This window comes from Dreissena polymorpha, chromosome 9 (assembly GCF_020536995.1).
Source record: "Dreissena polymorpha isolate Duluth1 chromosome 9, UMN_Dpol_1.0, whole genome shotgun sequence".
NCBI lineage: Eukaryota > Metazoa > Mollusca > Bivalvia > Myida > Dreissenidae > Dreissena > Dreissena polymorpha.
The window spans coordinates 260,211-393,366 of NC_068363.1; the positions used below are offsets into that span (position 1 = coordinate 260,211).

Here is a 133,156-nt window from a genome sequence, read left to right on the forward strand (position 1 = left end):
CTGTGTGCACTGCTTATTCTCATATGTATGTTAAAGAGATAACTTAGACAAAATAACAACAATATGTTTCTTTTTTCACAATTGGTTGCTGCACTGGCAACCATCTTTAGTATTTTGGTTGCCTTGCTAAAGAATAACAAGCCTATAATCATGTACATGTTGTGTTATGTGTATCTAATACTTTATGTTTTTTCTTTAAATTGTTGAGCAACAATATTGCTCACATGACAGACTTTTAATGCAGCATTAAACCCCGTTTTCCCTGAAAGCAGGTAATATGTACAGATTTAAATGATAAAACTAGCCGATGTCGTCACACAAGCTGTTATAAACACTGGACTGGCAAATATCATCACACAAGCTCTTAAATCTATTGTTTACATACATGATGTCTGCTGCAGTGTACCAGTGAAGTATAAACAGCAGGGCTTACTGTTCCTAGCATAGTTAACAGCAAACTGACTTGAAGTTATCGTTCCTAGCGTAACTAAAGCAGACTGACTTGCAAAAATGCCTCTCTAAATAAGTTGTGAGCTAACGCTCACAACTTAATAAGCGCCTAAATAGCGTAAGGACGATTGTATGTGGAAACCGATTCCGGTCATCCTTTTACATACCACATTACACCAATAGACCTTTTTCACAATAGGCCTAAATCGCAGAACTCCAGAACGAGGCTGAACGTGTAGCCATTCCCAATAGTGCCGCACAACGCCGCATAGATATGATTTCAACCTTTCACTCTTTTGAACATTCGGCGATGTAACGATTTAGAAATAGAGAATAATAGGTTAGTGTTGATTATAGATCAGGTTTATCATGCGAGGCTTAGAAAACAAAAAGCACGAGCCTTGGCGAGTGCTTTATCGTTTTCGTGCCGAGCATGATAAACCTGATCTATAATCAACACTGACCTATTATTCTATTTATCCCACTTTTTATTAAGTAAACTTTTTTTTATTTAAACAAAATAAGTTTTCATGAGTGTTTGTCGTACTTTGATAATGACTGTAGTGTAACCAAGGTCAGTGTATTACTCCGCGTTCCAAAAATAACCGCTGATCAAATAATCATTTTTTTTAAATCAGAATATCGTTCTGTAACAAAGTGTCGAGCGTTATTAATTACAAGTTTAATCATATTGAATTGCAAATCTTTCAGTTTTATGATATCAATATGACATTAAGTTGTTATATACAAGGAACTACATTTGTTTACAACGTAGCCTAACACCACACACAATTCACTTTCGATATCAAACTATAGAGTCGATCACGAGGTGCACAATATTTGCTTCTTTGTTATAATATGTGGTTATTTCGTGACGAAATAACAAAGATTACTTGGATTTAAGCTAATTATATACTTTAACATTTTGAATGTTGAAAGTGAAACCAAAGAATTGTGAGGCAAAGTTGTTCGAACTAGAGAAAGACATTTGCTGGTGAAGTGACTGGGTGGGGCGAACATCAAGATCAACTTGTTCGACGGTAGACAGTGGTTGTCTAGGCTGCATTTCGGCCATAGTTTCGGTGCGTGAAGGTGAACAAGAGGAATCTGTTGGATTGTTACATTAACTGTACTGAGCAAGAATGAACACTTTTGCTGCTGTTCAACAGATATGTTGGAATAATTGGTTATGGACAGGACATTTTTGTGCCCTGTTATGGCCATGGTTTCAGTGGGTGGAATGTTTGCATTTCGAAGTTTTTGGACCAGGAATTTGCGAACTGAGTGGTTCGTTATTCTCTTGTGCTTGAGAAAGCCGGCGTCTTTTGCCATGGCCTTCAGCATCTGACCTAACTTGTTGACACCCAATTGTTGACGCAAGAATCACCGGGATGCAGTGTCATTTGTGCGTATTGCCAGGTAGAAAAGATGCTTTGAAGAAAAATCAGATGGACGCATATCCGAGTACAGCTTGTAAATTAACACAGGATTTCTTGGTCCAGACGATTGTTTTCTACGGTCAAAGGGGAGCAACTCGAACTGACTTCTTCAAAGGGGAGAAACAACAACAGAACCTATTTGCATAGTGTTAAATTTACCTAATACTAGGTTTTAAAGACAATAGATGACACAAAACAGGTTTTTGTGCTACTTTCCTTTGTTTTAAGGTCATTAAGATTGACAAACATTTGAGATTGTCTTTATTATTGATGCACATGGCACATACAGGTGACGAGGTGCGTGGGAAAAAGTAGTCCTGGTTCGGCAGTTGATGACGTCATTTCGTGCCATTGATTATAGCCTTGCCGTTGATTATAGATGAAATTTAATAAACGGGGCTTTAATCAACCGATTTCGCTGTAAAAGTGGGATAAAACACAATATGACATTGTCAGAATAAGTAATACATATGTACTAAATTTTAAGTGGTAATACATTAAATAAATTTTCTTTATTAAAGTACTTGTTTTTCTTCATGTTTTGCACACATTTGACACTCTTAGTTAAAGCTTTTTTTATCGCGCTGTTTGAATAAAGATATAAAAAAATTGATCTTGTTTATTGATACATCTGTGGTTGAATAGCCCCTGTGTTCAGCACAAACCCATTATCTAGTTATGATAAGATACTGTGCCGACAAATACTAAATAGCAGCATGGTGTCATAAACCACCCGTGGTAGATGGTTGCTCATTGTACATCATTTATGATACCCCAATGTCTTATCGTGGTAGTAGTAATACGTAGTCATTTGTAAGACTAATGTAACGCGAAATACCCAAGCTAAATACTGTACAGTTATTAGCAAGTTTATTTCTAATAATACAATGAATGTCGGACATTCTTCCTAGCCAATTTTTCACACAGGTGGACATTCGTTCCTATGTTTTTTGACAACCTGAACATTCGTGCCTTCGTTATTTTGACAATGCGGATAATGGTTCCTACATAATTTTGACAGTTCCTTCGTTATTTTGACAGCCCGGAGATTCGGTCCTTCGTTATTTTGACAGCCCGGACATTCGTTCCTTCGTTATTTTTACAGTCCGACATTCGTTCCTGAATAATTGCTATCCCGGTCATTATTAACACATTTTTTCAAAATAACATGAAACGCTGGGCATTTTATCCGGTAAATTTATATATATATATATATATATATATATATATATATATATATATATATAATTATATATTGTGTTAAACTTTATACTGTTGTAAGACTTTATCGTGATCAAGAAAATGATAACGTTAAACAAAAATTCGAATATATCGACTTGCACTGAAATCTGTAATTTGCGAAACCTTGCAGAAATCGGGACGTGAAAACTGTGTAAGAGTGAATATCCGCTCTGTCAAAATTATGTTGGAACAATTGTCCGGGATGTCAAAATAGCGTGGGAATTAATGTCCGGGTAGTTCAAACAACGTATGAACGAATGTCCACCTTGTCAAAATTAGCGTAGGAACGATTGTTCGTGTTATGTATTGTTTAGTACAAAATAATGTGCTTAATACCTATTCATTTGAAATGTTTATAAAATTTAATGCTGAACACGAAACCTATTTAGCGGGTACCGGTAAAATTAAACTCCGTCATTTCGTAGTCTTATAAAGAGTGTTCGTTTGTGTATGGAAGAACACAATTTAAACAAGCATGTTCGTTGACCACAACGGGGTTAAATAATGTTTCCAAAAATACAGACTAAAGATATTTATGACATAAAGTGACATATGTGTATCACTCATAATCACGTTTAAAGAGAAATAAATATGCATGCATACACAGGTCAGTTTGCTCCACGTTCGTTTTATTCACCTATATAAAAGAATTCTTCAATATTGTCTTTCACTGTAAAAAAATTAATTAAAGTTAAAAGAAAAATGTGTCTTGTGATTTGCAATGTATATTGCTTTTTCTTATGATTGAGTCAACACACTTCTTACACGTTTGATCGTTCATGAAAAATATTACAGACCAACAAAAATACCTTTGGGAATTTACGTTATATAATAACGTTTTGTATTGTACGACGTATGTATAGCTTTGTTTTGTGCAATTATCAATGATTATTCTTCAAACCACATTTGCTCTGATGATCCTGGGTAACTTGAATTTTAATAAAGATGAAATAAAATGTATATACACGTATACACTAAAGTTTCTAAATAATATGGCTTTGAAATATTACTTAGGTGTAAGAATGTTTATTTTATAAATTTATAACCCATCATCAATTTATTGACTAAACAACACATGAATGTGTATGTATATATATATATATATATATATATATATATATATATATATATATATATATATATATATATATATATGCGCATATGTTTGCCGTTATTGTAACCAGTGCCAGTGCTCATGAAATTTCGAATACAATAAATAAAAATCAACTGGTAATAATCATCGATATTCTCCGCCAAAGATCTATACACGTTCAGCCTCGTTGTGCAATTCTACGCATCACGTGATATCTAAAATAGCAACAGCGGTAGAATTATAAAACTGGTATATTGTCCAAATCAAAAGTAATCGTAAATGACATTAATGTATAAAAATCCACATTGGGGGAAAACTCGAAGATATATTTGAAACCTTAAAGTATATGATTTATTTCAATGATCGATATACACAAATGTAGTACTTAAATTTAAAAACAAATAAAATGTGTTTTCATATCTTATATTTAATTGTATTTCATTCTTACTTGAATTTTCACACAATTGACATGACGCCTTATCAGTGATCGCTCCGCCCACTCAATCACGTGGCTCAGCGGGAAGAAAACCTAGACAAGCTAACACCAAAATGGCTTCTTTGCCTATAGACTGCATATAGATTTACGCGATATTCCGGATGATTTTATGGACTTGTTTAACACCATATTACACTTGTAAAGGGGTTGATGCCATTTAGTTTTTCTGCAAATGCAAAAAATATACGATTAAAGAGAACATCAGCTATTTATAACGGGTAGTCGGTACATTAAACACGCTCTCAACGCTTGCGCGCTTACCGAAATCGAACCCGTTATTACGTGTAATGGTGGTATTTGCAATAAATTAACACTTCACCGGTATTTACCCGTGTTATTAACAAAATTATGACCGAAACATTCCCCCCTACCCGTGTATTTGACACGAAATAGCGCTTTATAACTGGGAATTCGGTGAAGTTTTACGCGCTTTCTGACGCCGGGTGGATACCTCAATCCCACATGTTATTGCGTATAAAAGTGATATTAATCATATTAAACATTGCTTATGGGACATTTATCAACCACTATAATTTAAAGCGCAAAAACAAAACAGTAAGTTTGGACATTGTCTGATATAAAATTAGCGTTGTACGAAATGGAATACGGTCAGGCTATTATAAATTAATAAGGCTACCAATATCAGACGCTCGCGCAGGTACCGACTTCCCCGAAGTTACCGCATTTATTGGTTAACTAATATCAGTAATAATATTTCTTTTACAATAGCATTTATCGATACGACTTTATTAAAATAATAACAACATGGTTTTCACTTGTTTCTGACACACACAGAAACGCGATTTTTAACGGGGATTTCGTAAAGTTACACGAATTGGGTACCAAAATTCTCAATTATTTTACATGCACACGTGACATAATACATACTTAATGATGCTTAGTTATTGCTTATATGACATTTCAAGTTTGTGAAATAAATTAATGTTCTATAAAGGGGATCTCGGTAATTCTTGAAGCTTCCACTCGCTCTTGTTAATCTTTTTTCGGCTTTGGAAACGAAATAAATTCAATGTCACTAACTAATCTGTCAGGATATCGATTGTCCGAGTTACATAATCCCCATTGACACCGTTTAACCATTTTTAATCGTTTTTTAAAGAGGAAAACAAAAGAAACTCGTTGGAATAAAAGTGAACCTAAACATGTAGCTTGTCTAGAAAATGGCGGACAGGTCGTTGCTAACGAGTGCGCCCGATTAATCGATCGCTGATTGGTGGATCAATTCTAGTGAACGGAGCGATCATAGATAAGGCGTCATGTCAATTGAATGTTGTTACGGTTTTCTGTTAATCTAGTTGATAAGCATAAGTACATTGTTTATTTTTTAACACCTGAAAATAATTGAATGTTGCGAACATTTGCTCTGTAATCGGGTTTGTAAGTCATTGAGTCATTTATTTATATTTGCAAACAAATATTTTTATCTGCAGTTATATTTTCATATGTGTTCTTCACAACCGATGTGGTCACAGCTTCATACCGAGGATGTAAGTACGCTAAAATTTGAAATATTTAATTGTATTATCAAAATGTTGCTCTAGACATACAAAAATTACCAATTATTTATAAATAAAACCCAGCAGTGTAAACAATTTGAAGAGATTTAGTTTTTACAATGAAATATGGTTGTCTTTCGAATGCAGATAACTTTACCGACAAAGATATCCGACTGGTTGGTGGTTACAGCGCATTGGAAGGACGAGTTGAGATCAGAAAACATGGCGTCTGGGGAACCGTGTGTTCTGACGTGTATTTTGATTTGAATGCCGCAAATGTACTGTGTAGAATGCTGCACAAGGACCTACGGTAAATGACAAACTACACTTCAATACAAGATATGAACACAAATAATAATTTCATTGTCTTCTCTTATACGCATTTTGACAAATGAAGTGTTATCTTTATCTCTGATTTTTACATTAGGACACGTTGAAAGTGTGAAGTAAAATTTTGCGCAATCACATAATGCAATTAATATTCAAGAGTAGTTCATGTTCAAATCCGTTTACTTAGTTGTTCTACTGCATACCTAATTATCAACAGCCTTGTATTAACACTTACAAATTCAGTCTTTACAAATGTTGAAATGTACGAATTAATGTGAATATGGCATCCTGACGATTTTTTAAGTTATGTCGGAGTCAAAGATGTAGGCACTTTGAGAATTCGTACATTAGTGTATAATTTAATGAAGATATGCCTTTAGTAATGCTTTCAACACTCATTATATACAGATAAGCATGTACTTATTGCACCACATGTATGTTATTGTACCACTCATACACCATTCAAGTAGCTTTCTTTGTATGCTATTGTATTTTGTTTCTTTGAAACAAAGTTCTTTAGAATATTACACCGACGGACGATATGGGCTTGGACGTGGACCTATATTTTTTAAAAATCTGCATTGCTCGGGTTCGGAGGAATCAATATACAACTGTTTCCAATACAGTTCGTTGGCATGCACAGCCAAAGATATTGGCCTAATGTGCGTTGGTATGTTTATTTGATTGGAAATACTAATAACATATAATTATTAGAGATAATAGTTGTTTTGCAACACACGTGTTATCTATCCAATATGAAATAGTCGTCATTAAGGAGTATGACCACTCTTATTTCATAAACATTATTTAATCAGGTTGTCAAAATGCAACACTAGAAACGCCCCATGGTCTACTTGAGCACGTGAACATAACCAACTTCGGTGATGTATACAGCGGCTCGTTTATTCACGGACTGCCTTCACAAGAGTTTATGTTTACATGCACCCCATTAGGCGGATGGATTGAACTTATGAATCAGTGTACAAATACAGGTAATGCATCAGTAGTTTTTCTCCAACATTTAACGTCCTTTTACGAGTGAGAAAACCAGTTATTTGGTATTCTAGTTTATCGTTTTAATATCGTTTTTGCTGTTCGATAGTCATAAGCAATATTCGCCTCACGGGTAGAAGCTACTACTACATGGAAGGGTTTGTGGATGTCTTGGTAGGAGACACGTGGTTCCCAGTTTGTGGTTCAGCGGAAATCAATCGGGAATTATATACCATGGACAGTTCAACGGCCAACATTCTTTGTTCTATGATTGGGAAGAGGTGAGAAACAAATTGCATATACATTTTAAATTTATTTAATCAATCCGATTTATCTTGCTTTTGGTCACTTTAGAAATAATAGTTTTCTATCATTGTTTGTTGTAGAATATAAGACGATCAGGATAACGCACATCTATATTACATGTTGAGTCGGGACATGTAAATGTTACAAATAGATCGTTTACAGACATAAAAAAATTAATTGCATACGGATATCTATTCTTGAATAAAACTTTTTTCTGTTTTCTGTTTGATAAACAATTCGATTTTCCTTCTTGCACTGAGTGTATGTTTTGCAATTTAACAGGTATGAAACATTCATTTGGAACAAGAAACTTCTAGAAGAACCAGGTGTCACTATAACCAGTTGTATCGGTAATGAAACCAGCATAAGCCGCTGTAGGCATTTAAAAGGGCACGAATGCCGTTATCAGGCGTGGATTGTATGCAAAGGTAACACTAAAAATTACAAACTCGCACACTATTAGCAACGTACACAATACTATTCAGTAGATTGAAAACAAAGAATGTATAACGGAATGAATAATTGTAAACTAATAGCCTCCCGTAGGTGTACTTTCATCAATAACAATATTGGTAGCGATGATCATTTAATTAATAAGCAAATTGTTAGTCGTCCTTTACTATTTGAAAACTCGCCCTAAATATTGAGGACAAGTATTATATACAAAGTATTTTCATATATATTTTAATATCGTACGTTACGTTTAATATCAGCAAACTGTAAATTAAAATGAATGTGTTGACACAAATATAGTACTGACAAATTTATGCCTGCTTTTATATCCTTAATCGCCCTAAATCGCAGAAAAACACATTTTTTTCCATAATTTGTGTTCCTTTGCAGATGATAGTAAATACAACATTAAAACCCTCCAATTAGAAAACGGATCAAGTCCATACGAAGGTCGCATTGCAATATACGTGGATAATACAATTGGTACAGTGTGTTTCGACGGATTTGACTATGAAGATGCCAAAGTCGTTTGCAGAATGTTAGGATTCAGGTGATGAAATGCTTGCTTATTTGATCTTAAATAATTATGCCGGTTTACAGCGTATTCAAAACATTTCCTCAAATTAAAATGGCACTTAAATATAAACGATCGCGAGTGTAGATTTAAATGCACATATTGTTGCGCCTAAATTTTATTGGTGAGGGTAAAATGACTGTACTTATTGAAACTCAAGCAATTGAAGAGTGTCTACTATTGAACTCAGTTAAATAGTATAATATTAGGGCAAAAGCAGCTCAAAATTGATTAAGTATTTACACAAAAATAGCCATCTTAAAATAATGTGAATTTATATTCTAGTGCTTCATCGTATTACGTCGATGCCTACGCAGTAGCGGAAGAACGATATGCAATGATAAAAAACCTTGCATGTAGTGGAAACGAAAATCATCTCAATAACTGTTCGTATAGTGTGCCGAGTTCTTTAGATACATGTCAGTTTAAATCGACGCGGGTTCTCTGTGTTGGTAGGTACAAGATCTTCATTGAAATAATCTGAAAATGATTGTATTATTAAATATCTCGTAATATCAAAAGTGAATACGCTTTAAGTCTACTTTGGTACGTTATTAATAAAACGAGGTTGTTTTTTGTTAACTACACATCAACTACACATCAAAGAAATGAACGCTTTCACACCATTCAAATACTGATATATTAAAAAAACGGGTCCTAATTAAAATTACACAATTAAATGAATTTACTTTTTATATTTTAAAAGAATGTGGCGGTCTGATTGTTTCAAATGGTTACGTACAGTCATACGACTACAAGACAACTACTGCAACAGTTCGATGTCATTCTGACAATCCACGTACAGTTCAGTACATCTGCAATAGAACCGGGTCATGGACAAGCACTATATCATGTTTGTACAATTTGGATTTTTTTATTTTATAATAGTGAACACCACAATAGTCTTCAATAAAAGGAATAAAAAATATAGATTTGGGGAGGTTGGATAAAATGTTTTATTTCACGAATTTAAACGGTTTATTGTTATGATCACGTTAAGCTAAAATAAATAATGCTAATCTACCTGTTAACGTAGTAATGGTATACTTTTTTATTACAGGTAGACCAATTCAAATTCAGGGCGTACGACTCGTTGGCATAAATAGTACTTTACTGGGAGGAACGGTGGAGCTCAAGATAAACAACGTGTGGGGAACTATTTGTGATCTTGGTTTGAGACATGCGGAAAGACAAGTTTTATGTAGAATGATGAATTACAGGTATGGTCAAACAGCGCGTCGTTAAAATGTTTTTCAGACATTTGGTATGTTTACAAATTACATTCATAATCTAATACAATTATTTTGTATTAGATTCACGTTTTTTGTATTTAGTTTTTTACAATTTGTTTCACAGGTATGACGGACGTTATTATGATTTATATGATTATAACGCCGATAGTAGTGTCGGATTCGGCCCTGGTTCCGGACCGATACACATGGAATCGTTGCGGTGCAGTGGTTCAGAAAAGGACATAAGTGAATGTGCATTTTCTACAGCGACTACTTGCAGCCATGCAAATGATGCCGGTGTATTATGCGGATGTAAGTTTATGATGAGTTTACTTTCAATATTATACTCATAGACTTGTCATAAATTTACAAAAAAACGATAAATGCATTTACCGAAATACATGCATTAACTAGCGAATAAAGTGTGTATCTATTAAGTTAATGAAATCAGAACATCAGGTTTGAACAGTAAATTATTTTATGAATGGGTGTAAAATTGATTCCCCAGTTGAAGCCACGAGCAATTGTTTACTTCAGCGTTACCAAATGTACTTTTGCCTTCGGGGTGTTTATTTACATTGTAACCCGCTCGATGAAATCCGTGCTTTGTGCAGCTTTAAATACGCTTTACAACAAATGCCTTAACTTGTTTAATAACCATGTATAGAAACAGCAACTTGTGGAAGCAAATGACTTGCAAACGTATTCACCGCACTTCTTGGTAACATGTTTTACACCAACATGGTAACATCGTCGTTTCTTTGTCATAACCAAACAGAACGCGTGCGTGACCCACTTAATATCAACATAATAGTCCCTGTGCATTGAGAATTAAAATGACCAATCGCCAGCCACCATATAACAAGTAGACATTATTATAAACATTAATTAACTTCTTTGCATGAATGCCAAATGTATCAAATGGTTTACATGCTCCTATTGATAGAACAAAAATAAGTAGCATAATGTTTAGCGCACACGAAAGTTTTATTTTTTTTTTAAGTTGGGTAATGTAGTGCCATATAATACATATACAGGAATGTCGGTCATTAGTGATATAATTTATTTTGCACTCTTAACTGAAAAATTGTTTTGCTAAGGCGATGTTGACTGTTTTAAAACACCTAAAACTCTTCTTTCTGTAAAACGGAATCGTGTATAACAAATAGTTTGCGAATGTTAGTTATTAAGTAAGTGAACGAATTACAAATTATTCATGTAAGGTATTTTACATGCAGTATGTTTTTTTTTTAATGTGTGTAGTATACAATTTACCATTGACATATGCTTTTGATTAATGGAAAGTTTTATGTTCTTTAAATTGTGTTTGGTTACGGATTGTATACAAATAACTATGCAATAAATGATTCACGACATAAAAGCCATGTGATGATAATAATGAGAATACTACCATGTTATTAATCGTACATTGGTGCCCCATTCTATTGTTAGAGCCACCAAATTGCCATTGTCGCAACCTCATTAAAGAAAATTAAAAAACAAATCTTATTTGATCGATTACAAGCTATTGGTTTTGTTAAAGGGGCATTTTCACAGATTTTGGCATATATTGAAGTTTGTAATTAAATGCTTTACATTGAGTAATGTAAACATTGGATCTAAAACGCTACAGTAAAAGAAGAACAAGAATATGTAGTTTATACTTTATATAAACAATCCTCGTAGTTTACAAATAATAACGACAACAACAGAACTCTCCAAATTATTCAATCGTTTCTCGTTGCAACGCTTTATAATTTTCAGGTTTTTAAATCGTCAAAAGTTGCATATAATTGGTATTTTAGAGCAAAGTAAAAGTTCAGCATTACTGTTTCCTCAGAAATATCATTACTAAAACGAAAATTGGCGAATCTGAAACAACTCATTTTTAATGATGTCAATTTACCACAACGTGAAAAGGCCTATTTAATGCAGCAAGTTAGATATTGTAAAAGAAAATGTTTTATCCCATCATCAGACGTGCATTGTCGAAATAAACCACTGTGGAATAAATTTTCCTCTATTTCGGCAGTGCTGAAATATAGCTGTCACGCGCGGCGGAGAATGGTCATATTACTCGGAATTAACTATAAAGTAATCATTTTTAGTAAAATCGAATCAGATTCAACAAAACAAACAATTTGATACCAAGATGTATATATTTTTAACACATAATGCAACTCAAAAAGCAAAAAAAAAACATTATTTACAAATATTACGTGCGCGTACTCGTGACGTCATTATTAACACGTCATACAACACAATGCATGTTCTTTCACGCTAAAGCTGCAGTTGTTTAGTGTGTTTTTTTTCATTATTTCTTAAAAATCGGGGACGTAGAGGTATGATAAACAGAAAAACAGGTTAGTTACTGATCTTTTTGTAATGTATAAGGCTCGGCACGATTAAAATAATGAAACAATGTTTGTTTAAAATATCTTTGGGATTTTCCGTGTAGTTCGTTTTTCCTTTTCTATTTTTAAAGAAATAATTTACGACTAAGAAAATTGATGGGATAAATAGAATACTAGGTCGCCAAGGCTCGTGGTTCTGATTTTCTAAGCCTCGCAAAATAAATTTTGCTTTATTCGGCACCGACCTAGTATTCGATTTATTACTGATATAATTTTGAGTATGATTGATCTACATAAAGGCAAAATCATAAGTAACCTGCTTAAAATACCACCATGTCAAAACTTATACTAGTCTTCACGTTTCGAAATATGATGTGATTGTATCTGTGTGTACATTTTGTGGAGAAGTAATTTGTCTTTGATTAGTCAAACATCATATGAAACCTTCTCATATGCTACACACACAAAATCATTTCAAATGACGTCCGTTCATTAGCACCATTGCAGAAGTATCTTGAGCTCGTTTATGAACCAGATGAGGCGTCGGAGATTACCGGTTGCATAATTATTATACCGCATTAATGATCTTCTTTTTAAACAATGGGCATTTCTAACAAGAATTAATGTATCGATTTTGCATAAGCGCATTTAATTACGATTAATATGTCTATTAATATGACGTGTATACCTTTAAATAATCTTAATCAAATAAAGACATATTTTCATTATATAATAAAATCTCTTTATAAGAATTTCTCATTTTAAATTGCGACATCTATTTTCATATGCAGCGGCTAAGAAAGCGGACTACGGTCATTGGTTGTGTTTCGTAAATATCCGTTCCGAGCGATATTAGTAAAACACGTTCTACTTTTTACAACCACAAGACATTTACTTAATTGTGTTCGTCATACGAAGTTTTCATGAACGTCTTTCACAACATGCGATTTTGTTTCTATCTTTTAATTATACCGATTAAAAAATGTTGTTTTCGATTTTAGACCGCGGTGACAGCCAGTATCTTGTGTATAGTCCAAAGAATCATGCCACGAAAAGGGCTCATTCAGGCTTGTTGGCTGAAGCAAATGTACAGTTACTATTAATGGGCCACATGTTCGCTGTGGTCAGACTCTCAGCATGGTAGGGTAATTAGGGGCCATAAAACTGCCATAAAACTGGACAGTGCAGGTGTGGTTTCAAGTTGCTTCCAAGTACTGTTTAACAATGTATTCTAATAATTCTTCTTGTAATAAAACCTTAAACAGTTTTGCATGTTTTCATGATATATGTTTATACCGATTTAAAAGTTAATTAAAATAAGTAAAATTTATAATTTCAAGATATTTAAAATACATGGAATATTTCAAAATTTAGAATTCATAAAAATTGGTACATGTAAGAACAATATGTACTGGAGTAATGACATTTGAGACATTTTGCTACATTATTAATTTACAAATGTATTGTTTGCAATAAAAACAAAACAAAAAAAAATCCAGAAAAAAAAATTCACACAAGATTATTCGCAGATCAATGCAGTGATTAAGCTGACAGTGTGCATTGTTTCGCTAACCATACTAAAATGTCACATTTTAAGATATTTTATTCGAACATAACACTGAAATAACACTAATATATAAGAGTTTACTAAATTTTTGCCAAGGAACTGACAAAATGATGATTATCGACACAGGGCAGATACTTTGATTTTGTTTGCACGAGATTTTAAAAATAAAATCTAATATCTATTAAATTTTAAAATATAAAGTTAAGTGACATGTTGACAATTTCTAAACACTACGAGTACAATAAAATGTACAAGCAAGCAGAGTAAAAATTGTCCTAAATCTTTTATAACTTAAGCTTAAGCTTAAATCTGTTCTACACTCTCCAAAAGTTACAACACTTTTTGAACAACGGAAAGCTCATTGAACGGCTCTTCAATTGTTTCTCAGGTTCTACAACTTTACGTTAATCTTTTCTGATACAGGTATTATCATGTATTTATTTAAATAAGTCCTACGCATATTCTATTCAAGAAATAATTTCCAGGCCAAGTAAACAACTCACAAATTACACTATTACAGAGTTATAGTACTTAGCAAATTTAGTCCTTATGACGTCTTGAACGACTTTTGCAAAAAAAGTATACTTTTATCAGACAGCTCCTACAGGATGTACTTGATTAGTTTAAACTGTGTTTGCTAATGTATGAGCAAAGCACTACAAACATATATGATAGCAAAAAGTATGCTCTCTTTCATTCAATAAGCATTTGTGTTGAGGCAATCAAAAACATTCTTTGAATATTTAAAATCAACTGAGTAAAATGATATTGGATCTGCATTGATAATAATTTCTTATGTTTGTAGTAAATACAACACTGTGCAACTGTGAAATACTAGTAACGCAGAAGGTACCCCTGATTCTGTGAAGTTTGGGCATACCAGCCAACTTTTTATCAACTTTTATGGCCCCTAAATTACCCTTATCATGCTGGGATGCTGACCGCAGCACACATTTCAGGGCATCTTGCCATTATCTCTAACTGTACATATGGTTGGCCCTGAGCCCCTGACCAGCCTGAATGAGCGCTTTTCGTGGCATGATTCTCTGGACTGAATTCATATACTTATGTTTTATCTTTTAAGTTATAGAAGTATTAACAGTTTCATAAGAAATGAAATGTCAGCAATTTCTTACCAATAGATACCTGAATGTGAAACATTATACTTTAGAACTAGTTATCTTGAAAATATATTTTCATTACTTTAATATGAATGTGTTGCAAGCTTCAGTCTTTCGGCACGCAGCGTTTTAATCATCATATTGGAAAAAATATTCATTAGAACGATTTTTTAATGAGTAAATATATTGATATAACCATAAACTGAATGAAGGATTAAGTCGCATATTTTCAACTTTCAACGCTGTTTTATCGTAAGGAGATTTAACATATATTAAAAATAACAAGTCTGTGGTTCAGCTGAATTGTGTTGGCTTTCTGGCTCGTAGAATGCAACCTCGCATATATATACTCATGCCAGTTGACAACCCCCAGAACACGATGTGTATGAACACAGAAGGCAAATAGTAGGGCCAGGTATAATATTTACTATTTACAAGAGTTATGTCAAAACTTACTGATAACAATGCTGCATTCCTGGACAGCCGTTTGATTAGGTTTTAAAGGTTTTATAATTGTGTCAATTAATGCTTATATATATATATATATATATATATATATATATATATATATATATATATATATATATATATATATATAAATATATATTGTTTAATTTACAAAAATATTGATCTATAATATTGTTATATTGCTATAGCCTTCCCTGAGAAAGTTAACATTTCCGGAATCAGGTTGGTAAACGGTTCAAACCAATTTAACGGAATCGTTGAATTGTTAAATGACGGTGTTTGGCGTTCATTGTGTGGGTCTTTTGTCAATCCCAGAAAAATGTGCAGCACAATGAACATGACGTAAGTCAATTTCAATATGGTTGATTTTTAAAAGACATTTCAATATTAAAGATCTATTGATAGCTTTCTGTCTAATAAATATTTTTGGAATGCATGTTCACTTCATGATATAAATGTTTCAGTTATATAAACAACCGTAGCTGTGCTAAAGATGAACATAGAAGTGGTCTGATAGTTGGTTGGAATTTAGATTGTTCTTCAACAGATGCATTCATCGGTCAATGCATGTATCGTAACTCATTTAGGCATTTGAGTTCTCTGAGGGACGGCAACTGTGCCGGGTCCAAGATATTAGTTTGCTCAGGTAAAAGATATTTGAACAACACAAATAACAGAGTTGATGCACTATTAATTACATGACAATTTGCAGTTGAACAGTGCTGTGTTATTTTGGAACGCGTTAAAGTGTTGTTAGTTAGAATGAAATAGTCACAAGAGTTGGATCATAACAATGTTTTAGTATGCACCACGTACGCTCAATTCTACGATAATCAGCTACATGCTACCTGCATATAGTCGAGAATTATGCGGGTGTCATGTCGGTGTTTCTGGACCTTTTCCGCTACCTTGCCAATGTGCCCTGATACAAAAATACCCATTGAACGCTGCGAGATATCCTTGCACAACATCAAAGAATAATAAGACTCAAATCGAAAAACGATGTATGAATACAAATTATTGTACCCAAAAAGGAATAATTCAATTGTGTTAAAAATCAATGTGTTAACTGAGTCATAATGAAGCCGGCAGTTTTCTATATATTGACATATGTGCATATATGCACTTCATCTGGGGTTTTTAAATCATATGTAGTGATTGTGATGTTCCATAAAAATCTTTCAGAATGCCCACAACTAAATGAGTCGAGACTAATTGTGTCGCGAGGTTCTCTTGTTTACTCTGAGGATGGGACAACGGCTAACTTGATATGCAGCGGAGGATACTTTTCAAATATCACATCATTTCGATGCCAAAATGGCAAATGGTCTGCCAACAATGTAGAGTGTGTCTTACGTAAGCAGTATTCTACATTTTCTAAATATGATTGATGTGTACATAAAACTGCATATAAACTTGAATAATGGCAGTAATAGATTACAAAATAGATTAAAGTCATAAAAACTAAACGGTGGAGTATTTATTAGATAAATATATACTTTAGTTTATTGATAAAACATTTGTTTACAGTTAGGTAATGAAGATAAAAAATAATTATTATTATTTGCTGTAGGTCCACCTTTGAACGTAACACACGTTCGGTTAGCTGATGGTCCTAATACAAACGCAGGAAGGTTGGAAATAACAGTCAACAATGTCAATGGCACAATATGCGCCAATGAGTTTAGCTATGAGGACGGTGATATTGCTTGCAAATCTATAAATCGGTACCAAATAAAAACAAATATGTTAATATATGTACTCGTGCATCTGAATCTTACATATGTATACGGATTTATTGTAGTTACGAAGCACTTATCAATTTTCCAAAGTTTGGTGTAACATTAAGATTGCTGATCAATTACCGTTTTTCTAGTGTTGATATCTTTTCCTTGAAATAATACCGCATATAAATTACTGTTTCCCAAGGAAATAATTAATTACATTATGTTTTGTTTTACATTTGATAACACTCAGTTACCGTCTATGTATTCATAGTATTGAAAATACAAAAACATTACTGTACGGTTGGACATTTGCCTATTTGTATATATCTTAACTCGATTGCTTGTTAAGTCATTATACTATTTCATTGAGCAAATATTAACCAATCAGGTATCGTGCTGCTGATGTCTACAATGGCTCGTTTTTCGGACCTGGTACAGGACCCATTTATATCGATCAACTGGATTGTACATTTGATCGTACCAACATTCAGTATTGCCTGTACAGGACAACAGGTGTTTGTAATCACTCTAACGATGTTTCATTGGTTTGCAACGGTAAGTAAATGCTACATGTTTATAATACAAACAACATAAAAAATCCAAACGCCTAAGTGGGAGAAAACTCTAAATATTAGCAACGGTCGATATTTTATGGCAAGTGATAAAATGCTATCATACGACACAGTACAGTACAAAGTCCGAAAAAAAGATGTCACAAGTACCAATTCATGTATTATTTGAATTTGCAATTGAGACTACCTGCCTTCCACATAGATGACAAGCGTTACGTTCTCTTCTTTTACAGCATGCATATAGTACAGTCTATTTTAGCAATATCTTTAAAATTTAAACAGAACTCAACCAATACAAAGCATATTCACAAATAATTGTTTAGTTATTTCTTAATGTTACTATTTGGTGATAGTTAATTTAATGCATATGATATGTATTTTTAATAGTGCAAAAACCTTGTTGCTGTATTAATATTTGTCCTCTATATGTAGCAGCTTCAAACGCACACTGATACTGACGTTTTTTTTTCATAACAATTCACAATGTGGCAAACTTGTCACCAACTTCGATGACAAGATGTTTCTATTCAATGACTCGAACATAGTAATGTACGGCGATTGCTCTTTCTACAAGTCCTACTTTGGTCAGCTGCGCGCGATCTGCGAAAACGGCACTTGGAAAACCATCGGAAACTGCATCGAGTACAGTAAGAAATAATACACGTGAAGAAATAATACACATAATCTACTAAATATATGTACGAATATACCGCTACTTTAAAAAGAAATATTTACGTTTAACATATCTGCAAACAGTAATTTTAAAATAACACTTAAACAGGAACTGTCTTAATACGTTGTGTTTCTTTACAAAATAAATTGATTCTTTGAAAGTACAATGTTGAGTATACAATCTTACATTATCTTTTAAAACTTATAAAAATGTCCGATATTACAACATTTAAATACAAATTGCATTATTTATATAATTATGGTCACATGTGTCTGTATGTTTTATAAGATGTTTGACTTATATGAAATATAACAGTCCGAGTCCGTATGTACGAATTCCGTTTCACTAATACGTCTGCTGCATAGGTAAACCCCTGGAGGTGCAAGGTGTTCGTCTTGTGAATGGAAGCAACCCAGCCGAGGGGCGGGTCGAGATGAAAGTGTTTGACACCTGGGGCACCGTATGTAGTGATGACTTTGGGATGAAAGAAGCGGAGGTGATTTGCAGAATGATGGGATACTTGTACGTATATTCAATCATTTCCTTTGATAATACGCAACATTTATATTCAGTGACAACACACGTTGTTGTATTTTTTATTCTTCAGCATACGTGTGTGTTATTGAAAAAACTGTTTTAATCATAAGACAAATTAAATCTACACTTAAAGCTGAATAATACATGGTTGGTACCGAGATAAAAAAAAGTATCTGACACAAAGAAATAGGTCGCGATAAGAAAATGACTTAACCTCAACAAAATCTACGCCCTTGAATGGACTCTTAGATGTCAACATTCATGGCGGCCGATTAACTTTTTGTTTTCTAGCAGTACATAGTTCCATGTTTAACTATAGTTTCAAGGTTTTATAAGATTCGTTATTAGTTATCTTTAAAAAAAAGAAACGAAGATATACTTATTTTACTGATCGTTTATCACGAAATTGAACATTCAATTATCACAAAACAAGAGTTTTTATATTCAGTAATCAGTTCAGGTCGTTTATTACTACGTCTTTGTTGCACTGTACGGTACTTAAACAGATCAATATAAAAAGAAAATTCAATGAACGTGACATTTTATAAATATTCCTTAAGGGTGTGAGGATATTAACGTTATCCATCGTTTGTACAAAATAATAACACTTCAACAAGTCTTTTAAATTCGTCATTCATTTTGAAAGATATCGACTGCATTAAGCAAACGGTGCTGACCAGAAACATGATTGTTTTTGCAAACAGCCATGACTAGTAAGAACGTTTTATATTCAAACCGATGATCTTTTTGTTTTAAAAACTTGTATTCAACCATTAACACTGCTTTCCGAAAAAAAAAACGCCGATTATAATGGTATCGGAGGCTATATACATAATGCTATACGATCAATTTTAAAATAAACTTACAATACTGTGTAGCGATGCAAACACAGAGTTCAGTGAAAATGTTTTCGTCATTGCTTACATTGTTGTCGCCATTCGTCACCCATGTATCGCTTTGTTCGCTTAAAATATATAACATTCATGTCTACATAATATTTAACCTTTATGTGATGCGAGAAATGTTGTCGTTGTTGTTTATGACTTATAAAAACCAACGAGGTGTAAAACTGTCGATCGAGCACATGCCATCTTGACATGGCATGACCCGCCTTAATATTGATGTGTCTCATTTCGTAACTAACATACAGAAAAGATGATTCTCGCCGTTTTAAGTTAGTTGTTCGCTTGCGAACAACTAAGGTTAGTCGCATACTTTGCAAGTCAGTCTGCTCTTTATTACGCTAAGAACGATAACCACCGCATCTGCCTGTTTATACTTCACCAATTGTACACTGCAGGCTGTGGGTATGTGTATTTTATTCTGAGGCTATTACTAGATGCGGGAGAATAAAACTTCTGCTGATAAAGAAGTATAGTGCGATGTTTCGTAACCTCGTTCATAGTGCATGCTACTACAGCGGGGTTAAATTTGATATGTCTAGGAAACGTTCTTTTGTTTTCAACAGATAGCTGCGATCTTTTGTATTCATGGGTGCTAACAACGCAATAGTAGAAGGTTAAGTTTGTTTATATTAACAGTTCTCAATTTATAAAACGTTGAACATGCGTTCACCAATTACTACAGGTACACTTTAGACAACAAGAAAAATGCTTTTTAATCTCGAAAACCGAATATAAAAAAACAACTAAACATAGCAAGAAATAACTTTTAAAAAGGTATTCGGCGTATATGCTGACTTTGAAATAAAGTTTGCAATTTACGTTTCTAAATAATTAAATTGTAAACAAATATGTGATGGGCGCATTTGGAATAAGACACATTTTCGCATTACGAGTGTCAATAAAAATCTCTTTTGGAATTGTTAATGGTAAATTTTAGCATAATGGTTTTCAATACAAAATTGAATTCAATGTAGCAAAATTGTAAATACGGGCAGCTTTTCCATGCGTTAAGGAACGATTTCTTGACGTGCTGACCGAGTACGGCAAGCATTTGTTGTTTGATAATTAAACGATTAGCCTCTTATCGTGACACTATTTCGGTAAAGTTTGCTTTCTTATATTGAAAGCAAAACTTTGTTTATCGAAAGTCAATAATATATTCCCCGGACGATTGAGTGTAAGAGTACTGACCCTGAAATTCTGCGAGATGGATTTTCACTGGGCCACAATTTGTGTCGCTTGAACATACAGAGGGTAGTCCGGATTCCTTACACTGAACAGTGTTACATCCTTTGCGCTGAGCACAGACACGGTGATGTAGCCAAAGTTCAGAGGTTTTATCTCGAATCAGCCTATCGAATATTCGAATATATTTACGTGTGTCTGCTGGCGTTAAGTAAAAGTCATTTAAGGTGAATAGCAGGGTAAAACAGCTAGGCTGAAAGAGCGCATTAGTGCTCTATGCCCATGTTTAGGTCAGAGTTGTTGACACCGTATGAATTGCTATGGTAACAAGTTATGCATAAACAACAAAGTACGGATCAACAGGGCTATTTTTATGACTACCTAATTCGTGAATAAAAAGTATTGCTCGCAGATTTATTTTTTATTTATTTTCATCAATTTTCTTATTGTACATTTTGAATTTGTAAATGGTGTCAAAAATAAAAAGTTTTGTACAGCGAATTTCCATCATGAAATTATATTCTTAGTGAGATAGGTATTCGATAGTCCAACGATATTCATTTTTATATGATGGTGATTGCAAATTGTCTTTATATACAGTTCTCATGGCCATTTTAATAATACTTTCTATGCTTTCAGAACGTCAAAAATGCCATGTTGTTGTTATTTTGTCTAAGTTATCTCTTTAAAATAAATAGGATGATAAAAAGTGAACACACATCCCGAACCGTGCGTTAAGGCACACTATTTAAACATTTGAATGGCTTGTGCTCATTTCAAACTTGCGATTAATTTTGAAAATGAGTTGTGTCTTAAATTATGCGATAGCGAACAACTTCAGTGCTTTCAGCGCTTTGATTTACTTTAAGTTCGCCTCGGTAGATTTATCATTCTCGGTATAAAATACCTTGCATCAAGAGTGTGGTATTTTTAAATGGATGGGTTGTTTATCACTGCCTGTACGTAGTATTTCCGTTCTGCAAACTACCGTTTAAAACCAAATATGGTAATGATCCTTATCGTAGGAATACACAGGAATACACATACATTGTGTACGGCGCGTCACGCGATCTAATACCGGATGTCAACTAGTTTATACGCTCACTGCTTGATGAGGTCAATGCTTATAAAGGAAGCAGGATGAAGGCAGAAAAGTAGTTAATGCTAAATTATTTTTTAAAACTGATCGTCTTCCTCAGGCATGCCAAGTCCGTTGCTGTCAAAGGAAGTTATGGAATAGGAACCGGTCCCATTTTCATCGACGATCTCAACTGTGGAGACGATGCCTCTCATATCAACGACTGTGAATACACCACGTACCATAACTGTTCTCACGAGCATGATGTGTCTGTGATTTGCACTGGTATCGTTACCTTTATTGAAACTTCGCATATCACGCAATTATTTCCTCAGGTTTTCATGTTATGATATCTTGTCGTATTTATTTTTATACATTTTCGTCCATTGGTTTAATATGACGACTATTCCTCTTTGCTTTTTTTTTGTAAATATAAAATTAATTATATTTGCTATCGATTGTGACAACGTTGAAATACATGAAGGGCGCATACTGACTTATCCAGTCATGACAACAGTCAATGCCTCTTTAACGTTTTCTTGCAATGAAGGATTTGCATTGAGTGGGGCAGATACTATTACCTGCGAACATTCAGGAAAATGGAGCAGTTCACCACCTGAGTGTACGAAGAAATGTATGAATAATTCTCTATTCGAGTTTATCCGTATTAATTCAGTAAAATATAAAGGCATCATGTTTTTATGTGTCGAAAAAAATGTTTTGTATTTATTGTTTTAATCTTCAAAAGTATTTACAAATTCATTTAACATTAGAAAGTATACACATGGAAATATCATGCCATAAAAAATTGCCAGTTGTATTTTTAGCAAATCTGACTCTGATACTCGGTGTATCAATTGGTTCTGGGATCCTGGTCGTTATGGCAATTATAGCTGTTTCCGTGCTTTGCTTCATGCGAAGAAATCTGACGTTGAGCAATAGTAAGGATCATAAAAATGGTTTGACAATCCTGACAGACGTCACACAAATGACTGCACAAATGTTACTGTTTATGCTGGAAGATATTATCATACCTCTTAAATTAAAATAACCTGTAACTAAAAGCACACATGCAATACGTTGAGATTGTCAACCTTGTAATTTACAACAGCTGATTATGAATTTAATTGAATACTATCTTGATGTTATTCAGTTTTCAGAAAATCAAAAGTGTGACGACAATCCCTAATACCTATGTGTAAGTTTAATCAACAATTACAGAATTTCTTAAGCAAACACAATATGTTTAATCACTCTTTCTAAAAGAAATTACTTAAAATATTATTAATCAAGACATATTTATATTTAAAAACTGTGGCAAGTATTCAATAAAATGTTAAACGTTCACAGGTTTGTGTTTGCTTTTTAATATTAAAAGAAACACAAATTCATGTACCATACTATTTTCTTTTATATCTAATGATAAAATATGACATTTCTGCAGTGAAATAACAGCAGTGAAAATAACACAATTGTTATTTTCACCGATGAAAAGAACAAATCTTTGGAATATTTTTAGATAATCATATCAAGATGTACTTCCCTTGTTTATATCCTTGTTTATATTTTTTCTATGATCACGGGTGAAATAAAATCGATGTTCCACCGAACCCAACACATTTTCTTTTAATTGTATGCTTTTTTTACCATTTATTTACATTGTAAAAGAGTTTAACTGAAGAATTTCCTTGGAATTATGACGTAATTTTGTCAACAAAATGACGTCATTTCAATGTATTGAGGCACGCCACGGGAGAGAGGGTCACTTTTCAGTGAAAGGGAAATGAGTATTAATTATTTTCTTGAAAAAGGGGCATAAAAGAAACGCAAAAATTGTTCATGTCAGTGTAAGATTGTTTGTTCTTTCACTCGTGAACATAGAAAAATAATATTTTCACTCGTGGCTGCGCAACTCGTGAAAATATATTTTCTATGATCACTCGTGAAATAACAAACGATCTTACACTGACATGAAAAATATCCTCTATATATTGCGCAATGGTTCTAGAATATACATTTATATTAATCCTAACAATAATGCGTTACTATTTTGTGATTTGTGCAATAAACTTTAATCGATGCCATTTAACATAGGTTATTAAATAATGTTAAACATTTCAGATCATCAGCTCGCAGGGCGGATGCTGGTAAATTCTTAATATGTGTTTGTGTGTGCTTGTTTTGAAACATATATGCAATTTCAACATGTTTACAAAGTCATATTATTTATTTTTTTGAAATATGAACTCAAAATTTCAGCTTAAGTATTGTGTTTTTTTTAAATTTGTAATATTTTAAATAAAGATACTGAAGTTTTGATTTTAAAAATACTACAACTGCTGAACTTGAAATGAATTTGACTAAACTAGTATTGCATGTATATAGCGTGGTTCCACATCAATAATATATGCATGAATTATAATAGGGGCCGTTCGAATGTATGTCAACTCAGGAATGGACAGGTGTGTAAAGTGCATTTATCATTTTTATATTGTAAAATAAACTCAATAGTTTTACTTTGTTCAATGCATTTTCCAATGAAACAGTTGCACTGTAATAATCGGGTTTTCCTCGAGCAATTTCAAATCCACAAGACCTTGTACTTCAAGATATGTTGATGACATTTCTTTCCCACAATATCGAGTTTCCATACATACAAATAAAATATTCTTATATACATCTCTCAGTGGTTAATGCACATCATTTGTTCAATTAATTATGTGCAAAACATCAACAATGTGCAATAAAAATTATGTAATAAAAGATTTTAAAATAAAAAGAATGAATCTTTTGATAAACATAGGCAGATCTATAACTGAATGTTCTTAGTTGTTACTGAATGTTACATGCACCAGTGTTTTGTATTCAATCCACAAATGTATCAGTTTTGTCAAACGTAAATAAATATTTTTAAATTCCAATCAAATACACTTGTTCGTAAACCTTTACGATGCTTAACTTATTTCATTTTTCGTAAGGTCTACGGAAGATTATGTTATGATGGACGATGTTACTCATTCGGACCAAATTCGAGGTTTATTTCTCTTGAATTATTTTTTTTACCATTACATATACATATATTTCATTATATACAATCAAAGCCACTTCTAACGAAACACTTACATATTTGTTTTAATTTCCTGATTATTAATCAATGAATTTGTTAAAAAAAAAATGAAAAAATCAATCCTAATTTAATTTCTTCTCAAAATGTTATGGTAATTAATAGACGATTCGAAAATCAATATTAAAAGAGCAATATTTCATTAAAACAAAATGACGCGATCCAAACATATTTACCTTCAGTGACAAACATTAAATTTTGTATTTCAATCGAACATTTACATCATTCGTATCCATTCATGGCGGTATCATTGCTCAGGTGATATAACTTCACATTTAACTCATAAATAACCCATAATATCAGCTGATAGCTATGAACTATTCGTACCTTTCCGAATGGAATGTTCGTATATTAACGAATACGGATCCGTTCAAGTTTTCGTTGATGTGAAGGCCTTCTCTTTACAACTCAGCCGTCACAACTTTGTCAATACTTTTTGGATGGGTTAATTTTGAGTGAGGTGAAAATGTTCGTTAAGCATGATGTTATACTTGGGGAAATACATGTGTTGCATGCGCGTTATTGTGTTTAATAGCATGGTACACACAATCATTTTAACCAACTAAAACATTAAATATGCTTTTCGTTCATAGCATCCTAACGAAATAATAATATGGAAAAGAATGCCGTCAAAAAGCGTTACGGATACATAATTATAATACAAAATTGTTAAGCACGATCACCAATATATTAAGAGTTTAATGATGAATAAGAATTATAAATGTGTAGAGTAAGAACTGCCTTTGAATTTTTTTGTAATGATAATTGATTATATATATATAGAGAGAAAATAGTAACATTAGTATTATAACTAAACAGAATCGTTAACATAATACATTAATTATATTTGGTATATCAAATGTATTAATATCGATATTTTATCCTTTCAGAAACAGAAAGGTAAATGTTTGCCACTTATAAAAATAATTGTTTTTATTTATAGGCTTTAAAATATTGGCAAGCAAGTGTCGGTGTTCATAAAAAAAATCAATTTTAATGTTTACCATCGGTATATGAGTTCATTTTAGTGTCTAACTATATATAACTATTTATGACAATATGTACACTCAAACACGTTTTTCCGTCAAATACAATTCGTTGGTTTTACTTTCAGGCCAAAATCGGCAAAAACAACTGTCTATGAAACACTTTCTGGTAAGATAATGCAATTTCCCAGAAATATCAAAATAAATGTTAATAAAGTGAAGTTATAATTTTGCATATTTTTGAAGACACTATAATACATATATCATTATAATTTATTGTTGTTTTATTTACTTTCAGACGCAACAAGGACAGTGTAAGTTTTAAAGCAATCGCCAAAATGCTTCAATAGTGTCTTTATCAAAACAAATTTCTTGAGTACATGAACTCCATTGAATTGATACTTGTATTGCTACATAAGGTTCAATGATTTTACATATGGGTAGGGTAACGCATGTATTAATAGCTTAGAAAACGATTTGTAATAACAAACATGTAGTAAATTCTTTATTAAACTATGCGTACAGACGATCCGACGACTACAGTGCTATCGATCATGCCTCAACCAATGAGCATAGTGCAGGTAAAACACATTTAAATTATTTTAGTATTTCATGTTTTTTTTATAAAATTACAATTCAGTCGAATATTTAACGTGATGAATATTTGAAAATAAGAGCAAAATAACACAACAAAAATAACCCAGTTACAATTTTACAGATGTGGGACAAGTGTACAATGTTTGTTCTCTTAATACCTTATGAAATTACAAATTACTGTAACGGTGTTTAATTTCAAAATGATATAATAGTTTCAACCTTGAGTTCATCTTCTTATAAATAAATGCATACCTGTTTTATTCAAATCTTTATCACACCTCAATACCAACTACTTCTCTTTGTTATCGAATAAAGATACCAGCTCCAGAATACCAAAGCCGAAAGGAAATCGAACATTACCGAAGTAATTGTCCGCGAAAAATAAAAATAACTTGTCAAGTGCTCTGGACGATTGTAAATTACCATACAAGATCGAGAATGAAGTGAGTGTCATGCGATGAGTTGACAGAAATAAGTGTGTTTCTATCTGCAGTCATTTGCTTCTTCCATGAAGGTCAAGAAACAGATTATTATACAATATTCTATAGATTTGTGTGTAGTACATACTAGGCAATCACGTATATTATACATTTGTTTTGTTTTTTGTTGTTGTTTTTTCATATTAAGAATTATACGAAAAACAGCACTCATGCATGTCTTTGATATAATATCAATTATTGTACTTATCTATGTTTGGTTGTTTGCGTGTTTTATGCTTCTTTGCAGAGTGTATGTACTATAACGTGTCTAATATGTACTAATGTGGACTACTAATCGGATATGCTTACATATTTTTACATTAATACAAAAATTTCAAACATTAAATGAAAATGCTAATGTGTACATGCATATTAACAGTACAACTCATAGCCATTTTCCGAATCTCGTGTTAGCAGCGTGCGATGTAAATACCTGTAACATTTAAAATGTAATCGTCGTTTGATTAAACATTACACTGATGCATGTTTTGTGTAGGTTTTAATGGTATGTACATCCAAGTGTGTAACAATGGAGACTACTCGTTCATAAAACTTGATTAATTGGATAAATAATAGAATTGTCATGACTAAGGTCTGGGACGGGCGCTAAGACATATTCCCATATTCTAGACAAAGTAGAAATCTCTCGAGAAATAACCAAAAAAGTACACTAACGTGTCAAATTGTGTACTTATATCAAGAAAAACGTACGAATTATTGTAGAAAGTAGAAATAAGATTAAAATGTCTGACAATGTTTGAAATGGTTATAGTGACAACGAGTCATTTTTCCACAGAATGTTGTAGAAATGCTCGACGCTGCACACTTAGTTATGTATGTTGATATTTCTCTATGATATAGAAGTGTATCACAATCGTCGAGACGACAAAAAGAACTACTTTCATGTAACATCAATGATAACAACTCTAACCAGCACGTCAGTAGCTTAATTTATTTAAATAACCTACCGTCAAACAACAAGCTGTTCAGGAAGATGAATACAAATTTTATCTTCGTCCACAACACCACGAGACGCACGCTCGAGACTATACCAATATATCGTACACCTTACGAAGGATTTTCATGAACCATGGCTAAATGTTTAGTTCACCAAGAGGTTGCGCAAAAGCCATGTGATGCTTATAACATTTAACACTGTATACAATTCCTATTGTCGGATTATGAAACTTCCTTTTACTCAAAAATCATACTTAGGATTTGCGATTGTCTTGTTTGTAATAGCAGACAGAAAGACCATGTTCATATGTGTCGATTTTCAACTAACATGTTTGAGTTTTCGTCATATATGGTGGGAAGTTTTATCGTCATTATTTTTCGCGATTTTGTCCATGCGATGATGTTGTCACAGTGAACGGCTGTCGCATGCTCGAGACTATCTCATTAAAGAGAATGGTAGAGATAGACCATAAAGTCCATGAACTCCAGTGTCTGTCCGCTGTTTAAAAACCACCGATTGTAATTTGCCGCGAATAGCTTGACTGTCTAAAATGTTACTGGTAAGTATCCATATTTTTATATTTAGAAAATATCTTGAAAACATGAACAAAATACAACTCTGTTAATTTCACATTTGTTTGTGTTTTTTTGTGTGGACATATCCAGGCAATTACCTTCTGCACCTTATTACCTTATTTAGTAGCTTTGTTTCATTAGAACGCCATACACTGTAGTAATGACATGAACAAATTCTGTAAATACACTTTGTCACCAATATTTGTGAATGCAAAAGAAGATTTTATGTTGGCAGAGAATTTTCAAACACAACTTCTTATACTGTGTTGTCCCGTTTAAATTCATTCAGCGATCAGACTTAAACGTCTAAAAGAATGGGAGAGCACTAGGGATGACTTGTGATGTGAGTTCGGAACAGCTGCGCAACTTGACGTGATATGGTTTAACTCTACTAAACATGAGGAGTGTAAATGAAAAAATGGCATATTTTATCCACTTATTACCGTTGCTTATGTGCCATTAGACTAAATAAGTCATAGGTCAATTTGTAGTTATGAGCTTGTAATAAAACTATGAAAGGAAAGCGAGCGCAAGGACAAATTCATATGTATATCTAGTTATTTAATGAATTCATATTCATCGTTACATATCAATAAGCCAGATTTAAAAAAACGCCTGGAAGCCAAAATCGCTCCGCCCACTTAATGCAAAAATATAGCAGTCAGAAAACTAGACAGGCTAAAACCAAATTGGCGTCTATGCTTATATATAACGCGATATTCTTGCTGATTTTAATATTATTAATCCATAATAACGCTGGTAAAATCGTTTTGTATAATTTATTGATTCGGAAATGCAAAATAGTATTAGTTTTTTAATGATATTAACTATATATAATGGGTGTTTAGGTAAGTTAAACCACGCTCTCAGACGCTTGCACGTGTACCGAAAAACGCAACTACTACTAGGTTTAATCCCCCATGTTTCTAGGTTTTATGTTGGTATTAATGATAAATAAAACTTTTACAATGATATTTACCGATATTATTTACAAAAATATTAACAAAGCACTGTATGAACGTGCATCTGAACGAACACGCGTTTTATAACTGGGATTTCTCAAAGTTAACCACGCTCTCAGTCGAAGGTACCGAAATCCCCCATGTTGCTAGGTGTAATGGTGGTTAAAAAAATAATAAATAACACTTCTACAACGGTATGTACCGATGTTCATTACACAATTATTAACAAAACATGGTATGCACGTGCATCTGACAAGAACAAGAGTTTCATAAATGGGATTTCGAAAAGTTAAACCCGATTTCCGACGCCGAGCGGGTACCTTATCCCCTTCGTTATTACTCAGAGAGGTGATATTAATAAAATGAAACAGTGCTAATAGGACCTTTGTGAATCACTTTATTTAAAATTTAAAAAAAACAAATCAGTTTTATCATTTTTTAAAAACATATAAGGTTATATAATGGAGATTTCGGAAATATTGTGCATATTGAAGCTTCCATTAGGAAACGCTCGCGCGCGTATCGACAATTTACCCCGTGTAATGGTGGCATTAAATAACCATTCTGCTAGGGCATTTATGAATGTTATTTATGAAAATATTGAAACAACATTGTTTTAAATTGTTTTTGGCACAAAATAGCGTTTTATAACAGGGATTTTGATAAGTTACGGAAAGCGGGTAGCGAAATCGCTTATCTGTGTACATTTCAATGTGATATATTTCAAATTTTGCGATATCAATCTTAATAGTGGGAACTGCTACACACAAAATAAGTAAGGTACTTTTTAAAAATAAATTAACGTTCTATAATGGTGATTTCCTTAATTCTAAGCATTGAAGCTGCCATTCGCGCTCGTCAAAATCACGTTTCGGCTTGTAAAGTTGTATAAGTTTAATGCTTCCAAATAATCTATCTGGATACCTACCGTCCGACTTACATGAATCCAATGGACACCGTATAACCATACTTCATTAACGTTTATTTTCTCAATACAAACTAAACAAAACTCGTCGAAAAAATGGCGGACAGGTCGATAGCAACCGACGCACCCGATTAATCGATAACTGATTGGTCGATCAATATACGATAAGATTTAGATTAACAGCTGGCGAGATGGGGTGCATTTAACAGACCCGCCTCAACACACACACACACACTCACGGTCGAATTTTACACTCGACAATGCGATAATATGATGATGACAGTACGACAACACGATAGTACGCTGGCGACAATGCGATAGTCATATCGTACTGTCGCCATTGTATCATTGCATTGTCGCAGTCGTATTATCGCGTTATCGTTACGTCGTCATTATATTATCGCATTGTCGCATTGCTGTCATTGTACTGTCGCATTGTCGCCATCGTACTATCGCATTGTCTTGTTATATTCAGTATTATACATATAATACATATATAATATAACACATTAATTTAAAGGAAAACATACATTAAGCTTGTTTATTTATTTTACTTTTGGTGAAACCATAAGAGGGGTCATTTGATGATGATGATGATGATGATGATGATGATGATGATGATGATGATGATGATGATGATGATGATGATGATGATGATGATGATGGTGATGATGATGATGATGATGATGATGATGATGATGATGATGATGATGATGATGATGATGATGATGATGATGATGATGATGATGATGATGATGATGATGATGATGATGATGATGATGATGATGATGATGATGCTGGTGATGATGATGATGATGATGATGATGATGATGATGATGATGATGATGATGATGATGATGATGATGATGATGATGATGATGATGATGATGATGATGATGATGATGATGATGATGATGATGATGATTATGGTGATGATGATGATGATGATGATGATGATGATGATGATGATGATGATGATGATGATGATGATGATGATGATGATGATGATGATGATGATGATGATGATGATGATGATGATGATGATAAATTGTACTGCTGCACATTTTATACACAATTATAGTGTAATGCTTCTGTTGAATTGACCAGTCGCCAAAGTATCGATCGCTCCGCCCACATTTTTCGATCAGCCAATCAGATATCGATTTTTCACACACCCCTCAGCAACGCTTATCTGGCCGCCATTTTGTCCGACAAACAAAGCGTGTTGTACATATGGAATGAACGTAATTTTTAAGAGTTTACACAGATTTTATATCAAATGCATGATCATTACTGTTCGATCATTATTCAAAATTGTAGGTGCTATACATACTTTATAAAAGGTTATTATTTTATCTTTATTTCTTGAACATATGAACGAGTAATGAGAAAACAAACACAATAAATAGTTTAACCACACCAGGTGTGTGTTCTATAAAACGTGTTATACCGTTTGATGCACATTATTATTAAGCAGTTTGGGTAACATAATAATTGCCACACGTGCTTATTAATCTCAGCGTAATTGTCGATAATTAATAAATAACAGTATGTTGCGTGGATCTCAGAATGATGGAACATTAAGGCATTGTTAGGTACTGTACACAAGAAAAGAAAACTATTTAATTACTTAAATGATTTCCAATTATATATTTATTTTCTGTGGATCATAAACAAGGGAAATCATTATAAATTGTTAACTTAAATATTGTTTTAACTAAAGAAAAAACAACAATGAGGTGATTTCAACGCGGCTTAGCCAGCTTAAAGCGACTTCAAGTGTAAAATATACGGCTTATAATACAACAACAACATTTCTTATACAACATATATTTATGCGGGGAGGAATGTGAAAATTGCAATTACATATAAGGGACATCTTGTTATAAATAAGCAAATGCATAATATGCTTAATGTATTCAATTCGAATGATCGTGAACAGCACCGTAATACCAACATTTCATTTTTTGATAGTGAAATGTAACAGGTTCGCATTTAACATAAATGAAATAAAATGCATATCAGACTATCTGTTAATGAAACCACGAAATTAGGCCTGTATTAAATTATGGTTACAATCAAAATTTAATTTATATCTAAATAAAAAAATCGGTGTCTTTTTAAAAATAATACAATAAAACAAAGATCTCAACATTTTTAATAAACAAAAAACCCCATCATGATATGGATATGTCATTTGCATTAAATAACAATATTTTCAAAATTATATATGAATAGCCACCGGGTTCACTGTCAGACGGTTGAATACAAGTTCAAAATCAATATGAAATAAATGCTCATTTTTACAACGGATTTTTCATCAACTCCCTATATAATATGTATAAGAAACGTTTCTGATAGTCAGTCTGCCGTTAACTCATTTATTTTGATTACGCCATTTTTCTCTAAAGTATTTATGATTGTATTAACGTTTTACAAAGCAGTTTAGTTTAGTGTGCGGCTTTCATAATTTATATTATAGAAAAAAGCATAATACATCATTACAAATATAGAATTTCCCTCACGTAATCCGCTATAATTGCGATCTGCCTGTCGGAGTTTTCTAATCACTAGACCACGTGACTATGTGGGCGTAGCGATCGATAATTTGGCGACTGGTCAATTGATAACGTACATACATATTCATATTAAAACGTCACTTCATTTCAGCTTCAAAACATTGGGCTTTCAGATCAAGCTCTCGCCCGTGTCGTACAATGATTCCTGTTCAGCGCCTGTGGAAACACCTTTAGTAACTACATGTTGCAGTTTCAACCAAGGAAGCTCAATGTTGGATGGCGGAAGCCATTGTGTACTGTTGTGCATATTTTATTGTAATCAGGCAGATATCTACGGTATAAGAAAAATTCAATATAAGGAATATTTATATCTTTATCAAGACTTTGCAATGAAGAGAAAGTGTATGACATGTTATGACAAAATTTCAAACGCATTTAACGGTAATCTTGACAAACTTAAAGCAGCAAATCTACTCTTTATTTTACACTTAGATTTTTTTTTGCTAAAACGTATAAAGCACATTGGTTATTTGGATACACAATATAATACCAAGTGTTTCTCTCCCATTGCATAATAAGTCACTGAAAATTAGTTGCATATAAAGTTTGATCATTGAGAGCTCAAGATACGACTTAATGACTTCAGACTTATTACTATGGCTTCACTAATCCATGTACAGTCAACTGTGCTATATTGTATGCAATGTTTTGTGCGCAGCTTCTTTATTGGAACTGTGTATAACGTCTGAACTGGACTTTTAGTCTAGACATTAAACCATATAAGAATGTGTAAAGGGCCATCCCTCTCATTCAGTATATAAGATGGTTAGAGGGTTCTTCAGTAGCCTTAACGAATACAAAATCAGCATTTGGCTCGGCGGTTGGTATTTTTTGCACCATATTTATTTTATTTAATGAAAAACAACTTACATCAAATGCCTAATCTCTAATTGTTGGACTTTATTATTCAATATTGTTTTAGACTGAATTTATTTCCACTCTCATACCATACAAAAATAGAAAAAATAAATAGTTCAGCTCAAAGTTGTCGTAAAAGTATCAAAACGTTACATGGCTGCTAAAATCAAAATCGTCCGTGCATAACGAAATCGTTGAGTGTTTCCACCATAAACTTTGGAAAACAGTGGTGTTTGGACTGTTCAGTTGATGAAAATAAGCAGCTTCGCTTAATTCAAATTCTGTGTCTCTTGCTAAAATAACATAACTGTCACCGCGATCGTTCACAAAGTTGAGGCCGTACTAATATTAAGACTCGCATGTTCTTAGAAACAAAACCACGTGGTTTAAAAGTGCAAAAGAATATATGTTTAACTGCACAAATGAAGTAAAAACCTCATGATTTAAGTCATACTGATATAAGTTCATTTGATCAAAATTAATCAAATCTCGAAAGATGTGGTAGTAAAAATAGTCTTCCTCAATATGAGGCAACAAAAGTCTATATAGTCTTTTATATTTAATTTGTAAGTTGCCTTTTTCTTACTTACCAGCACTCATTCTTGATGCATTTTTTTATAATAGTACTCTATAATAGTATACTTACTTGTTAATGTACAATACACAATAAGATCGCGTTGACTTATAATGCAACGTCCTTTAAACTTCCATTAAATGCCAATATCATGCAAATTACTCAACTGTTGGCCCAGTGAGCCCGTCTTTGATTACATGTAATTCTCTTTTTAATATAGCATCACAAATTAGGTCAGAATTTAATAGAACTGTCGTTTAACCTTTCCTGAGAGTGTTTTATCGACAAATAACCCCTCTTATTGTTTCACCAAAAAATCATTCGCTGTGAAAAAAAAACGGAATATAATAATTTCGGGATTCTTTTTATTAAAATTAGAACGTTTTTATCATACACTATTTTCTTTTTACCCGCTGAATGCTCTATATGTCCATTTGGGCTTTTTGCCTTCTGGATGTTTTGTTTAATTAACTTGTTAAACATCCCAAATAACCAATGTTATAGTTACATGTACCTAGAATTACCAGGTAAAATTTAAACTGCACATATGAACATGACATATGTGCAATAGTATACATTTGCACTTTTTCTATCACCTTAACAATATGAAATGGGTAACTAAATCGATATTTAGATTCATTTTGTCAGAGGCAGGCGTAAAATTAACCTGAAGAAACATGTTTGTACTTCTTGTTACCAGTTGGCCAAATACTTTCATTTATAAATATATTCAATTATTTTAGATAATTTGCTTATTAATCTAAAGAGCAGTAAAGTTAAAGAAACTCTTTCAAACGATAACGTGATGCTAGAATCGACTATGAAGTTGCAAGAAGAACGATTATTTGCTTGTTTTTGCAAAATGTTTACTAGTAATTAAATCGATGTATAGTGTTAAGCCTTGCAAGTTTGCACTTGCGTGGCCGATCAAACTGTTGCTACATTGTCATGGACTCCATTTTTAAAAACGTTTCGCCTTTTATATATTAACGTTAGTGGGTACATATTGTGAAATATATGTAAGCTTATTAAATAATAAAAAAAATGTATAAAACAACACGTTAAATGAAATTAAATAATGTAGCACAGTTGTGTTTCTCGAGTTAGGTATATACAAATATATATTCTAGCTTCGAAAAATGTTTTTGTTTCGGTATTATGTTTTTTATTTAGCAGACACAGTACGTTAGTGACGCAGCTCAAAAACACGGATAACTCGTTTTGGCCCTCATAATAGTTTATAAATATAAATTTGGTAATAATAAGTATGATACCAAACGCAAAAAGCTTTTTAAACGGTAATATAATAACGATTGTGTGATTATTACTGATGGATTTCTTTTACGCGCTAGCTGGTTTAGAATGTGAAATATATCAAGAAATCGTAAATATTCTCTGAACGAGCATGTTACAAATGTTTTAAAGATTTAAGTTGCATAACGACCACTGTTGCTGACTATGACATGTTGACCGATTAGCTTAAATGTATGAAAATACACAACTTGTTTTGTAAATCGGAGCCAATAAAAGATCATGGGCAAACAAATTGCAAAGTTAAAAGTATGTATGATCCTTAAAAACTACACTAATTGTGTGAATGAGCTGAAGATACTGGCTACATGACAGAATAAAACCACACATTGGCACAAGTTATTGGAAGTTTTTTAAAACTCACACAATTCCAGGAAACACAATGTGGAAAACGATATCATTAATATGTAATGTTTGACTGTATAAGGCCTTCAATTTGATTCGAAGACATGTTCAATTAAACAAAATGCATTTTGTTCGTATTTCGATAAAGCAAAAATGGAATTAAGTATTTTAAATTTTCTTTCGCTCGCTCATCCCGTGTTTTTGGAACAAAATTCCGTCTGAACAATTTATGAATTTAAAACGGCCTTGCGATAAAGCAATCTACATATGTGGATACAAATAACAATTTAAGTTGTCATCGTAGTATTTCGATGTTTGTTCTCTCCTCGCGTTAATTATGTCACCGTTTATAAGTCGGTTCGTGATTGAGGTAGAATAAGTTCTATCAGTGCTACTTTAGCCATGTGTGACCTGAATGTCCATCTGAAATGTATAGGTTCATGCATGTTATCAGTGCGACTATCTACGACCAGATGCACGTTAAGTGAATAGGCGCTGTTTATGTAAGATCAAAGCGCACTTTATCTCCATCTGAAAGATCTATGCCACCCTTCACGAATAGCCTTCAGTCAAAGTTAATGTCTCTCTAGGTAAGGTGGGATAAAAATCACGGGCCGTCTCCGGTTGCAAATTGTTGATGTGCGCCGATACATTCTCGCAGTCAAACTGCGCCCACCCATAGTCTTATGCATGACCCTTAATCGCAGTCACGATATGGTTAAACAATTTCCTTAAATAATGTACATTCTAAAGCGTGTGTTTTCAACTCAATTGTAACAAATTGGCAGAAAATCTAAACGTTTAGAATGAACTTAATATAAATATGATCAGTTTTTGCAAAATCTAGTCCTCAAACGTTTGTGTGTTCCAACGGCCTGACGAACCCTCCTTAACCGTGTACAGCTGAATACTCCTAGTGTTTCAATGACCGTTAAAAAGTTTGTTCATTGTGGTTTTTCCACTTCTAAACATATAAATAATAAAATATAATGTACACAGCTTTTTAATAAGTTGCTGGATTTCGCTATAATTTGTACATCTGAATTATCTTAATGTGTAGATGATCTAAAAGAACGGAATTAATTCTGCAACCAGTTTTCCCGGCCCTTTGACCTTTTGTTCACTGTTGAACATACAATGACTTTGTCTGTGTCTTTAAATGAGGGTGTCAGTGTCTGTGCCAGTTTTATAAAAAAAAATCGGCTGATATTTGACGATAAAAATACTGTAAATCTAGCTGCATGCTTATTAGAAAATAGTGTTGATATTTTTGCATTAGCTCATTGCTCTATACGATAGTGCTTTATATTTCATAAACAAAAGATTGAAAATAAACAGCATGTTAAAAATTGTTATAAAATCATTACGATTGATTAATTTATTTATTTAATAAAGATTTGATTCATATTTTGTGCAAATAACTTTTATAAACAAAAACGCATATCCATTTTGACACTTGTGAAATTTCTTTAAAACGGCACCATTTTAAAAAGTGCGCTTCAGATTTAGCATTTCATGCGATCGAAAATTATATAATAGCACGTTTCTAACAAAAACTCGTTTTGTATTTTATTTATGACTACAACAAGGAAAGCCACATAACAATAAATCAAATATTTAAATTTTAATTTCCTTTTGTTTCTTATAGTTAAAATCACGGATTCTTGTATCCGGATCATGCTTTATGGAATGTGTCTTTAAACATAATCGTGCTCGAAGTAAGTCCAACGCCATTGTCATATTTCATAGACGTAAGATCAACGCGTCCAGGTTTGTACAAGCCATTTAGGTTTATGTAGTAGTAGCACGCATTATACCACCAGCCACCTTTGTACGTTTCGGCACAATTGGTCGCATAGTTGTCAACATCATGATCATACGTACTGAAGGCATTTCCAACAGGTTTATGTGCCGAGTCTGTAAAGAATGTGTAACTCGAATCAACTGGAAAAAATATAGCAAATCATAAATGTATCGTTTGATATAAAATATTTATACTTATGGATTGAGGCATAGATTTATACAGCCTTTAATATATTACTTTTGCATAACAAGAACAAATCTGGTACATTATTACAGGCAGCAAAATATTTCGTAACTGGTTCAAATTGCAATCGAACGAATGTAGGTATCAAAAACATGCAAACAAACGCACAAAAGAGCAAATATAAAACAAGCAAAACAGCTAACAAACAGTTTATCAAACGCATGCGCATGAACAAGTCAATAATTTCCGCCTTGTGACTTTACACGTTCTCCAAGATTTAGTGTATAGTTTGTTCCGTGTTGAAGACTGAAATTGCTGTATACATCATGACCTGTACTTCCGTCACCATGTGTTATGTTCACGCGAAGTTGAAAGGAACCGTTTGATGTTATTTCGTAGATGTATTTAAGTCCTGTGAAATCCCAAAACGTTTATTTGAAGTTTGATTGCATAAAAATCAATAAAAAGTAAGTGCAAAAACTAGACAATACCAAACCCTTCTTCCGCATAGAGCCCTTAAACACAATAGAACAATATTGAACAGATGTAACAATGAGGGGAAAAACGAAATCATTTATCTAAATCGATAGTTGTCAAAGTCCACTTGATGTTTCGTTATAACTCCATTATATCCCGTGGAAGATTTGAGTTGATTTTAAATCGCGTCATGTAATAAAACACCTGATGTAAAATTAATGAGAACGAAGTTTTCATAAGAATCCTCTCGTGGTCGATCAAGAACCATAGCGTATTTGATAAAGATTGGATTCTGACGATTGAGCGGTGTAAATATTTATACAGTGGTTTGTTAGTATGGATATTCGCCGTTTCACAGTTGTTCAGTCTCATCAAGACAGTCTAGTTAACTACTCATACATTTTCAGCGGTTCATTATCGATATAGGCACTTATTTGTACATGCAAGTAATATACCCTTCTTGAAGCGAAGCTTATTGCGGTATTACAGCACAAGTTATTGACATACCCTGATACATACTTTTGCACCTCGGAGTAACAACCAAATGATAACACAACTGAAAAAGACTCTTTTTCCTTCGTCATGTATAAGATACCGGTTATAATGACAAATGCAGTAAATAAATCTAATATGCCACTGCCTTAACAAATGTTCTAGAAGAGTTGTTTCAAAAACACGTGAATCGTTTATAGAATATTTCTTAGTTTCGTTCTTTAATCGTTTTGAAATTCACATAAGACCAGATGAATAAATATATTAAACAGTGGCACACGGGATTTTAATATATTTTCTATGATCTTTTCTAAAGGTGCATACGGGCAAGTCTTTACGTGCATGTAAACATCTGTGCGTGCCAGACTTGTACGTGCACATTTGGATAACTGTAATGGCCAATGGACGCTCAGTAAAGCATTCAATTAACGGATCAATCTAAGTTAGTGTATTTAAAAATGGTATTATTTATAAGGAACATTTTATTCAAAAAGCGTCAATGCTATCACAAATTATTTTATTCCGAAAGATATTTAATAAAATTATAATTAGAAGTCCCCACGACTTATTAAGACATTCATACAACTTGCTAAGTCGATCGCGCATAACATTTAGTCCAACCCATTACTAAATGGGTCTATGATAGGAGGAAGTTATAGCTATGCATGAAATCTTTCAAAACCACGTTCATTATTGATATTATAATAAAATAATGTTAATATTCGTTCTTTTAATTACACTGTTGTATGTATTTATACAATTTACCTAGCCACTATTCACCAGCCACATTGCCGAATCCGTTTTCATAGTCACTAAAGTTTCTGTAAAAATCAACACTTCCGTTGAAACGTCTTTGAAATATCTGGAAAAATGACGGTAAACACATATTCACACATCTATAAACTGGGAACTTGGATTCACAAAATACGAAAATATATGTGCAGCGATAACAAATTATATATAAACGCTTCTTGTGAAATTTTAATATTTAAAAAGTATGTAGCGCCAATCATCCTCACTCCGTTTCCATGCTAAAGTTGACATGTGTATTTGTGTGATTGGGATTTGTGGGGATGTCGCATTTATAATTATACTGATATTACGGTCTACCCTCCTCATTCGATTTCCAGTTTACAGTATTTACGTGTACGTGAAAGGGGTTGTGATACTTAATTTAGGATTAAATTTGACAAAACCATCCATCTATCTGCAGCTGTCTCCATATCACGGTTCATATGTACCTTGCTGTGTACAAGAGCGGTGGTAAAATGTTATTCATTAAACTGATCATACCGTCCAGCCTCCTCCATCAGTGTCCATGTCACAGTACACCTGTACATTTGTGTGAGTGAGAGGAGTAGTGATGGTGTACACGCCACTTCTTAGCCTCGCGTCATGAACCAACAACTCGGAACAGTCTTTGGCTTCTACGATCAACACATTATTTCGTTTTATTATTTTTTTTCTCAAATAGTCTTATATCCTGTGGGAATGGATAGAAATATTATCTTTTTATGACCGGTCTGTAAAATGTATTTAATTATGCAGACCTATTTTATACTTTAAGTTTGTTGACAAATTTTGAAGAAATGAAACAGCTGTACCCAAACAGACTGAACAATGTGTAACTTCAACCGCAAGACCTATGCAGTTTCGTCCACCATCTGCCGGAGCTGGATTGTCGCACGACCGTGATCTTATCTGATTAAAATTGCCATTACATATCGCTCATTGGCCCCACGTTCCCCATTGACCATCTACTTGAAACGCAACACGACTTGTTAAAATGAAGCAACAATGTTTTAAAACAGAAGTAATGTCAATGTTCGATACATAAACAATGTCATACAAATAATTCTTAAATGAATATAACATACACATGCATTATATATCGTTGTTAAATGCATTTCTATATTACAAATACTTAAGTGCCATCCGCTTATAAACTATTTAGTAAAAAATGGTTTGTTTGTTTTTTCATAATGAAAAATTTGAGGGTCGAACATACTTCTTGTTGAATGCATTTCGATGCAAACACAGTGATGTTCCAAACATGCCTTTGTCATTGACGCCGCAAATCTAGATACAAATGAACAGATTATGATATGCTGTAATATATGTATGTTTTAAACAATGCAATACAAAAAATGATCATAGTAACATCTGTTTATGATAATTGTGTACATAGAGAGTAAGAGACTAACAAAAGAATATTTTAACAATTAAAAACGTGTTCAAATTAATTTTAAGAAACAGCATTTTTATCTTCTAACGAAGTAAATCCATCAATAAGTTTTTGATGTTTCTTGACTACATATTTGTCGAGTGTATGAAGTGTTACCTCGCCTTGTCGACATATTTCAATTTGATGACACTTCGGGTACTGCGTCCAAACAATTGCAACATACGGGACCCCGAGAATCAGGATAACCTTCTAAAATGAAGCACATAACCCCGAAAATGGTAGCACCAACAAAGGCATGAGTTTTATTCATCAATGATTTAACATCTTAATTTAATATGCGAAAACACAATAATAAAAATCCTATACAATTAACGTCACGTCATATTAATTGTACATGAACGCAGATTTAGATTTTAAAAAATGTAAGACATACCTGGTTCGCCACAACCTTCCTGGTTCCTGGTTACACAGATCTTTAATGCAACAATGTGCGCAGCGACTTGTCGACGATATTGATGTAATATTTCTGCACACCTACGTATACACGAAGGTATTGTAATGGTACCGTGATTACATAAATCGACGCTCTAATTTATAAAGAATAAAGTTTACTGATACATGCAGTCAAGACAATGTGTATTATTTAGATATGTTGAATATTCAGTACATTCCGATTCAGGGGCTTTGCAGAAATAAATACAAAAATATTACAATTTTAATGTTTGTTTACATCACGTGCGATATAAAAGAAATGTATTCGCCATTACTATACATACATGATCTCGCATACAACCAAGAGCGAAGCCTTCTCCACCAAACGAATTAATTCTTCTTTCAACAAAGCACACCTATACATACAAATTGGTTTGCATTAAATAACTGTATATACAAATACTTTGTAATCATCGATGCAAAGGTTACAGTCAGTTAATAATAATAAACATATTTTTTGTATTATTATTATTATAAGTTATTAATTAAATAATGTTACACGTAGTTATGTCTGCCTATTACAAGGTTTCAAAATCAAAACGGGCCTCAAGATGGAAATGTCTTAGACGAAATTGATACCAAAGTCAAATATTATTACTCACATAGTAGGATGGTAGATACATAGTATACACAGAACGAAAAGAGTGCACGCAATCAATTTAATAAAATCAAATTATTATATTGAGTTCAGCTGGGTGGATCAAATCTAGGGCATGTGACTATGATGCAAAACGAGCTAATGAAATTATTTACTACATATATTTGGATTATTTTCTTTATTTATATTTATTTATTTAGTTTAATAACTATTATCTATTTATTTATATTTATGTATATATTTTGTATCTGACAAACAGTATTTTTTGGACAGTAAATTTTTTCCCGCTGGGTCTGACAGTATTTCTATGTCACGATGGCCTATGTGAGTTTAGCATTGTGAATGAAAGTGAGGTATAATAAAAATTATTATGATACCAAACGCAAAAAAACACTTTTTGAACGGTAATATAATAACGATTGTGTGATTATTTCTGTTGTATTTCTTTTACGCGCTAGCTGGTTTTGAATGTTGAATATATCAGGAAATCGTATATATTCCAAGCGCAACAAAATACAAATAAATGTTTTAGCCACAAATGAGATAGTTGAGTGCGTAATTTACTTGTATGAGAACGCATTCCATTAAAATTCATTGAATCAAGTTTGATGGAACGAGATGTTAAAGGTTTATACACGTGTAATTTAATTTAATTGTTTTTATGTTGTTTTTTTTTCAGTTTTCCAAACGTTAATTCTAGTAGGGCTGCAACGAATCCAAAACTTTTGTTCGGATCCGAATCCAAATAAGGTTTCTTCGGATTTTTTTCGGATCCGGATCCCTCATATAAGACTAACAGAAAATAAAAAATTCTGTCCAAATGAAAGAAATCAATGTTTTAGACGTATAATTTGACTTAAAAACATTAAACATTTATTAACAAAAAAAACAAAATTCTCGTTAAACATTGTATCAATGTCAGAATAAAACGAAACCTCAACACTTATTCACTTAATAGTTTGCTCGTTAACATACACTTTTCACTGTTCATGCAGTTTGAGGTTTGTTTTCACAAAAATTAACATATCAACATTTGGTCCAGGCAAGCCCTATGAGCACTGACGAGGTCTTCTGCTGTGGAGTAGATTCTCTCACTGGGAATTGAGTTTCTTTGCATCACAAGATAGCATTTTAACTTAGTATATGACGAAAGATGCTTTCAAGAAAATACATGATGCAGGAACACAATTTGACAGGTCGCGAAATTATGCAAAATTTACCTGAATAACTTTCCAGCCACACTGGATCCACTACCGTTGTTTTTAATACAACTCAGAAATACAATAAGGATTGAAAACTTACTTATTGCCATTAGGAATTGCATTTGTCATGTGTAAATCCTCCATGATTTTGAATTAGATTTGCATTACGGAATGTCCAATGAAGGCAATAAAAGCCGAAGGATCTCGAATGATCTGCTATTTGACTGTCACACATCAATAAATATCGACTCGACTATTATACGTATCTTTTAAGAGAACCCAACCCCTTCAAATTTGAATTAAAGGCACTTTTCCCACGGGTATAATCTGTTCTTAGAAAGATCACAAAGTTCCGGTTCAATGACACACAGATTTATTCATAAAAGTTGCCATTGAAAGCGCCATGCGTAACAGCGTTTCGCGTCAAGAATTATGGTAGAAAAGCCAAACTTGGTTAAATCATACATGCAGCACTTAGACTCCATACAAGTCATCACTTTCGATTCTTATAGGCAAAGCTGATATAACATATGACTTAATAAGTGAAAAAAATCATCAATGCCAATATGTGTGCATCAAAGCAGGTTTTGAACCGGATTCGAACAAACTTTTTTTATTTTTTTTTTTGGCACATTTTAGGAAAAATCCATGTAGAAGCAGCATTTCTGATGTCATTTGACCCAATAAAAGGGCTTGCTTGCATGGAAATACAACACACTTGACTAAAAAAGTCATTGTCAGACATGAGCTTTAAGTATTTTGTCACAACTGGACCTATGATTCCTCGGCTCGAGTTCCGTCTCGGACAGGCTCCGGAAAGTGTCAGTCTGGCCCGGGTGCTCAATTCGTGTAATCTGAGAAAACAAACGGTTTTGTGTGCACATTTACCCATTACGGTGCCAACTAATGTAAGTTAGATACAATTAGAGTAAGCTTTCAATAGTCTTTGTTGCTGTATTTGCTGCAAATGGTTAATCCACCATGCCGGCATCAAATTATCGGGCACACTGGCAAAGTTATCGCCACAAAATGTGGTTTCAGAGCTGCAGTAAATGTAAAACACCCAATTTTCCTAATTTTGGTGACAAAAGTGTGCCAGGATATCAAAGAAATCATTTTACAATAGATTTAATTGAAAATAACGGCGTACTAACCTGCAAAGACACCGATCCTCTCGACACGACTGGGCGAGTGTTGAGGGCCGTCTCCGAATCAGTCATGCTGTACAGTTTTTGATGGCCTGTCACTTCAGCCCGACTTGTAAACCGATTGGACGACAGTTCAGGCAGAGCTATAGACCAATTACGACACCGCCTACAAATGCACACTTAGGTTTACGCATAATATTGAGGTCACTTAAATACAGATTCCCTGGTGTTTTTCACGCAGGGTCTATCACAACAACAATCTTCCAGGAATTTATTTTTTATCATTTTTGTGTTTTCAGCTGAATACTTAATTTTACTTGAACTTAGCAAGATATCCAAACAGGAAAAATAAGGCAAAGTAGTGTTATTCTGAGTAGATCTGCCTGACGGGGTTGAAGGCAAAGGCATATAGCAGTGTGGGTCCAAATTGGCGAGCATTTTTAACAGTAAAAGGCTAAAAAAGTAAACAATAATAATAAATACAGATGAAATAAAGACATGCATTAGGTTCATTATTGAGATTGATGCAAATTAATGTCAAAATGTCACTGAAAAACAATACCGAGTGTTTTAGTAGGCTTAGAATATGTCTCCGGAACAGGTTTCGTTGTGATTTTCCAGCATTTACCCCCCCCCCCCCCCCTTATGACCCCAAGTGCAACAGCCCAATTGCAAACAGCCCTAATTTGGGTCAAAATGACATCTGGCAGTTATGTTTTGCAATACAGAGAGTTTTTGATGGTCAATTGTCAAAATTCTGGCAGACGACTAACTTGGTCGGATGTGCTTATAGTATGACCTACTTTCATAGACTGGAACCATCAATAGAAAAAGAAGAGCGCAAAAAATGGCTTTTTTCTTATTGCTTACAAATATACCTTCAAATTGATACAAAATTATTCCATTTGCAATGTATTTTACAAATCCTATGCAGCATGCACTGAACAATGTGTGCTAAGTATCAAATTGACTGCATGTAACCCTGCAAACAGGAGTTCCGGTTTGGGGTTATGTGACCTTTTACTTTTAAACAGAACCAGTCTGCATAAAAACAATACTCGTGAAAACAGCGCTAGGTTACATACAACTATGAAAATAAATATTCGGAAGGAAATTTCCAGGGGTCGATCCGTACCAGCGAATCTGAAGTTGGATCCGATATCATCGGATATTTCGGGTACCCGTTGCAGCCCTTAATTCTAGAATTGCTCCTCAAATGATAAAAAAAAATATGTTGGTTCTCATGATGATATCGACAACCCGACGACGACTATGATGAAGGTGTTGCTGATTATGATGATTATTGTGGCGATGCTGATTAGGAGGAGATCTCTATTTCACGGTTGTAACTTCCAAAATTTCAGGTGCGCTCCATTTCTTCCTTATTATTATTAATTCCATTTGTTCCGAAACTGAGGATATGATGTTCTAGTAAGACACGTATATTATTAATGTATTAATCGAAATTCTTTATAAAATAAATTGAGCCATAATTCACCCGGTAATGTGGCGGAAAATGTAAAATATCAAGGCAAGACACGTATACTATTTAGGAGCAAATGTACATTCTGTTAACAATATTTTTAGTGATAAATTATCGTCGATTATATTGCCGAGATTTGTCTGATGGGTGCCAGATACGCGACTATCTACGACCAAAGTTCCTGTTAGGTCTTGAGCTAATGATTTATAAATGTAAATCGGTGCTGTTAATGTAAGGTCAAAGGGCGCTTTATATCTATCTGGAGATCTTCGCGATAAGCCGTCAGAACTAAGCTTATGCCTATCAAGGTAAAATGGGATAAAAAATCACGGTTGCAAATGGTTGTAGTGCGCCGACACATTCTTGCAGACCCCCAGCGGCCTTCAATCGCCTTGAGCATGACCCTTATTCTCAGTCATGGTATGGTTTAATATTTCCTAAAATGACGTACATTCCAAAGCGTGTGTTTTAAACTCCAATTTTAACAAATGGGTAGATTTTGCTCAACCTTTAGAATGAACTTAATATTAATATTATAAGCTTTTTGCAAAATTTAGTCCTCAAACGTTTTTGTGTTCCAACCCCTCAGCAACGGCTTGATGGACCCTTCTCAACCGTGTACAGCTGAATATCCCTAGTGCTTGTATGACCATTAAAAAGGAATTTTCATTGTGGTCCTTCGTATGATTTTCCACTTCCAAACATATAAACACCAAAGAATAATGTACACAGCTCTTTAATTGGTTGCTAGGTTTCGCTATAATTTTCACAGATACATAATCTTAATGTTTACATAATCTAAAAACGGAATTTAGTCTGCAACCAGTTTTCCTGGCACTTTGTCTTTTGTCCATTGTTGATAATACAATAATTTTGTCTGTATCTTCAAAATGGGGTGTCGGTGTCGGTGTCATTTGTATTATTTTCTTTTTTTTACAATTATAAGTTTATATTGATTAAAATATCACGACTGTTATTTTACATTACTTGAAAAAAAAATCACATTTTCAGTATATTTGGTAATAAAATTTATTGAGTATGTCTACCAGGTAATTTGGAGAGTTCTTTTGTTGTCGTTATATTTTGTGAAACTACGAGGATTGCTTATATAAAGCATAAAATACATCGTTCATTGAGTGAGGAAGGAAGGCCAAGCGGTCTAAATGGGAGACTTTTTAATCCAGGACTCCAGGGGTCGGTGGTTCAAGCCCTTTTGAGGGTTACATTTTTAAGTTGTATTGTTTTTTTACTAGAGATTTTTTTTGATCAAATGTTTAAATTTATCAATATAAAGCATTAAATGATGGTAATTTAGAACTTTTCTTTTTTTGGTCAATCTGGTTGACTGTCCCTTTAAAATTAAAATACCGGGAATCCAGCTGCATGATTTATTTATAAAATGTGTTGATATTTTCGCTTAAGCTCAATGGTCTATGCGATAGTGCTTTATATTTCATAAACAAAAGTTTGAAAATAAAAAGCAAGTTAAAAAATTGTGTTGGAATAATTACAATGTATTAGTTTATTTATTCAATAATGATTTGATTCATATTTTTTTGCAAATGACTTTCTATAAGAAGCACATATCCTTTTTGACGCTTGTGAAATTTCCTTTCATTTTAAAACGTGCATTTCAGATTAAGCCTTTCATGAGATAGAAAATGATAACACATTTCTAACAAAAATTCGTGTTGGATTTTATTTATGACTACAACAAGGAAAGCCGCTGGCAATAAATCAAATATTTTAAAATAAGTTGACTTTCTTATAGTAAAAATCACGAATTCTTGTACCCGGATCATGCTTTCTGGACCGTGTCTTTAAACATAATCGTGCTCGAAGTAAGTCCAATCCTCATGTCATATCTCATAACCGTACGATCATCGCTTCCAGGTTTGTACAAGTTTATGTTTGTGAAGCACGCATTATACCACCAGCCACCTTTGTACTTTTCGGCACAATTGGTCGCATAGTTGTCAACATCATGATCATACGTACTGAAGGCATTTCCAACAGGTGCCGAGCATGTGAAGAATGTGTAACTCGAATCAACTGGAAAATAAAAAGCAAATCATAAATGTATCGTTTGATATAAAATATTTTATACTTATAGATTGAGGCTTAGATTTATACAGCCTTTAATTTATTACTTTTGCATTACAAGAACAAATCTGGTACATTATTACAGGCAGCAAAATGGTTCAAATTGCAATCGAACGAGTGTAGGTATCAAAAACATGCAAACAAACGCACAAAAGAACAAATATAAAACAAGCAAAACAGCTAACAAACAGTTTATCAAACGCATGCGCATGAACAAGTCAATAATTACCGCCTTGTGACTTTACACTTTCTCCAAGATTTAGTGTATAGTTTGTTCCGTGTTAAAGACTGAAATTGCTGTATACATCATACCCTGTACTTCCGTCACCATGTGTTATGTTCACGCGAAGTTGAAAGGAACCGTTTGATGTTATTTCGTAGATGTATTTAAGTCCTGAGAAATCCCAAAACGTTTAATTGAAGTCTGATTGCATAAATATCAATAAAATGTAAGTGCAAAAACTAGACAATACCAAATGCTTCTTCCGCTTAGAGCTCTTTAACACAATAGAACAATATTGAACAGATGTAACAATGAGGGAAAAACGAAATCATTTATCTTAATCGATAGTTGTCAAAGTCCACTTGATGTTTCGTTACAACTCCATTATATCCCGTGGAAGATTTGGCTTTCAGATTGTTATTTTAAAGCATGTTATTAAGGCACATTTTTACTAATGAAATAATAGGAACTTAAAAAATCCAATAAAGTAAAGAAATCTACATGTAATTTGGTCGAATAACATTAAAAACGACAAAGGCTAACACCGCACAAACGTTGAGTTGATTTTAAATCGCGTCATGTAATAAAACACCTGATGTAAAATTAATGAGAACGAAGTTTTCATAAGAATCCTCTCATGGTCGATCAAGAACCATAGCGTATTTGATAAAGATTGGATTTTGACGATTGAGCGTTGTAAATATTTATACAGAGGTTTGTTAGTACGGATATTCCCCGTTTCACAGTTGTTCAGTCTCATCAAGACAGTCTAGTTAACTACTCATACATTTTCAGCGGTTCATCATCGATATAGGCACTTATTTGTACATGCAAGTAATATACCCTTCTTGAAGCGAAGCTTATTGCGGTATCACAGCACAAGTTATTGACATACCCGGATACTAACTTTTGAACCTCGGAGTAACAACCAAATGATAACACAACTGAAAAAGACTCTTTTTCCTTCGTCATGTATAAGATACCGGTTAAAATGACAAATGCAGTAAATAAATCTAATATGTCACTGCCTTAACAAATGTTCTAGAAGAGTTGTTTCAAAAACACGTGAATCGTATACAGAATATTTCTTAGTTTCGTTCTTTGATCGTTTTGAAATTCACATATGACCAGATGAATAAATATATTTAACAGTGGCACACGGGATTTTAATATATTTTCTATGATTTTATTCTAAAGGTGCATCAGACAAGTCTTTACGTGCATGTAAACATCTGGGTGAGCCAGACTTGTACGTGCACATTTTGATAACTGTAATGGCCAATGGACGCTCAGAAAAGCATTCAATTAACGGAGCAATCTAAGTTAGTGTATTTAAAAATGGTATTATTTATAAGGAACATTTTATTCAAAAAGCGTCAATGCTATCACAAACTATTTTATTCCGAAATATATTTAATAAAATTATAATTAGAAGTCCCCACGACTTATTAAGACATTCATACAACTTGCTAAGTCGATCGCGCATAACATTTAGTCGATTCCATTACTAAATGGGTCTATGATAGGAGAAGTTATAGCTATGCATGACATCTTTCAAAACCACGTTCATTATTGATATTATAATAAAATAATGTTAATATTCGTTCTTTTAATTAAACTGCTGTATGTATTTATACAATTTACCTAGTCAATATTCACCAGCCACATTGCCGAATCCGTTTTCATAGTCACTACAGTTTCTGTAAAAATCAACACTTCCGTTGAAACGTCTTTGAAATATCTGGAAAAATGATGGTAAACACATATTCACACATTTATAAACTGGGAACTTGGATTCACAAAATACGAAAATATATGTGCAGCGATAACAAATTATATGTAAACGCTTCTTGTGAAATTTGAATATTTAAAAAGTATGTAGCGCCAATCATCCTCACTCCGTTTCCATTCTAAAGTTGACATGTGTATTTGTGTGATTGGGATTTGTGGGGATGTCGCATTTATAATTATACTGATATTACGGTCTACCCTCCTCACTCGATCTCCAGTTACAGTACAACTGTATCTGTGTGTGTCCGTGAGAGGGGTTGTGATATATTTAGGATTAAATTTGACAAAACCATCCATCTATCTGCAGCCGTCTCCATTTCACGGTTCATCTGTACCTTGCTGTGTACAAGAGCGGTGGTAAAATGTTATTCATTAAACTGATCATACCGTCCAGCCTCCTCCATCAGTGTCCATGTCACAGTACACATGTATCTTTGTGTGAGTGAGAGGAGAAGTGATGGTGTACACGCCACTTCTTAGCTTCGAGTCATGAACCAACAACTCGGAACAATTTTTTGCTTCAACGATCAACACATTATTTCGTATTATTATTTTTTTTCTCAAATAGTCTTTTTATTGTGGGAATGGATTGAAATCCTATCTTGCAATTACCGGTCTATAAAATGTATTTAATTATGCAGACCTATTTTATACTTTAAGTTTGTTGACAAATTTTGAAAAAATGAAACAGCTGTACCCAAACAGGCTGAACAATGTGTAACTTCAACCGCAAGACCTATGCAGTTTCGTCCACCATCTGCCGGAGCTGGATTGTCGCACGACCGTGATCTTATCTGATTAAAATTGCCATTACATATCGCCCATTGGCACCACGTTCCTCATTAACCATCCACTTGAATCGCAAAACGACTTGTTAAGATGAAGCAACAATGATTCAAAACAGAAGTAATGTCAGTGTTCAATACATGAACAATGTCATACAAATAATTCTTAAATGAATATTAACTAAACAATACATAATATTATTTATGCATGTATTTGATATAATACAACACCTGAACTATGTGCATAAGTTATGTTATCGTTGTTATGGCAGTTCCTGTTACAAAGGTCCGCAGTACAACACTGAAAGCAGTCGTGAACGTCGTATGCTCGTATCGTTGACATCTGACCACGTTTTCCAAGTATGTCTATCCCATGGTGCGCACCACAGCTCTACAAATATGCGGGTTTTAAAAGTTAAGTATTTGTTATATTCTTTGAATCATTCTAACACATGGTAAGTAATTGACGGTATCGACGCGGCAGAACTAAATTGTTATATTGTAAAAAAATGCATTATATATCGTTGTTAAATGCATTCCTATATATCACAAATACTTAAGTGCCATCCGCTTACAAACTATTTAGTGAAAAATGGTCTGTTTGTTTTTTTCATAATGACAAATTTGAGGGTCGAACATACTTCTTGTTGAAAGCATTTCGATGCAAACACAGTTGTTCCAAACATGCTTTTGCCATTGACGCCGCATATCTAGATACAAATGAACAGATGATATACTGTCATATATGTATGGTTTAAACAATGCAATAAAAAATGATCATAGCAACATCTTTTTATGATAATTGTGTACATAGAGAGTTAGAGACTAACAAAAGTATATTTTAACAATTATAAACGGGTTCAAATTAATTTTTAGAAACAGCATTTTTATCTTCTAACGAAGTAAATCTATCAATAATTATTTGATGTTTCTTGACAACATATGTGTTGAGTGTATGAAGTGTTACCTCGCTTTGTCGACATATTTCAATTTGATGACACCGACCTTCGGGTACTGCGTCCAAACAATTGTAACATACGGGACCCCGAGAATCAGGATAACCTTCCAAAATGAAGCACATTACCCCGAACATGGTAGCACCAACAAAAGCATGAGTTTTATTCATCAATGATTTAACATGTTAATTTAATATGCAAAAACACAATTATAACAATCCAATACAATTTACGTCACGTCATATTAATTGTACATGAACGAAGATTAAGATTTTAAAAAAAAATGTAAGACATACCTGGTTCGCCACAACCTTCCTGGTTACACAGATCTTTAATGCAACAATGTGCGCAGCGACTTGTCGACGATATTGGTGTTTTATTTCTGCACACCTATGTATACACGAAGGTATTGTAATGGTACCGTGATTACATAAATCGACGCTCTTATTTATAAAGACACTTCTCCATCTGTCTCCATGTCACAGTACACATGTATCCTGTTGTGATAGAGTGAAATGGTGATATTGTACACGCCACTTGTAAGCGTCAAGATACGAGCTATCAATTCGAACCGGTCTTTGGCTGAAAAGATCAACGCATAATTTTGTATTATTAAAATTTGCTTTAATCGTCTTGTCGCATTTTTTACAGGATTCGAACATGATGTTTTCATTTAACGGTCTATAAAATGTTTAAATGATGAAGACATATGTGAAAGATTAAAGTAAATGATAAATTTTGAACAAGTAAAGGCAAAATAGAATAAACACTGCCGAACTTAAACCGCAAGGCCAATGCAGTTTCGTCCACCATCTTCCAAAGTTTAATTGTCGCATGGTCGTATCCTTGTCTGATTACAATCGCAATTACATGTCGACCATTGATTCCAAGTGCATCATTGACCAACCACTGGAATGTTAAAACGACTTGTTTAGATAACGAAACAATATTTCAAAACATGGGGTAATGTCAGTGATCAATACATGAACATTGTTATGAAAATAATTTTTAAATTAATGAACGTTAGTCTGAGCATGCATTTTTAAGCCTGTATTTAATGTAATTCAATACCTTAAATATGTGCGTGATGTATGTCGTTATTGCAGTTCATGTTAAACAGGTCCGCAGTACGACACTGAACGGCGTTTGAACGCATCACTGACATCTTGTCACGCTTTCCAAGTATGTCTATAACATTGTGCGTTCAACACTTTAAAGTTTAAATCGGGTTGTATAAGCTCTTCATAAAGAATATCTAAGTTCAGTTTTGTGTTAATAAGAAAAATATCGCGACCATAACAGTCCGATCGATAAATTGTTGAAGTTCGTATTATCAACACCCTGTTTATTCTTTCAATAATTATTAAACATAATGTGTATTTACGTAATCGACGAGTTAGAACTCAATTGTGATATTGTGAACACATGCATTATATATTGTTGTTAAATGCATTACTAAATTACAAATATTGAAGAGCCACTTACTTACAGACTATTGAGTAAAAAATGATATATGTTCTTAAGGAAAAATAATATGAGGGTCGAATACACTTCTTGTTGAATGCATTTCGATGCATACACAGTTGTTCAAAACATGCCTTTGCCATTGACGCTAAAATTAAAGATACATATGAAAAAATAATAGTATTTTGTTATATGTGTTAGTTATAAACAATAAAATAAAAACAACAACATCTTTTAGATAGTTGAGTGCATAGAGACTAACAAGAATAATGTGAAAACTTAAGAACGAATACGGAATTAGTATTTATACCATATCTGAGATACACGTGTACGTTAGACCAACAGATTTATATGTTATATATATATATATATATATATATATATATATATATATATATATATATATATATATATATATATATATATATATATATATATATATATGGATTTTTAACACTTAAAAGGGGTGATCGACAAGCAACACCCCATGCAGTTTGACAATATGTATTGTATAAAGATACTGATACTTCGTGATAATATAAAAAGTTGGATAAAATTACAAGTTGGATATGGAAATGTCAACAAGAATAATTGCTTAAAATGCCTTCAATTATTCAACTTATACACAACTATATACACGTGGCTGGGTTTTCGTTAACATACAGAGGAAATGAAATTGTCATAATTGTTATAATTATGTTTCGTGCGTTATTGAGCATTAAACAAATTCTAATCGAATGCTGACAAAGCTGTGTTTATAGTTTCTAAAAATTACATATACATTATTGTTCACTTAGAGATGCGTTTAAATTTATTTAAAAAAAAAGATATAATTCACTGCTACCATAATTTATGCACGCACGCGATTCGATATTAACATCTCTTTAAATGTTGCGACATTTCTTATTTCTCTTCCCGGTCGGCCGTTAACTAAATAAATAGCTCGCTTTATATTTAAATCATCGACGCTTTGTACACATTTATTGAAAAGCAGTGTGTGCAGGTAGTTAGTGGATTATTCTAGTAAAACAATGTATAAAGGCCTCGGTAAGTCATATAATGAATGCAACATTTATTATTATTATTACTTGTTTCTTCGTGCATTAAATGATTAGGTGATAACACTTAACAATACAATTACAATCATAGCGTAGACATCTTGAAAAGAGGATTGGTTCGTGTTGCTCATTGTAATACTTACAGCTAACGCTTTTTAATGGGTGACAAATGGTTTATATAGTTCCTAACTGTCAGATTGACTAGGGCCAGATTAAAATGTAATATTCAATAAATGTAACCATGGCTTGCACTTACAATAGGAAATAAGAACATTTAATTAATGTTCATTTTTATGATGTTTTTCTTGTATTAACGCCAATACGCTCCTTGCTAAGAGCGCTGGCCTACAACAGCCGTGTGTTTCATTCGAAAATGTGTTTTTTTAAGTAATTATACGCGAAGAATTATAATTGTAAGAAAGACTTGTTTATTAGTTGATAAGTATTTTCTTTCAATTTTGGATAAAGGAAGTCTAAAGCAGTTTTTTGAAGTTTCGATTTTCAATTAAAACAATTTTCTTCGCGAATACTTTCCTGACAAAATTAATTTGTTCGGCAACTATATGTATGGTGCTATAAACATTCAGATTACATTGTATTTATATACGATAACTTTAAAACGGTAAAAATTTCTCCGTATACTGTTTCTGTGGCGTTTAGCGAGGTTTATTTATGAAATATATATTATCGCCCAGGTGACGGTCAGGGCTGGTCTCGCCGGCAGTGTATATGATTGTCGTGCATATAGGCTTGCATAAATATATCCCTCACATATTAAACATATTTCGATATATTGCGAATGCCAAGATTTATTTTTCGGGTATGATCGTTTACAATTTTTTTTTGCTGAGTTCCACGAATTCTTATGATTTTTTCAGAAAATAACGATTGTGTTCCACTATTCCATATGATTTGGTACATGCATATATATTTTCATACGCATTAACTTACCAACATTAACACCATTTGTTAAACTTTTTAATAGTTTATCAGGTTACATTTTCAGAAAAAAAGTCCAAAAACGTCCAGACTCTGGATAAAATCTGGGAGCATGTAATTGCTGCTTTCTTCCTCTTTCATTCTTTAATACACATATGTTCTATCCTTCACTATTGATGTTGAAAATATGACACTATGTCTCGAAGCACATTTGATCTGAATGACAGCATATTGCATGCATGGAAAATTGTCTGCAGGCCGTAGGCAAACGCATCTGTTTTCACTTATAGTTAGACGTCCACTTTATTTATCAACATATGACAAATGAAAGTAAATGACATATATCTATGAATGTTTTAAATGATGTGTGCATGTATGCTAGTTCAGATTGAATGATTTGGACTGCGTGTCTAGATCTCTATCGTGTGAAGCTTAGACGCATACACAACTTCATGCGTTGGCGTTCGTTTAATTACAATAATGATATATTACTAACCTGTGTTTGTATTTTGTGAATACATATAATTTGGAAGAAAAATTCAGTTCCCTAGATGGTTGTTTACTAGATTGCGATTTGAGCTACACAAGACATTAACCATTGTGTGGGTTACTAAATAATACAATACTGAATGCCTTGGATTGTTTATAATGTCTGATTGGAATTGAAGATTAAAAAAACATCACTCGTCCTTGAGTTGTGAAGAGTGTAACAATGCACTTCTGTAACAACAAAATCTTGGCCCAAAGCCGGAACTCAGTTGGTGCATACTTTTAGATCCATGTCATATGAATCTAGTTTTCAAATAAATGTTTTGTTCCCAGCTTATTTTTATCGAACACTATATGATTATCAAAAGCCAATGAATTATCCCAAGTGTCTTGCACATTTGCCCTAAGACAGACACATCATTTGTCCTTCCTTAGGAAGATTTATATCTTCCTTATGAACAATTAAATCTTCCTGTGCTCAGTATTTAGAGTTCAGATCATCATCATCATGTTCATTAAATCATCATCATCATCATCAACCGCATTTATCTTTTAAACTTATTTGGCTGTCCGGTCAAAATAAAATAGCTAGCTTTTGCAGTTATCATTAAAATATCGTCCAAACTTGAGTCTAAGGCGCGAAAGGACCTTGGAATATACACACATTTCCTGTTATGCCTCCTCCGTCAAGAGTTTGATCTCGCTATTATTTGTTCTTATATTTTTTTATATTTAATCTGATTCATTGATTACCTGCATTAGTTAAGGGCATTTTATAAAATATATTTTATATTATATAAACCAATAATTCAAACACTCTATTTTTTGTTGCCACAGTCCCTGTTGAATAATTTTGGTTTGTATTTAATCGGATTTATATACCTGCATTAGTTGCGCGCATTTTATATAATATAGTTTTTATGATGATAATATCATAATAATTTTTAATAATTTATATAAATAATTCAAACACTCTATATTTTGTTGTCATAGTCTATGTTTATTTATGACGAAATGAAATGAAGGTGCATATCTGAATGACTCCAATTAAGATTTAAATGACAAGAACTTTAAAGCAATGTTTATATTAGCTCAGCGGCAAAGATGGTCACTCAACATTATGGAAAAGAGCTAACTTCGAGTAATTTGTGGCATGCGTACACACTAGCGTTTCTTTGGAAATTTCCTTTCAAAATCGAAATCAAATTTCAATATTTCAACACCAAGGCATTTACTAGATAAAACCCCGGGCCATCGATAATAAATGACATCCTCTTTTCAGATAATTTGTGTAAAGTAGCATAAATGTTTAAAATAAAGCAAGCTAAACATGTCACATAATTATAAAGTGTTGGGTATTTTTGAATGAAATTGAAAGGAGTGTTAATCTCCGTATATTGAAAGGCTCCGAAGATTTTTGTGTGATTGGCTGCGTGTAAAAGATTTCGTTTTTATAGTTGTTAATTAATGGCTTGAAACAGCTCAAAAAGAAGTCTTAATGAAGACAGTGTACAATGCAGAATGGAATAAGTGATTAAGTTCATTTTTTACTTCGGAATTAGCTAAACATGCAGCAAAAGGTTTGGATATCCGAGGGTAAACATCAACATCAATTAACAACAACGCCATACTAATACAACGGAATGTCGGCTTTAGCGTATCATTGCCGAAGCGCACCACTTACCAGACTGACGCGTACCTCGCCACAGTGTTATAATATGATCTGTTCTGTATAATCAGTGCATGTGATGATGATAAATGTCGTGCGCGTGTTGAAACATTTATAATATGTAAAATGTTTTCAAACTATGTATACATGAATTCAAATATTTATCAGCTCATGTTTTAAATTACGAGGTCATTAATTAATTAATGAAAATTTAAACAAATTCACAGTTTCAACTATATAAATCCAGTTGTATATAGATCTAGAATCTATGCTGTAATTGGATACAAATACGAATGCTGCTGCTGTTTTAAAGTACATTCGATAATTGAACAAAAAACTGAATACAATAAAATGATTTAAATACTACTTAAATACTATAATAATTTTACTTAATACAAATTTGCATTATTTAGCGCTGAACTTCTTTCATAGTTTCATTTCATGTAAAATACATCTACATTAGGAATATTTTTTGTTTCTCATGGAGAATTCTAAATTCGTAGGGAGATTAAATAACCCGCGTGAAATCAAAAGATTTGGATTGGCTGTTATTTCAGGAAAAGCCCTGATTGGCTAAAATATTAAAAGGAGCAATGAAATCTTCCGTATGAAGAATTCAAAATTCATAGGAAGATATAATAGCGCGCGTGAAATGCGTTAAATGCGTATTTTGATTGGTTGTTAGTTTTAGCAAAACCCTGATTGGCTATAACATTTGTAGGAACAATTAAATCTTCCTAAGGAAGAATTCCAAAAAGTGGCACTTTATTATCTCGCTTAACATGGGTCTAAATAACGTTTAAAAGCTCTTTTCTGATTAGGTTAAACAGTCATAAATCAGCCAATAAAGAAAATCGAGATATTTATCTTTCAGAATATTCAATGCCATGCCGCATCCAAAATAATTAGAAAATAAAAATCTTACACCAAAAAGTTTGTTACGTTTTTTATCTTATACTTTTAATACTAAATTTATAAAGAGTATTATTGTTATTTCAAATGTACTTTTGTAACAATCTACTTTAAAATGTTTATTGCTAGCTGCGTTTTCTGTTCCTTGTTACACGGCTTCGAGTTGAAGGCTGATTTCTTTACTGCATTTGTTTCAAAACCTTCCGCATAATACTAGCTCCACTTAAAACGATAAATGTCGCCCAATATAATAAGCGATTGCCACTTAGAATAAAGCGGTTTGCTGATGATGTGTGGTTAACGCAAATGCGACAAACATTTAAAAAAAAATTGCTCGCTGCATAGTATGATTTTTCCTTCCGTTACTCACAATGTTTATGGGTTCTACTCATCTACTAATCTGTCATGTAGACATGTAAAGCAGATGCAAATGTTTATACTCATCCCTATTTTACTGTGATTTTTTTAAGTTTCGACTATCTTGTCAATATAGTTTCAGTTTCAGTTTATTTGCAGAATCATCAAATACATCCCTTTGGCCACATACTAAACAAATATACATAAAGATGACAACACAAATTAAAAACTGAATAAAAAGCATTTCACATATAAATAGATAATTAAATTAATACGTGAGTAAATAATTGAGTTGCAACGTTAGTCTTAACAAGAAGCAACAAAGTAGCTAACTAGCAAGGTAATTTTTTTTTTAACATATCATTCTAAATAAATATGGAAATATTTCTTTATTGTCTAGTGTTAGTACTGAACATCATAGATGTGAACTTGTTGACAGTATAAAACGAATGGTTAACATTATACTTTATTATTAAATCTTTATAAAGCGTATATATACATAGGAAATGATATTGTAATTCAACCATGAATCACACAGCATTTCCTGTTTTCTATAGCAATGTTATTGTTTCTACCAGTTTCAATTTCTAACGAATGAGCTCTTAGTCTAAATCGTGTTCGAGCTTTTCTATGGCCATCATTTTCAACACATACCATTTATGTTTCAAATGTTAAATCCTTTATAAATTTCAAATTTTAATATAATTTACTTTGCTAATTGATCATATCTTACCATGACTTGAAGTATTGACCTCGAAGTCGTTGTTTGAGTTTTGGATGATGGTATTTTATGTTAACATTCTCATGCAATAAATAACTAAAGCCTAAATTGTCAATAAAATCTTTGCTAGCTTTTGCCCAGCATAGTTTTACATACGTGATATTTTTGTCGTACATAGATCGTATCAGTGAGTTTGGTGAATTAATAATTTTGCACCAGAATTTAAAAGTCCTCACTAAACATATAATAGATAATTTAGAAATGAACTTTGAAATGTCTACATCTGAAACAGTAATTTTCTTTTCAACTAGACGTTTAAGAGCTGTCTAAATTGTATTGTATCATTTGTGTAATAATTATATTCAGCTTAAATGCACATATGCATACATTTGAGAGATATACATACAATTTAATAGTACCAAACCTTACTGAACTGTTTTCTTTAATATAAAATCATCAACGCAATTAATGGAAGACTACTAGAAAACGTGTAAGAAAACTCATATAGTATATAAAAATGTACAGTGAATCCGGACTAAGTTATCATTATGTTGAAAACAGTAATCAAACGACGCATGGGTATTAGAATCAAAGCGCTGTAGGCGCTGACGGCATGGGGCTAGATTTAGTGTGACGTAAAATACATTTAGGATGTTTTGTCCGAATTTCTCCCTTTGTCCGCATTTATACGGATTGACCCTAGCGGTTGAGTGCAGAAGACTGTAAGAAAATACAATATTTGTGTATATACTACAGTTTACATAGACGGTGGACACGATACTGGTTGTGAGAACGATAACCTTTTGTTCAACTCTTCAGATCTGGTAGAGGTTCGTCTACATAGGTGGTGAAGATATACAACAACAACAACATGGCCGCAAAAAAACGGTTATTGTTTGCGTCAAATAAATCACTTTCGTAGCCTAAAAAGCTTTCTTTTACATAATTACCAGATCAGGAAAACACTCATACTCCCTTTGTACTGTGTAAACAAACAAAAAACTTAAGCACAAGTATCACTATTGCAGGTAGAGCCCCGGTCAATCCCTGTTTGCTAACGCCGGTCGACCGGCGAGGATCGGGATGATTCTAAGAAATTTTTTAACGCAGTCACAATATTTCCCGGTTCCGCCCCGGTTGAAGCCGGTCAACAGCCCGGCAGAGTCCCGGTTTACCCGGACTGGCTACGGTTTATCACGGTGAAGCCTCGGCAGAGCCCCGGTTGTCGCCTGTAGTGTCCAGGTTGAGCACCGGTGAAAGCCGGCAGCGTCCCGACATAGCCCCGGTTGTCGCCGGTAGTGCCTTGGTTGAGCCGGAAGCGTCCCGGCAGAGCCCCGGTATACCGTAACACCGCCGGCACTCACCGGGGCTATACCGGCATCAGACCCCGGCAGAGCTACGACAACGCTCCGGTTTTACCCCGATCGTCGACGGTATGCTCCGGCGGATCCCCGGTCAATGCCGGTGGCGTCCCTGCAGAGCTCCGGTTTACTTATGTACCGTAGCTATACGGGGACTCTAACTGCATTCACCGGGGCTCCACCGGGGCGTTGCCGTAGCTCTACCGGGGTCTATATGGGCCTCGGTGGAGCTACGGTGCCGTCCCGGTTGTTCCTGGTGCCGTCCCGGTAATTCCCGCTGCCGCGCCGGTCGTTGCCGCTCCTTACCGGTGACTTCCGGTTCATCCCGGAGGTATTAAATATTTTAATACTTTCCCGGTTGAGCCCCGGTTTTCCCCAGTCCATCCCGGTCGTCCCCGGTGGAGCCCCGGTGGAGCCCCGGTGGAGCCCCGGGGACGCATCGGGGCTCCGCCGGCATCATAGTGAGACTGGGCCTTTACTCTGATAAAGAACGGCGTACATATTGTGTACGTTGTCGTTAACGTCAAATAAAATAACAATATCTTAAAATATGTTTATACATTCGAAATATAATGTCTTCAAAAAAGTTATCAGAAAAAAAATTCTTACTGTCTGCGTAAACACTCGTTTCTTTTTTGCCTAGACCGTCAAGTGAGGAAATTATTCTCGCATGAATATGCAAACAATTTTACATCCATCGAGATGTTTGCTTTATGGTATTTGTCTTGTTGAGGGATCGCGCATTTGATGCTCATGAACAGTTTATCGATTACGCAGTTTATCTCCAGTGTGTCCTATGTAATATTTATTGCAACCACTATTTACTGAGACATAAATAACATTTTTAACATTGCATGGCATTTCTGTTTTTATTTCAAATATTTTACTTTAAAATTAAAGTTGCCGCCTTCTATAATATAACCACACAGCATCTTGGATCGTTAACTTTTTTCACCGTTGGCTGGACTGTGTTAAAATTAGAATTTGTGAGTAACTGCTTAAAATTGATTGTTTTTTACACTGTACTGTTTTTGCATTTTGCAAAATTTGGTTCATACTTGGGTAAGCTTTTAAAATGTCAATATTATATTTCTGTTCACCGAAAACTTCTTTATTTTTAGGATTATATGTAGATTTGAACGGTATAAAATATGTATTTTCAGCTTTTTCTGTTAGTAAAAGTTCACGTGGAACCAGAAGAGCCTGTTGGATGCCTTGTTTACTGACAGATTTAGGGTATTCTCTTTATAAAAGTGATGTAAAAATAGTTTCTTCTGGAACTTGCCTAGGTAAATGTTGAATAAAATATATGTTATTTTTTTACATAACTGTCAATATGCTGAGCAAATGGTTTTAGCAGAATATCTAATAAATTACTTAGTCTTTTAGTTTCACAACTTTGACCCGCAACACTAGGTCTGAAAGTTAAGTATTCCGGGTCTAAAAGTTGAATATATTCTGAGTTAGAATTCTTAACTACGTCCTGGATGATTTTTCGTTTGTGTATTTTTGGGAGTCCGTAGAATAAACTAGTTTTCCATTCAAAATTTAAGATATAATTTATTTCATCATTAGTTAATGTAATATTGATGTGATTTAATGTTCGTATTTTGGTGAATGTTTGTTGGCAACCAGAATTCGGTATTTCTTTAGAATAATCAATGTCGTTTAAAATAACCTCATATGTTCTAACATAAAAATCCGTGTTCATAATGAAAATTACACTGCCTTTGTCGGACTCTTAAATTATTATATCGTTAAACAATAATGTTATATAATAATCGTTATATCGTATTATATCAAACGAAAATATCAATGAAGAGGTTGTACGAGAAAGATCAGTCATGAACGATTTTAAGATGCAGATAGAACAGAGGTATTTCAAGCACAGATAGATGGCAAGTTTGCAGCCCTTAACATCTTTGACAATGTCATCGACACCATAACCAACAACATCAATGATGTCCTACTGGCATCGGCCGTAGAAATGCTTGGGATTGAGGGAAGGAAGAAACAAGCCATGGGTGACGACCGAAATCATGAACCTATGTGACAAAGACAAGAGATGAGGCGTGAGAAGTACACCAGCCAGGACTGGGGCAAATTACCAAAAAGCAGACAGGACGGTAAGAAGGACGATCAGCAGTAAGAAGGCATACAGCACCATCAAAACCTCCACAACTACCCGCTTCAACATTGAGACGGATTGTGGAGGCAGTGCAATGTCTTAAGGCAGGAAAATCTCTCGGATAGAACAACGTCGTTTCCGAGCTGATTAAACGCGGAGAAGAGGCAGCGACTGCAGCAATGGCGGAACTTTTCCAAATGTTCTAGAAGGAGAAAAGTGGCCTAATGATTAGATCCAGTCCCTACCCCTACCGTTAAGGCAATTTCAAGTTGTGCGAGAAATACCGCAACATCAGCCTCCTTTGTCATCTCAGCGAAGTCATGCTACGCATCATCCTTTATCGTTAGAAAAGTAAGGCAAATTAACTGCTGGCCGAAGAGCAGGCTGGATTCAGAGCTGGACGGAGCACAGTGAAACAGATTTTCAACTCCAGAATCATAATTGAGAAACACCTGCAACACCAACGTGAGCTCTTTCACAACTTCACGATGCTTGCAACCGCATTAGGCATAATGGCCTATGCCATGTTTTAAGAGGAATCAACATTGATGAAAAGCTTGTGCAAGTATTTCAAAGCAACTACGGAAACGCAAGCAGCGCAGTGATTCTAAACGGACAGTGAAGAGACTTTTTCAGGACATCAATGGGCGTCCGTCAGGGATGTCTGCCCTTTTCAGTTGCCATGAAAAGATAATGCAGGAGAGTCTGCATAACCACCACCCTCTATCTACATCAGTGGAAGAACAGTCTCTAACTTTAGATTCTCTGATTGGCCTCGTGGTGGCATCAGCAGTGAACTTCAAGATCTCAACAACAGATTCTATGAAAGAGCCGGAGCATACGGGATATGAGTTCAGCACAAAAAATACGAAGATCATGATAAGCAGCACGACCAACACTAGTGCAGACATCACCATGACCGGGTGACCTGGACGCTTCACGCGAACACAGAACGCAGGACCAAGGCGTTTTAACATCAATCTCTCCAAAGACTGCTCTGCATCTCTCACACCAAGAACACGACCAATTCAGTTACGCACCTAGCAATACGGCTGTTAGAATCTTTTATACGAATTTTCAAGTTTTCTTCCTGTTAGTAAAGAACATTGCCGGATCCCGCTACATTTGAAATCATTGACCAGTTGTACACATAACTAATAAACCAGTTCACGCAGGTAGTTTTAAGCTTTCCCTAGTTGAAAAATTGAAAAGTCATTTAAATATTTGTATCTTTACTTCATACCGTATGTGAATATATTATTTAAAAAAGCAGGGTTATAAACAATTTGGAAATATAATTCAAATCACAATCTTATAGCTTATTGAAATGAATTATATTAGCTTTGTACAATTGTTTAAATTACACAGAAAGTTGAATGTTTTAGCTATACAGTAAGATGACAACTAGCTCGAAATTGGTTGCGTCCTCATTACAGTGGCATTGGAATTTAAATTTACTGGAATTTATACTAGAACGGATAAAATATGTTTTGTACCTAACAAGTATACGGTCAATGGTAAAGACAGGGTTATATTAAACCTTGAAATAACTGGAATTGCGACATTCCGTTTATCTTAACAAATATAAAATAATAGCAGATGTGATTGATATTAAGATGTACCATCGTCATTATCCCACTTTTCTTGACGTAAATCTCAAAAAAAAACTTATGCGTGAAATTATAAATATTATGTAAATTCAAATATTCACTTATTCATTTTGGATCAAACCTGGCTTTCAACAGTTTTGTAGACAATTATGTTAAATTGTAGCCTGTATATATCCAAACAATTGACGAATTGTTCTTGGTTCTAAGTAATAATACTATATTCTTCACCCTTCAAGCTAAAAATGGGTTTAATAATACGGGCTTCTGAATTACATTAATTTCAATGACATGAAGATGCAGATTTGACCCAACGGATGATTGCGTCCAAAAGCACGTCTGGAACCGAACACCGATTTATATCGAATGAATTTCATATATTTTCGCGGATGTTTTTGAACTACAGTTTAAATGACAAAGACATGCGATAAATTATATTCCAATACCGATATGAAATGACAGCATTAACAATAACGACCACGACTGTACCCAGGTGGATATAAATACGGCCAAATTGTGCATGAACATCAATGTGGAATCATCTTTAAACGGAGCACTCCTAAAAAATGTATAATGACAGATGCTGACGACGTATGACGCGTACTATAACAATATAGGTAAAATACATCTTATTAGAAAGATAGAATAGCTACCAAAATATAAAAGGCAGTACAGTACAGTACAGTACAGTACGCAACAGGTGGGGGCAGTGTTCTTGAAAATAGATAGGGAAACGGAGGAAACAGCAGCGCTAAGTCAGATTTCCAGCCTCCAGAACATTCATTTTCGGCTGGAAGATCCAGTCACGATTTACACATCGTTTCTTCGATGAAATCGGTGTTCTCAAACAACTTGCTATCTTATATTATTGTATGCACAACTTGCATCGTACAGTTACGTTTTTAAAAACATGTGTTTACAACTCTCAACAAATCAAGAAATAATTGGTGCTAAATGATTTATTACCTACAAGGCTTTATTAATAAATGAGGTAATTTGTATTAGGAACATAAAGTGATACGCATTAGACCGTGGGTGGTCTGGTATCCTCGTTCCTAATTGTATCAACTCGCGAAAGAGGTTTCAATACTTCATAAGAATATCAGTCATTCTCGGCAGGTTTTGAACATTAGGATAATGCGGAACGTTATATCTCGTGTTTGAGCTTGTTCGTCGTCTTGTTCTATGTCAGCCATAATCACTATGATGTCATAAATTCTGAACAAGGACCGTTGAATTGCTAGCTTTGTCTGAGCCATCCAAAACAAATCTGTTTTAAAAACACAATAGATGCCACTTATATTATGAATTGATAAGATCTGATAAGGCCTAACGATTTGTCAACAATAACCGCAACGATTTGTTTAGTGATGATAGCCATAAAAGTTGAACATTGGAATAAGCATGTTATGGATAAAACGTTAACTATTGGAACTTTAGGAAAAGCAACCTTAAGCATAGCGACCGACATCAACAGCGCCTTAAATGGCGTACGGACAATTATATGTGGGAACCGATTCTAGTCACCCTATTACCTATTACACTAATTGTCCAAATCAAAAGTAAAATGACATTGATGTATAAAAATCAATATTGGTTACAAACAAATCAATTCTATAGAGGAAATTGGATATATATCGCAAAACTGTATTTTGATACTCACAAACTTTTTAATTGCAGTTATCATTATGCTTTAAATATGTCTAACAGAATTTCAAACCCTTTTTGGGTGGATGTTTTAAAAAGCTTTTCACTTTATTTTAGTAAATTATACGTAAAAGCAGAAGATTTGTTGTATTATCCAATATTTTATAATCCAAATATATTAATAGGTCATAAAAGTTTTTTTCTTTAAGTCATGGTTTGATGCTGGAATTCACTGTATAGGTGATATATACAAAAATGGAAGCTTTATTTCTGTTGATGATTTAAATAAAATGTACAATTTGAAAATACATTTCATTAATTATATAGGGGCGTCAAGAGCAATAGATTATTTTTTTGAAAAAATATGTATACCCTGTCCTACCCAACATATTATCAAACCCTTTTTCCCCAATTATTACAACTAATATTAAAAATGAATCGGGAGCAAAAATACTGTACACAATTCTAAATAAAAACAATGAACAACCTTCAGTTAAAGCAAAAAATGGGTTTAAACTTCAATACAACAATTAATGAAAATGAATAGAACTGCATTTTTGAACTACCCTTTTTAATAACAAATGATGTAAAGGTACATTGGTTCCAATACAGAATAATTCATAGGATACTTGGAACAAATAGTCTTTTGAACAAAATGAAAATAATTGATGATCCTTTATGTACTTTTTCCAAACAATGTGAAGAAAATTGAGAGCATTTATTCTGGGAATGTCAGATCTCTAAAGCAATAATTGATGAAATGCTACCAGATCAATCTTTTTCTTTCATTAATATGCCAATATTTCTACTTGGATATTTTTCAAAGTCTGATAGTGCAATAAATAATGTTATTTTGTTTATAAAGCTATAGTTATACAAATGTAGGATAAATAAATGCATTCCAGGCATAGCTGGAGCCAAGAAATACATAAAGTACGAATATGATAACTTGAAAAAAATATCAATTTCAAAAAATAATTTAGAATCGTTTGGCATTGAATAGGAACTATTTTATGCCATTGTTGCATAAACTTAATTATACAATTATAGACACCTATTATTGTTTTTCTCTATGCCGTATCATCTGTTATAACAACTTATACATCATTGTTTGTCTTTACTCAATGAAAAATGTCTGTATTATTATATGCACCTATTATTGTGTGTATCTATGCCTTTTTTCATCTGATAGTTCAATTAAACATCCATGTTGATCTATACACACTGTTATTTGTCTGTTTATGCCCCCTTTAAAAAAAGGGGGTATATTGTATTTCGCCTGTCTGTCTGTATGACATTCTGTCTGTCCAAAACTTTAACCAATATTAAAGTTTTGTCATAACTTTTGACATATTAAAGATAGCAACTTCATATTTGGCATGCATGTGTACCTCATTGAGCTGAACATTTTAAGTGGTGAAAAGTCAAGGTCAATGTCATTCTTTAAGGTCATTCTTCAAGGTCAAAGGTCAACAAAAAAATAAAAGCAGCGCAATAGGGGACATTGTGTTTCTGACAAACACATCTCTTGTTTTTTCATCTATATACCATAAATGTTTTTTTCAACACAAAATTACATGCATTAGATAGCTAACCTTATATGTATTGCATATGTTATTCTATTCTTTTCTGATTGTTTTACATGCTTGTGTTATTGTTCATAATTGTATATGCGTCTCGAAATAAAATATGTTGGAAAAAAACAAACAAACAAAAACACATTGAGTGAGCTTAAATGCTATTAATTGCATAAACAAAACTATGTTACTTCTATTTATGTACGTCAATAAAATTTCCGCGTGTTGTTATACGGTTTTTAGCATTGTAGAACTAATAAGCCCCACCCTCCCCTTCAAAAACAACAGCATCCAGACAAGGTCCACATCGTGCTTATACGGTTCAATTGGGGTTAAATTAGGGATGGATCCCTATTTATCTGCGCCCAATTAACATTCACATGCGATTATATGGTCTTAATTGCAGTATGAGCTGATGTAGCCCAATCAATCTTCATCGAGAAAATTTATTGAGGTTGTTTATACGTCGGTATCAATTACATCAACTTATTAATAAACTTCTATTTATATAGAATATTCCCATGTTCTTATACGGATTTAATAGCGTTGGAGAACAAATTGACCCCTATTAGTATGCGTCTAGACAACGATCACATCGTGCTCATAATCGGGTTTTATAAATGAAGGACCCCTGTAAAGCAGCGACCAACTAACAATCTCATATGCTTATACGGTCTATATTACATTATAGAAGCTATGTACCATAAACATTAATGGAGCTATATTGTTATATCAGGGATTATTAATTACAATATTGTACTCACGCTAACCAAGCGGAAAACAAAAAACATACAAATGCAAGCCATCAACAATCACTCAATAACATAATGTTTATGCACTCACGGTACATTTGATCCTGTATATATTGTACTTCTTTAAAATAAAAAAATCAACGTCGGGAACGGAGTTCAACTTCATATAGAAGACAGAGAGGCCAGCTACCCGCTATAAGACTTCATTCTCATGCCAAATATTCTCGCAAAGATGTGAATTCGTTAAAAAAACAAATGCTGTCACTACAGACCGTGCAACCAGGGCCCACCCTGTCCCATTCGCTAAGTTTTGCCGCTTATAACTACAGCGGACTTCGAATAATATTAGTGAACGATTCCTTTTTAATAATATCTCAAAAGTTATGTTGTTAAGAGAAACATGAATATCGAGTGGCAATAATAATAATATAGTATTATGTGGATTTGTAAAATACCATATATTTGAAAGACATTAATAGGAAACAATGTAGGCAATGTAATTGAGGTATCTTCGTTTAGAATAAATGTTATTGTAATGATTAAATTACTATTGTTGAATACAAAATGTGTTGTTTGATTAGAAATCGAAAATAAGCTCTATTTGACAGTATTTTTTTATATTTGCACGTGTACAAGCCAACGAAAGCTATACAGTTTTATTATAATATGTATCATTCAGGCTATGTATTCGTTTAAAGTGACATGGGTAGTCGTACTTTAAATGAACAAGATAACATTTTATATGATGAATACCTTGTTGATTTATACAATAATCAAAATATCTGTGTTTCAAATGAAAATTGGCGATGAGGAATAAATACGTTTGTGGAAATTAAACTTGTATAACAGTATTGGTGTATGCTGTAGATAATCGTGTTTACAACGATTAAACTGTTCAGTTTATCAAGGATGTTATCGTCAATGACTTTATATTCTCTGATCATTTTCCGTGTTAATTTCCAAATAATATAAATATTGTTGCATACATACATACATACATACATACATACATACATACATACATACATACATACATACATACATACATACATACATACATACATACATACATACATACATACATACATACATACATACATACATACATACATACATACATACATACATACATACATACATACATACATACATACATACATACATACATACATACATACATTACATGCATGCATGCATGCATGCATGCATGCATGCATGCATGCATACATACATACATACATACATACATACATACATACATACATACATACATACATACATACATACATACATACATACATACATACATACATACATACATACATACATACATACATACATACATGCATGCATGCATGCATGCATGCATGCATGCATGCATGCATGCATACATACATACATACATACATACATACATACATACATACATACATACATACATACATACATACATACATACATACATACATACATACATACATACATACATACATACATACATACATACATACATACATACATACATACATACATACATACATACATACATACATACATACATACATACATACATACATACATACATACATACATACATACATACATACATACATACATACATACATACATACATACATACATACATACATATGCATACATGACATATATGCATGCATGCATGCATGCATGCATACATACATAGCATGCATACATACATACATACATACATACATACATACATACATACATACATACATACATACATACATACATACATACATACATACATACATACATACATACATACATACATACATACATACATACATACATACATACATACATACATACATACATACATACATACATACATACATACATACATACATACATACATACATACATACATACATACATACATACATACATACATACAATCACAACATATTTGGAAACGTGAGGACCTTTATAAGTGGTGGCATGGTAGAATTCGTAAAAGCAAATCGATGTCTTATGTCTTTTCAAATTTGTTCCTGTGTTGTGCACAGTGTTAATGTAATCGTTTAATAAAATACCAAGTGCGCGGGTAAAGTAAGACTACACTGCACAAATGATAAACTAAAATAATGGCCTTAACGTGCTTTATAATGCGTTCATCGAACTAAACATTTAAATCATGTGTACGATCATTCTGATTTGAGTAACGTATCGGCTACATTATTAACTTAACATAAGTACATAGAAAAGCGTGCGGTTGAGTGACTCAACACGAGTCAACAGCCTGAACACAAATAGGGTGAAAAGCATGCTTTTTAATTGTTTCTCTTTTTCAAGTAAACACGTTGTAATGCGCTATAATAAATCATACTAGTAACAAACAATAATCCAAATATTCGATTCATTTTAACAAACGTAAATGCTTAGCGTTCGATTTCATTCGGCTAACTTAAATTGTTAGAGGCTTTGCATATTATTCAACAAACTTTAAGTCTTACCTTTTCATGTAATTTGAAACATATCAATGATCACTAATGTATTTCATTCAACATATTGCAGTACTAAGCGATCGATAAACTTCAACAGATTTCAATATTGGTCAATTTGTATCGGGCAATTATATCCTCCGATCGGTAGCTTTTATGTAGTTAATATAGGCATTGCCTTTGACGATGGGATTTTAAACACTTAGAAAGGAGATCGACATACACCACTCCATGCACTTTGACAATATGTATTTAATACAATATTGTATAAAAATACTGATAATTCATGACAATATAACACGGTGGATAAAAATACAAGTTGGACATCTAAACGTAAACAAGTATAATTGCTTTAAAAATACCTTCAATTATTCAACTTATAGACAACTATATATACGTGGCTAGGTTTTCGTTAACATACAAAGGTAATTAAGTTGTCATAATTGTTATTATTATGTTTCATGCTTGATTGTAAAATAAACACATATTGACAAAGCTGTGTTTATAGTTTCTAAAAATAACATATAAATTATTGTTCACTTATAGATGCGTTTAAATTTATGATAAGAAATTATATGAATAACTGTTAACATAATTTATGCATGCACGCTATTCGTAATTGACATCTCTTTTACTGTTGCGAACGGAATACCGTTAGTGCAATCGTGGTTACACATTAAAATCCAGAGGGCGACAATGTGATAGTGCGATAGTACGATGGCGACAATGCGATATTACAATGCGACAATGCGATAGTGCGAAAATACGATGACGACAGTGCGACAATACGATGGCGACAGTGCGATAGTAAAATGGCGACAATGTGACAATGCGATAGTGCGATAAAACAATGACAACAATGCGAAAATACGATGGCGACAGTGCGATAGTACGATGGCGACAATGCGACGATACGATGGCGCAGTACGATAGGACTATCACATTGTCGCAATCGCAATATCGCGTTGTCGCATTGTCGCCATCGTACTATTGCATTGTCACAATCGAACAATCGCGTTGACGCATTGTCGCCATCGTACTATCGCATTGTCGCCATCGTACTATCGCATTGTCGCACTCTGGATTTTAATGTGTAACCACGATTACACTAACGGTATTCCATAGTTGCGACATGTCTTATTTCTCTTCCCGGTTGGCCGTTAACAAAAGAAATATCTCGCTTTATATTTTAAACCTCTGACGCAATTTACATCTAATTGAAAAATCAGTTTGTGCAGGTAGTTAGTTGATTATTCTAGTCGGAAAAATGGATAAAGGCCTCGGTAAGTCTATTATGAATTTCATATTTATTATGGATTAAATTTTTTATCTTCGTGCATTAAATGATTTGGTGATAACACTTGGCAATACAATTACAATAAAAGCGTAAAATCTTGAAATGGTAATTGGTTCATGTTGCTCATTTTAATATTTACAGCTAACGCCTGCGAATGGTTTACTAATGGTTTATACAATTCCTAACTGTCAGATTGACTAGGGCCAGAGTTCAATGCAATATTCAATAAATGTAACCATGGCTTGCACTAACCATTGCTAATAAGAAACTTAATGCTCTTGGGTCCTGATCGGGGTAATTTTGCTTTAAGTATTGAAGTTTGACAGTATTGAAACATACAAATAATCATTTCAATGCCGATAGCAGTTATCAATACGATATGCACAGCTCTAAATATAGTTCTTGATAATCATTTAATATTAATTTTATTAGAGCAGAAAAAATAAACTTATTAAAATCGGGAACTTTTATAACAATGTATACAAAACTTATTACGGAATAAGACATGCATAATATTATGCAATAATGCTAATTACACGTATGATATATGCAAGACAGAAATTAAATGTTGGCTTGTTGTGTCGTGTATAAAATTAAAGTTGATATAATGTAAGAAGCTAACATTTACATTTTTATTAGCTGATGATACTATAAGAATCCCATGTTATTTTATTAAAACAAGCCTTTCATGGGCCTCATGCTCGACAAAGCGTATACCGCGTTTATATATAAACACCTCTTTTAACAAACAAACCTATCTGAATAATTATCCGTAAACTATGTTTGTGAACAGGTCGTAACAGTTGGGTAATTTATATGCGCAATGAATTAAATTTATGCTAATCTTAATTATTGTATTCTTGCACTAACGCCAATACGCCTCTTGTTAAGAGCGCTGGCCTACAACAATCATGCGTTTCATTCCATTAAGTATTTTGTTAAACTGAGTGTACCCAAAAAATTATAATGATAATAAAGACTAGTATTTCTAGTTGAAAGGTAAATTCTTTCAAGTTTAGATAATGGAAGCCTTAAGTAGTTTTTTTAAAGTTGCGATTATAAATGTAAACAATTATCTTCGGGAATACTTTCCTGACAAAAAATATTTTGTCAGCAACTGTATTAAGGTGCCAAGAACATTTATTCAGATCACAGATTTTTTTTTACGATCACTTCAGAACAGTTAAAAAATTTCGGTAAACGGTTTCTGTGGTGTTTAGCGAGGTTTATTTACGAAACATATATTATTATCGCCCAGGTGAAGGTCAAGGCTGGTCTAGCCGAAAGTAGAGAAGTAGTGCGGTCTTAGATCCATTGTAATATATCAACACTGCCCTCTCTAGTGCCGGTAGTGTAGATGTCGTTTTTTACAGGCATGCATAAAACGATCCTTCGCTTATTTCACATATTTCGATATATTACGAATGCCAAGATTTGTTTTTCGGATATCATATTTTTCAAAGGTTATTTTGCAGAGGTCCGCGAATTCGTAGGATTCATACGAAAATCACGATTGTGATCCACTATTCATTACGATTTGGTACATGCACTTATATTTTCATACGCATTACCTAACAAACATCAGCAACATTTGTTATGCTTTTAAATAGTTACTCAGTTTACATTTTTAGAGAAAAAGTCCAAAAACGCGTTTTTCTCCAGACTCTCAGGGAGCATGTTTTTGCTGCTGTGTCCACTTTATGAATCAACATATGAAGTTAAATGTCATAACTCTATTTATGTTTTCAATGATTTGTGCATCTAGTTGTGCTGTGTTTCGTGCTAAACAGTTATTTGAATGGTTTAAGTAAGTGACATTTTACATTTTATTTGATTTACATTACAATTGATAGTTACAGCACTTGATAAAAATTAATTTTGGTATCATCTGATAGAAAATTGTAAGGTTGCTTCTAACTCAGAATATTAGAGTATGGGTTTTTATCAACCTACAGAACCGTTATAAACATTGTATAATCAGCAGAAATATATCAATATTTTATAATGTCTATGATCATACATTTCACACTTATACAGCCAGTTGACATTTTCGAATGGGCTCTCAGTTATTCTTAGATATATGAGAATATTTATCTCAAGATAGACAACAAATTTTCATAATCGGCTTGTGTAAGTTGATAAAAAGGTTAGGATGGTTTTACATTAGGAAGAATGCTTGGCTGTAGGGCTTAAACGGGTACCCCAAAAAACGTATTAAATCGAAAAATTACCCGCGCATTTAAGACAAAGCTTTGTCTACGATATCAGCACAAAACGGTACTACTATTTTCCACGCGCAGGAAGCGGTGCGATTGAAAAATTCATTCGGATTGACCACATGCCTATGATGGATCGTATCGCACTATTTTGAATAAATTTATTCTTCCACAATAAAATAAATGGCTGGTTGATATTTTGTTCTTAACTGATTATTCACACAATTGGATGTGTTTACGGTTCTCTGTAAATCTAGTATATACGTTTATACTGCATAAGAACATCGTTTATTTTTTAACACCAATATGATTGGATGTTGCGAACGTTTGCTCTGTAATGAATGTGGTTTGTTCGTCATTGAGTCATAGATTGTTATTTGCAAACAAATATTTTTTTCTGCAGTTATATTCTCATATGTGTTCTTCACAACGGGTGTGGTCACAGCATCACAGCGTGGATGTAAGTACGCTCCAATCTAAAATATTCATTTGTATTATCAAGATGTTGCTCTAGACAAAGAGAAACAAACAATTATTTAAAAATCAAACCCAGCAGTGTTCACAAATTAAATAGATGTAGTGTTACCAATTAAAAGTGGTTGTCTTTCGAATGCAGATAACTTCACAGACAAAAATATCCGACTGATTGGTGGTTACAGCGCATTGGAAGGACGAGTTGAGATCAGAAAACATGGCGTCTGGGGAACCGTGTGTTCTCAAGGTTTTGACATCAATGACGCAAATGTACTGTGTAGAATGCTGCACAAGGACCTACGGTAAATTACAAACTACACTTCAGTACAAGATATGAACACAAATAATAATTTCAGTGTCTACCCTTATACACATTTCAACCAATGAAGTGGTACATTAGAACACGCTGAAAGTGTGGATCAGTTGCACAATCACATAATGCAATTATTATTCAAGAGAAGTACATGTTCAAAGCCGTTTATTTAGTGGTTCCACTACATATCTATATATCAAATGCCTTGTATAAACAAATGCAAATGTTTAAATGAACAATTTTATGTGAATATGGAATCCTGGCATTTTTTCAAGTCCTATTTGTTGCGGAGTCACAGATGTGGGGCATGTTGAGAATTCGTACATAAATAAGAAATCTGCTTTAAACCTAACGCATTGCGTTCCGATGAAAAATGAAAAAGTGTATAATTTAAACAAGATATGCCTTTAATTATGCTTGAACAGAAACACTCACCATATACAGGTACACATACCCTTATCGTACCCCATGTATGTTAAGAGTAATACTTATAAACCCTACAGGTAGCTTACTTTGCATGCTATTGTATTTGGTTTCTTTGATACAAAGTTCTTTAGAATATTACATCGACGGACGATATGGGGTTGGACGTGGGCCTATATTTTATACGTATCTGGATTGCTCGGGCTCAGAAGAATCGATATACAACTGTTCCCAATACAGTTTGCGTGTCAGTTGCACCCACTCCAACGATATTGGACTAATGTGCGTCGGTATGTGTATTTTATTGGAACTACTTATTATATATATTTTAGGTAACACTTGTTTGCAAATGGAATACATATGATATTGAACTTCACACTTTAAATTCCAAGTTTACTTTAATTAACATATTTTGTTCTTACACACGTGCTATCTATCGAATATAAAATAGTCGTCATTAAGCATTATGGCCACGCTTATTTCATAAACATTATTTAATCAGGTTGCCAAAATGCAACACTCGAAACATCCCATGGTCTACTTGAGCACGTGAACATAACCAACTTCGGTGATGTATACAGCGGCCCGTGTATGAACGGACTGTCTTCACTACAGTTCATGTTTACATGCACCCTATTAGGCGGATGGATCGAACATATAAATCAGTGTACAAATACAGGTAATGCATGAATAGCTTTTCTCCAAACATTTATAGTCCTTTTACGAGAGAGCAAACCAGTAATTTGATATTCTAGTTAATCTTTTTTATATCGTTTTTGCTGTTCGATAGTCGTACGCAATATTCGCCTCACGGGTAGAAGCGACTACTACATGGAAGGGTTTGTGGAGGTCTTGGTAGGAGACACGTGGCTCCCACTTTGTGGTAAAACGACAATCAATCGGGAAACATATTACATAGACAGTTCAAAGGCAAACGTTGTTTGCTCTATGATTGGAAAAATGTGAGTTATAAATTAAAGTTATAAAGTTATAAATTATATACTTAATAAATCGATCCGATTTATCATTTCTTATGGGTCGCTAAATAAATAATTTTGTTCTATCATAGTTTGTTGGTGTAAAATAATAGACGGTCAGGATAACGCACATCTATATTACAAGAGGGGACTTGTACATTTTACAAATAGATCGTTTACAGACATAATTTATAAAATAGCATACGGATATCTGTCCTTGAATAAAACTTCTTTCTGTTTCCTGTTTGAAAAATAATTAGATGTACTTCATGGATTGCATGTTTTGCAAATTTAAAGGTATAAAACATCCAGTTCCAACAAGAAACTATTAGACGAACCAGGTGTCACCATAACAAGTTGTATCGGTAATGAAACCAGCATAAGCCGCTGTAGGCATTTAAAAGGGCATGAATGTCAATACCATGCGTGGATTGGATGCAAAGGTAACACTAAAAATTACAAAATCGCACACTATTAACAATGTACATTGTACTTTTCTGTAGACTGAAAATCAAAAATGGATAACAACATGGATAATTGTAAATTAATAGCCTCCCATAGGGGTACTTCTATCAATAACAGTATAGGTAGAGATGATCATTTAATTAGCAAATAGTTAGTCATCCTTTACTATTTAAATACTCGATCTAAATATTAAGGGCAATATTACTTATTAAATATAAGTAAACTGTAAATTTTAATGAATTTGTTGACACAACTACAGTACTGACAAATGTATGCCTGCTTTTAAATCCTTAATTGCCCCAAATCGTAGAAAAACACACCAATATATGAAATATGATAATTAAAGGTTGCAAGCAAGTACAATTAAGAAAGTAGACCGGTAAAAATTCTTCCATAATGATTGTCCCTTTGCAGATGATGGTAAATACAACATTAAAACCCTCCAATTAGAAAACGGGTCTAGTCCATACGAAGGTCGCATTGCAATATACGTGGATAATGCAATTGGCACAGTGTGTTTCGACGGATTTGACTATGAAGATGCCAAAGTCGTTTGCAGAATGTTAGGATTCAGGTGATGGAATGCTTGTTGATTTGCTCTTAAAACTTAAATAATTATGCCGGCTGGCAGCGTGTTCAAAATCTTTCCTAAAATTAAAATGACACTTAAATATAAACGATCGCGATTGTACATTGAAATGCACATATTGTTGCGCCTTAAGTTTATCGGTTAAGGTAAAATGACTGTACTGATTGCAACTCAGGCAATTGAACAGTGTCTACTATTACACTCAGTTAAATAATAACAGTTAAGGGCAAAACAGCTTAAAATTGAGAATTATTACAAAAAATAGCCATCTTAAACAAATGTGATTTTTTGTTCTAGTGCTTCATCGTATTACGTCGATGCCTACGCACTAGCGGAAGACCGAAATGCAATGATAAAGAATCTTGCATGTAGCGGATACGAAAACCATCTCAATGACTGTTCGTATAGAGTGCCGAGTTCAAATTCATATTCAGATAAATGTCAGTCTAAATCAACTCGGATTCTCTGTGTTGGTAGGTAAAACTTCTGCATTGAAAAAATCTAAAAATAAATCTAAAATCTTTGTTTTATTATATATCTTGTAATAATAAAAGAGACTAAAACGAATACGATCTATGTCTACCTCGATACTTATTAATAAATGAGAGTTTTCATAACATTTAAAACATAATAACGACGCGATGTCTGACCTTACCTGTAATTCATCATTCTACATAAAACTTTGGTCTATATAAAAACCAAAAATATAATATATTTAAACGAGTCCTACTAGAAATTACAAAATAAGCTGACTTTTATTTTATGTTTTAAAAGAATGCGGTCGTCTGAATGTTTCAAATGGCTACGTACAGTCATACGACTACAAGACAAATACTGCGACTGTTCGATGTCACACTGACAATCCACGTACAGTTCAGTACATCTGCAATAGAACCGGGACATGGACAAACACTACATCATGTTTGTATAATTAAGTTATTCTTATTACACGATAGGAAACGCCAGATTTGTCTTCAAAAACAGGAATTTAAAATAAAGATGTGGGTATGTCGGGTACGATTTTTTATTTCAAAAATGTAAATTCTTCGTGCTCATAGTGAAAATAAGTGTTGCCAATTTACCTGATTACGTATAATAATATATTTATTATTTAATTAAAGGTAGACCCTTACAAATTCAGGACGTACGACTCGTTGGCATAAATAGTACTTTACTGGGAGGCACGGTGGAACTCAAGATTAACAACGTTTGGGGAACCATTTGTAATACTGGTCTCGGATATGCTGAGACCAAAGTTTTATGTAGAATGATGAATTACAGGTATGGTCAGACATCGCGTCGTTATTATGTTTTAACAAAATGGTGTGCGTTTACAAAATTACATCATGCTGTAATATCATTATCTTGTATCAGGTTGACGTTACAATTTGTTTCACAGGTATACAGTTTATGATACATATGATTATAACGAAAATAGTAATGTCGGATTCGGCCCTGGTTCCGGCCCGATACACATGGAATCATTGCACTGCAGTGGTTCAGAAAAGGACATAAGTGAGTGTGCATTTACTACAGAGACTACTTGCAGCCATGCAAATGATGTCGGTGTATTATGCGGATGTAAGTAAATGCTGAGCCTTCTTTCAATGCTATACTCATTATAAACGTGCCGTAAAGAACAAAAGATAATTCGTATTCATTGCAATACATGCATTAATTAGCACAGAATGTTTTTTTCAATAAAATTACGGAAATCAGAACACCAGTTTTGAGCAATAATTTTTAAGAAGGAGTCTTCGTAAAACGCAAACCGAGGTAAGAAAAATTCCTCGGGTGAAGACACGAGCGTTACCAAAAGCACTATTCCCCATAAAAAGGCAATGTTTATTTCTCGACTGGTAACTAAATAATAATAGACTAAACGAATCATTGAAAAAGCCATTCTTAAACGGTTTTTTACTGTTCTGTACGCGATTTTTAGTATTTTCGGGCTGTTTATATGCATGGATTCTTTCTCGATGGAATCCGAATTTGGTATAGCTTTTTATCCGATTTGCAACAAATGCATTAAGTATTTTAAGAAAAATGTAACGAAACTGCGTTTTGTAAACATAATGGGTTGCAAACATATACACATCACTGCTAGGTAACTTTTGCTATACCAACATGGTAACATAATCGATTTTATGGCATATCCAAACAGAGCGCGTACTTAATACTTAATACTTAATACTTTATATTCCCGGTACTTTGGGAGTTTAAAAGACCATCAACCACATGCTAATTAACTAATGATTATAGAAAATAACTTAACTGCTTTATTTATATATAAAATTTATAAAAGGGAACACATGCTCCTTCTGATAGAACAAAAATAAATAAGCTTTAGTGTGTAGTGCTTACAAACGGTTATTTGTTAAAGCTGGTAATGTAGTGCAATATAATAAATATACAGGAATGTCGTTAATTACTGATATAATGAATATAGTGAGCTCTAACTAAAAACATGTGTAGCTTAGGTGTGGTTAACTGTTGTGCACCATGTTCATTTTAAAGCAGATATGTTGTACCCTATTGTCATTTACATGTTAAAACATTTGAAATTCATCTTCTGTAAAACGCCATTGTGTGTGTATGTGTTTGCGAATATTAGATATAAAATTATTAGTAGGGATGCAAGATGTTACACAAATGATTAACCGGTTAACCGTTTTCCGTAACCGGTTATTAACCGGTTAATCGAAACGCCTAAAGTAGTTAAAATCATTTAGAGTACGTAAAATATGTCATACCGCTATGTAGAAACAAAAGTAATTTCAAATTTGAAATCGCTTGCGTATATAACAATCCAGTTTCGTAATAAAATGAATTATAAAAAATATTTTCATAATTTTGTAAACATATGCTATATATTTTATTTAGTTTTCCTGCGTAAATGCATAAGAGTAAAAAATTAAAGAACTACACAATGTTCATTTTCACGTGTTATTAACTTATTTTTGGTTTGGCCGCTTATATTACCTTCGCGACGTATCGCTCACAAAAATGGTGTGTTTCTTTGTTCATTCTGTTATAATTTTTGAAACTCAAATTGGCTTAATATAGAAATGGTTTTCCCTTTCAATTCGATGTAAAGTGGGTCATGTGTGTTCACTGTTCAACGAATCCGCATCTATTCTTATTCGCTAATTGCATATTTTGTTGCTTGCAATTTAGCGTTTTTAGCCGAAGTAGTAGAGCTATCGTTTGATTTTCATTATACAATAAAAAATGTGCGTAAAATAAAGGACACACCCAAAATTAATTTTGAACGAAATGTAAGTTGAATATTTAATATAATCAGTACATTTATGTAATAGCGAAGTAACTAAGTATTATGATCTCAAAACTGATAGTTACGTGTTTGTCGACGTACCATAGCGCGCACATTTTACGCAATTACACAAATACTAAACTTAACGGGTTTATTAATTTTTAATATTTTTAATTGATGTTTAATTATTTAAATAGTTAATGATTTGCTTTTTTAAATAGATCTTGCATCGGACGGTAATGGTGGAATCATTGGACGTAAATTATCATAATGATATTAATTTTTGTTAAAGAAAAACGACATTAACACGTCAAAATTTTAACTACGAATTCAATTCGTGATAAAATTGTTACTTATAAACACGGTATTTTCGCGAGCAATCAGTGTTGGATATTGATTAACAAAACATCAAAATTAGCCATCCAATGTCTCAACTGTTTTTTATCGCGAGTTCAATAAACGTGTCAATGACGTCTTCGCTATAAGCTCCCACTCACCGCAGTTCGCTAGTTAAATTTTAGCGAGTCAAAAGACCAGTAGTGTCAGTTATCAAAACGTACCCCTTATTTGTTATCACAAAGGTATTGATTAATTGCTTGATTACTTTGACTGTTGACACGTTATTTATTACAGTCGATGGTGCGTCATGTTGTTTTAACTGGTCGCCCGCGCAAGTTGGCAGTATGTCACGCTAAAAATGTAAAATCGTACGAAATATTCACTGAAAAAAACATAATCATATATTTTTTCCAGGTTAACCATTTCCCTAAAATGTAACCGGTTAACTGGACGTTTCGGTAGGTTAACCGGTTAACCGGTTAAACTCTTGCATCCCTAATTATTATATTTATTACAAATGACACATTTAATGTCTTTAACATGTAATATGTATGATAATGTTTGCTAACATTATTTTACTGAGTAATTTTAGAATATAATAGCATTTATATATGCGTTTATAAATGGGCAGTCCTTTCTTCTTTGCATTCGTTCGTTTTGGTTACGAATTGTTGATTTATAAGTATATAATAAATTATTAACGAAATTAAAGCCATTCGATGATTAGTAATAAGACTACTTTCATGGTATTAATCCTGCATTTGCGCCCCATTCTCATGTGGTGTCAAAGATGACCGGCGATACATTTATAATACCGCATCAAAGACCTTCATTATAAAAATGTGACATGTCTAACCAGAAATAACATAACCATTGGGCATAAGCGCATTTAACTTCGATTCTACCACGGCACGTAACTTTTGTTCTATATACAAAGAAAGAAAACTACCGTGGGTTATTACCCCGATATGCCAACGGATATAAGTTTCACGTCATTTTGATTGTCCGCGCACTATTTATGAATGAAGACGACGTCATTTGATTGTCATTGTTGTGGTGACGTCACATTTTCGCGGAAAAGTGGAGTACATTCGGTTAATATAATTCTCATTTATAACCTTTAAATCACGGATAACTTATTAATGAAATCGTGTTAGAATCGAAATAATCGACGGTTTACCGTCGGTTATTGCGGTAATAACCAACGGTATAATTCTCATTTATAACCTTTAAATCACGGATAACTTATTAATGAAATCGTGTTAGAATCGAAATAATCGACGGTTTACCGTTGGATATTGCGGTAATAACCAATGGTATGTCGTTCCGACACCCTCGTGGTTTAATTCCTACGCATCGGAATTTCATACCGTTGGTTATTACCGCAATAACCAACGGTTACCCGTCGATTATTTCCACGGCACGCGACTTGTTTTCTATATACAAAGAAGGAAAACTACCGTGGGTTATTACCCCGATATACCAACGGTGATAAGTATGAGGTCACTTTGATTTTCCGCGCATTATTTATGAATGAAGACGACGTCATTTGATGTTCATTGTTGTGGTGACGTCACGTTTTCGCAGAAAAGTGAAGGACGTTCGGTTAATATAATTCTCATTTATAACCTTTAAATCGCGGATAACTTATTAATTAAATAATGTTAGAATCGAAATAATCGACGTGTACGCGTTGGTTATTGCGGTGATAACCAACGGTATGTCGTTCCGATGCTTGTTATCAAACCACTCGGGCTACGCCCTCGTGGTTTAATTCCTACGCATCGGAACTCCATACCGTTGGTTATTACCGCAATAACCAACGGTTACCCGTCGATTATTTCTTAATTCTAACACGGCACGTAACTTTTGTTCTATATACAAAGAAGGAAAACTACCGTGGGTTATCACCCCGATATACCAACGGAGATAAGTATGACGTCACTTTGATTGTCCGCGCACTATTCATGAATGAAGACGACGTCATTTGATTGTCATTGTTGTGGTGACGTCACATTTTCGCTACGCCCTCGTGGTTTAATTCCTACGCATCGGAACTCCATACCGTTGGTTAATACCGCAATAACTAACGGTAAACCGTCGATTATTTCTTAATTAATTTGTCTATTGCTATGACATCTTAACCGGTGATTATGAAGTGTGATATTTCAAATAAATGTATATATTTAAATAATCTCATCGGAATAACGGGTTATGTTCACTATATAATCAAGCTACTGAAGACAAATGTATAATTTTTCAGTGTGACATCTGTTTTCATAATTCAACGGCTGATAAAGCGGACAACCGGTACTTTCATTAGTTAAATTTCGTAAAAATCCGTTTGGAGCGATATAAGAAAAAAAACGTTCATTTTTTACATGCAAAATCCACATAGACGTAAATTGAATGTATCTTTATGTCTGAGTTTTTCAGCGTTCAACTCTTATATTATCGTAATGATGTATACAATAAATGGAATATAACAATACTTTAGAGTTCATGCACGTTAATGCCCTTCGGTATCGTAGAATAAAGCCTCACATATATCAACTCACGCGGAAAAAAACACACCAGAATACGACTTTTGTTAACAAACAAGGCAAATAGTAGGGTACAAAAAGACGTATAGCAAATGTAACTGTTTAAACTGATGAATTGCATTAGTTTAATTAGAATGTTAATGCTATTAGTATGGTGTTCATTCATGCCTACATATATTAACATATATTTTAATTCACAAAAATAATTTTTTCAAACTTAATTTGTTTAATAGACACCCGCTTCACTTTCGTTAACATTTCCGGCATCAGGTTGGTAAACGGATCAAACCAATTTAACGGAGTTGTGGAATTGTTGCATGACGGTGTTTGGCGCTCATTGTGTGGGAGTTTATACCCAGCCAGACGAATTTGCAGCAAGATGAACATGACGTAAGCTGATGAATATCTTCAGATCAAGTGAAATAAAGACATTAAAACATATCAAGCAAGTTAAGGTTAAAATGTATTTCTAGTAAATAAAAGCATCGTTGCATTGATGGTTTCTGTATAATCAAGTGGTTTTGCTATGCATGTTTATTTTATGACTTTGTTATTCAAGTTATTTACACACCCGTTGCTGTGCCAAACATGAACATAAAAGTGGTTTGATAATTGAATCGCAATTAGAGTGTTGGTCAACAAATGTATTAGCATACGTGGGAATATGCCGGTATTATCAAGTTGGGTCTGTAAGTGAATTGGGGTCCTGTGACGAGTTCGGGATACTAGTTTGCTCAGGTAAGAGATATTTAAAGAACACAAATACCAGTCTTGATGCACTATTTATTACATGACAATTCGCAGTTGAAAATTGTTATGTTATATTGGAACGCGTTAAAGTGTTCTTAGTTAGAATGAAATAGTGACATAAGTTGGATTACAACAATGTTTTAGCACATACCACGTACCCATAATTCTACGAAAATCGGCTATATGCTGCCTGCTTTTACTCGAGATTTTATGTCGGTGTTCCTGGACCTTTTCCGCTTCTTTGCCAATATGCCTATATAAAGTATACAAAATTATCCATCGAACACTGTGAGATATCCTTGCACAACAGCACGGAATAATATCACTCAGAAAATCAGTTTATTAAATCGGAATACTATGTATTACGTTGAACTTGGCGAATACGAATTATTGTACCCAAAATGGAATAGTTCAATTGTATTGAATTGTTTTCTATTTAAAAACTGATTGAAATATTTGCATATATGCACTTCATCTATTTTTAACATACACATTTATTGTGATGTTCGATAAAATTATTTCAGAATGCCCACAACTAAATGTGTCGAGAGGTAATCTTGTTTACTCTGATGATGGTACAACAGCTATCTTGAAATGCAGCGAAGGATACTTTTCAAATATTACAGCATTTCGATGCCAAAATGGCAAATGGACTGCGAATAATGTAGAGTGTGTCTTAAGTAAGCGGTATCTCTCATTTTCCGAATGTGCTTGATGTGTATATATAGACCTAATTAAGGCAGAAATAGAAAACAAAATGGATTAAAGTCATAAAAAATAAACAATTGATTATATATTAGATACATATATACTATTTTATTGATAAAACATGTGTTTACAGTTAGGTAACTATGATAAAAAAATTAACCATTATTGTCTTGCTGTAGGTCCACCTTTAAACGTAACACAAGTTCGACTCGCTGACGGCCCTTATACAAACGCCGGAAGATTAGAAATAACTGTCCAAAATGCATTCGGCACAATATGCGCCAATGAGTTTAGCTATGTGGACGGTGATGTTGCTTGCAAATCTATAAACCTCAGGTTCGAATATGTTAATATATGTTCTCGTGCATCTGAATCTTACATATGTATACGGGTTTATCGTAGTTACGAAGCACTAATCAATTTTCCGAAGTTTGGTCAAATATTAAAAGTGCTGGTCACTGACGTTTTGTCTGGTTTGTATAACCTTTGGCAACTTAAGTATTAAAGGCACAGAGTTGAGTCTTTCTTAAAACAATATCGCAAATAAATTACTTTTCTTCGAGGAAATAATTAATAAAATTGTGCATTGTTTAACATTGGATAACATGCAATCACCTCCTAATAATTTTTAAAATATAAAACATTACCGTACGGTCTGATATTTGGCTATTTGTAAGTAACATTATTAAGCCTAAAATAGTATATATCTGAACTCGATAACTTTTTAATTCAATATTATATTTCATGGAGAAAATATTAAACGATTAGGTATCGTGCTGCTGATGTCTACAATAGCTCGTTTTTCGGACCTGGTACAGGTCCCATTTATATCGATCATCTGGATTGTACATCTGATCGTGCCAACATTAAGGATTGTCTGTACAGGACAACAGGTGTTTGTAATCACTCCAACGATGTTTCGCTGGTTTGCAACGGTAAGTAAATGCCACATTTGATAATATAAACAACGTTAAAATTCTAGACGTGTAAGTGGGAGACAACTCTCAATATTAGTAGGGGTCGATATTTTATGGCAAGTGATAAAATGCTAGCATACGACACACTACAGTACAAAGTCCGAAACAAAGACGTCACAAGTACCGAGACATTAATTCTTTGAATTTGCAATTCAGACCATTTTAACAATATCTTTAAATTTAACAAAAACCAACCAATACAAAGCATTTCCAAGCATATTCACATATCACTGTTTAATTATGTACTAAATGTCACAATTTTGTTATGGTTAATAAAATGCATATGATTAGTAATTTTGATATTGCAAAAAGCTTGTTGCTGTATTTATATTTTTCATTCATCTGTAGCAGCTTCAAACGCACACAAATACTGTCGTTTTGTCATACCAATTCAGAATGTGGCAAACTTGTAACCAACTTGGATGACAGAATGTTTCTATTCAATGACTCGAACATAGTAATGTACGGCGATTGCTCTTTCTACAAGTCCTACTTTGGTCAGCTGCGCGCGATCTGCGAAAACGGCACGTGGAAAACCATTGGAAACTGCATCGAGTACAGTAAGAAATAATACACGTGAATAAATAAAACACATAAGCTATTACAGATCTGCACGAAAATAACACTCTTTTAAAAACAAATATTACGTTTAAAATATTTACCAAAAAATGATGATTATTTTTAAATAACACTTAAACAGGAACTGTCCTCATATGTTGTGTGTTTTATTATAAAATAAATTAATTCTTTGAAAGTAAAATTTCGTGTATACAATCTAACATTATCTTTTAAAATTTATTAAAATGGTCTGATATTACAATATTTAAATACTATTTAATTATATTTTATATTATATTTATTATTTATATAATTATGGTCATATGTGTATGTATGTATTTTTTTAATCTGTTTGGCTTATCCGAGTGCTTATGTAGTAATTCCATTTCACAAATACGTCTGCTACATAGGTAAACCCCTGGAGTTGCACAGTGTTCGTCTTGTGAATGGAAGCAACCCAGCCGAGGGGCGAGTCGAGATAAAAGTTTTTGACACCTGGGGCACCGTATGTAGTGATGACTTTGGGATGAAAGAAGCGGAGGTGATTTGCAGCATGATGGGATACTTGTACGTATATTCAAGCATTTCTTTGATAAAAGGAACCATTTATATTCAGTGAACACACACGTTATTGTAATGTTTTATTTTTCAACATATGTGTGTTATTGAAAAACTGTTTTAATCATAAGACAAATTAAATCTACACTTAAAGCTTAATAATACATGGTTGGTACCGAGATAAAAAAAGGTATCTGAGACAAAGAAATAGGTCGCGATAGGAAAACGACTAAACCCTAACATAATCTACGCCCTTGAATGGACTCTTAGATGTCAACGTTCGTGACGGCCGATTAACTCTTTGTTTTCTAGCAGAACATTGTTCCATTGTTCCTTGTTTAACTATAGTTTCATGGTTTTATATGATACGTTATGAATTATCTTCAAAAAAATGAAACGAAATTGAGCATTCAATTATCGCAAAAAAGAGTTTAGATATTCAGTCATCAGTGCACGCTCGTTTACTAATTTTGTTGCATTGTACGGTACTTAAAACAGATCAATAGAAAAAGAAAATTCAGTGAACGTGACATTTTATAAATATGCCTAAAGTTAAAAATGTTAACCCGTGAATCTGTCATTAGGACTTCGGATCAGAGCCCAACGATAAACTGCAATTTGATCTGAAACAGTAACATCGGGAGTGTGGATCCAGTTCTTCCATTACTGACAATAGTCAACAAGAATTTAGTCGGCAAAATATATATGTATACGTACAATACAAGTCAATCAGCATGTTCTTTACTTCTTTGCATTGTATACTTTTGCTTAGCTATAAGAGATTCCAATGCGTAAGTTAGTAACCGTCATTTAGAACAGATGATTCTCGCCAATAATAATTTAAATTTGCCTCGGTAGAAAGTATCATTCTCGGTATAAAAGACGTTGTGTCAAGAGTGTGATATTTTTAAATGAATGGGTTGTTTATCACTGCCTGTACATAGTATTTCCGTTCTGCAAACTACCGTTTAAAATTCAAATATGGTAATGATCGTTATCGTATGAATACACATAAACTGTATATGACACGACACGCGATCTAATATCGGATTTCAACTAGTTTATACGCTCACTGCTTTATTAGGTCAAAGCTTAGGAAGCGGATCAATGCAGAAAAATAGGTTATGCTAAATGAAATTTAAAAACTGATCGCCTTCTTCAGGCATGCCAAGTCCGTTGCTGTCAAAGGAAGTTATGGAATAGGATCTGGTCCGATATTCATCGACGATCTCGACTGTGGAGACGATGCCTCTCATATCAACGACTGTGAATACACCACGTACCATAACTGTTCTCACGAGCATGATGTGTCTGTGATTTGCACTGGTATCGTTACCTTTATTGAAACTTCGCATATCACGCAATTATTTCCTCAGGTTTTCATGTTATGATATCTTGTCGTATTTATTTTTATACATTTTCGTCCATTGGTTTAATATGACGACTATTCCTCTTTGCTTTTTTTGTAAATATAAAATTAATGATATTTGCTATAGATTGTGACAACGTTGAAATACATGAAGGGCGCATACTGACTTATCCAGTCATGACAACAGTCAATGCCTCTTTAACGTTTTCCTGCAATGAAGGATTTGCATTGAGTGGGGCAGTTACTATTACCTGCGAACTGTCAGGAAAATGGAGCAGTTCACCACCTGAGTGTACGAAGAAATGTACGAATAGTTCTCTATTCGAGTTTTTCCGTATTAATTCAGTAAAATATCAAGGCTTCACGTTTTTATGTGTCGAAAAAAATGTTTTGTATTTATTTTTTGAATCTTCAAAAATATTTACAAATTCATTTAACATAAGAAAGTGTACACATGGAAATATCATGCCATAAAAAGTGCCATTTGTTTTTTAGCAAATCTGACTCTGATACTCAGTTTATCAATTGGTTGTGGGATCCTGGTCGTTATGGCAATTATAGCGGTTTCCGTGCTTTGCTTCATGCGCCGAAGAAATCTTACGTTGAGCAACAGTAAGGATCATAAAAATGGTTTGACAATCCTGACTGACATCACACAAATGACTGCTCAAATGTTACTGATTATGCCGGAAGATATTATCATACCTCTAAAATTAAAATAACCTGTAACCAAAAGCACACATACAATACGTTGAGATTGTCAACCTTGTAATTTACAACAGCTAATTATGAATTTAATTGAATACTATCTTGATGTTATTCAGTTTTCAGAAAATCGAAAGATCAGAGTGTGACGACAAACCCTGATACATATGTGTAAGTTTAATTAACGATTACAGAATTTCTTAAACAAATAAAATATGTTTAATTACTCTTCCTAAAAGTAATTACTTAAAATATTATTAATCAAGACAGATTTATATCTAAAAAACTGTTGCAAGTGTTAAATAAATGTTAAACGTTCACAGACGAGGGTCATTTTTCTGCTTGCTGTTTAATATTAGAAGAAACACAAATTCGTGTACCATACTATTTTCTTTTATACCTAATGATAAAATATGACATCTCTGCAGTGAAATAACAGCAGTGAAAATAACACAATTGTTATTTTCACCGATGAAAAGAACAAATTTTTGGAATACCTTATTCTTTTTTTAGATAATCATATCAAGATGCACTTCCCTTGTTTATATCCTTGTTTATATTTTTTCTATGATCACGGGTGAAATAAAATCGATTTTCCACCGAATCCCACACAATTTCTGTTAATTGTATGCTTTTTTACCGTTTATTTACATTGTAAAAGAGTTTAACTGAAGAATGCCTTGGAATAATGACGTAATTTCGTCAACAAAATGACGTCATTTCAATGTATTGAGGCATCAGTGTATCAGTGAAAGGGAAATAATAATAAATTATTTTCTTGAAAAGGGGGCATAACAAAAACAGAAACTTTGTTCATGTCAGTGTAAGATCGTTTGTTATTTCACTCGTGAACATAGAAAAATAATATTTTTCATTATGGCTGCGACATTCGTTAAAATATATTTTCTATGATCACTCGTCAAATAACAAACGATCTTACAATGACATGAACAAATATCCCCTATATATTGCGCAATGGTTCTAGAATATACATTTATATTGATCCTAACAATAATGCGTTACTTAATTGTGATTTGTGCAATAAACTTAAATCGATGCCATTTAACATAGGTTATTAAATAATGTTAAACATTTCAGATCATCAGCTCGCAGTGCGGATGCTGGTAAATTCTTAATATGTGTTTGTGTGTGCTTGTTTTAAAATAAATATGCAATTTCAACATGTTTACAAAGTCATATAATTTATTTTTTTGAAATATGAACTCAAAATTTCAGCTTAAGTATCGTGTTTTTTTAATATGTAATATTTTAAATAAAGATACTGCAGTTTTGCTTTTAAAAATACTACAACAACTGAACTTGAAATGAATTTGACTAAACTAGTATTGCATGTATATAGCGTGGTTCCACGTCAATAATATATGCATGAATTATAATAGGAGCCGTTCGAATGTTTGTCAACTCAGGAATGGACAGGTGTGTAAAGTGCATTTATCATTTTTATATTGTATAATAAACTCAATAGTTTTACTTGTTTTCAATGCATTTTCCAATGAAACAGTTGCACTGTAATAATCGGGTTTTTCTCGAGCAATTTCAAATCCACAAGACCTTGTACTTCAAAATAAGTTGATGACGTTTCCATACATACAAATAAAATATTCTTATATACATCTCTCAGTGGTAAATGCACATCATTTGTTCAATTAATTATGTGAAAACATCAACATTGTGCAATAAAAATTACGCAATAGAAAATTTTAAAATAAAAAGAATGAATCTTTTTATAAACATAGGTAGATCTATAACTGAATGCTCTTATTTGTTACTGAATGTTACATGCACCAGTGTTTTGTATTCAATCCACAAATGTATCAGTTTTGTCAGACATAAATGAATATTTTTAAATTCCAATCAAATACACTTGTTCGTAAACCTTTACGATGCTTAACTTATTTCATTTTTGTAAGGTCTACGGAAGATTATGTTATTATGGACGATGTAACTCATCCGGACCAAATTCGAGGTTAATTTCTCTTAAATTATTTTTTTACCATTACATATACATATATTTCATTATATACAATCAAAGGCACTTCTAACGAAACACTTACATATTTGTTTTCATTTCCTGATTATTAATCAATGAATTTGTAAAAAAAAATTAAAAAATATGAAAAAATCAATCGTAATTTAATTTCTTCTCAAAATGTTAGGGTAATTAATAGACGATTCGAAAATCATTATTAAAAGAGCAATATTTCATTTAAACAAAATGACGCGATCCAAACATATTTACCTTCAGTGACAAACATTTTTTTATATTTCAACATTTACATAATTCGTATCCATTCATGGCGGTATCATCGCTAAGGTGACACAACTTCACATTTATCTCATAAATAACCCATAATATCAGCTGATAGCTATGAAATATTCGTACGTTCCCGAATTGAATGTTCGTATATTCACGAATACGGATCCGTTCAAGTTTTTGTTGGTGTGAAGGCCTTCTCTTTACAACCAGCCGTCACAATTTTGTCAATACTTTTTGGATGGGTTAATTTTGATTGAGGTGAACATGTTCGTTAAGCATGATGTTATACTTGGGGAAAATCATTTGTTGCATGCGCGTTATTGGGTTTAATAGCATGGCACACACACTCATTTTAACCAACTACAACATTAAATATGCGTTACGTTCATATCATCCTAACAAAATAATAATATGGAAAAGAATGCCGTCAAAAATCGTTACGGATACATAATTATAATACAACATTGTTAAGCACGATTACCAATATATTAAGAGTTTAATGATGAATAAGAATTCTAAATGTGTAGAGTAAGATGTGCCTTTGATTTTTTTGTAATGATAGTTGATAATATATATCTTTTCAATACTATATATACTATACTATTACAATTTGAAAAAGTAACCAAAGAAAATATTAACATTAGTATTATAACCAAACAGAATCGTTAACATAATACATTCATTATATTTGGTATATCAAATGTATTAATATCGATATTTTATCCTTTCAGAGACAGAAAGGTAAATGTTTGCCACTTATAAAAATAATTGTTTTTATTTATAGGCTTTATAATATTGGCAAGCACGTGTCGGTGTTCGTAAAAAATATCAATTTTAATGTTGACCATTGGTATTTGAGCTCATTTTTAGTGTCTAACTATTTATAACTATTTATGACAATATGTACACTCAAACACGTTTTTCAATCAAAAACACTATCTGCTTCGTTGGTTTTACTTTCAGGCCAAAATCGGCAAAAACAACTGTCTATGAAACACTTTCTGGTAAGATAATGCAATTTCCCAGAAATATCAAAATAAATGTTAATAAAGTGAAGTTATAATTTTGCATATTTTTGAAGACACTATAATACATATATCATTATAATTTATTGTTGTTTTTATTTACTTTCAGACGCAACAAGGACAGTGTAAGTTTAAAAGCAATCGCCAAAATGCTTCAATGGTGTCTTTATCAAAACATATTTCTTGAGTACATGAACTCCATTGAATCGATACTTGTATTTCTACATAAGGTTCAATGATTTTATATATGGGTAGGGTAACGCATGTATTAATAGCTTAGAAAACGATTTGTAATAACAACATGTAGTAAATTCTTTATTAAACTGTGCATACAGACGATCCGACGACTACAGTGCTATCGATCATGCCTCAACCAATGAGCATAGTGCAGGTAGAACACATTTACATTATTTTAGTATTTCATGCTTTTTTTATAAAATTTCAATTCAGTCGAATATTTAAACGTGATGAATATTTAAAAAATAAGAGCAAAATAACACAACAAAAATAACCAAGTTACAATTTTACAGATGTGGGACAAGTGTATAATGTTTGTTCTCTTAATACCTTATGAAATTACAAATTACTGTAACGGTGTTTAATTTCAAAATGATATAATAGTTTCAACCTTAAGTTCATCTTCTTATAAATAAATGCATACCTTTTTTATTTAAATCTTTATCACACCTCAATATCAACTACTTCTCTTTGTTATCGAATAAAGATACCAGCTCCAGAATACCAAAGCCGAAAGGAAATCGAACATTACCGAAGTAATTGTCCGCGAAAAATAAAAATAACTTGTCAAGTGCTCTGGACGATTGTAGATTACCATACCAGATCGAGAATGAAGTGAGTGTCATGTGATGAGTTGACAGAAATAAGTTTGTTTCTATCTGCAGTCATTTGCTTCTTCCATGAAGGTCAAGAAACAGATTATTATACAATATTCTATAGATTTGTGTGTAGTACATGCTAGGCAATCACGTGTATTATACATTTGTTTTGTTTTTTGTTGTTGTTTTTTTTTCATATTAAGAATTATACGGAAAACAGCACTCATGCACGCCTTTGATATAATATCAATTATTGTATTTATCAATGTTTGGTTGTTTGCGTGTTTTATGCTTCTTTGCAGTGTGTATGTACTATAATTACAATGTGTCTTATATGTACTAAGGTTGACTACTAATCGGATATGCTTACATATTTTTACATTAATAATAAAATTTCAAACATTAAATGAAAATGCTAATGTGTACATGCATATTAACAGTACAACTCATAGCCATTTTCCGAATCTCTTGTTAGCAGCGTGCGATGTAAATACCTGTAACATTAAAAATGTAATCGTCGTTTGATTAAACATTACACTGATGCATGTTTAGTGTAGGTTTTAATGGTATGTGTATCCAAGTGTGTAACAATGGAGACTACTCGTTCCTAAAACTTGATTAATTGGATAAATTATAGAATTGTCATGACTAAGTTCTGGGACGGGCGCTAAGACATATTCCCATATTCTAGACAAAGTAGAAATCTCTCGAGAAATAACCAAAAAAGTACACTAACGTGTCAAATTGTGTACTTATATCAAGAAAAACGTAAGAATTATTGTAGAATGTAGAAATAAGATTTAAATGTCTGACAATGTTTGAAATGGTTATAGTGACAACGAGTCATTTTTTCACAGAATGTTGTAGAAATGCTCGATACTGCACACTTAGTTATGTATGTTGATATTTCTCTATGATATAGAAGTGTAACACAATCGTCGAGGCGACAAAAAGAACTTCTTTCATGTCACATCAATGATAACAACTCTTACCAGCACGTCAGAAGCTTAATTTATTAATATAACCTACCGCCAAAGAACAAGCTGGTCAGGGAGATGAATACAAATTTTATCTTTGTCCACAACACCACGAGACGCACGCTCGAGACTATACCAATATATCGTACACCTTACGAAGGATTTTCATGAAACATGGCTAAATGTTAAGTTCACCAAGAGGTTGCGCAAAAGCCATGTGATGCTTATAACATTTAACACTGTATACAATTCCTATTGTCGGATTATAAAACTTCCTTTTACTCAAAAGTCATACTTTGGATTTGCGATTGTCTGGTTTGTAATTGCAGACAGAAAGACCATGTTCATATGTGTCAATTTTCACCTAACATGTTTGAGTTTTCGTCATATATGGTGGGTAGTTTAATCGTCATTATTTTGCGCGATTTTGTACATGCGATGATGTTGTCACAGTGAACGGCTGTCGCATGCTCGAGACTATCTCATTAAAGAGAATGGTAGAGATAGACCATAAAGTCCATGAACTTCAGTGTCTATCCGCTGTTTAAAAATCACCGATTGTAATTTGCCGCGAATAGCTTGACTGTCTAAAATGTCACTGGAAAGTATCTATATTTTTATATTAAGAAAATATCTAGAAAACATGAACAAAATACAACTCTGTTAATTTCACATTTGTATGTGTTTTTGTGGGCATATCCAGGCGATTACCTTCTGCACCTTATTACCTTATCTAGTAGCTTTGTTTCATTAGAATGCCATGCATTGTAGTAATGACATGAACAAATTCTGTAAATACACTTTGTCACCAATATTTGTGAATGCAAAAGAAGATTTTATGTTGGCAGAGAATTTTCAAACTCAACTTCTTACACTGTGTTGTCCCGTTTAAATTCATTCAGCGATCAGCCTTAAACGTCTTAAAGAAGGGGAAAGCACTATGGATGACTTGAGAAATTAGTTCGGAACAGCTGCGCACCTTGACGTGATATGGTTTAACTCTACTAAACATAAGGATTGTAAATAAAAACATGGCATATTTTATCCACTTATTACCGTTGCTTATGTGCCAATAGACTAAATAAGAGCTTTTAAAAAACTATGAAAGGAAAGCGAGCGCAAGTACAAATTCATAGAGAATAACAGGTTACTGTCCCATCGTTTTGAAATACATCAGCCGAGGCTTAGAATAATATAACGGCGAGGCTTGCCGAGTCGTTATTTTATTCGTGCCGAGCCTGATATATTACAAAACGATGGGACAGTAACCTGTTTTTCTGTTTATCATACCACATTTTCCTAAAAAACTGCAAAACAATGCATTTTTATATTTAAAACGTACGGATCCCCGCTAATTTTGCTGATACGGCTTTTACACGCTGACATACATGTAGCAACGGCGTTCGAAAAGACGACAGGAATAATCGTTTATTTTTAACATCGTATAGCGAAAAACAGTTGTTTGCACTACGAATGGGAAGAGTACACCCGCTTTAATAATAAATGTCTTGAATTGGAGATCAGGAATGTACTGCAGCGACAAATTTAATCGAAGAACACACTTCACCGAATAGTTTGGAGACGCCATTTTGAAGCTGTGTATTGAAATTGACATTTTGATGATGGTGTCAATATTGACATAAGCGTGTTAAATCTTTCGTTTCAATAATTGAGGATTAGCATACAGTTTATCATTTGTCTTTACTTTTTTGTGCAAAACTTGCGAGTGCAATATCTATATCGATATTTAAGATGTATTGTCCCATTGATGACGTCTGATGACGTAAACTTCTGTAGTGCAGGATGTGGTGGTGTTTAGAAAATAAACGTTTTTGTGATTTTTTACTTTAAACTAGAATAAAATATGTACGTTCTTGGTATGAAATTGTTTGTTTTGTTGAACCTGATTCATGTTGATAGAAATTTTGGACTTAATTGCAAATCCCACGTAACTCCAAACATTGACTGATATAAGAACTCCCTGTTGACCATGATATTAAAAAATATATCAGGCAACGTTATATCAGGCAGATATCAATGCGGTGGTATGATAAATATGTATATATAGTCATTTAATGAATTCATATTCATCGTTACATATCAATGAGCCAGATTAAAAAAAAACGCCTGGAAGCCAATCGCTCCGCCCACTTAATGCAAAAATAAAGCGGTCAGAAAACTAGACAGGCTAAAACCAAATTGGCGTCTAATATTATTTAATCCATAATAACGCTGGTAAAATCGTTTTGTATCATTTATTGATTCGAAAATGCAAAATAATATTAGTTTTTTAATGATATTAACTATATATAATGGGTGTTTTGGTAAGTTAAACCACGCTCTCAGACGCTTGCACGTGTACCGAAAAACACAACTACTTCTAGGTTTAATTCCCCGTGTTTCTAGGTTTAATGTTGTCATTAATGATAAATACCACTTTTACAATGATATTTACCGACGTTATTTACAAAAATATTAACAAAACATTGCATGAACGTGCATCTGACACGAACACGCGTTTTATAACTGGGATTTCTGAAAGTTTACCACGCTCTCAGTCGAGGGTACCGAAATCCCCCATGATGCTAGGTTTAATGGTGGTTAAAATAATAATGAATAACACTTCTACAACGGTATGTACCGATGTTTATCACACAGTTATTAACAAAACATGGTATGCACGTGCATCTGACAAGAACAACAGTTTCATAAATGGGATTTCGAAAAGTTAAATCCGATTTCCGACGCCGAGCGGGTACCTTATCCCCTTCATTATTACGCAGAGAGGTGATATTAATAAAATGAAACAGTGCTAATAGGACCTTTGTGAATCACTTAATTTAAAAGTTTTAAACAACAAATCAGTTTTATCATTTTCTAAAAATATATAAGGTTAAATAACGGAGATTTCGGAAATATTGTGCATATTGAAGCTTCCATTAGGAAACGCTCGCGCGCGTATCGACAAGTTACCTCGTGTAATGGTGGCATTAAATAACCATTCTGCTAGGGCATTTATGTATGTTATTTATGAAAATATTGAAACAACATTGTTTTAAACTGTTTTTGGCAAAAAATAGCGTTTTATAATAGGGATTTTGATAAGTTACGGAAAGCGGGTAGCGAAATCGCTTATCTGTGTACATATCAATGTGATATATTTCATATTTTGCATTGCATATATATATTATTCAATCGTAATAGTGGGAACTGCTACACAGAAAAATAAATTGGGTACTTTTTAGAAATAAATTAACGTTCTATAATGGTGATTTCGTTAATTCTAAGCATTGAAGCTGCCATTCGCACTCGTCAAAATCACGTTTCGGTTTGTAAAGTTGTATAAGTTTAATGCTTCCAAATAATCTATCTGGATACCTACCGTCCGACTAACATAAATCCAATGGACACCGTATAACCATACTTCATTAACGTTTTTTTTCTCAATACAAACTAAACAAAACTCTTCGAAAAAATGGCGGACAGGTCGATAGCAACCGCCGCACCCTATTAATCGATAACTGATTGGTCGATCAATATACGATAAGAATTAGATTAACAGCTGGCGAGATGGGGTGCATTTAACAGACCCGCCTCAACACACACACACACACACACACACACACACGCACGCACGCACGCACGCACGCGCGCGCACACACACACACTCACACACACACGCACGCACGCACCCCCCCCCCCCACACACACGATCGAATTTTACACTCGACAATGCGATAACATGATGATGACAGTACGAAAACACGATAGTACGATGGCGACAATGCGATAGTCACATCGTACTGTCGCCATCGTATCATTGCATTGTCGCAGTCGTATTATCGCGTTATCGTAACGTCGTCATTATATTATCGCACTGTCGCATTGTCGTCATCGTACTGTCGCATTGTCGCCATCGTACTATATAATATATCACATTAATATAAAGGAAAACATACATTAAGCTTGTTTATTTATTTTACTTTTGGTGAAACCATAAGAGGGGTCATTTGATGATGATGATGATGATGATGATGATGATGATGATGATGATGATGATGATGATGATGATGATGATGATGATGATGATGATGATGATGGTTGTGATGATGATGATGATGTTGACGATGATGATGATGATGATGATTATGATGATGATGAGGAGGAGGAGGAGGAGGAGGAGGAGGAGGAGGAGGAGGAGGAGGAGGAGGAGGAGGATATTCATATTTAAACGAAACTTCATTTCAGCTTTAAAACATTGGGCTTTCAGATCAAGCTCTCGCCCGTGTCGTACAATGATTCCTGTTCAGCGACTGTGGAAACACCTTTAATAACTACATGTTGCAGTTTCAACCAAGGAAGCTCAATGTTGGATGGCGGAAGCCATTGTGGACTGTTGTGCATATTTTATTGTAATCAGGCAGATATCTACGGTATAAGGAAAAATCAATATAAGGAATATTTATATCTTTATCAAAACTTTTCAATGAAGAGAAAGTGTATGACATGTTATGACAAAATTTCAAAAGCATTTAACGGTGATCTTGACAAACTTAAAGCAGCAAATCTACTTATTTTATATTTAGCTTTTTTTTTGCTAAAACGTTTAAAGCACATTGGTTATTTGGATACACAATATAATACCAAGTGTTTCTCTCCCATTGAAAAATAAGTCACGGAAAATTAATTGCATATAAAGTTTGATCATTTAGAGCTCACGATACGACTTAAGGACTTCAGACTTATTACTATGGCTTCACTAATCCATGTACAGTCAACTGTGCTATATTGTATGCAATGTTTTGTGCGCAGCTTCTTTATTGGAAATGTGTATAACGTCTGAACTGGACTTTTGGTCTTGACATTAAACCATATATGAATGTGAAAAGTGCCATCCCTCTCATTCAGTATATAAGATGGTTAGAGGGTTATTCAGTTGCCTTAACGAATAAAAAATCAGCATTTGGCTCGGCGGTTGGTATTTTTTAAACCATATTTATTTTATTTAATTACAAACAACTTACATCAAATGCCTAACCTCTAATTGTTGGACTTTATTATTCAATATTGTTTTAGACTGAACTTATTTCCACTCGCATACGATACAAAAATAGAAAAAATTAATAGTTCAGCTCAAAGTTGTCGTAAAAGTATCAAAACGTTACATGGCCGCTAAAATCAAAATCGTCCGTGCATAACGAAATCATTGAGTGTTTCCACCATAAACTTTGGAAAACAGTGGTGTTTGGACTGTTCAGCTGATGAAAATTAGCAGCTTCGCTTCATTCAAATTCTGTGTCTCTTGCTTAAATAACATAACTGTCACCGCGATCGTTCACAAAGTGGAGGCCGTACTAATATTAAGACTCGCATGTTCTTAGAACAAAACCATGTGATTTAAAAGTACAAAAGAATATATGTTTAACTGCACAGATGTAGTAAAAACCTCATGATTTAAGTCATACTGATATAAGTTCATGTGATCAAAATTAATCAAATCTCGAAAGATGTGGAAGTAAAAATAGTCTTCCTTAATATGAGGCAACAAAAGTCTATATAGTGTTTTATATTTAATTTGTAAGTTGCCTTTTTTTTACTTACCAGCACTCATTCTTGATGAATAATTTTTATAATAGTACTCTATAATAGTATACTTACTTGTTAATGTCCAATACAGGTATCACACAATAAGATCACTTTGACTTATAATACAACGTCCTTTAAACTTCCATTAAATGTCAATATCATGCAATTACTCAACTGTTGGCCCAGTGAGCCCGTCTATGATTACATGTTATTCTCTTTTTAATATAGCATCACAAATTAGGTCAGAATTTAATAGAATTGTCATTTAACCTTTCCTGAGAGTGTTTTATCGACAAATGACCCCTCTTATTGTTTCACCAAAAAATCATTCGCTGTGAAAAAAAGCGGAATATAATAATTTCGGGATTCTTTTTATTAAAATTAGAACGTTTTTATCATACACTATTTTCTTTTTACACGCTGAATGCTCTATATGTCCATTTGGGCTTTTTGCCTTCTGGATGTATTGTTTAATTAACTTGTTAAACATCACACATAACTCATGTTATAGTTACATGTACCTAGAATTACCAGGTAAAATTTTAACTGCACATATGAACATGGCATATGTACAGTAGTATACATTTGCACTATTTCTATCACCTTAACAATATGAAATGGGTCACTAAATCGATATTTAGACCCATTTTGTCAAAGGCAGGCGCGAAATTAACCTGAAGAAACATGTTTGTATTTCTTGTTACCAGTTGGCCAAATACTTTCATTTATAAATATATTAAATTATTTTAGATGAATTGCTAATTAAATTTAGGAGCAGTAAAGTTAAAGAAACTCTTTCAAACGATAACGTGAATGCTAGAATCGACTATGAAGTTGCAAGAAGAACGATTACTTGCTAGTTTGTGCAAAATGTTTACTAGCAATAAAATCGACGTGTAGTGTTAAGCCTTGCAAGTTTGCACTTACGTGGCCGATCAAACTGTTGCTACATTGTCATGGACGTTAAAAACGTTTCGCTTTTTATATATTAACGTTAGTGGGTACATATTGTGAAAGATATGTAAGCTTATTAAATTATAAAAGAATGTATAAAACAGATAGAATATACTAATACATTGATAAAGATGGATTTCACGAATGTTGTTAATATGTTTAGTATCTATATCTACTTTTTATACAAAACCTACATAATTTTACATGCTATATATTGTTTATGTATGTTGTTTCATTTTGCAAATTATTTAATCTTCATAACACATGCACTGTAATTACTCAATATGAATCAAACAATAACGTGTCAGTAAAAAGATTATCATTTTGTCCATTTGACATTATCGATTTCTCTCGTATGTAAGAAATGCAAATAGTACTATTGATGATGTCATAGAAAATGGTTCATTCTTAAGATTGCAAACACTGGTTTCACAGTTATTACTATAATAAACGTATATGATACAACCGCATCTCGTATGAACATTGAAGAAAGCTGGCTAAAATCGTGTGTGCGGAAGATGTTCAGAAAGAATCATGTCCTTTTATTTTATACTTTTCCTGACTATTATTAATTCATGTACGTTTGATGCGATATTTTAACAGTTGTGACGTGTTGTAGTTATTTTTTTCTTGATATTATTTATATTTATTATTTTGTTATTTAAGCAGTCGCTAACTATACTTTTGTATTATATCTATTACAAGAATGTGTCATGTTTTAATAATGCTACTGACCATATAAGATGCTGAATTTTGTGCATGAATGTTTTAACAGTTTTAAATTCTATCATAACTCAACTTGAATGTTTTCTCGAGTACGGCAATTTGGCGTTTATTAACTGCCTGTCTACCTGCCTGTCGGCCGTTCGTTCTGTCTGACTGCCTACCTATCTGTCTGTCTGTCCGCCCGCCCGCCCGACTGCCCGTTCATCCGTTCGTCCGTCTGTGTTTCTGTATGTATGTATGTTTGTCTGTATTATGATTTGATTGTTTCAAATTATTAAATTATTTACATAGAGGATTTTTATAGTCAAACGAATGCATTATGACAATATGATTACATTATTCAAAAAATGCTTAGTATCAGGCCGTATAAGTCAGTTTCTTGGTTAATTTTATATCAAAGATTCATAAAAATATAAATGATATATTTACCTTCTGATTGGTTACTATCGCACTACAAGGGTGTGTGTCTTTTATTTAATCGAATTTGAAAATATATATTAAAACATCATGTTTTGAGGCACATTTAGAAGACCACTGACATCAAACCTCAGAGGAAATTTGTTAAACTTCAATTAATCAATAAGGTTATATCAATTTGAAAAATAAATAGTATGTATGTCTTCAGAGAATCCATTTCTAGATAGTCATATATTATCCTATATGTTTGTACTAATTTGTACTAAAATAGAAATATGACATATGCCTTTGGTTTGTGTTTAAGAAAGCAGAACGCATAAATGCGTTTGTATTAGCAAATAGAGTGAATCCCATGGAGACATCAAACAACATCGCTATAACTGTAAATAAAGGATATGTAAACTCAAGTATACAATATCTTATGTTTCTTCCAGAACATGCTTAGATTATTAAAGATTATTAAATGCAAATCTTTTGGCAAGAAAATCGACACAATTCAATCAAAACATGGACAAGGTCATGCAACTCCAGAAAAGTACGGTAATGTAAATACAAGGTAGCTGAATTACATATACAGTGGATCGTTCATTTGTCAGCTGTCATACTGATTATTGGCGTAAAAACTGCCCATGGCTAAATAGTGTAATTTAATTACAGGAAAATACTGTCATCACTCGAACAACTAAATGCATTGCTTAAATAAGACCACAAAGTGAAAAGAAAACTGACGTAATTCAGTCTGTAGAAGTCATTTCTTTCCTTTTGTATATGACAAAATGATTAACAGACTCTCTACGAGTGTTTTTACAGGTACTGAAAATAAAACAATAAATTTGCTTTCGAAGATTGTGTTGATGTTTTGTTTTGCTTTTTTGTTAGATACACATGTAGTAATTATAAGTATTATATTGTTTTGTGTGTTTGTTTTTTGTATTAGTATTTGTTCGTTGTTGTTGTTGTCGTTGTGTTTCTTTTTTATGCTCTGCTTTGTTCGTTTGATTTTAGAACAAAATTAACGACTAATAGGAACCAAACAAGAAATGAAATAATAATTCTGAGGTTTTTATGTGACTTATTCCGAGAAACAAATACTGCAGTATCAGACCATATTAGTTCACTATGGTTTCGTGGAAATTCTTTGTTCGGTTTACATATGTGATGCATTTGCATTATTTAAATTTATGTAACGTGTTGTTTTTGCAACATATTTCAATTGTAACACAGTTGTGTTTCTCGAATTTGGTATATACAAATATATATTCTAGCTTCGAAAAATATGTTTTTGTTTCGGTATTATGTTTGTTATTTAGCAGACACAGTACGTTAGTGACGCAGCTCAAAAACACGGATAACTCGTTTTGGCCCTCATAATAGTTTATAAATATAAATGTGATAATAATAAGTATGATACCAAACGCAAAAAGCTTTTTAAACGGTAATATAATAACGATTGTGTGATTATTACTGATGGATTTCTTTTACGCGCTAGCTGGTTTTGAATGTGAAATATATCAGGAAATCGAAGATATTCCACGCGCAACAAAAACAAAATTAATGTTTTACTCACAAATGAGATAGTTGCGTGCGTAATTAACGTTTATGAGAACGCATTCCATGAAAATTCATTGAATAAACTTTGATGGGATTTAAAAGCTTTATACATGTGATATTTAATTGATATTTTTTTATTTTGTTGTTTGTTTCAGTTTTTCAAACCTTTATGCTAGATTTTTCCTAAAAATGATAAAAAATATGTTTGTTTTAATGATGATAACGACAACACAGACGACGATGTTGAAGGTGTTGCTGATTATCATGATTTCATCATTTCAATATTATATAACAACAAGTGTTCACAAATACCTATGTTTAATAAATATTAAAAACATGAGAACCAATGAAGGTATTGCATTTTAATAGACTAGTTTTACCGTGTGTGTACATTCATATAAAATCTTTTGAAAATCACACTTGAGATAATGTCTTTAGGTTTTGCTATTTCTAATCGATTTAAACACCATAAAACCACCGTATTTTTTCTTACATTCTAAATTTTCTTACATTTCCTTTTTAAGCCAAAATATTTATGTTTTCATGATTCTAAATTTTCGGACATACGGATTTTCGTACAGTCAGTTAAACAGCGCTATTTTATCAGATTTTGGCCCTGTTTTTGCTTATCTGATGACCCTTCGGTCATGCATTTTTACAACCGGATTAAAGTAATAAAACAGAATCATGCCTAAGGACAATCGACCATTACATTTGCGTACTTTACCTTGTAAACCTCTAATAAGCAATGGTTCCTTCCAACAGCGTTTGAAATGATATCGTATTAAGAAAGCCAAACGTTTATTGTTTTTACTTTTTATATATTATTTCAGTTGATTGCAAAGCTGTTAAGTTGTATTTTTAAAGTAAAGAACGAAGGGAACAACACAATAAAATTATGTACACTGATGTATTATTTCTACTTCAATTAAATAATTGACAAACAAACATAACACACTTGTCTCTAAATATTTTTCGTATTTAAATTTTCCAACACGAAAAACAATATCTTTAAGTGCACGGAAACTTATAATTATTACGGCATATAGTAAAAGCAGAGTTGCCTGAACCATAAGTAAAAGAAAAAATAAAAAATGACACAGCTTATTTTTCCCTCAAGTGTTAATGATTATATGGATAAACAATTAAAAATACATAAAGTCAATTGTGTTGATTACTCGTTATTGAAATATTGCAATGCCAATTATAAGACATCTGATTAAAAACAAAATGTATGGTGGAATACCTAATCTGGAAATACAAACTAATGATACTATTAATGCAACAACAACAATCACATCTTTTCAAGCGCAATCAGATAACTGCTACAGCTTTGTATTAACAAACATAAATATGTTTGTGCTTATAGATTTAGATAAACTTCAAATCTTTAAGCGTGCTATGAATTGAATATAATTTATATTTAAAAGTTTTGCTACTCTGTTGATAACTAGCAACAGCAAAAAGGAAGATAGCATTTTTTATCATCTAATTTTATTTATATTTCATTGTTTATTTGTTTATGATCACAAGGATTGTTTGGATAACAGAGTGTGTCTAGATATACCGGTACCCTTAAAAATATTTTTATGAATTGCAATGAAGCGTAGAAATTAAACAGGCCCTAATACAGACACCATTTTTATCGGAATGCGATTATAGTTTCAATAGCAACTCGTAACGCTTTTTGGATTGAATGTGTAATGAATACTTTTTTTCGGATCCGGATCCCTCACATAAGACTAACAAAAAATAAGAAATTCTGTCCAAATTAAAGAAATCAATGTTTTAGACGTATAATTTGACTTAAAAACATTAAGCATTTATTAACAAAAACAAAATATCGTTAAACATTGTAGCAATGTCAGAATAAAACGAAACTTCAACACTTATTCACTTAATAGTTTGCTCGTTAACATACACTTTTCACTGTTCATGCAGTTTGATGTTTGTTCTCACAAAAATTAACATATCAACATTTGGTCCAGGCAAGCCCTATGAGCACTGACGAGGTCTCCTGCTGTGGAGTAGATTCTCTCACTGGGAATTGAGTTTCTTTGCATCACAAGATAGCATTTTAACTTAGTTTATGACGAAAGATGCCTTTAAGAAAATACATGATGCAGGAACACAATTTGACAGGTCGCGAAATTATGCAAAATTTACCTGAATAACTTTCCAGCCACACTGGATCCACTACCGTTGTTTTTAATACAACTCAGAAATACAATAAGGATTGAAAACTTACTTATTGCCATAAGAAATTGCATTTGTCATGTGTAAATCCTCCATGATTTTGAATTAGATTTGCTTTACAGAATGTCCAATGACACTCTTAGGCAATAAAAGCCGAAGGATCTCGAATGATCTGCTATTTGACTGTCACACATCAATAAATATCGACTAGTATACGTATCTTTTGGTTACGCATGCGCAATTAATTTCCTTCTATATTACATATAAAATAGTTCAAGGTCGATATCAATTTTAACCATGATCAAGCAATGACCCACTATATCATCATACATCATTGGAAAGATAAATGCATAATCTTTTTAACAGTGCGCCCAATCCTGGAATATGCATCTACAGCATGCGACACATATAAAGCGGAAAACATATCCCAGCTAGAGTAAGTACAGCGCAGAGCTGCGTGATTCGTCAAAGGAGACTACAGGAGGACAAGCAGCCCAAGCCATATGATCGCCTCCCCGGGATGGCAATCCCTACAAACCCGGCGTACTGACGCTAGACTGGCATTCGGTTTTCCAGCACCTTTAGCACAGTATCTGAGGCAACGTCTCAAAAAACCTGGTGTAGAGTTGGTCCTTTTTGGGAAGTGTGTAATATTTTTTTTCATTGCAGATCATTGGATAAAGTAATGCCTAAATACAAGTTATATTGGACGTTTTTAAATTGCGTTGTCAATAGTGTACGTGAAAGTAGCCTAGGATTTGGTATTGAGGAGATATCATTTATTGGCGTTAAACGGCATTCCCCTTCCCTGGGTCCACTTTTGTAGTTGTCAAGGTCTTCATTGAGATTCTATGGTCTTTGATTTAGTTCATAGTGCTATACTGTCTGCAGTTATCTGCAATTAGTTGTCTGTGAGACTTACTCTGTCTGGCACGTCAATGATATGGCATAGAACAAGCAGGAGACCTAACACTGTGCTTTAAGGTACGCCGGAGCCTACACTAAAATGGTGGGACTTCTCTCATTCATCTACCACACAAAAACGATATTTGTGAGGAAATAGTAATACTGAACATTTTCCATGCTCTAAAATATCCATTATATGCATCTTTTGATGATTTGAAAACTTGAAAATTATAAAGCGTTGCGACGCGAAACGATTGAATAATTTGGAAAGTTCTAATGTTGTCGTTATATTTTGGGAAACTACGAGGATTGCTTATATAGGTAAAAAACACATCCACTCATAGCATGAGCAGGGATGGTCGAGTGGTCTAAACGGGAGACTGTTTACTCCAGGTGTCAGTGGTTCGAGCCCTGTTGAGGGTTACTTTTTTCCTTTTTTTAAATTGTATTCTTGTTTTTTACTGGAGACAGTAAAACGGGCCGTCTAACAGATTTTGGCATGTATTGAAGCATGTCATTAAATGCATTATATTGATAAATGTAAACATTAGACCTAAAAATCTCCAGTAAAAAAAACAAGAATAAAATTTAAAAAAGGAAAAAAAGTAACTCTAAACAGGGCTCGAACCACTGACCCCTGGAGTCCTGGAGTAAAAAGTCTCCCGTCTAGACCACTCTATCATCCATGCTCATGCTTAGAGCGGATGTATTTAGAGCGGATGTATTAAGCAATCCTCGTAGTTTCCAAAAAATAAGTACAACAAAAGAACTTTCCAAATTATTTAATCGTTTTGCGTCGCACGACGCTTTATAATTTTCAGGTTTATAATCGCGAAAAGATGCATACAATTGATATTTAAGTGTATGGTAAATGGTCAGTATTACTATTTCTTCAAAAATATGATAACAAAAACGAAATTTGCGAATCTGACACAACTTTTTTTTTAATTTTGTCGATTTACCAATCTGTTGGACGGCCCCTTTAATCTTTTGAACATTGCCAATTATTCAACTGTACTAGATAGATTATTTAAATACACAGACGTCTAAAATTATTTTTCTTATTTAACTGAATAACGTAAGCTATTCATATCCCTATCAGGGTCTTCCCCAGGCCATTTAAGCGCCCCTTGCCGGGGCGCTTGAATTTCGAAATCAGAGTCCCCGGGGCGCTTGAAATTTTCCGATCAATGTATTCTTCAGTAAAAGAAAGTGGAGATTGTCCAAAAAATTCAAGGTTTCCCTATCAGTTGTATCAATATTCCCTGTTTTAAAAGAGCACTCGGTACCTACTTTCACATGTAATCGCCATAAACACCACATGGGGTAATGGATAATCCACTGATAAGAGAATAGCATGACGCGCGGATCGATTATTCTAGCCATATTACATGGTCATTTAAATGCTGACAAGGATGTATCTGGTAACTTTCCAGTCGTCAAACTGTGAAGTTCATCGTCCAATCGGTTACGCGAATGCTTATGAGGGCGGGGTTAACTATCGACCATTATTTTTGATTGACGTCGGGCATGAAGTAAGAGTTTATCGCAGCTTGATTAGCAAGAAGTTGTACCATTTGAGTAATATAAAATCGGTAATAAGTACAGTACAGAACATTAAAGACGGTTTCGGGCATCATCATCACACCTTTTTACTGTAAACAAGTGTTACCTATGACTCATAATTAATACGAGAAATTAATTGCAAGTGGTAAACAATTAATTATTATAGCGAGTAAGTTGTGCAAATCACTCCCGGTTACAATTATGTGATAACAATTTATTTAATTCCAGTACATGTATATTTCAACATGTCCATTTATAGAACTGATTCACCTCGTTTTTCTGACATTTATTCGACACGTTATGCGCTTTAACAAATTTTCGTTGAATTAATTACGCACACTTGTAAATGTTTCGTGCGATAATCGATAGTTAGAAGACTGATGATGGCAACCGGCCGTGATCCTCGTGGACAACGTGAATTTCATGCATAATTCCGTCAAAACATTTATTCGACTCGTAAAGTGTTTAAACAAATTATCGTTGAATTTATAACGCAACGGTTAATATTTGTTGAAATCTCAAATGGGAATAATTAAATTTGTAATCCGAAACCCATTCCCGTAAGTCGATGTTCACGTTTTTAATCCGAAACACACTTCCGAATGTAAATATTACCGCAACGTTAAATATTTTTGCTTCAAATTAGCAGTGCAAATTTATTTTGTGTCGAATCTTTTTCTCAATTAAAAAGAGCGTGAAAATTATGCAGCATGTACAACGTCGCGTCTATTGCATACAAATGGCGTGTATTGAGCGTTTTAACAAGCACACAACAGGTCAGGGGATTGACGCATATTCAGAGGCAATATTTCATCAAATCTATAAATAGTCACTTAAAAAATGACAAGGTTTGTGTTAAATAAATAACTGAAAGCTTTCATCGTAAATATTTACCAGAAAGAGATTGATAAAAACGGAATAAACGGGATTATCGGGTAATAAATAGAAACTTGAAAAATAGTAAGTATACAGTAATAGAGTCGGGTTGAAACGGATGTATTTGGGGAATCGTTCGAGTCGGGATTTTACTATCTGTGCGGAAAAGTTTTAAAACAATTAAACAATATAAAAATATATATATTTCTAAATGACTGGGGGATTTTTTTGAAGAGTCATAGCGCACCAAATGACGTCTTTTTACGCTGTTTTTCTTTGAGTTATAACGCACCACAGAACGTGAATTGACACGTTTAATTTAAAAAAATCAACGTCGGGAGGGGACACCCCTCCCCAACCCACCCCCGATCGGCCCCGGGGCGCCTGAACAAATTCCTGGGGAAGGCACTGCCTATGCATTTGTATGACCATTATAAAGCCATATATTTTCCAAAATGTACACACCATATCGGGGATTTAAGATTGCGCAAACTACATATAAAGATTGTATTATGACAAAACAACATAACATTGACCTGTTCAATATTGTATTTTCAGTCAGTTCGCTAAGAACAGTATCCAGATTAAGTTTGCAAATCCAGATTATTTGCAAACTTATTTTTTTTATTTATTGAACAATTGTTATGAAATTTTGCATATTTGTAGGGGGCATTGAGTACATACATATAATTGAAAAAAAAGAGTTAAAATGTTTTTGGAAAGTAGAGTTATTTGATGATAAAGTTGCCATCCCCCGTTGGATCCCAACGGGGTTTTGGCTCCCCCGTTAAGAATTGCAATTCTCCAACGGGAGTTTTTTCCAGACGGGAGAATTTTACCTATATTTTACAAAAAATGTAATTTAAATATTATGCTTTGTTTTCTGTTTCAATGTTTACAAATACACATGTTTAAGTTATAATTGTAAGAAATATGTACTTTAATAAGAAAATAAAGTGTTTGTAGATTTTCTTCTCCCGTGGGGTTTTGACGTGGGATCCCGTCAATCTCCCATATCCATTAAACGCCAACGGGGTTTTCCCGGGAGACCCAGTCAATCCCCCATTTAAATTAAACTCCAATGGGAGTTTGACGGGGAATCCCCGTCTAACTCCAATTTATAAAGAACTCCAATGGGAGTTTGACCAGAGAAGGGAGGGGGGATCAGACTTCAATTAACAGTTTATACCCATTGCAATATATTCCATTGTATAAAGAGTAAAAGACACCAAACTTTATTAAATATCGTGTAAGTACCTGTTATCGAACAGCACCTATTATCGGACGTTTTGTTTTGGTTCTGTATACACATGCGCAAAAGTGTGCATGACGTCACATTGATAAACAAATGGTCGCACATGAAGTCCATGACCTACTTGCCTACTAAGCTTGAAACAAATGCGCCGAAAACAGGTTAAAGGAAAGCATTTATTGTTATATACACCGTTTTGTGTGTTTTTTGCTATTACTTTTTGAATGCATTTATCAAAACATGCATTTTCACACCAAAAAGCATATTTCCGTTTGCAATTTTGATTGCAGCAGACGCAGATTTTTTCGCCGAGTCCGGGTCACGTGATAGTTATGTGACTTTGTATATACTGGAGTAGTATTTATGAAGTGTCGGGTAATAGGTCATGTTTACATCGGCCGCCATTTTGTTTTGTCTGCTAGAGGTGACAATAATCAGGGAATCATTGTTATGAATTCTTGAAGGTAGTTAGCTGTAAAACTTTACAGATAAATCATTCAATAATTGAACTGTTAGTCATTTGTTAAAACAAAATGTTTTTGTCATTTTAAGTGTTTCAATTTTAAGGTAATTTAATGTAATTTCTAAGGTGTTCGATAACTGGTTCGTCCACCATAATTGATGTTTTCTTTTAAAGGTGTCAAAATCAATTTATAATTTTTGAATTTTCTTAAATCGGTACGTTACGTTGAATAAAATGTCCTTTTAAAAGAGATTAGACCCACATATTGCTATTTCTGGAAAGATGAATTTAAAACGTTCCATAATTTTGAAAGACTGTATAAATAATATAGTGACTTATCTCGAAAATATATTACATTTACCTTTTGATAATCCAAATGTTGCTTTTATCCATTTCTGTGATGATAAATACAATCCAGAAATACAATAACATTGGAAACATACTTATTGTCATTCGGAATTGTATTATTGTGTTGTTTATTCCCGTTTAACAGTTTTTGAAGTTTTTTGCTTGAAATTTTGGGTCCGTCTATAATGCGTATATGACTCATTTTCGCGAATATGAACGAAACGAGCGAATATGATCGAATATTTGCAATATTGATGCTTTTTCTGCAATGTTTTTATCAACAAATTACAGTTTAATGTAAAATATAATTAAGACTGTTAACATAAATAGAGCAATTCTCTAGCCATTATCATGTTTCGAACTCTAAAGTCATGTTCGCGAATATGAACATTGTTTTGAGGCTACACACAACCAACAATAACCACGACGAGTCCACAATACAAGGTTTACAGTCAACTCGTACCTAAGTCAACTCGCACGGTAGTCAACTCGCACGTTGTTTGGTCAACTCGCACGGAAGTCAACTCGTACCTAAAAGTCAACTCGCACGGTAGTGAAACTATTGATGTGTTGATGGGTTCTGAATGAGTTATTTGTGCATAAACACAAATGAGAAATACTTTCAGAGTTTAGTTCAATACTTTTTATTGCAATATTTTCACAAAATAACACATTTTTTAGCAAATTGTGTTTACACCAGGTATCATTATCGGCACATTATAACAGACAGTAAAAGTACTTTTTAAAATATATTTTTTAAACTATTATTTTTATTAAAATATTTGAAACACACATTGTCAAAGCTTTATCATGTACACAAGTAGACATTCATCTATATACTTTTATTTTAATATTTATTTCAATATTTACATACAGTATCACAGCTGTACAATATGTACACAAGTAGACATACATCTATATACTTTTATTTTAATATTTATTTCAATATTTACACACATTATCAAAGATTTACAATATGCACACTAATTTTGTAATTTAATGAATAGGACATAAAGACTGATAGAACTATGAATTATTAAGAATTTAATATTTGTCATAAAACTATTAATGAAGATCCCGTTATAATTACCTATGGAAAACTTATTGCGCACACAATTATAAGTAAAAAACGTATAACAATAATGTTAACGTGAGTACAAATACGTATAGCTTAGTATCATATAAACCGAGTATATATGATTATCATATCTACATGTATTGAAACATTTTTGTACGCAAAGATTATAAATTTTACAATAATAATCAGTCATAATACAATTTTACAGAATCAAATGTGTATTTAATTAATAATTTAATAAAATTGCCCAGCATTATTAAAATTTGAACATGAGTTACAATTCTACATTAAGTAATTAAATATTAAATTGTAAAGCATGCCAAATTAAAATATTTATTTAAGTATTCCATACTACAGCCTTATTTCTAGGCAACCCCTATCAGTAATAGCCTTATCTACCCCTCGATTATCAGTACCCTCATCAGCTCTGAATGACTGACAGATTAGCTGTTTATTGTAATTTTAGGGGTGGGAAATAGGATATGGTGTTTTCAGGTATTGCTACTTTCTTGACTGATTAGGTGACATATGGTTTATTATTACAATTCCAAATTAACAATTAAAGTGATATTATGGGCATGTTTCATTGTTGAATTGAGCTGAACATAATTAACAGGTCAAAAGAGTTAGTTTAAATGTGGTTACTGGCGAATTATCTGCAACTCATCTTGCTGCCAGTTGTTTATAAAAAGTATATATTATAATCGATATTTTACATGACTCACCCAGTCCTCTAAGCCGAAATGATCCGTAAAACAAAATAGTGTATTTGTGCCGTATGAACGAATCTGCACTAAAACTAGATTTAGATTCACTTCGTAAATCGAATCTTGTGTGTCGTCAGTTGTCAAAACGAAACTACGGTTGATATTCAAATGCATTATTTTTCTCTTTCCGGAATATTGTTGTAGTATGTTGATGCTGCATTAACAAATATAAGTGTATATGAAGTGAAAACACCAAAAATAAACAACGGTTGCGTAAGACACCTATAAACTGTAATATTCCTATAATATCACTTTAACATACTAACGTATGAACATTTCAAAATCTGTCATAGCTTATTAAAAAAGTAAAACATATCAGCTTATATAAAATTTATAACAATTAAATAGAAATTAGAATACAAATAATTAACAAAAACAAAACATGAACGCTGAAAAAGAGCTCTACAAAGACTACGTAGACATTTCACAAATGTCACGAAAAACCACTTAAATGTTCACTCGATCTTAACAGAATAAATACATCAGGAAGAATTATATTCATAGAAAAATTTCCATATCAAAAATGTTAGAAAACCATTTTAAAACAGCCGATATCTGTTGATATTCGCCCCTTTCGCGAATATAGTAATATACGCTCTTTAGTCGTACCGAGCACATATCAGTGAAAGGGGGGGAAATTACATATCTTTAGGGTATGGGTAACCTATGGTCTTTAAAAATCGATTAGGAATTTATAAAAGGTATTTCTTGTGTTAGGTTTAAGAAAAGATGCCTCAAAATATTGTAAAAAAAAAACATTGAAACTAGCGACAGCTCCCTTGCAATGATATTTCATTGTGTCACACCGGTATTTACTGACAATAACGGAGTGACGTCACCATCTATCTATAGAATGAGGATATTTTGGATCTCCAAAAAGGAGGTTTTTGCGAAGGTCAATATTTCACGCTGCAGAAACAGAACAGAACTTTGAAGGTAAATTGTGAAAAATCTAAAGACTTCTAGGTAAATAAGCACAGCACATGGTTGAAATTAATGAGTAATGTAGCCAAAACTAGAATTGCATTCTGTTTGAATGTACTTTGCATGCCATGAAATGGGTAAAATTTCTAAATTTTTCATTAAAAAGTAGGTGGGTGGGGGAAAGGGTGTCAGACAATTCACCCCAAGACAATTCATCCCCTGGACAATTCACCCCAGAATTTGATTTCCTTGGACAATACACCCCCAAGACAATTCACTGCCATATTTTTTATATGATATTGTATTGTCATTTGCTTTTGTCATATTTTAAAATAAGTTGTGAACAGATGTTTGGGGTTATAATTTTGACTGTGTAGCACAATTTTGATGTGAAGATAATAAATGTAGTATGTAAATGAAAGATGAAATAGTGTTTTTTGTCAAATGCAATCCAACCAATGTTTTTTTTTCTATAAACTGTGTTACAACATATAAAATTGAAACAAATTAAGTATTTTGTGTTTATAATATTTGTGCATTGGATTTAAATATTAATTATATTATTAGGTTAACTGCTATTTTATTATTTGAGAACTTTTTCAAATATTGAAGTTGATTAATTAGTTTCATTTAATTCTTAGAATTTTACATTATGACAATTACTTATTTATTCATGTTAGATGGGATAATTAATTTAATAAAATATTATGGTTTAATTGATAAGAAAACCTTAATTAAAGAAAGGAAATTTAATCTGGTTGGAAGCGTGCTATTAATGGGTATTACAATCAAGCATTCACACACCTGACAAGGCTTTATCAAAGTGTCAACACAGATAAACAAAGACTTCAGTGACACACATTGACAAATAATTATGTTGGGCTGGGCAATTCTAAGACCTGGTATTGTATTAAAAAATTCCATTGTTGTTCACCTGATATTTTGATTATTATTTTTATTTAACTGCCTATAAACTAAAGTGTTTCATTAAAAAAAATACTATTTTTATTCTTATTATCCATTAAGTTGTTGGATTTTCTCTCATTGAAGGATTAGTGATAGAAGTTGTGTTTTGTAATGTTGTGTATTGAAACATATTTTAGTCTGCAATTATCAGTATTCATTTCAAAGCCAGTATCAAATTCACACCATTTTATGTTATAATTTTTTTTAATGCTACTTATACACGAATACCTCATGATTTATTAAATCTACTATAATACCGCTAGTATGTTCCTCTTAAAATTGTTTTGAAATGTAATGTACTTTTTACAAAAATTGTACTCAATTCAAGTCCACTTCAATCATACAGTATGTTAACTCATTCCATACTACAGCCTTATCTCTAAGCAACCCCAATCAGTAATAGCCTTATCTACCATTAGATAATCAGTACCCTCATCAGCTCTAAATGCCTGACAGATTATCTGTTTATTGATACCTTTCTGGGTGTGAAAAAGGTTGTTTTTTAGGTGTTGTTACTTTGTTTACTGATTATGTGACAAATATTTTATTACTATATTTCCCATTTAAAAATAAATATAGTAATTTTATAAAAATTTCGAATCTTGCATAACTTATCAAATAAAACAATTAGATTATTTAATGTATCCAATACCATTATTATTTATTTATACACTTTTTACAAATATAAACTGTTTTAATGAATAAAATCAATCTTAAATAAAACATAAACACATAATAAATTATTTAATGACATAAAAACAATAATAAGATATTGTTAATAATAAGATATTGTTAATAACAAAAACAAACATCAATAGATAAAAAGCACAGTTATGTTTCAATTGCAAGTAATTTTATGAAAAAAAGAAACAAATTCTGAGAACATCTTAATATGCTTTTATTAGAACTTCATAAAAATAAAAAAGAATACAAATAACTATCCTTAGAAAACAGATATTTGTAATTACTAAATCCTAAACAAACAGCAAAAGATCAAAAAAAATTGTCCAGGGAGCAAGGGTGAATTGTCTAGGGGGTGAATTGTCTCCTCGGGGTGAATTGTCTGGGGGTAAACTGTCTCGATTCCGGGGGGAAGATCAAGGGCTATAGTTTCACAAGTGAAGAAGCTGGCCTTGTCTTTGGTTTTATTTTCAATGCATGTTGCCTTAGCGCTATGTTATGACACTGACACAAATAGGCGTTCTTGTGTCACTTTCTGTTTTGATGAAATGGATTTGACTGTTTGTTGCCTTTCGGAACTTGAAATTTGGGCAAAAATATATCCCCTGCCCCCTTAACCCTTTGCATGCTGGGAAATTTGTCGTCTGCCAAAATGTCGTCTGCTGAATTTCTAAAATTAGCATTTTCTTTGATTTTTTTCAAAGAATACTATCAGAATAGCAAACAGTTTGGATCCTGATGAGACGCCACGTTTTGCATAGGCCTTTAAAATTCGGTTCCCGCACTGAAAGGGTTAATGGATGTTATCCACTTTTATAATTGATTTTTTTGTTGTTGGTATTGAATGTATTTACTACAACAAAAATTTTGTTGGTCAAATGTTGAAAAAAATCCATTAATTGAACAATGATGAAATTATTCACATACTTAAGTGCAATTCAGTGTCGTTACAGTACTGTAGATTTCGTCTGTGTGGTTAATCAAGTGTATCTACTGTAGATTATTTTAAATTTATTGAACATCATTTTTTCACACCTGAGGATGTTTACGTCTGCTGCATCTTTTAGGCTTGAAAGCCACAGGTTGTGAAAAAATGTGTGCATATATTTTATTAGTTTCTTAGTTCCTTCATCACCTGAATAATTACATGACAGTGTGTGATGATGAATATGTATTATTATGCTTATGACAATGTGTTGACCTGGAGCTCCTGCAGTTAAGACTCAAAATGTGGGAAGAATTTTCAATATTAAGAGCTTAATTCTATGCATTAATCTCTGACTCACTGAAAAACATATTTTAAAGTTGACATGGTCATTTGCCATGTGGATCAACCAGAGTACCTAATTTAAGCTCCACCTATATTGTATTGTCACCACCGAAACAATTTACATGGACCCTGGTCCCAGAATGGAAATCGAATACTGGTTGCTGGTGTGACTGCACCAAATTGGCCTTTATTATCAGGCGATCAATTACTTGTAAATGAAAATCTACGGTGGAAACTTTTTTGCATTATAATTATTATTAATATTTATTATTGTTACAGTTACATGTAAGTTGTGTCAATACCATCAGTGAATTCGTAGAAATATGGGATATTACGTAACCAAATGCATTGATTGTGTGTACATCACAATTTCAGCAAGAAAAGATTTTTCAGATACCAAATAGACAATTTTATGTGTTAAGTTTCTTTTTGATAAATTAATGCAGTTGTTTTTTACTAACTATATAATATCACCACTATTGAATGCCCATAATCTATGAGCTGTTAGTTTGTTAGTTTCCATTTTTATTTAATGTCATTTATTAATATAACAAATCCAAATAGTGCCTTATGCCCTCTTAAATACATGCATCCAGTCTTATCTTATTTTGTCACCTTAGACCCCTAGAGAGCACAGTCACCCACGGTTTATTAGATTACAATCAGTAACACAGTAACTGATAAGCTGAAGGACACACTCCACACAAATATCTTATTATCTCCAGGTCAAACAATCTTGAGATTTGAGGGATTTTTATTAATTTTAAATGAATACGAAATAAGTTGTTTTTTATTGAGGAAAACAAGTATTATAATAATTGTTTTAAACAATGTGTTGGCATGGTAAATCTATCAGTTGTATTTGATTTAATTATTGAGAACAATGGGCTAATGAATCTGCAGATTAATTTCACAAAGACAATATTATCAGTTTTAAATACATAGTTTTATTTGTGTGTAATACTACTGGCAATCTTCTTAGTTTTTTACTACAAATCCTTACTTTTTGTTTATCCCTTTACCCCTTAGATACGTATTTTGACGCATTTGTAGTCACTTAGAAAGTTATATTTATTTCAAGACCTTTCTAACTAGATCCAGGTTTTAAAGGCTTCATTTCCAACCCTTAGATACTGATGAGCAGCAAACAGCATAATACCTGAACAGCCTGTGTTTTATTCACAGGCTGTTCTGAAGTTATACTGTTTGCACATAGCCACTGTCACGTTGCATTTGTGTGGGAAAGGGTTAAACAAGTGTTATATTTTTATGCTTCCCGAAATAAAATTTTGGCGGAGCATATAGTGGCCAGTTTGTCCTTCCTTCCTTCCTTACTTCTTTCTGTCACACTTTTGTTACGGTTTCTCATAGCGCCTTCAACACTTTATCGATCTCTTTCATATTTGGCATGTAGGTACCTTGCATGGACCTCTACCTTTTGTTGAGGTTTGAGGTCACTGGGTTCAAGGTCAAGGTCACAGAGGCCTAATAATAGATTTTCTGTCATGCTTTTGTTACAGTTTCTTAAAGGCCCTTCACTACTTTACTGATCTCTTTCATATTTGGCATGTAGGTACCTTGCATGGACCTCTACCTTTTGATGAGGTTTGAGGTCACTTGGTTCAAGGTCAACGTCACAGAGGCTAATAATAGATTTTCCGTCACGCTTTTGTTACAGTTTCTCATAGGGCCATCCGCCTTCACTACTTTACCGATCCTTTTCATATTTGTCATGTAGGTACCTTGCATGGACCTCTACCTTTTGATGAGTTTTTAGGTCACTGGGTTAAATGTCAAGGTCACCGAGGCTAATTATTTATTTTTCCGTCACATTTTTGTTACAGTTTTTCATAGCGCCTTCAATATTTTACTGATCTCTTACATATTTGGCATGTAGGTACCTTACATATATAAACCTCTTCCTTTTGATGACGCTTGATGTCATTTGGGGTCACCGAGGCTAATAATAGATTTTTTTTTAGGTGGCTATTAGCACATAGATTGACAAAGCGCATAATCGGGGAGAATCCATCGTTTTCAACGATACTTGTTGTTAGGAGTTTACTAAGGAGTTATAATGCTAGGGTCAAAAATGATTGAAAAAGTACCAAACAAATATTTGTGCAAATGGGGTGTCACTGGGCCAATTGTTGTACTGCTCATTTGACACTTTACAGTAAAACTTGTTGTTCAATGTCATAAGTTGGCAGTCATTAAGTCCAGCCCAAAAAAGGGACCTTTTACACAATTCAATATTCAGACTCATAATTTAAGATTCAATGTGACAGACTTTCAATTGATTTAAGGGCTTCTAAATGCTCACACCTCACATCAAAGATGATAAACAGTCTCTGGAAAATCCACAATGGGATTTCAATCAGGCAACATTCATTTTAATTTGTTCCCAGCACTTTATAAGCACTTTTTATATTGATCATTAAATTGTTCATCATAATCCATAAATAAACATTTAAAATGTATTTACAATTTCTTTTGAACATTCTGATCTCCAAATGCTTTGTGACACTATTTCCAATATTCTATCAGAAATTGTGTTTTTGTTTTGTCTCTTTTTAATTCACCCTAGGGTGTGATGAAGATACAAAAAAGTATGTCAAGGGAAGCTCTGATTTTCTCATTAATTATTTCAAGATAAAAGAGTTGTACATTTCATGCAAATAAAATATGCTTCAAAACATTAAGGGTATTGCACATGCTTGATAATAGTTTCTTTGTGTCTCACATCACTGAAGCACAAGCTGCTATCTACTGTTGTGCAAATGTCAAATTTTAAATCTAACTTTCATTTTTACCTGAAGTATTTAGTACAAATACCATTTCATAATTATTTGATGAGTTGATAAAACTTTTTACCTAAGAAATGGGGTTATATTTTCAATAAGTTGCCAGTAGCAGACATGGGGTAATCATAATTGTTAATCTGTTATCATCACGATTATTAATTGATTACTTTTTTCATTAATCATGTATTGATCATTAATTATAGCTTTTGTATTACTTAAATACTAATTGTATAGATTATCTCTACAAGAGGTCATTACTCATTATTATTTTATGATTATGATTACTTTTGACCAAAAAGCAGATTCAATTTCAATTCATGAAGACAAATGACACATTAACAACATCAGATACTTGCCAACTTATCATGTAGTTAATTACTCAAGTGGTGTAGATCTTTGATAGCTCTCGGTCCGAGGGGTATTTCAAGGGATTAAGTCTGAACAATAGTTCTTATTTAGAACTTGCCTACAACTGGTTTTTCCGCTAATTTACATGAGGTACAAATAAAATTGACCTAGATCCACGGGAATGCGTATTGTTATTCCCCCTACAGGTGAAAATGTAGGGGACTTATGGTTTTTGCTCTGTCTGTCAGTCAGTCAGTCACACATTTCTGGATCATGTGATCACTTTAAAAGTTCTTTATATTTTTTCATGAAACTTGAAAATATGGATAGATGGCAATATGGAGATTATGCACGTCATTTCATTTTGTTCCTACGTCAAGAATTCTGGTTGCTATGGCAACAAATAGATTAGAAATATTGCTGAAAATAGTGGATCCTGCGATAATTTTAAAAGTTCTACATATTTTTTCATGAAACTTGAAACATGGATAGAAGGCAACATGGAGATTATGCATGTGAATTCATTGTGTTCCAATGTCAATAATTCTGATTGGTATGGCAACAAATAGACTAGAAATATTGCTGAAAATGGTGGAGTTTCATCGGTATTAGACTTATATTGCTTGGAAATAGTCTTGTTCAAACTAAGTAAGTACGGTACCAGAATATTCATGTGACACTAGGGTCATAATGGTAAAAAGTTTATTGTACCTAACGATTAGTGGAGTTCTGAATACAGTCTATTGCATTGATGATCTGCATTTATGCAAAAAATAAGTGTTGGAGCTTAATTAGGTGTGGGAACAGTTAAGTAATCAGTCAAATAATTGATTTCATGAGAATTTTAGTGAACCATGTTAACCCATGTATACAAGTTACATTTTGAAAAAGCAATTCATGCAACTTCTGCACCAGTGGAGAGAATCTGGCATTTTCTTTCCTTTCTGATAGAAGTTGAATGAGTGACCGCACTTTTCAAATGCCCATGAACATCAAATGCAATAATCGTGCAGTACCATGCATCTTTCTTTTTTGTGCAAGTTAATAGGATAAGAATTAAGGGTGTCACGGTACTCTGTGGGACGGTATATCGTAATAGTCTCCTCTCAGTACAGTGCATGATACGCCTTCAAGTGCGTATGGTACGGTACAGCATTTTTCATATGCGCCAACGCGCCAAGTAAACTTTTAATGTTTGGATGTTGTAACAATACGCGGCAAGAAAGATTCCATTGGCGCAATCAATAAAATATGTGGCACAGGAATGGGATCAATGTTAACGGAAATTCTCCCAATATCATCTCATATCACATTTTTAAATGACAAATTTTGTAATCATGAATTTAAATAAAATTACATTTTTTACAAATTAAAGAAAAGAATGTATGTAGAGGTCTTTAAATTAAATTGAAAAAATGGTGTAAAATGGTTTGTATGTTGTTTCCACCTGACAATACGTATCCCGGTACGTATTGTATCGTACACACTGTACCGCGATACGTATAGTAATGAAGGGGAGCGTATCGTGACACCCTTAATAAGAATAGGATTTTTTTTTAAAGATGAACAGTGGTTGATAAAGGGTCTAGAAGACCAAATATTATTAAATGCATGAATTAATACATTTTTAATCAATTTGACACTTTGGTTGAGATTACCAATTAATAATATATCAATGAAAAAAAAACATTAATCATGTTAAAAAATAAGTTAAAATCATTAATTTCATTGATTTTTTTTCGAGTAATTGACCACATGTCTGCCCCGTTGCAACTGAGAGTAACATTCTTTTGTGACATAGACATTTTGCTTCACTTCATAATAAGAGCTACCACACTGCAGTTTATAAATTAACTGATAAGATAAGCTATTGGGGGACATCACCAACCCCAGTAGACAGATTATCTCCAGAGCCAATTAAATATGCAGGTGTTTTTTTTTGCTATAATTAGCACATGCTTAACAGTTACATGTATATGTTTCAATTGTACTTTCTCGTGGAAGCTGTCTAAGCCAGCTTTTCACCTTACCTGACCTTTGTAAGACAGACTGTCCAATAAAATTTCCTGCGGCTAGACACAAATAAAGACACTTCATTTATTCCATTGGCTGATTTGAGCGATATATATATATGGTATGTCAATAAAAGATTCTTATTGTGTTTTCAACAATATCATGAAAATATTATTTTTGATTATTTCACCATATTGACGTTGCCAAATGTGTGGGGAATGCTTGCAAAAAAATTATAATGTTATAATATATTATACATTTTGGGAAGTAATTTAAGTATTTCTTTGCATCAATAGAAAATAACATAAAAAAATGACCACTTAAACATTAAAATTATTGTAATCCGAACAAGATGTAGCCCCCCCCTCCCTAGCAATTGCTGTGAGGGGTAACAAACACCTGGACATTAAACCCGGGGGGTGGGGTGTTCCGCTGAGACTTGCGAAATGTGACCCATTTTTAGCTCATCTATTTTTTGAAAAAAAATTATGAGCTATTGTCATCACCTCGGCGTCGGCGTTGGCGTTGGCGTTGGCGTTGGCGTTGGCGTCGGCGTCCGGTTAAGTTTTGCGTTTAGGTCCACTTTTCTCAGAAAGTATCAATGCTATTGCATTCAAACTTGGTACACTTACTTACTATCATGAGGGGACTGGGCAGGCAAAGTTAGATAACTCTGGCGTGCATTTTGACAGAATTATGTGCCCTTTTTATACTTAAAAAATTGAAAATTTTGGTTAAGTTTTGCGTTTAGTTCCACTTTTCTCAGTAAGTATCAATGCTATTGCATTCAAACTTGGTACACTTACTTACTATCATGAGGGGACTGGGCAGGCAAATTTAGATAACTCTGGCATGCATTTTGACAGAATTATGTGCCCTTTTTATACTTAGAAAATTGACAATTTTGGTTAAGTTTTGTGTTTAGGTCCATTTTATTCCTTAAGCATTAAAGCTATTGCTTTCATACTTGCAACACTTACTAACTATCATAAGGGGACTGTGCAGGCAAAGTAATGTAACTCTGACTGGCATTTTGACAGAATTATGTGCCCTTTTTATACTTAGAAAATTGAAAATTTGATTAAGTTTTGTGTTTAGGTCCACTTTATTCCTACAGTATCAAAGCTATTGCTTTCATACTTGCAAGATTTATGAACTATCATAAGGGGACCGTGCAGGCAAAGTTATGTAACTCTGACTGGCATTTGAACGGAATTATGGGCCCTTTATACTTAGAAAATTGAAAATTTGGTTAAGATTTATGTTTTGGTCCACTTTACCCCTAAAGTATCATAGATATTGCTTTCATACTTGGAACACTCACAAACTATCATAAGGGTACAGTAAAAGGACAAGTTGCATAACTCTGGTTGTCATTGTTACGGAATTATGGCCCTTTTTTGACTTAGTAACTTTTAATATATGGTTAAATTTTGTGTTTCGATCCACTTTACTTCTTAAGTATCAAGGCTATTGCTTTCAAACTTCAAATACTTACATGCTATCATGAGGTTACTGTACCTGGCAACTTTAATTTTACTTTGACCTTTGAATGACCTTGACTCTCAAGGTCAAATTATTAAATTTTGCTAAAATTGCCATAACTTCTTTATTTATGATTAGATTTGATTGATACTTTGATGAAACTACTCTTACCTGACATACCACAATAGACTCCACCCAAACCATCCCCCGTGCCGTCCCCTCCCCCCCTCCCCCCTCCCCCCCCCTCCCCCCCCCCCTATTTTTTTTTTTTTTTTTTTTTTTTTTTTTTTAAGATCATCTCACAAATGACCACCACACCCTCACACTATACCCCCCCCCCACCCCCACCCCCCCCCCCCCTAATTTTTGTTTTTTTTTTTTTTTTTTTTTTTTTTTTTTTAAGATCATCTCACAAATTACCACCACACCCTCACCACTATACCCCCCCCATTTTTTTTTTAAAAATGGTTATGTTTGAAATACCGTCCAACCATCGCACCCAAACCCCCCCCCCCCCCATCGCCCCCCCCCAACCCCCCCCCCCCCCCCCCCGGATTTTTTTTTTTTTTTTTTTTTTTTTTTCGCTTTTTTGGAAGATAATGTAATAAATGTCCACAACCCCACACTATACACCCCTCTTCACTCCACTCCTCCCTCCTTTGTGATTGAAAATGAGAGTCCCTTCACCTTTAAAAAGAAAATAGATGAGCGGTCTGCACCCGCAAGGCGGTGCTCTTGTTATACTGGAACTCTGATAAAGTAGACCCATTTTGATACAAGATTTTTTTTAAAGCATACCCATTTGTATACGATACCATTGAGAATGTGGACCCATTTCAATACAAGAAGATTTATAAACTGGACCCATTTAAATACTAGAATTTGATAAAGTGGACACATTTCATACTTGAATTTTAATTTCTGTCATATCAATACAGTATACTTATTGAATTTGCTATTATATCTTTCTCGCTACTGAAATTTACTTTTTGATACCCACTTATATGGTGTGCGGTAAAAATGCCAGAGGTAAAAATGCCAGAGGTAAAAATGCCAGCGGTAAAAATGCCAGAGGTAAAGTGGTAAAAATGCCATAGGTAAAAATGCCAGACGTTATATAGTAAAACAGATTTTTGAGCAATATTTTTTAAGGATATTGAGTATTGTACGGAAACATTTTTTTTTAATTGAACATGTTGTTAATGGTTGGGAATTTGTGTTTCTTTGATGAATCGGTCATTAAAGAAAACTTGTTAAATTCATTGTAAAAGGATATTGAGTATTGTACGGATACATTTTTTAAATAAAACATGTTGTTTGAGAATAATGTGTCAGTAATACATGTTATTTTATATTGTATTCTAAAGATTCACATGCTTTTTTAAGAAATGAAAGATTCAAATGTGTCTTATTCATATTGTTTCTGTGTCTTAAATGTGTCTTATTTATATGTGACTACGTGCTTATTTTTTGAAGAAATGAAAGATTCATATGTGTCATATTTGTATTTTATCCATGTCTTAAATGTGTCTTATTTAAGACTACATGCTATACCGCCAGTGCGATGCAATAGATCTTATTTCTTAATCTCCACTTTCACACTTAGCGCTGTCTTTAATAAGGCTACCTCTATTTCAAAGACAGATTACTGAAAACTAAATAAAAAGTACAACGGTGATGTTGATCCATGTTGATGTTGATTCTAGCTAGATCATATATAAGTAAATAATATTAGTTCGGAATTATACAATTGCGTATGCTATGCTTAGAATATATAGACATTTATTAACATTTATTAACTGTACTGATATCCACATCAAATAATGATTTTACCTGTATTATTTGCAATTGAACGCGTATTTAAAATAATAATGGTAAATAAAACGGACGCTTGCAATAATTGTCATTAACTTTTTCAAACGGTATAAATATAAGACAATGGTTGAGCGTTTACTATTTATTGAAGTTTTTTTAAGGTACACAACAATTTAGCAATAAATAAAATAAGTTATTTTGGCAGTAAATCCAATTTTTCCAGTTCAGTAGCCGGGTGCCTGTGTATTGAGCTAATAAGATAGTGATCAACACAGCATGTTGCTAATACACAGTGTAGACTCCCCCTGACTTTGATTCGAGCACAATAAATCCCAATATTATAAAATTAACAGAACAGAACAGCAAGTTTATTTGCGACATAAGCATATACAGCTAAACATCAAACTACCATAATAATAAATACACAATACACATGCATCAAAATAACACCAAAAATATGTTTATGCATTTTGTACAAATATATGACTTGTGAGAATGTATGATGTAAGAGAAAGCTCTTTCTGTTTTAACAAAGTTAAGTGCATTTTTAAAATCCGCAATTGATAAAGAAAAAAATACAGTTAGATGTTATGTACAAAGTTTTAGTTGTGGGGGGAAAATTTACTCTCTAAAAAATCTTTATATTATCTGCTCTAAGTTTAAATGCTGTAATTAGCAAGACGTAACAATACATGCCTCATTTAATAATCAATCTATAATATATTATGCATTTATATATAAGCAAATTTCTGATTTCAATAGTTTTATGGTTTCTCATATTTATGCCCCCTTCAAAGAAGAGGGGGTAGATTTTTTGTACATGTCGGTCAGTCCGTCCGACCACCGAATGGTGATGTATATCATTTGATGTATATCAAAGTTATAATGGCAGACACAGTATGGTGCCAGATAAGAGATTAGCCCTCCCCAATTAAATCAACTTTTTATAATAATTTAAACATTTATAATTTGACTTCATTCTCATTCACAATCTTACTTTGTGTAAATTAGTATAAATAATGGTTTGTTTATTTTGTGTAGTTAAAATCATCAATGAATATGCTTAATTAAAAAAGTGCTTCAGTTTTATAAGTTAAGGAAAGTTTTAATAAATTGATCATTTAATATATGATTTAATTCATAAATTTAGTTTTAAAACAAGAGTCATTTAATAATTAAGATAAGAATTTAATTAATAATTTAATTTTAATCCATTGATCAAGGAATATTAAATCTAAGAATTTAATCTAAAACAGGTGCTTGTTGATCAATTTATAATATAGGAAGATAATTTAATATGGTGTCTTAGCTCAGGTAATATTAAATACCACACAATACCTGGAAATAAGACAGCATTTTGTCTTTTTTACCAGTTATTGTGTGGTGTAAATGGTGGATTGGTTGTTTATTGTCTTTCTGTGTTCATTTGCTGAAATATGACAATGAATTTATAAAAATGAAGCTCATTCTATTACAAGAAAAGGAATTTTGTATAATGGAAGAGTTTTTAAGTTACAATATTCATGTTACACACATAAATCCTATTTTAAAGGTAACTGGCCGTCAACTGCAGTAGTCTGTTATATCTTATGGAGAAATTGCCATTATTACATTATGCAGTAACAAGTCAACTAAACAGCCTGAATGTTGTTGGGTTAAAATGGTTAAAATGCTGATAGAAAGAAAAAGAATTCACATATGAAACATTATAAATTGCATGCTTATGTGCCTTCTTTATAAATTCCATGAGGCCTTTATATTTTATGTCCCCGGTAGGGTGGCATATAGCAGTTGAACTGTCAGTATGTCAGTCTGTCCGTCCGTCCGAAAAAATAATTAACGTTGGCCATAATTTTTGCAATATTGAAGATAGCAACTTGATATTTGGCATGCATGTGTATCTCATGACTCCGCACATTTTGAGTGGTGGAAGTTCAAGGTAAAGGTCATTCTTCAAGGTCAAAGGTCAAATTGCGGCGCAGTAGGGGGCATTGTGTTTCTGATGAACACATCTCTTGTTTTATCTAAATTTAGAATAGCATATAATACATTTAATATTATTTGGTGTTCATCTGATATGCTCATTTGTATTTTCAGTTTGGCCATGCCCAGGAGGGAGTGACTGAGTTATGGGGTGCAGAAGAAGCACAAGCCATCTCGACATGATGAATCATCCCCAACAGCGCTTGAGGATGGTTTCCTGCTCGATGAGGATGAATCCATAACTGAGAACTGAGGATGATACTTCTCTCAACACTGCATTGTATGAAGACAAAGCAACTCAGTGTGGTTAGTCATCGTCAACAACAGAACCAGACTAAGCTGACGTTGGAGACTTTCAAGTTGAGATCACTGTGCCTATCAGGGTTGAGTGTTACATACTGAACGAAGTGATCCAAAGCAATTTATTGTCAATACGCACGCTAGAGACCTGGACATTCGCTTTTTACATTCAGATCAAAGCATGGCAAACATATTTTAGGATGAAAGTATGTGATAATGAAGCAGGACACACTACTGAATATGTTCATGGTTAGGAAGTTGCCAATAACCATTTTTTTGTGGGAACAAATTTCTAGTGATCATCTTTTTGCCCTTTAGCTCACCTGAGCACAATGTGCTAATGGTGAGCTTTTTTGATCGCCCTTTGGCAGTCGTGGAGTGCGTGTTGTGTGGCGTCAACATTTGCCTTGTAAACAATCTTGAGGCCACATTAATTGTCCAAACTTCATTAAATTTGGTCAGAACATTTTTCCAAATGAAATCTTGGACAAGTTAAAAAATTGTTCCGGTTTATTGTCCGTCATCATGAAACTTGGTCAGAAGATTTGTCAAAATGATATCTTGGGCAAGTTCAAAAATGGTTCCGGTTGGTTCAAAAACATGGGCACCAGGGGGTGGGGCATTTTTCCGTATATGTCTATATATAGCTATAGAAAACCTGGTATCCGGACAATCGCTCCTACAGACGATCGCTCCTACGCTAAATTTGACAGGGCAGACGGTCGCTCCTACGATGTTTTGACAGGGCGGACAGTCGCTCCTACGATGTTTTGACAGGGCGGACAGTCGCTCCTACGATGTTTTGACAGGGCGGACAGTGGCTCCTACATTATTTTGCCAACCCGGACAATCGCTCCTACATTATTTTGTCAACCCGGACAGTCGCTCCTACATTTTTTTGACTCCACGGCAAAATGTAGTGTACGCCGATCAAAGGCTAACACCTATGAATAACCGACAATTAAAATTGCCAACTTGTGTCGAAAAAAATGCGAAATAAGCCAGATATTTAAATTTGAAATCGAAAATGTCTGTGCATTTGAATTCGCCAGCATGTTGCATTTCATGAATTTTGTATTCAATGTATAATTGTTCTTGTCTATTTTGTGTTATTGTAACATATACATATAACATTTTATCAATATATTACAATTCAACACATACAAAAATCGTTCAGTATTTTAATAATCATAGAAATGCCGATTAAGAAATTGTTCAGTGTCATATCAATCAATGGGTCAAATGTGAAAACAATGACCTAGCCAATTGCTTACTAACCTTAATTCACTTTAAAGGGATCTTTTGACGGTTTGGTAAATTGACAAAATTGAGAAAAGTTGTTTCAGATTCGCAAATTTTCGGTTTAGTTATGATATTTGTGAGGAAACAGTATTACTGAACATTTGCCATGGTCTAATATAGTCATTATATGCATCTTTTGACGATTTAAAAACCAAAAAATTATAAAGCGTTGCAACGCGAAGCGATTGAATAATTTGGAAAGTTCTAGTGATGTCGTTTAAATTTGTGAAACTACGATGATATAAGGTATAAAATACGCATCTTATGTATCCTTGGCAGGATAGCTCAGTTGGCTAATGCGTTTTTTATTTCGAGTCCTGCTGCGGGCTACTTTTGTTTTCCTTTTTTAAATTTTATTTTTGATTTTTTACTGGAGCTTTTAAAATTTAATGTTTACATTTATCAATATAAAGCATTTAATGACAAACTTCAAAACATGCCAAAATCTGTGAAAAGGCCCCTTTAATGTGACGCCATTCTGTAATCTTTATGCACGGTTCGCACATCATAGGTGTCAAAGTGGTCATTATCGATTGGTACTACCATTGTTGTTATAGCAATTATTGATTTAATGCGGTTTTTATGTTTATTCCATTCGCAAAATGGCACTTATTCCAATAAATGTAATATAGGAACGAATGTCCCTGATAGGAATAATGTAGGAACCATTGTCCAAAGTGCCCTTATAACTACCTTTTATTTACAGAATCGACAAACTGTAACATAGTTTGTCAGTAAGTAAATTAATTAATTAAAATCAAATTGATCGGCTCATGTTAAATTGGCTTTCTGTTAACAGGTTAGCAATTTTAATTGTTGGTTAATTATAGGTGTAAGCCTTTGATCAGCGAATAATATGTTTTGCCGTGGAGTCAAAAATAATGTAGGAGTGATTGTCCGGGTTGACAAAATAATGTAGGAGTGATTGTCCAGGTTGGCAAAATAATGTAGGAGCGACTGTCCGCCCTGTCAAAACATCGTAGGAGCGACTTTCCGCCCTGTCAAAACGTCGTAGGAGCGACTGTCCGCCCTGTCAAAACATCGTAGGAGCGACTGTCCGCCTTGTCAAATTTAGCGTAGGAGCGATTGTCCGTAGGAGCGATTGTCCGGGATTCGAAAAACCTTTTTAAAACTCTATAGAGTGTCCCAATGATATCATGAAAAACATGGCCACCAAGGGGCGGGGCTTTTTTCCTTACATGACTATGGTAAAAACATGTTAACACTCTCAGTCGCATTTATAGTCCAATCTCCATGATGAAAAATTCTTATGTGATTATGAATTTTCTTCAGCAACATTAATACCCTGCCCCATACGATAATGGCTCTTATGCTTACATGTTTGTTGCCTGCATCACTGCAGAATATTAGCTGTTTTCTCCCGATATGTCATTAATTTTGTAATATCAACAACTTGCTTAAGACGTGTAATAAATTGCTTATTTTTTTATGCCAGGTGTATTGATATGTGTTTATGAATGATGAAGTTTTGATGAAATATCATTAAATTGTAAAAGCTATGTTCATGCATTCTTTTATTGCACAGACTAAAATTGTTACTACAGAGGTTTACTTAGAGACTGTATCACATAAATGGTTGCATAAGCTCATCTGTAGAAGCCGGAACACATTTCATTTAGTTTATCATTATGTACATAAGGGGACATACTTTTAAAGTTTTGATTGTGCTTTTTAACAACACATGGAATCAATATGTTCTTTTCATTAACTTTTTTGCATTCTGGGCACTCATACACAACAGACTGATTAATGTCCTCAACAAATTCACTATCACAATGTTCATCCTCGTCACCCCATGACACAAAATCCGCCTAAGATATGTTGAAGAAAAACAGTAAAGTCACTTAATAACTTGATCGATATGCTAAATATCGGAGAATGGCACAGTATACGGGTCTGAAGATTTCTATACATATACTCTAGGTTGTTATGTTATTTATTATTGGTAAAATTGTGCATTTAATTGAGCGGTAATTTAAGAGAGCAAAGAACACAAACAGCAGACCAAGAACAGATTCTCTCCATAAGAAGAAAAACTTGTTCAGAGCTTTATTCAAATTATACTACAGGTAAATGGCATTCGGGTTATTCAAATTTGAAAAATGCAATTAAAATGAAAAACAAAAATCTAATTAAAACAATCTATTATTAGTTGTTTGTCGTAAGATTCTTATCGCTCATTTATCTCATTACAAAGGCCATCTTTATATACCGGTAAGCATTGGGTTTTTTTTCAAATTGGAGCCAGATAAAATCGCTTAATAAAACAATGCGGCATGTGATTTATTTTGACACATTACCGTTGAGTGATAATACCGCATACATTCTCATTTTAATAATACATAACATATTTGTTTCAAATCGCAAAAACTGGAATGCGAAAGCGAGTTTTAGAAATGTTAATAAGCGTGTTTACTACCGTTGCAACCGTCAAACAGTTGCGCGTTTAAACCTACAGGGCATATTAAGGCTCGATTGGTCATTGTCGGCTCGGGTACTACTTACATGTACCCCGGGTACTCTTAAGTATACTTACATGTACCCCGGGTACGGTAAATATACTAAAACGTACCCGGGAAATGTAAAGCTTAATCGGTCGTTGTCGGCTTTTTTTTATGCCCCCCACTATAGTAGTGGGGGACATATTGTTTTTGCCCTGTCTGTTGGTCTGTCTGTTGGTCTGTCTGTTTGCGCCAACTTTAACATTTTGCAATAGCTTTTGCTATATTGAAGATAGCAACTTCATATTTGGCATGCTTGTGTATCTCATGAAGCTGCACATTTTGAGTGGTGAAAGGTCAAGGTCATCCTTTAAGGTCAGAGGTCAAATATATGTGGCCAAAATCGCTCATTTTATGAATACTTTTGCATTATTGAAGATAGCAACTTGATATTTGGCATGCATGTGTATCTCATGGAGCTGCACATTTTGAGTGGTGAAAGGTCAAGGTCATCCTTCAAGGTCAGAGGTCAAATATATGAGGCCCAAATCGCTTATTTTATAAATACTTTTGCAATATTGAAGATAGCAATTTGATATTTGGCATGCATGTGTATCTCATGGAGCTGCACATTTTGAGTGGTGATAGGTCAAGGTCAAGGTCAGAGGTCAAATATATGTGACCCAAATCGTTTTTTTTATGAATACTTTTGCAATATTGAAGATAGCAACTTGATATTTGGCATGCATGTGTATCTCATGGAGCTGCACATTTTGAGTGGTGAAAGGGCAAGGC

General features: G+C 33.3%; 1 protein-coding gene and 3 long non-coding RNA genes across 4 annotated transcripts; 3 read left to right on the top strand and 1 right to left on the bottom strand.

Annotated features, from left to right (window-relative positions):
• Nucleotides 1-18,469: 18,469 nt before the first annotated feature.
• On the top strand, nt 18,470-94,425 carry LOC127844642 (deleted in malignant brain tumors 1 protein-like). The gene is made up of 7 exons (XM_052375047.1): nt 18,470-18,581; nt 18,973-19,129; nt 22,434-22,597; nt 26,551-26,591; nt 93,619-93,634; nt 93,845-93,900; nt 94,234-94,425. Exons 1-7 carry the CDS (start codon nt 18,482-18,484, stop codon nt 94,363-94,365), a joined length of 666 nt encoding a protein of 221 aa, XP_052231007.1. The 5' UTR covers nt 18,470-18,481; the 3' UTR covers nt 94,366-94,425.
• Nucleotides 38,934-51,274, bottom strand: LOC127844643 (uncharacterized). Its single transcript, XR_008032848.1, has 3 exons — nt 51,154-51,274; nt 40,307-40,403; nt 38,934-38,984 (listed from the first exon to the last, which is right to left on the bottom strand). It is a non-coding gene; the product is annotated as an uncharacterized LOC127844643 (long non-coding RNA).
• On the top strand, nt 91,305-92,193 carry LOC127844648 (uncharacterized). The gene is made up of 3 exons (XR_008032851.1): nt 91,305-91,330; nt 91,607-91,643; nt 92,138-92,193. It is a non-coding gene; the product is annotated as an uncharacterized LOC127844648 (long non-coding RNA).
• A 20,202-nt stretch (nt 94,426-114,627) lies between the features above and the next one.
• On the top strand, nt 114,628-131,419 carry LOC127844644 (uncharacterized). The gene is made up of 2 exons (XR_008032849.1): nt 114,628-114,944; nt 128,412-131,419. It is a non-coding gene; the product is annotated as an uncharacterized LOC127844644 (long non-coding RNA).
• The last annotated feature ends 1,737 nt before the right edge of the window (nt 131,420-133,156 follow it).

Coding starts and splice junctions, on each gene's coding strand:
- LOC127844642 (XM_052375047.1), top strand. CDS start 18,482: ATGTACGGCGATTGCTCTTTCTACAAGTCCTACTTTGGTCAGCTGCGC. Junction 18,582..18,972: donor CGGAAACTGCATCGAGTACA/GTAAGAAATAAT, acceptor TCTGCTGCATAG/GTAAACCCCTGGAGGTGCAA. Junction 93,901..94,233: donor AACCAATGAGCATAGTGCAG/GTAGAACACATT, acceptor TATCGAATAAAG/ATACCAGCTCCAGAATACCA.